General features: G+C 40.6%; 5 protein-coding genes across 13 annotated transcripts; 2 read left to right on the top strand and 3 right to left on the bottom strand.

Moving 5' to 3' along the window:
* Nucleotides 1-62,625: 62,625 nt before the first annotated feature.
* Nucleotides 62,626-84,901, bottom strand: LOC118686557 (glycerol-3-phosphate acyltransferase 3). Of its 2 annotated transcripts, XM_036382823.2 has the most exons (12): nt 84,548-84,901; nt 75,367-75,439; nt 69,359-69,629; nt 68,810-68,884; nt 68,221-68,310; nt 67,934-68,027; nt 67,406-67,521; nt 66,249-66,304; nt 65,697-65,782; nt 65,159-65,287; nt 64,603-64,682; nt 62,626-63,783 (listed from the first exon to the last, which is right to left on the bottom strand). In XM_036382823.2, exons 1-12 carry the CDS (start codon nt 84,686-84,688, stop codon nt 63,657-63,659), a joined length of 1,338 nt encoding a protein of 445 aa, XP_036238716.1. In that variant the 5' UTR covers nt 84,689-84,901; the 3' UTR covers nt 62,626-63,656. The 2 variants fall into 2 exon arrangements, with proteins under 2 accessions (XP_036238716.1, XP_036238717.1); XM_036382824.1 differs by lacking the exons at nt 75,367-75,439; nt 84,548-84,901 and adding an exon at nt 73,777-73,851.
* Nucleotides 84,902-95,031: 10,130 nt separating this feature from the next.
* On the bottom strand, nt 95,032-116,574 carry LOC118685947 (glycerol-3-phosphate acyltransferase 3-like). Of its 5 annotated transcripts, none has more exons than XM_036381750.2 (13): nt 116,457-116,574; nt 115,720-115,898; nt 102,293-102,365; nt 100,515-100,785; nt 100,056-100,130; nt 99,658-99,747; nt 99,242-99,335; nt 98,833-98,948; nt 98,039-98,094; nt 97,609-97,694; nt 96,833-96,961; nt 96,342-96,421; nt 95,032-95,900 (listed from the first exon to the last, which is right to left on the bottom strand). In XM_036381750.2, the coding sequence occupies exons 3-13, from the start codon at nt 102,318-102,320 to the stop codon at nt 95,786-95,788; spliced, it is 1,140 nt and encodes a 379-aa protein (XP_036237643.1). In that variant the 5' UTR covers nt 102,321-102,365; nt 115,720-115,898; nt 116,457-116,574; the 3' UTR covers nt 95,032-95,785. The 5 variants fall into 5 exon arrangements, with proteins under 5 accessions (XP_036237643.1, XP_036237646.1, XP_036237645.1 ...); XM_036381753.2 differs by having other exon boundaries at nt 100,539-100,785; XM_036381752.2 differs by having other exon boundaries at nt 115,720-115,895.
* On the top strand, nt 116,384-123,269 carry ABRAXAS1 (abraxas 1, BRCA1 A complex subunit). The gene is made up of 9 exons (XM_036381749.1): nt 116,384-116,487; nt 117,554-117,644; nt 118,528-118,564; nt 119,005-119,071; nt 119,723-119,916; nt 120,506-120,625; nt 120,937-121,021; nt 121,493-121,601; nt 121,748-123,269. The coding sequence occupies exons 1-9, from the start codon at nt 116,401-116,403 to the stop codon at nt 122,173-122,175; spliced, it is 1,218 nt and encodes a 405-aa protein (XP_036237642.1). The 5' UTR covers nt 116,384-116,400; the 3' UTR covers nt 122,176-123,269.
* MRPS18C (mitochondrial ribosomal protein S18C) lies at nt 122,840-125,281 on the bottom strand. Its single transcript, XM_036381755.2, has 6 exons — nt 125,190-125,281; nt 125,024-125,085; nt 123,906-123,989; nt 123,417-123,474; nt 123,045-123,104; nt 122,840-122,963 (listed from the first exon to the last, which is right to left on the bottom strand). Exons 1-6 carry the CDS (start codon nt 125,239-125,241, stop codon nt 122,887-122,889), a joined length of 393 nt encoding a protein of 130 aa, XP_036237648.1. The 5' UTR covers nt 125,242-125,281; the 3' UTR covers nt 122,840-122,886.
* Nucleotides 125,282-125,418: 137 nt separating this feature from the next.
* Nucleotides 125,419-139,976, top strand: HELQ (helicase, POLQ like). 4 transcript variants are annotated; one of them, XM_036381743.1, is made up of 18 exons: nt 125,419-125,640; nt 126,010-126,748; nt 127,104-127,282; nt 127,826-128,026; nt 129,057-129,129; nt 129,653-129,750; nt 130,320-130,418; nt 131,092-131,237; nt 131,915-132,154; nt 132,846-132,987; nt 133,289-133,393; nt 133,904-134,123; nt 134,851-135,008; nt 135,381-135,479; nt 135,766-135,939; nt 136,467-136,580; nt 138,239-138,373; nt 139,777-139,976. In XM_036381743.1, exons 1-18 carry the CDS (start codon nt 125,488-125,490, stop codon nt 139,861-139,863), a joined length of 3,162 nt encoding a protein of 1,053 aa, XP_036237636.1. In that variant the 5' UTR covers nt 125,419-125,487; the 3' UTR covers nt 139,864-139,976. The 4 variants fall into 4 exon arrangements, with proteins under 4 accessions (XP_036237636.1, XP_036237637.1, XP_036237640.1 ...); XM_036381744.1 differs by lacking the exon at nt 126,010-126,748 and having other exon boundaries at nt 125,573-125,640; XM_036381747.2 differs by lacking the exons at nt 125,419-125,640; nt 126,010-126,748 and adding an exon at nt 126,780-126,838.
* Nucleotides 139,977-144,179: the final 4,203 nt, after the last annotated feature.

Raw genomic sequence — 144,179 nt, 5'->3', positions numbered from 1 at the left:
TCCAATCCCGCCTGCTGGTAGGCTGCCCACTGAGCTCCCACTTCAATCCCCAGGCAGGAGAAATCAAAAGAGCCAGAACTACACCACTTAACACAGCAGCAGGTACATTTTCGAGGCACCCTGAGTTTTTATCCTGAGATGACAACTTATTTCTAGCATTTTGCAAAGCAGTTAAAGAAAAAGACCCCAGGCAAGGTATAAGAAGCAATTCTTGTAGCTAAATTAGGAATGGGTGAATTGGAAGCTTAGAAATGGAGCAGATTACAGACATTCAAACAGACAGACACAGATATTTAAACAGCTTTAACTCTGCACAACATTGAAATCCTTTTTCTTTCCCTTCCCCTTTTATTTTTGGCTTTACATTTCTTCACTTTCAAACCAAGAGCAAGAGATCCCACAACACTGACATAGGCGACCTTATTGCTCTCTACAACTTCCTGCAGGGAGGTTGTAGACAGGTGGGGACCAGTCTCTTCCACCAGGCAGCAACTGACAGAACCAGAGGACACAGTCTCAAGCTGCATCAGAGAAGGTAAGGGTTGGATATTAGGAAGAAATTTTTCACCAAAAGAATAATAAAGTACTGTAATAAAGCACTGTAATAAAGCCTCTGATTTGGCCTTTTTATTACACAGAGCAATATAGCCCGGGGCCCCAGTCCCCAGGGAGACAGGGTGCCCAAAGGCTAAGCTAGCTCAGGCCAGGAGCCACAGGCCAAACCCCATAGCAAGCTTGGTGGCTATCAGCTCTTATAGTGCTTGCAAGCTCTTAGGATTTCAGCTCTGCTTGCTAGGTAAGTTTGCCCTTGTCTTGAGGCTGCAGAAGACAGCAGAGAGAGGAGAAGGAGAGGCGCTGGCTGGTTCCACAGAGATGGCTTTATTGGGGGAGTCTGTGAAGGGTCCCAGCGACAGCTCTTCTTCTGTCAAATGGGGTACAGTATGCTTCTTTTATAGGGCTCAGGGGGATCCAGATTTGACCAATGGTAAGGGCTAAAGTAACATAGTCTTATAGGGTTACAGAGATAGGCTATGGGGCAGGGGTCAGGGAGACAGGAACTTATTTGCTGCTGTGTCAACATTCCTATTGTTCAGATCCTCCATGGTGCCTTTCCCAGGTCCATGGGGTTTACTACAGTACTGGAATGCTCTTCCCAGGGAGGCGGTAGAATCACCATCTCTGGATGTGCTTAAAAAAAAGACTGGACATGGCACTTGGTGCTGTAGTCTAGTTGAGATGTTAGGGCATAGGTTGGACTTGATGATCTTACAGGTCTCTTCCAAACTCATTCTGTGATAATTTTGTCCTAACTTTTTAAGAAGAATACACACCAGGAGACGGAGCAAGCTACTAACTCAACCTTACTTTAGCTCCCTTCAAATTCCATCCTGTGAATTAGCAAGTGCTAGAATCCAAAACTGAGTTTGTTTTCCATCCCAGGCCCTTCAGGATCAACAACAATCCCCTTTAAAGCCCATCATATGAAGACTGTCACCTGTAGATACATCCCTGATATATCCACAGGTGATGTACCTGATATGTCCCTTTCTCATTTTTGCAGCATTTACTCTTCTACTTCCCTTCCTTAAAAATCAAAGTTATTATTTACTACCTTATTCCCTACAGCTTCTTTTTTTGACCATCCTACTCACTGAGAAGTATCAACCATTCAGATGGCCTCCTGCCTCTACTTTGAAGATACTATTAGTGGTAGAAGTCATAATATTTGGAGAGCCAGAATTGCCTTCCACCAGCACTGGCTTAAGCACTTAGAGTACATACACTAAAAATCATATTTCAGCCATAGCAATACTTTCCAGATCTCCTTTGTTTTGGACAGCACTACAGTAGGCTTTGCTGCAGGGTCAAGTGATTGTGGAGCTTTTTGACAGTAAAAAGACAAACTACCTGGGAATCAGGTTGAAGCGGAACAAAGATTATGGTTTTTCTACAGGTACAACTGCTGAGGCAGACACACTTCCTCCAGACTGCCTGAAAACACTGCTGGCCATTTCTACCATAAGACACAACGACTCCACAATGTAGGCAAATGTTGACTAGAGATTAGCATGAGACTGCTAACCTCATTTCCACTTGTGACCCAAACCTGCATTGGTCCTACTGTCTCAAGGGGTAAAAGGCTAGCATACTGCATTAACCCAAAGTAAGGAAGATATTTTTCCTGTAGTCTCTTATCTCTTCAAGTTTCTCTTATTAACATGCAGCCTCTGTTCCTCATGTTGGCCAAGGTCTCACATAAATCAGGTTTGCTTTCTTATTTTTCAGAGATTGGTAGTTAACACTTTTCCTTGTTCCCCAGCATTTCCTCCATCCCTCTGCGTGCTGCAGGCTCACAACTGGAAGTCAAAATCTTTCTGTTCAATCTGTCCAAAACTATGCAGCAGTGCCAATGCATAAAACCTTCCACCACCTTTTAATTCTACACAAACAGCCAAAAATACAGCCATGAAGTATTGTAGGAAGGGTTCCTACACCACACAGAGAGCAGACCATATGTGGTCTTGGAGGAAAAGGGCGTTTGTGTCCTGTACAGGTGCTGTTTCTGTGTCATGCTGTGCACATTTTCCTTCCTTTTAGAGGCCCAACAGTAAAGTCACAACTGCCTTCCACTTAATCAGGTTCTGTCAAGCCAGTGCCTGATCCAGTTTTTAAATAACAAGGTCCTATAAAGAAACACAACTCACATTATTACAGAGAGGACTGAAGCAAAATCACTTGTTCATTAACTGGACAAGTAGGAGAAAAAGTGAACTCATGACCACAAGAAGTTATGTGCTTTTCAAGATGGCTTCTAGTCTTTTTAAATCAATAGCTGAAAACATGACTTCTGTAAGTTACCTACTACACAGACAGATATCAACAGATAATATACAACAGGCACTGACACTGCTTTGTAGACCAAAACCAAGCACTTGGCTATTTGTGTTAAGCCAGGAACAAACACAGTGTTGGGTGCATGCAGCACTCAGCATCTCTAGATCAGCACAAGCAACACAACTTATTCCCCTGTAACATGATGAAAACAAGAAAACAACTTTTAGAGAACCTGGATGTGCGGGTTTATACAAGAATGTAAATGAGTAAAGATGGACAGATTGCAAAGACATTTTCTTTCCTCTATTTCTTTCTCCTTGTTTGCCAGTAGTCTTTGCATTTAAAAGCAGCCAAAAGTAAACAGTTTAGAAGATTCACCCATATACGACAAAACCATGGAAGAGTCAAACATACCAAGCATCTCAATCTCCCTGTTTTACTTTAACAACAAGTATTTTTTTAAGTCAGGGGTTTACAAAGTTATCTGCAATAGGACCCCCATCAGTAGAATATCTAAATACATACATGTTTTGCGCTATAATCTAAGGCCATGTCGAGCAACCAAGGAGCCCCCACTGTTTTGTGGTAAAACCAGTCACCTCAGTCAGGCTGGGAGTAAGGACACAAAAATAACCACTCTCCAAACTAGACAAGTATTGGATTTGCTACACACAACCATTCTGCTTCGTACTCCTCCCAGAACTTTCACATCCCTGAGATTACTCTGTGCAAGAGTCTTTGCATTTAGACTTAACTATCCATGCATTAAAGCAAAGACAACAAATCATGAATATTAGACAAGGAATGATAATATAAATTTACCAGTACCTCTGGAGATGTAAGTAGAGTAGTCCCAAGGGGTGAACTAAGAATAGCATCAAAGAGCTTGGCTACGGTTATTGTCTCTAATGGACAAAATTGAATTGACCACATACCGTCTGCACTTAATGGCAAAAGTAAATTAATTTACAGCAAATGACACAATTTGGTCAAAAATTGGTGTGATTGGCTACTGACAAGTCAATGACAGGGTGACCACAGGACACCACTAATGCAAAGATGGGCATTTTGAGAGTTCTTGAAGCCAGAGGATAGCAACACTACAGCCAATTCCTCCTCAGGGATAACAGCAATATCCAAACTTGCTTACTTAGCAGGTTTTGTGAGACTGCCTTTCAGAAATACATTAATTAGAGACCTCAGTTTTATTTTTATTGTATTTTACTAATCCAAGTGTTTGAAAACACTTTTGGTTTGCTTTATTTGAGAGCTACACAAGCATATAAAAAAATTACACAGGTTCCTGTTCCATTTGAAAAAACAGTGCACGTTCATATGTAACTCAAGTTGGCTGCAAACAGTAACACCGCAGTTATGCTCAATTTGCCTGGTGAGATTGATTGAGATTTCTGAACTCTAAGAGACCCATTAACCCAGTTGTTAACACTCACTAAAGGGTTGTGAGATCTGTTGCCTAAGTGGTGCAAGAAGCCAGGGGTTACCCTATTTAGAGCAAAAAGCCTCTTATGCTGACCATGCCTGAAAGGTTCAGAGGGTCACCACGCCTCCCTCAGCCTCTCTATGACAATACAGTGAGCCTAAATTCAGTGACTCATACACTCACATCAGTTTCCTGCAGTGCTCACACCACTAAAGGTTCCAAATCATTCTCAAAGCCTATTAAACTTTTTCTATCTACTAAAGTGAGTCCTGCTGTATCTAACAGACACCCCAACCTCTCTGATGGAAAACTGTGGGAGCACACCACATAAATGCAGCAGTGAGGCTACTGAAGTGGTCTCCCCGTGCTGCCCAGCAGCAGAGGTGAGCCTCCACACAGGCACCTCCTCCAGTGCAGGCTGCCAACTGCAACTCTGACCTCAGCAAAAGCAACACACAGAGGCACTGAACAGGTGGGGGAATTGTTGGGAGAACAGTTGATTAAAGTGTTGAGGAATAAAACGAGGTTAGATTTAAGGTCTTGCATCACACAAAGGGTCCTGCTGAATTACTGACAATGAAAGGCACTTTAATTGCACTGCTTAAAAGCTCTCAACTGGAAAAAAAAAGGCCATGAAATGACCTCTCTTCCTTCACATTGCTTTCATTTTACTCACGTACTCTATAGACCTTTAGTAGTTACTCTTAATTGCCTTTTGCCAAAGTTTCCATTTCAGTTGCATCTTAGCTAGGACCTAATTTTTTCCACTCTCTGACTGAAGAAAATCAGGTCCTGAAAAGGTGCAAGCTTGACACCATGTTTCTATTTGTAAAATCAGATTATTTACAGAACAGGAACATTTGGCCTTAAAAGCTTCACTTCATATTTAGCATTCCTATCTCCCCCTTTTCAGTGGGATTTTACACATGTAAGGTGCAAGCTCCACACTTAAAATAGCCACCAGCTTTCATTCATCTCTACACACATTGCCTGTATCTTCAGGCCATATTACATAAAACATGGGAGCTGATGAAGTCACTAGAATAATGTAAATTTTATAAAAGTCAGAGCAGCCTGGTACCCACAGGCATTGCTGAGTTTTCACTTAGTGGATCACCTTGGGAAGCCACTTAAGTCATCTAGGGAAGTAGATTTCTAGCTGTAATCTCTAATATCTCGTGCAGCCACCACAACCTCTGAGGAATGCAGCTAGTATCAAAGATTTAATGCTTTTTCACATTAGTGATGTCAGCGCAAAATGGCCATCTTCTCTGAATAATTTATCTCCCCACTGCATAATTTTCTTATCTCTTTTTCCCTTCTGGCTTTTTACTGTAGATGGGAAGGCAAAAAGAACTACGGAGCATCCTTCCCATCAATCAATTAAAAAACACTTACCTTACACTCAACATGATTTATTTCTTGTTAATACAATTGTCTCACTATATCCTTCTATTATTATACCCTTAATTCCATTAGCCATTCACTTAATGCTCTCTTTAAAGCTGACCCCAGGCTGGGGAGAAGGGAAAGAAAAGTTTGTCTAATAGTGGCAATGCCAATAAAATTCTGAAGCTTTTCTCTTAAAATCCTGTAGGTCACAGGAAAGACAGGTCCTGGGCATATCCTGCTTGCTCTACAGGAGAGTATTTATTTTTCATACACTTTCAGCTAAATGGTTTGTTGGCTCCATGCTATTTGTATTTTCCTATTTCATTATCTTCTACATTCCTCTGACACAGCAACTTTACCAGCAAAATTTTTCCCATTCCTCCTCTAACAAAAACAACTCTGATTTTGAAAAAAGCCTTTTCAATGTGGCTTATTCCTCAGAAGAGGTTAGAGCCTGACACCCTCCTGCCCACCAGTGAATGCATTTACCGAGAGGATGTTTTAACAACACCTAACTACAGAATCCCCACCAGGCAAGACCAAGATTACCCAAGTATGTTGCTTACATGACTGACAGTATCCTCTGCCAAATAAAGTTCACATAACCATCAGATCAATTCTTGGGCATGAGAGAGTTTGCTAGAGCCTCTGCTTCAAAAGACAAATCCACAGGTTGCTCATTTGCTTTCCTGGCAACACTGATGTCATCAGCCACAGCTTCTGCTTCCTGAGAAATAAATTCTCAAAGCAGAATGCAGGACCACCTCTCCTCAGGCTGAATTGTCACCTTGGAAGTCATCTACATGCAGAATTCCAGACCTCTCCTTCAACAAATCACAGTTCATCTGGGCAGCTCCAAGTTCACAAGGACAGTCAGAACAGAAAATTGACAAATACAGCATGCCATGTTCCACCTGCTGACCAGCAATAGGCAAAATCAAAGGCAGAAGGACCTTTGGGAGAATCTAAAAGCCAGTAATTCTTATGGATTAATTGCATCAGGATCATTATGCTTTCTTAACAGCTTCCAGGCAATTAGTCGTTTCTCTGTGCCTGGACTCTTTCCCTCAGTTTTGTTTTTAATTAGAGTATTATTAGCAATGTGAAATATTTCATACCTTTCTCAGTATGCATTCATGCAGAGATGAATCTGTGCCAAGGGATTTGGGTTTGGATGCTAGGCTGGTATCAGTAAAGGTCAGAATCTCAGATTTCGGCTCTATCTCGTCAGGCAACCACCAAATGGTAGGTTTCAATTGCTGAATCCTGCATCTTTCCCCTGCAAAAAGACCTTCATTCATGCTGTTGCCACAAAACTCAAAGTGGTTTGCAAACTACATGTATTTTAGCTTTATTTTTGCTCCATTTTTGGCATGTAACAAGGAGTGTTACTTCTCATGCATTCACAAGCAAAGCACTCATTCCATGAGCTCAGCTGAAGCCAAGCCCATAGAATGGGGCAAGATCATGCTCCCATCTCCATGGGAACTACAATGTCAACTCTTGCCCGCCACAGGAGCTTGGTTATAAAGTGCAAAACTAAAGGAACAAAAAGATACCACTATTATGCTCAGGATAGATATAATCTCCAACAAAACTTACACATTGCCAGGGGCCAAGCCATCCTCAAAGAAGCATAATGTGCCTAACCAAGAGCTGCCTGTTAGAGATTTATCTCCAATAATTTTCTCTTTCTTCCACCTGCATCACCAGAAACTTAGGCAGTGTTACCAGTAAAAACTCACAGGTTTCAGGTTTTGGTGTCTTTTTTTTTTGTTACAGCATGATTTTTATTGCTCTCATTATCCCTGAAAAGAGCAGAATGCTTTTCATGGTTTGGGACAGTGCTCTACATATTCAGCAACTTTTAGAAAGAATAATAAGAAGCAAATGTTTTTCCCAGCACTTGCAAAACCTTCAAGGCAGTTAAAATAGAGCTGCTAAGCAGACCACACCTTACCACAGGGCTTCCCTTGTTACTGGCATCCATCAGCTGAACCCTACACATTTCACTGGATTTCCCTTTACCATGGGAGTTTCCTCCTGATTCTCCTCTGAAAATTCCTTACTACAACACAGTTCATTTCATGAAAGCAATTTACAGCAGTAGGTACACATATGCATGTCTCTCCTCATAACTCCTACATGTGACCATCCAGTAGGTGTGTTCTGCTACACCTTGTTAGGCAGCAGCAAAGCAGTCACAAAAATAAACAGAATTCCAATTTGCTATTGATCTACTTTCAAAACTAATAAACAGGGCTGGTGTTGATAATTGTCAAACCTCTACCCAAATAAAACTATGACTTCATAAACTTCATAAATATCCAATAGAGATAGATCTTCATGTGTCCCATTTCCCCCAGTATTTCTAAATATATCCCTTTAACACTGAATCTTCTGTTAGGAAATGTCATCTCAGTCATATCCCAATGTTCTATTTTAAGCATGAATCTTTCCTCTTTGACTAACTCAAACAAACATCCCTCTTTAGGCCCCACACATAAACAACTTTCTACCCCTTGCATTCCTATTAGAAGTTACAGAAGTGAAAGATAAAAAAAAAAAAAAAAAACAATCCCCAGGGTAATCCAATTGCTCTACTGGCCTCTAGCATGGACTAACCCTGTACCAGCCAGGTTAACACCTGAGTCAGGCAAGGGATGAGCAGCAGCAGTAAGGAGGCAGCTTCCCCTCTACAACACCATACAGGAATCTCTTGCGCCACTCAGAGTTTCCCTTGCTCTATTTACACTCATCAGTTCTCAAGAGCACATAGAGCAATTCTCTCTTGCCCTTGGTGTTTGTAACACTCCCTGGGTACCAAAAAGGTTTGGCCACATCCCCTCTGCATGCCCAGAAGACACGATGCCCCACAGCCTTAAGCCCAAGCTTTAGCTTGGTTTGAGGCCTAGGTTGTGTGAAAAGAAACACTTCTGACATCTGCTTCTTTCAGCCGATCCAAGAAGAAAGACAAAGTTTTAAACCACACAGCTTGATACCACCACAGGGATATTTGTTAGAGAAGGCAGACCCCTGAAGGTTGAAGACTACTGATACCCCCCTTTTCTGCAAGGAAAGCCTGTCTTTTGGCCATTATTAAACCCCAGAACTCTCAGGCTAATAAACATGGGAACTGGCCTGATCTTTGCACAGCCTGCCTATGGTGCTTTATTGTTTAGACTGAACTACTTTAACAGTAGGGGGAAAAACTTCAGATGTGTGGTGAAGAGGAAAAGGTGGAGAAAAAAAGGTAGTTTCTTTCCACACAACATGAGACTTTCCTGTAGTGAAATGAAAAGGCATTTCTTCTGCCCTGATCAGTCATAACATTTAAACCACAGAGCTAGCCGTGAAATCCTATGCATCATTTAGGACTTTGATGCTGAACTGACTTCATAGTAAAAATGTCTTGGCAGGGCTAAAGCACCTGCTGTCAAAGGGAAACACTGATTAAAGGGGTGGGTGTTTTTTTAAAGAGGTCTTGTTCACTTCCACAAAACTGCATTAGGGTAATCCCTGAGTTATATCTCTGGTGAGTAATTACTCCTGCAGTGTGGCTAGAGAACTGCTACTCAAAAGCCTCATTAAAACCCATATGTATTTCTTCTGCATTTTCCTTTCAGCTATTATCAATGACAATGATCCGTGTATAAATATACATTTTCCTCCTTGATGATTATCCCTATTTCTTCTGCCTGATTCATTCAGCAAGGCCACAGTTCAATGCTTTTGAGGCCACAATGGCCTCTATGGGAATTAAGTCTGACATCAGAAATACTGAATTGTAGCTTCAGTGAATGAATTAAATGGGAGAATTACACCAAATATCACTGAGAGTACTCCTACTCTCATAGCCAATGGAAACCTATTTACTATGGAACCAGTTAAGGATCTTACTTTAGGCAGAGTCCATGAAAATTAATTTTACCATTTGGGACAAGTTGTTCTGCCATTGCTTTAAGAAGAGCATAGTTACATACAAACTGCTGCTTTCTGTTCCTTGTGTCAGTGTTAATAGAGTGGAATCTCCTGGCCAGTGGCAGACACTTTTAGGCCACAGGTGAATGAAAAAAGCCTAAAAGTGCCCAAATCTACACATGGTGGCCAGAAGAGAGTCATTTGCTTTCTGAAGAGAAATACATTGCAAGATGTTGCCACTGATCATTACTAATAGAACTATAGGCTCATTTCCAGCACTCTCAAATAAAAGACTAATAAATACTCTCAAAGAGTATTTATTAAATACTCAAAGACTCTCAAATAAAAGACTAGTGCTCATTTCACCATCTCAGTTATCAGCTTCTTACTGAGACAAGACTGCTAGAGCAACACTAGTGTTACCACCTGCTTTGGAAAGCTATACCAAGATTAATGGATCTTCAGAGGAAAAAATATTAGGAGTAAAATTCATTCAGCTCCCCTCTGCCTCAGTTAGTAGCAAGGGAAAAGCATACTGATGAAGCAAATGAGAGAAGAAGACAGACCCTGGATGGGGTGAGCTGGAAGAGAATACAGATGCACAAGACTCAAGAATGGCTAGAAATATACAACATGCACAAGAAAAAAAAATCCTTGCAAGTCTGAGAAAGCATCAACCCTTAGAAGAAATTAAACTGTAAATCAAAGCAACCTCTTACTCAGCTGGTTTCACTCAATTTATGCACCTTGCTTAAAATGTCCTTGGCCTTCCCAGCTTCTCTTTGGAGCATAGGTAAAATGTTATACTGGATTCCACTACCTTCTAACTTCCTCTGTTCCTCAGAATGGAGAGGCATGCTTTCATTACAGAGCTTCAGAGGGGCCAGCACCTGCTAAGTTAGCATTTCTGTTAAAATATGGGCCTTGGCAGTAAAAACAGCAACAAAAGCAGCAGTTCTCAAGAATCAAACATCTATCCCAAAAGAAGCATAAGGGTTTAAAACAGTAGAAAAGCAATTCTCTCTCTTCTATTTCTCAAGGTCTAGAGGAAAAAAAAGCCCAAACAATTAACATTGAAGTTTTTCCTCCAAAATCTCATGGTCATCGTTTTTTGAAAAGTGAAATCTGAGTTTAATCTGCCAGCACTATAGGCAACAAAATGATGGATACAATTTCTCTTTGTAAGGTGCAAAATTATGGATACAATTTCTCTGTGCAAGGCCCTGCTCTTCATATCTATGTGATGCTTCTATGCAGGAGGAAAAAAGTCAAATTTTTAAGCTACTAAAAAAACCACCAACAATACAGTCCCAAAACCCAAATTCACCACCCCACCAAAAAAAAAAAAAAAAAAAAAACAAAACACCAACAAACAAAACACAAAAAACCCCAAAAACCAAAACAACGACAAAAAAATACAAAACCAGAACAACACTGAAGCATTTGTTGGGGAAAAGTTTAATGGAATGGGTAGGTCCCACTGCTCTTTTTTGTAATACCAAAATCGACTTCTCTTTTAGTACTTTGAAGAGTCACAGCCTTGATGGCCAAGAGGCTGATGCAGAAGCCTATCTGTCTGTCTGCATGACTATGCTTAGAGAGAAATGCCTCTTAGGATATTCACATGCACAAAATAGCAAGCAGCACCTACAAATCAATCAAGCAGACCATGCTGTTAGAATTTATTCACAAGATAAACAGCCAGGACAGAGCAAGCACATAAGATCATAGGAAAACACTGAAAATGTTTGCTTTATGAAACAGGCAAGCAATCTCAAAGGATACTCTAAGAGAAATGCCTTAAGCATGAGTAGAGTTTATTAGCAGGCAGCCTTTCATCAGAGGTTGCTCAGCATATAAATTGAGGGAAGAAAGAAGGGAGGGACATTCAGAGTGATGTCATTTTTCTTCCAAAGAAACAATTAGGTGTGATGACAACCAGCTTTCTTGGAGATGGCTGAGCACCTTTCTGCCAATGGAGCATGGTGAATGAATTCCTTGTTTTGCTTTGCTTTCACACAGACTTTTTACTTTACCTATCAAACTGTCTTTATCTCAAAATGCCAGTTTTCTCACTTTTTTGAACTTCCTATTCTCTCCCCCATTTCACTAGTAATGCCCCCTTGACTCCAGCACCACTGAAGACCCAGGACACCAGCTGTATTCACTTCTCCCCATCCCTACAGACACACAGGTGCTCCTACTTTCCTTTGGAAATTCTGGCACAGAAATAACCTCAAGGTAATAAAATGTGAGGAAGGCCCTATCATGTGCAGCTTACACTTGGACAAAGCAACAGATGCAAGGACAGTCACACAGCCTACTGGAAATTAAACAGGAAGGCTATATTTCCACACATGATATGACAGTGCCATTTAGAAACCATTCAAAAACATTAGATGAACAAAAACTAAATCTGCTTCAGGGTAAATAAATGGCATCTGTATCACCACCCGAAGACCCGTTGGCAGTTTCAGTAGGGAACTTACAGCAACTTCACAACAGGATGACTGTTCTAGCATTACTCTTCATGACTGAAAAGACCTCATTATAAATATATATTGCTCAACAGAGATACTTGGAATAAATCTATACTTGCACAGTCTTTCTATAACAATTGCTCAAACAAAAGTCTTAAATGTTACTTATTTTTGTCTCCTTTGTCAAGGCAAAATAATAATAATAGTATTTCAGCAATGCCAAATGTGATATTCTAAACATTTTTAACTCTTACTATCTCAGCAGAAAAATTATCTTAGCAACATACATTTGGCAGTACCTGTTTGGAGGAGCAGGAGTAAGGCTGCATACACACCCTGGGGTCAGGCAATCCAGGAGGCAGAAATGGCCACAGCCCTGAAGAGGGGAAGAATAGATTGGTGGTGGCAAATCAGGTCAGCCACTAGAGGTCTTTCCAAGTCTTCACCAACAAAGCACTCCAGTAAGGAGCACAAGACACACCAGAAAAGAGCTCTACCTCTTGTTTTGAGCTTAAATAAGAGTCCCAAGCCTACAGGCAGAGAGAATGAAGTCAAGGTGGCTGAGCCAGCTCGGGAAGTTCAGGTTCTAGATGTCCTGAGTCTGCTCAGACTCAAATGAGCCAATTATTCTCAGCTGGCCTTTGAGGGAGTCTCTGCTACAGGACTGGCTGGGGGAATTCAGTGAATCACGTAAGACACCTGAGACAAATCATACCTAGAAGAGTCTCTTCACTGACGCTGAAAGGCACCTGGCCAGCCGGGAGATGCACAGGTGCCTATATTTTGCCGAGATTAATCCCTCCCAATGCTACAGAGACACCTAGCCCAGGCTCAGGAATAAACAATGAAGACAGTCAATTGGAACTTGAACCATCTCTGATGGTTTCTTCATCCCACCTGTTTCTTGCATATGTGTTTCTGTATGTTTTAAAAAGTATTTTCCTTTCACAGAAAGCTCTGCTTTCCATCGGTTCTGTACAGTGCCACAAGGAAAACATGTGGGCCTGTTTAGCTGTTTCTGACTATAAACAACATGTTTGCAGTTGTTGTCCAAAAGCTTCTTCTTTTGCAGACCCACAAAGCAACTGGTCTGAGAGCCAATCCCTAGCACATGGGCTTTGAGCAGGAAATTTTCCCAAAATATATATTCTTGTCAATTTGCCACAACTTTAAATGCACAGAATACCAGAATGGGTGAGGCTAGAAGGGACTACAGTGGGTCATCAGGTCCAACCTCCTTTCATTCTAGGAAGGTTTCCTATTTTGGATAGAATAAAACCTGGGGTTGTTTAAGAGACAGAAAGAGCCATGAATTTTGATCATGTAAATGGGAGTATCATTTCATAAAATGCTTTTTATGTGAACCATTTTTCACAATCTTCTCAGGTAAGTTGTTATGGCCACTGTATATTTTCAGCAGTTGTACCTCTAACTTAAAAATAATGGTGCTATATTGACCACAAGATAACCCTTTTTCATTATGAATAACATCAGATCATATATCTTTCACACGTTTTTGCTTTATTCAACAGTTTTTGCTGTGCCTGACCTTATTCTATTAATGTTAAGCAGAATTAATTAAAGCTACAGGCTTCTTTTTTTCTTAGTGCAACACATCTTGCTTAAAAAAGTAATGCATCACTCCCTGATTAATTTTTCATGACTTAAATTATTACCTTTTCCCCATGGTTGTCATTGTTCTGTATTTTTTTTATGAGCTACTAATTTTTTCAAGTATAAATTTGAACCTGCTTTACTAATGTGAACAGCTGGTAGGCTTACACAGCTGAGGCAGGGCTCCCAGCAGCTTTGTGCTGAAAGTTTTACATGGAGACCAGAAGTCAATGGCTGTAAAGCAAGATCAGTCTATATTATAAATAGGATCATTATATATAGTAGCTGGCCCTGCTACTGGCCATCTGAGTTTGAAAGTCCTTACCCAGCTGAAGACATACTCTCCCGTTTGGTTTTGGCCCTGATTTTCCTAAAACCAGCCAAAAAACAGTTGTTGCCTCTATATTGCGTTTAAAATCGTTACACTACAACCACTAAAGTTCTCAGCTGTGTTTAACCCATACATTTACATACTTGTGCCTTAACTATCTCACAGTCAAATCAGTCACAAGTGTTGTCTTATATATCAAGAGTTCTATGCAAAGGTTCCATATCTTGTTGTCTTATATATCCAGAGTTCTATTATCATTATAGTGCAAGGATTCCATATCGCCAGAGTTTCATACCACCTCAATGTTTCTCACAGGCTGCTCCTCTAAGCTCTGACTGTTCCTGGTCCTTGCAGCAGCCATCTGACTCCTCAGCCCACCAATCCACTATTTTATAACACTGTTCTTATTGGCTACAGGTGTGGCCTGTTAACATCAGGCCTGCTCCTGATCTTTAGTAATTGGTTCAGCTGCAACTCTTTAGGGGATAAGATCACATTCTATACCACTTTCATTTACCCATACTGGATCCCCCTACATACAAGCCCATGTCCCCATATGTTCTGACTAGTTCTTTCCATAAACCTGAATGATAACTGGTTGATAATGTTTGTTGGTTTATTGTTTAAAACATTTATTGGTTAATAATATTATTCCAACTGTGCTGTTCTAAAGGATCAAGCAATACAAGGCATGTAGGAAGAGCCACAGCCATTAATAGATCCACAGGTATAAATGGGGACAAGGGTGATGGGACTTCAAGACATTCTTTAGGTTCTCTGACCCCAAGGATTTTTCAGGCTTCACTGCAGCTTAGATCACACTTGTTTGATCTCATTTGTATATGTACTCCTGTGTCTAAAGTTGCAATAGCTTGCTTCCACAAATACTATTCCTACTGTAGGGCATTGCTTAGATTTGTGAAAGTGAGGTACAGATTATGCCACATATCACTGGACATATGGAAACCATGCGTGGGTGCTGTGTGAATGATTTCTGGCTGGTTTCATCACTTGCCTATGAAGGCTTTGATTGTGCCTGACTCACACGTGTTTGTAGAGTTTAGACAGCTGCAGTGAGGCAGAGAACACTTTCAATGACTCTCCTCATGTGTATGTGAACACTGGAAAATGGGATTTATACCTCAGGCCCTGCTTACTATGGTGAAGGAATAGGCATTGCTTCCTAGCACTCAGAGAATACTTCTCACATCGCGGGGAAAAATGTAAAATTCCTCAGAAATAATTATAGCAATGCTATGTAGATCTATAAGAGATATAATGAAGTTAAATAATTATGTGTCCAAAAATTGTGAAGGGCAGCATTGGTTCCGAGAGCAGACTGGGTGAAATTGAGCATTGGTTTTACAAAACCTTAAAGGAAATGTACATTGGGAAAAACATTTCCCTAATCCTAAAATCTTGGTGAAGTACCAGGATTTGTTCTAATCTGACACAATGCCCTGCTAGCTCTTTGCCAGGTTTCCTCTGCCATGATTTAGTCATGCTTGTTGTGTAATTTCATCCAGAGCCTACCTCTTTGCCTGCCAATACAACTTGCATCAATTTCTGCTCTGTGAATGTAGGGTTTTGTCTATCAAACTTCCACCAAATGGAAAAGACTTCTGGATACTGTGATCAAGACTTTTAATATGGTAAAGCTCAGTATCCAGCTATCTGTTCCTGAATCTGTGCTTTCCTGCTGCTTGCTCATGCCCCCTTCATTTCTGAATTGTTGACAGAGGATGTTGCCATTCCTTGATAATGCACAAAAAGCAGCAAACTAACAGAGCTAGAAATGCAACAGTGAAAGATGTATTAAAAAACTCCTTGTTTTTTCCAGGCTTTCATGGAAAGGAAGAGTCTTCCACTGGTTCTCCCCTAGATTATTTGCAGCATGGCTAATACATGTAAACTTAAAATGCAGGGAGAGGAGGAGAGCGTGATGATTGATTTTTATAAGCAGAAAGATCTGGAGTCAGAAGTGAAGCAGTTAAAGTAGCAGCAGCATGTTTACTAAGCCATTTGAAGTTGATAGCCCACACGGCCTGGCTTTTTTCTCTATCTTCGTAAACCACAGTGAATTGATGGAATGACCTGGACTTGATCTTCAGGGCAATATGTCTGATGGCACTGCTGGATTGATAAATTGATTCAAAACTATTACCATGGTGAAAAAGCAATAAGGTCATAAAAATTGCATCAGCTGGCTAAGTAAATCCTGGCATTTCATGACAAGTAATGCAGAAGAATCGCAAGAGGATCTGGGCATGAGGCTGAATGAGTGAGCGAGAAATGACTTTGAAGAGCTCATCATCTCCGATCTATTCTTCCTGCCAGCGATTCATGCCTTCGCATAGTGCTACTTCATTATGGGGAAATAACTGTACACTTCTAGCATATTCCTGGCCGTCCCTGGCGGCCCCTGGAGGACCCTTAGCTGGTTAATACCTCATCATGGGCTTCATTGAACACTTTAATCTGCACTTGTGTGATCAATAGAATCCTGGTGTAAATTAAAAGGACAATTTCATGTAATCAAGCCTGTTAATGCTCATTTTGAAAACCATTATTTGTGGAAGGCATTTAGGAGAAAATTACAAAGTGACAGGCTGATGCACTCAGAGCTGGTTCAAAAGGAGATCTTTTTTTGTGGCTTCGTGGGGGCCACCAGCAAGTGCATTGCTGTGCTGGGCAGGAGGAATGGGGCAGGAGGAGACAGAGGGGTAGCAAGAGAAGCAGTGCAGCTGGAATATGAGTCCGCCGGCCTGCCTTTGCTAGAGGAAGAAAATGAAATTTTCCAGTGTTCTATTTCTGTGGCAAATTCAATTACTGTGGGGACTTGTTCAAAGCGGTGTAGCTTCCAAGAGGCAGAAATTGAAAACCCAGCAGCTAATGAAATGGCAAATCACTAGCAAGTTCAGACAAGGGCTGTCAGTCAGATCAAACACCTAGAGAAAAACAGCCACCTCTTTCTGGGTTTCAATAGGCAGCCTTTCCCCCCAACTCCCACAGCACACACCCCTTTGAAAAGCAAAACAAAACTTTCGTGGGCAGCACAGTCATTCTTTTCCTGAAATTAAAATAATCATCAGCGTAACATATTGCATATTCCAACAGCTGCACCATTCAGGAAGGCAAATCCTGCTCTTACTGGGTACCTAAATTTGTTTTAAGCAGCTGAATGAGGATAGCTCTTGCCAGAGCACTAAGCTGCATGCTTCTCTGAGGGGTTGCAGTCTGCACGTCCATAGCGCTGCAGCCTCTTCTGTTTCCAGTCATTCAGAAGCTGACAATTCCAAACCACTGGGAAATAGAGAGATTGGAATATCAGAACATGTTTCAACTATTTTGAAATACACAGCATGACCTCAGCTGGCCAGTACTGCCTGAAAGGTAGACGACACTTTTCTGTTCAGCACATGGACCTGCCACTTTGCCTCCTCTATATCTAAGGCATTGGATCCACCAGCAGCCACATCACACTATGAAGATGAAGCTCCATGAAGGGACACAGCCTAGGCCCCTAAAGCATCTTATGCTTTAAATGTTTCTTGTTCATGCCCTCTGCACCTGGAATCATAACCATAACTAAAATCTTTACTGTTCTGTAACATCCTGTCTCTCTTCCTTTCTCTCTTGATTCTGGAACAGACAAGACTCTGGTGGTTTGTTCTTTTCACCTAGATGAGCTTCACCTGGGTGGTAACAGCAGAAGATGCTGTTATGGACTCCAGTCTGAACTCAATTGCAAAATTACAGCTGGTTCCCAAGAAGAGGAAGCTAGAAGTTTACCAACTTTCTAGGATGTCCTGCTATGCAGTTCTTTCAGAAATCTTTCCTTACCAATACTGATTCTTTCCTCAACAAGACATGTTTGTTCATCTCCAGTTATCCATATCTCTGCTGTCAGTGAATAACCATTCAATAATCACCCAGCCTCTTCTGAAATAGGTCCTTGAACTAAATGTGATACATTTGATTTAATATCAGAGAGCCACTTGCAGTGCTATCAAAGGGGAACAGGCAGTCTAAATTCAGTGTAAATAGACTGTAGCACATAAAACTTCCAAGTGCAAAGAGCTAAGCTACTCTTTCTGCTTCTAGGTTTCAATTTTTACACTCTAAGTGAGAAAAACTGGTAAACAAGTAAAGAACCCATATTTTTTATGTGTCTTTTTGTTCCACTACTTTTCTCAATGAAGTAATTTAAACTTAAGTCTGAGCTATTTGGTTCAATTTCTGTGGATTTATTTCTCTTCTGGAAGGGGCAAACATAACAATAAATAGATGAAAATGTGTGAACAAGGTGTGGGGGTAGTCGTACTTAAATATACACTATGTAATATATTTATTTCTATATAGCCAGATTTCTCAGGATCTGTAACAGCTTGCTTGCTTGCAAAAGGAAACAGTGGAAGGCTTACTTTATTCATGCTTTCTTTTCCTGTCTGAGACAGTCCAGATAGACATGAAAAACCAGCTAATTTGTTTAAGAATCGCTGTAAATGTGCTAATGTTCTGAAGATTAATCAGGAAACAGAACTAAGCAACTCTTACAAAAAAACTTAAAATAAGAAAAAGCTACAAGGAAGGACAATTATAACACAGTCCTTCTGCTACTTATTTTTGTCTTGCGGTCTGTTTTGGAAGGAGATCTTTCTGCTTCTCCAAAACTGAGAAACAACAGCACTAAGTCTTTGTTAACGAGACTAATCAGCAGAAGATATCCTGTGAACTTAACAGAAGTTTTTCATTGTCTGTGAAAATTTGTGTTGGCCATACAGACAGAAGTTCAAGTTCAGTATATTTATTTTGAGAAGGACTACAGAAAATCAAAGGATATGGGAATGACATGGGTGAAGAGAGCAGAATCTGACCCTACAAATTTAGGAAAAGGAATTCATCAAACTGACTTGTAAGAATCAAAGACATCTTGTGCTGGAGTGAATTTAGATTTCATATTCAGAAATTTTATGAAAAGTTGCCTAAGAAAGCAATGTGACCCCTGATTTTCCTTTATCCTGCATAGCTGCAAAAGCCAATACAAGAAACAAACTGGGAATTAAATGACTACCCAATCAGCATATACATGGTTTGAAGAGTAATAAGCTCTACATTCCCTACTCCAAGTAATTAAAACTGCTTATTTGATTAGTGAGTAAGAGCTTTTCCTGGGACTAAAAAAGGCAGGATCTTGATGATGAGATACAAAATCTTTTGTAGAGTTACAGGAGAAGCTAACCCCTTATTTATGGATATATAAATCATGCCTGAAGCCAGTGCACAAATCCCAGAGCTACAGAGGAGGCATCAAGATGATATTTTAACTTTATGTTCTGCACTTGAATTTTAAATATATTAATATTTTTAAAGGTCTTTTTTTTTTTTTTTTTAAGTGTAACTACCCCACAAGTGATTTTCAGCCTGGCTTCTTCTTGTATTAATGCTTTCATTATACACAGGACATTTGTGTGTGTGCGTGTGTGTAGAAATACTACTTTTGGTTGTGAGCTGTGGTTAATTTGCTTATTTTCTGAAGAAGCAAACTTGCAGTCATGCTGTCCTAATGTCCCTCCCCAGTAACTTTTCAAACCAAGAACTCATTCAGACCAACTCCAATGGCAGATAGAGCACTCCACAATACAGAATTCCCACAGCCTTAGGAAAATGTGTGGCCAGAGGGAAGAGACAGAGACAGAAAGTGAGAGCAAGTCTCTGTCAGTGCACCAGTAGACATCAAAGCTGCAGCACAATCTCACCATCAGAGACAGAAAAAAGTGCTCTTGGACTCCTTTCAGGGACTCCACACAGAAGCACATTCCTGTGAGACAGACCCACACAGAGCCAGATTTATCAGCTCCCCTTGTAAGGGAACTGCTTGTTCCACCCTGCTTGTTCCACTGTGGTTCTGGCAGGAGTAACTCAAAAGGGCTTCTGCACCCAAAGAGCTGTCATTGCACACAACAGGCAAGGAGGTGGGGGGGTCAAACCACTGTCCCTTGGAGGTGACAATGGGAGGGTGGCTTCCACTCCATGGGCAGTGAACCCATTTTTACCATTTCATTTTTACACTGCCATGGATGTAATAGGGCTGAAAAATTAAAATAAGAATAGTCCAACAGGAAAATTCAGTGTCAGCTTTCTGGCTTTCCTGGCTACATTCAAGCAGAGGCTACGCAATCACATTTATGCTGCGTTCCAATCACTTGATCTAAGCATTAGTTGCCAACAACCTTGGTGGAAAGCAGAGGCTCATAAGGATTGCTGCAGAACTGCTTTTGTCCAAGGTAGCTCAGCCCAGGATTATTTCAAGTATGCATTGCACTGCACGAAGTTGTGATGTAGAAAAAAATGCGTTCTTTTTCCCCAGCAGTCACAGACTTCAGCTTTGAGACTGGCTCCAACCAAACTGACTCCGAATCTTCAGCAGATCTTTGCTGAAATTAGCAGAGCACAGCATAAGAGATGACAGTTCAGCCTTTGGGTCTTTGGGACTGGGGCTGAAACTCGTGGAAAGGAAGACAGAAAACAGTGAGTCTTGAAACATGTTACTAAATCTAAGCATTTACTGGATAATAAATTATTTGCTAAAAGTCTAAGATGAACCTTATCATGATTTTACTGTTAATCCAATCATTCTGGAGTTCTTGATGTTAATTAATTTTTGTTTTATAATGGGTATATAGTTCTGAAATATAAATTGAAGACACCTCACATTTTTAATAGTTGTTCCTTAACCTTTAAGGCATTTCATTTTGTGTGGTCAATGAAGCCAATGTGAGCCTTTTTCCATTACATAGAGGACATTTTCTGAGATATTATTTATCAGGCAACTGAACAGGAAGGTCTTTGTCTACTTACTTTTCCCTGTTTGTCCCTCTGCAATGCATCCATACATACCTTTATCCGTGGCAGATCATCCTGTTTTGACACTCAGCAGATATTCCAAGTATGCTTTCCATTTATTCCATTTTGCCTTGGGCAGGCACAGACAGCCAGTCCATCACCCCAGTCCTTTTTCCCAAAATGCTCCAACAATGCCTTACGAGAAAGGAGTCAGGTTGGCTTCCAGGAGATTATCAAGCCTTGGCAACAGTTTAGTAGTGGTTAGACAGCCTGAATCTTGTCTCTGACAGTGCTTTCTAGGAGATGACACTTCATTCTTGCCATGGTTGCACCAATAACTGAAGGATTTCCTCAAAAGCCCATCACTATGGATGGGCCTCCCAAAAAACTCCATTGTCTGCACCTTGCCATGGCCACACAAGGGTTCAGAGGCATTTTTCCCACTCTCCTTCCACAATGCTGCCACAGTAAATATCTCCCCATGTGCAGATCATTCTCCCTAACCAACTCAGAGCTTTGTCAACTTCCAGCTTTATTGGAAGGCACCCCACAATCCTTTGGGGATCCAGCCTTGTTTCTGGAAATCTTGCCACTGTAATGCCACATATCTGAAGGAATTGTTTATTGAGGAGGATGGGAAGCTGAAAGATTTCTAAAAACCATGAAATCATATTGGGTTCTGAGAAACCTGGAGATAGAAATAGAACATGAGTTAATGGGACCACAAGCTCAACAAAATAATGACTTTTTCAGAGTAGATGAGAGGTGATGACAATGAGGAAATCTGGGGGTTGGGTTTTCTGCATCTCCTGTTCCTATCAGTCAGCACAATATCAGATATAAGTAATTCTCAAGGTACTTCTCACCATCTTGTGCCTTCCAGACAATAAATCACATCTTTATTGTCCTTTCCCAAAAAATACACAGTTTGGAGGATAAACTCTCCCAGTGTGACCCCTGAGAGCTACATTCAGAGCTCAGCTTCTCCTTCAAGGGTTCCTGAATCCATAAGCTTGCTGCTTAATTGAAAAGTAATGAAGATATCCATGCTTAGCATTTCCCCCAAGACTGTTGACTGCTACAATCAGGCTTTTTCCTAGACATGTAAAGAATACTTAAAAGTTCTCCTGTCCCTTGGGTGTTGCCATGCAGCTTTGTTTACTGGCTGTCCAGGAAATAACTCTATCAGTCAGAGGTGGTTGCAGAATTTAAAGACACAGCTGGTACTTAACTTGACTATAAAAAAAAATATTTATCCATTCTCCCTTCAGACAAGCTGGAAAAGACTTAAGCTTAACGTATGAGCTGGAAAAAAAAACCCACACTTTATACAAGCATATAAAAGAGAGCAATTAACACAGCTCATTGCTAGTTTTTGACAGGGCTTAGTATGTCAGCAGCCAAATCAATGTGAGGATTATCACATTTTGGAGTAAAAGATGCCAAAATTAGATTTGAAGGGCAGTGCACTACAACATAACAGCAAAAAAAAAACAAAAACTCCCTATGATAAGCTGCAAGATTAAAACAAAATAAATTACATGATAGGTCCTAGAAGCATCACCTCCATAGGTTAACTTCAGCAAGACATCTTTGTGCTTCTCACCCTGAACTTTCTGTTTCTTTCAACACTTAAAATAAATTTTGAAGAGAGATCATCTTTTTACTGAAAAGCAAAAAGCAATTGGAGATGGAATTTTCTGTTCCCATTTTCCCCAGCCATGGTAAGCCTTAGGCCCATTTTTGGGTAAATGTGTTTGTTATGTCCCCTGCCCAAGACAATCAGCAGCAGTAGCACTATTTTAATAAAAATGTTGTCCCCATACACAGAAATTCACTACTATTCAATTTTGAGTAGATTGTCTTCTTAGGACTGGTGCTGTTTCCTTTCACTGACTTGTCAGCAAATAGTCCATTCTAAGTCATGAAAAAAAGAAAATTGTATAGACTTCCACTAAATCCTTTTTCCCCACCAGCTGTAGAATATTCTCAAGACCACAATTAGGCATTTTCCATTCATCCATGCAAACTCCATCTTTGCCCATCAACAACTACAAAGTCACAAGACTTCAGTAGCCAAAAATATAATTGCATTTATGAGTCTGTTGTAAACTCTGTTCTTTATTGAAAGGGCAAGCCTGGCTTTTCTGACTGTGGAGAAAGACACATTGTATTCTCTGCATGTTTAAGGATGATTAAAAGTGGATAAAAATGCTATCAAACAAATTCTATCAATGCAGAAAAAGGATATCACATGGGTGAATCAGTAAGTCTCACTAGATACAAAGGGAGATGATAGAAGAAAGCCATGACCTGCAAAAAAGTTGGGATTGTTCAGCCTTAGGAGGATAAACTGGATGTGGGACCTAACAGTCATAAATACATTAAAATTCTGCTGCAAGGAGAAGGGTTTTTTTCCATATTCACAGTGGATAGGTCAAGAGAGAATATCCATAAACTGTGGGGACAGGAAAAAAAGTTTAGTCATCCTTTCTAACAGGAAGCACAATGAAGGTCTCCAACCTGAAGAAGAACGACCTGGATAGGCTGTGAAGATTCCAGAAAGGGACATCTTTAAAGTCTAACTGAACCAAAATCCATTGGGAAGGACAGAAGGATCGCCAGTCCTGCTTGGGGCAGAGGAATGCACAAAACTGCTTCCAAAGGTCCCTCCAGAGCTGTTTTTCTACAGTTTTTGAGGTAAGTTCAGGAATGTATCAAGGGCAAAAATCACGGCAGTGAAGAGGGGAAAACCTGTGCCTTTTTTACTAACAGAATCTGCAGGTGGATTTGTGTCCCACTATTGCTGTTTTGTGTAGAGGAATGACACTATGAATTAAATCCAGCAAGGCCTGACAACATAAATACTTTATTTACACTCAGGGAACAAGCCATTCAAACTTCTCCCTGTGACAGTGTTCACAGGGGTTCTTGGATGAGGCAAGAGACGAGAATGTTGACTCCATGTTCAGAAGGCTTGATTTATTATTTTATGATATATATATATGTTACATTATAACTATACTAAAAAGAAATAGAAGGAAAGGTTTCGTCTCTCAGAAGGCTAACTAAGAATAGAATAGAAGAGAATAACAAAAGATAACAAAATAGAAAACAGATAACAAAAAAAGATAACAAAATAGAAAAGATAACAAAAGGCAGCTCTCTCCGACTCTGTCCGAGATAGCTCGGCCTTGATTGGCCATTAATTATAAACATCCAAGATGGGCCAATCACAGATGGACCTATTGCATTCCACAGCAGCAGATAAACATTGTTTACATCTTGTTGCTGAAACTTCTCAGCAGGAAAAATCCTAATGAAAGGATTTTAAGGAGAAGATGTCTGCAACAGCTCCCCCTAGTTTATTTCAAATATTCTATTGGGGGCTGTATAGACACTTCACAAAAAAAGGTTTTGTTCACAACCTATGCAGAAAAAGAGAAGTTGGGAATGGATAGACACCAGAATGATTGAGTATACCCTCAGACACAGACAGCTACATGAAACACCATTTTTGAGTGACATGCAGCCATTTATGCCTTTTTTCTTTCAGTCTCCACATAATCACTTGCTCAGGTGCACACACACTTTCTGGGTTGTAAATAGCTCAGTGTCTATCTATCTCTAGTCTTGTATTTGTACAGCACCTAGACCATCACTGCCAATATATAATTACCTTCTCCATTATAATCTGTCACAGAAATGAGGAATACCAAACAACATAGAAGCAAATATTTAAAGGAAACCTATGCCAGAAAGGAAAAGGAAATTACTGGCAGAAGCAGTAATTTGATAGTACACACATTTAGTGCTCTGTGCATTTAATTACATTTAATAGTCAATGTTTCATGAGGCAAATCACTAGTAAAAGAAGTTTGGGGATCTGTCTAAAGTCTTTTTTTAGAGCCGAGTCAAAGAAAAGTCAGGCAACAAAAAATATCTTTTCTACAGGAAATGTTTATTAAAACCTCTTTGAGGAGATGGAAGGGCCCAGTTTATGAAGCTTCCAGTTCAAGGCTCAGAAGAGAAGCAAATTTTTAAAATGCTAAGTAAGCAGTGTTTTCCATTTGACTGTTTGGTTCAAGAAAGTTCAGAGGTTGCTCTTGGGACACACTAGGCTGAGGCTTTCATGGAAATCATGATAAATGTGTTTTCCAATGTACTGACCTGGATGTTAGCATATTTTTTTGCTGAACATTATGGGGTACTTCGCTTACTACATAATTGATTTTCCAGTAAAGCTTAAGACTCCTCTCTGATTCCAGTAGAAATCTGCAAGCCATTTTCTTTATTACCACCATCCGACACCAGGGGAGGGTGTGGGCTGGGGTGAGGCAGAGGGGAGCAGATTACAAAAATGCAGCAGCATTGCAGAGTACCAGTTCAGTAGCTCCAACAATAACCTGTTGAATTCTTTGTGTATGTGTGCACAAACTCATACATTCACTTATACAAGGACATCTACAAAGCCCTAATGGTCTTTGAAAGCACAATAATATTTAAGAAACTGGATGTGCACCAGCTCTTTTTTCCAGTAGTCTTGGAATGAGGCCTGGCAAAAACTGGCAGCTGGTAGGGGGTTTTTTTGTGTGTTCTATGTATGTTAGTTTTCCCCCTTCATTCTTGAACCTTTAGCACAAATATTTCAATATTCAGAACTCTTCTCTTCAAAGCTATTTTTTTTTATTCCTCAGGTGTTTTTCTCTACATTGAACCCAAACTATCCTCAGGGCACAGAAAAAAACCAAAATAAAAATCAAGGAACCTTGGTAAATAAGTTTGATTTTGATATACATGTAAGATGTAATTTGAAGAGATCTCAGAGCACACAATAGAGGAAATTAGTGTGTAGGTAGAAAACTGCTACAGGAGTACCTGGCAACCAATCAAGGCACTTTCTCAATTAAATTAACCTACTTAATTCTCAGGCTGCCCCACCACTGCTAACTGATGCTCTTTTCCATAATAGTCCAAATTAAAACTGTCCCTCAATATAAATGTAAAAGCCCCAAATAATTTTAACTCCTTTCCCCTTTGTAATAATTTACTTTGCAATCATGCTCTTCTTCCAAAAGATCACAATGTAGATGGAGAAAAAACAAGCACATCACTGACAGTAATGTGTGGAGAAGACAGGAAGAACACACCGAGTGCATCAGTGTCTCTCTGGGTTTCCCAGAGCCCCATTTCTAAAAAAGGTTCATCATATTCCAGCAGCGATGGCTTTGACTGCTTTAATTCAGCAGTACGTGTCTAGGGGCTAAGGCCACCTTGTCATTGATGCACTTGACTGGCAGGCATGGATCTTCCCTGTCAAAATACCCAAGTGTTTAAGTAATGACTAGTGCCACTTGAGTGGAAAAAACTAGGCGAGCTGTCAATACAATGGGTGTCAGGAGCACATTGTTACTCATCCTAATCACAGTAATTGTAGACAGGGACAGGCAGGGAAGAAAAGGAAATGAATGCCTATCTGCTGGCAGCAATGCAACTTCATTTAACCTTAACAGACCAGGCATTGATATCATTTCTTCCTGGCACTCTCTGCGATCCTGATGTCAAAACAGCTTCTCATTTGCAATGTATGACAATTTCCTCACATCTGAAAAGACACTGCTGCAAGTCAATAGACTATAAATTGCACTTGGAAATGGGATAATCTTAACTAAAGCCTGCCTGCTTTCCCCAGGAGGCCCAGGCCCGCTTCCCCCTCCTTTTAATAATTTGTATGTTTAGGTGTTTGGTCAATTTACTCTACACTTGTAATGTCTTATAGGCAAGACCATCAATCAGATTCAGTGTGACAAAAATATCCTGCTGCAATATTACAGGTTATTAAAGGGATGATGGGAGAAGGCTGCATGCATTTACTGGGCCCCTTTTTTCTCATCTCAGGAAACTTGTCACAGATCTAAACTGGTGATTCATCTTCTCTTTACTATCAACAGGTAGCAGCCAAGAGTGGACTTTGATGAGCTGCTTTCACTGCTCTTTCCTCCACACCTTCTGGCCTCCTCTAGCTGCCCCCCAGCCCTACATCCAGTTTTTCCCCACTCCTGGGAGAATGCATGGCCATGGGGAATGCTTCTGTAAAGGCTCATGGCTTCCAAAAAGGCAAAAATAGTTCCAGTGTCTATTGAAGGGTTTCCAGCAAGGAGCCCATCACAGTCTGAAGCACTGTATTTTTTCAAGGAGCCAAATTCACCTTGCAAATATTTTGCATAAGGCTCTAAAACAGATGTTGATGAGATTACACCATTCAGATAGTCTTTAAAAGATTTTTAAAGAAAAAACAATGTAGATTATATACAATATTCTTACATTCATTGAAATATATAGTAATTACACTTACTAGGCCTCGGAGTATTTTCTCTGAGCTTAACAGCCTAGGGCAAAGCACAGAGGAGCAGAAGGGGAACACCTCACTCCCCGATTTCCCAGGCTACTGACTGTCTGCACACAGACTGTCTATTTATGACATGTCATCCCCAAAACTGGAAAAGAAAGGGACAAAATAAAGTAATAAGCACAAAGAACAATGTGAGGCCTACACAGTACCCTGGGATTTCTACAAGTGACAGTCTGGATCACAGAGGCTCTGAAAGGATGCCACAGCCAGTGTAGAGACACCAAAGACTTGTGGGATCTCTCTTCAGAACAAGAGGTTCCATTGTTTAATATTATTCATTTTTCCATGTTTGTGAGTACTTCACTTGTTAAATAAACAGGTTTTTCCACTTTTCTCCAAGGAGATTTGTGTCTCCTGAACCAATTGGGGGGGGGGGGGGGGGGGGCACTTGAATTTGCTTCTAGAGGGACCACTTCAGAAGTTTCCTGCCAAAATTTGCCCTAAACCAGGACATGACCCTACCATGAAATGCAGGTTCCCATTTAAAAAAAACAAGGAAATTTTTCTCCTGGGCTGTGCAGACTTTGAAGGGATTTTACATGGTATAAGACAGACTAGGATGATGATGATCACATCATTAGGCAGAAAACTTAACATCTTCAAAGAGATTAAACAATCAGTCCCAGAGAGACCACTCAACAAGTAACCCATGAACATGCAAATTACATCTAAAGCTTTGTGCGGAGTGAGAGAGAAAGGAAAACTGAGAAAAAGCATGAGTTGCTAGAAGGACCTCAGGACCCTGCTGATGGCATAAGAAAGGAGGTGGTAGAGCACTCTTACCTTCAAGAAGGTGTGTCAGTCACAGAATATGAGCTACATCCTGTGAACAACTGCCCACACAGGCAGAGGACCCCTTGGAAGCCTTCTACAAGCTGGCAGGCAGGGGCCTGTGCAGCACAGGGACCCTCCAACACAAAAATTCTTCTGAGCTCTTAGTGTATTACTGGTGACTGATATCAGAAAGGCTTTATTTCCCAGAGGGGAAAAATGTATGAGCAAGACAGGCAACAAGGAAAGAAAAGTGTGTCTTGGGCTTAAACGTGATGGAGCCATTGGCTTGTGCTCTGACCTGGCTGTCTGTGGGTGCTGAGGCTGCCTGGAGCGAGCTCCTCCTGCGGTGAGCAGCCAACATGCCACAGCCCACAGCACAGTGCTGATGTGTCCAGCCACACGTCATGACTCAGCTTGCCTAGAAAAAGCTGCAAGAAAGTCCACAAAGAGATAGGAAAGGCGAATAAATCACAAACAGAGGCAGGACTGCTAAAAGACAGCATCCCGTGCCAGCCCAAGTCACACCTGGCCTGCAGTGCCCTTCAAAGGCATCTGCCTACTGGTATCTTCTGCCTTGTGAGCTGATGAAGCATTTGGGTGGCTGAGTGGTGAGAAGGCCTTGCAGCAAGGAGGTTTCCCCCCCATCTTTCCTCCCTGGCTGGAAAAGCCACCTGCTAATCCACCAGTGCTTTCACAGCATGTATATTTTTCTCTTCCGTATTCACATCGTCATTGTTACACAAAAACATTGCTTGTTTTTGTGTTTTTAAGAATGCAATTTTAAGCATGGTTGGAATTTGCCTGCTGTTTATTAAGGGAAAAGGTCACAGCAATTTTGCTTTGCAAGCCATTAAAGGAGGATGATCCTCAGTGCAAATTAATACAGCCCTGAAACAACCCTGGGCTTCACAGTTCACTTTTCCTTAACACCAGTGCTTTCTGTCATCTAGGCAGCCCCACAAGAGGGCTGAAGGGCAGCAGCTTTATCTGCAAGGCTGATGCAAAGGCTTATAAATATAAATCCAGTGAATGCATCTTTTTCTTTTTTTTTTTTTTTTGAGCAATGACAAATTTAAAAGGGGCAACAAAGCATTCCCCAAATAGCAGGCAGTTTCCCTAATTTACTATTATCTAGTGTTGCAAAATTTTGACAGCAAGGGCCAGGATGTGAGTTGCTGCGAGGCATGTTGTAAGATGCTGTGATCTTTGCACAGCCAGCCCATTTTTTTATGCTGAACTTTGAACACACTGTAGTGTCTGTGCCTGTGGAGAGATGGCCCAGGAAACAGCTAGAATATTAAGTATCCAGTTATATGTCTCCCAAAGGAGGCTGCTGCTAATATTATACATTACAACAACATTGCCTGAATGGTTTATTAATGGTAGCAAAACAGAGTGAATACGACATACAATGATAATAACAATAAATGTTATTTATACGGTGCCTATCCATGACAACGCTCTAGAGGCCTCACAAAAATACACTTAAAGTGCTAGCATTGCAGTATTAAAATGCGCCCAAGGCCTCAGCAAGTAAAATGGATTTGGTGTTTAAAATGTGATTTACTTATATGTGGTGCCCTTAGCAGCAAATTTACATTTTAGATGAACAGACAGAGGCTTTCAAAAATCACACATGGTTATCATTGTCCAAGTGTTTGGAAGCCAGCTTAATCTGTTACAAAAAGATTTTGAGCCCAAATTACCTGCAGGTTTCTTTTAGGACTCAGAGGAGATTACATGGAGTTATAAGGTCCTGAAGCAACCAATTTTGTTGGTGTGTGTGTGCAGGAAATTATAACTACTATGAAAATACAAATGAATTTGGTTTTAAAATGTAGCTAGAGTGTGAGGCAGCTAAGATAAACCAAAATGTCTCTGGAGTCTTTGATCTTCCTTTTATGTCGCTGGATAAACAGTGCCACATATTTGACACTCCTTTACTTCCTGGGCATTTCCTTGGAAACACCTTTCTCAGAGTTTATCACGTGTGTTGGGATTCACCTCCTCAGACAGCCTGTGTGGATGAGGTGGTGCTGGAGCAGGCAGTGTCTGCCTCTTGGCCTCTGAGCCCGGCTTTCCATGAGGGATTGGATCTGCTATCTCATACCTTCACCATGCCAGTCCTCCTTCCACTGTCCCAAGCCTCTCCTCAACCCTGGCACTGACAATCAATCCTGCACATAAAACATGGCACATTCTCAAGTATCAAAAGGAGTTTAGAGGATCAGTAAGCACCAGACTGCACAGCCAATAATTTTCAGAGCTCACTTGCCCTCCAGGAATACAGGGCCTTTCCTTTCAGCATCTATGTCTTCAAAAGCTACCAGCAAAGAAGGAGTGCAAGAGCTGCCAGAAAGCTCTGCAGACCAGCCTGGGGACAGAGCTGGGCAGGAGGGGACAGAGACTAAGCTAATGTATTTATTAATAGTTGGCAATCATAGCTGGGTTAACTGCCCAAGTCAGACCTAACTCTTCATTCTTGGATGCTGTGTCTGATCAAAAAGCCAAAATCACATTCCACCACTGCACCTGGTATGCAGCTACAGAGCCATCCTCTCATTCTTTGTTTTACAGTGTCTCGTAGCCCAGAGACACCTGAACACATTTGAAAGGTTTATCAAGGGACAAGACTTTGACCAATGCCCTCTTTATCTGCTACAACCCTTTCCATATGCGCTCCTGACAGCACTATAGAATAACTAAAAGGAGCCTAAGGTCATCTTTCTGCAGGAAGAGTTCTCTCATTGAACATGCAGAACTAGGAACCAAAACATCCCTTGTTCCCTCACGTCATCTCCCCACACCCAGTAAATTTAAAATGGAAAGCACTGAATATGTAAGGAAAGCATGTGGCACAACCCAGAGGGTTACTGATCTGTCCATCAAATAGGATTTTTAAAAAATTAATTTATATATATATATGTGCGTGTCTTTTTGTATAAACCCACACATTTATCACCATAGAGTTTTCTAAAAGAACTATTTTCATACCACAGAGACCACACTTTGATCCAGCTTTGATCTGTGCAAAAGAGGCACATCTGCAGGGAAAATCCCCTTCTTCAAGCTTTTATTTATCTGGAAAAAAAAAAATCTCAGATCACTTACACAGAAAAGGTCTTAGACTCCATAAAACGCAATCTGGTAAATGAGCACAACCTGAGGGTTTAAAAAAAAAAAGTTAAAAGTTCTCTATTAGTAAGAATTCAGTAGATTGCAAGTAGCAGAAGCATTTTAAACCACCAGAAAATTAGGCCCTGAATTCTCCACAGAAGGTGTATAAATAATGACAGTCAAACTGTTCCTAGTTCCAGGCCTTCTCTGAGACCACACCAGGATCTTCTGCCATCCCTCTCCATGTAATAAGCATAGCTTTTTTCTTTATCTCTGAACAATGACAATTTCCCCATTATCAAAGAACATGGGGAAGAAAAATCATCTTGTCTTTGCATAAAACCACTCGTTTTTATGCTTTATATAAAATAATAATAAATGTAGAAGGATCGCTAAGTTCCAAATCAATCACAGTCTTTTGATGTTATTATGAACTGCACATACTCCATTCTTGTGGTTTATGATATCATCAGAACCCCTCAATTGATTTATGCCCTAGTGATCTAGTTGTCTCTATTCATTATCCCATATTTAATTAATATATGCCTCAGAAAGAGTTGTCAAAAGACAAAGTTAATTATAGCAGAAAAAAAAATCTAGTTGAAATCTTGTCATATTTTAGTTTAGTGATGGGTCCCACAAAAGACAATTTTAGCTGCTTCTGTATTTTTTTTATTTGTCTGAACAAATACTATCGTATTTTCCTGCCCAAGTAAAAAAAAAGACTTGTCTCTACTCTTCACTCAGCACGGTAGAAAGATTTCTTCAGTAATTAATGTTTCATTAAGTCTTTGCAATTCTTAAGCTGTGCTGAAAAACCTGATCCTGAAGAATGGAGAATTTGACAACAGATTACTAACCTTATTTATCAGGATCAAATAGCACCCTTTATGAGAGGAAAGTGAGTATTATACAATCTATAGGTAAATGCATAAGAATTTTTTATTCAGAATTATTCCAGCTGTGTGGGCAACCTTCTTTGAGATGTGTTCAAACAAATGACTCCTTCTGGAGGAATGTTTGCAGAAACAGTACATTTTAACTTCATGCTGTAAAATATTGGTGTAAAATGAACATTTTAGGTCTTAAGTATAAATATTCACTGTGGGAATTTGATTCAAATCTTTACAGACATCCAATCAGAGGTGTGAGACTCACAAATCCAATAAGTCAAGTTGTCTTGACTTAGGTATATTTAAATTAAGTCTGTCAGAGCCCACTGCCAAAATTTACTAATTTTAAGATACATCTGCAGTATTTTAGTGAATTATTTTGAATTATGAATATATTGAGAAAATCTTACTTGTTCACAGGTAAAACTTAATGAAAGAAGTTTTAAAAACCCACCCATTACTCTTAGCAAGCTGGGGATGAGTGCTGCTGTCTATGTAGCACTTAAAACAACACCCTTTAAATTACACATGCTGATGCAGGAAACTCTCATGCTAATATTTTTAATGTTTGTTGCTTATGATTCTCCTCTCAGAGATCTGTGTTTTGCTACTAAGCTTTTATTCTAGGTCTGGCAGTAAAATTGGAGAGCAATGGCAAAGTTAGAAATACAAACCATGCCAAAAAGGGACACTTTCATCCATTAAAAATGCCCCTATTCCATATTCTCATACCTTTCATTCTCATACCAGAATCTCTCTGTATGCAGCAGCAGTCTAGATTCCTTTATAGAAATCCTTTCATGAGGCTTCACTAGACACTGATGTGTCTTCACCAGAAAGATTCCTAGATATTTTAGATTGGTGGTTGCTGTCACCCTCCTAAATTTTCTTCATCACTAGCACTATTGCTTAAAAATCTGTGATTATATAGATACTATTCTTGGTCTGAAGACCACTTATAATGACCCCATGGACTGCAAAATTTTCTGAATGCTGTTCCTGGTTTGAAACCTGCAACATTAACATCCACTACAGTCACACTGTACTGGAATGTGTAATGGAAAAAAATCTGCCTCAGTGGGCAGGAATAACAATTATCCTATCAAGATGGAAAATACACCCCTCTATCTTCCTTGTCCACTGCCAGATGAACATGCCTCATGAGCTGCCGGCATGTCAGCAACATGTACCAAACAGGGATATGGCAGGAGCAGTTGCTCTTCTGTAGAAAACAGGGCTACTAACCAAGACCTGACATGCCTCAAACCCCAAAAGCTGTCATTTCAGAACTGGATGGACAAGCCTGGATTCCTTGGTTGGCATTTCAATATTTGATGTATGTGCAAAGCACATACTCATCTTCTTCTGTGTGGCAGCATATTTCACTCCAAGAGGCTGTTCCCAAGTACAAAATTGATCCCAGTTTCCAATGCTTCGTTAATTTCCAATACCTGATCTAAGAATGGCACTGTGAGCCCCACAGAGCCTCCATCCACCTCTCTTTGGTTACAGTACCAGTAAAGGCTTGCTCCTGCACTTCCCCTGCAACCCACAAATCCCAGGGGATGCAATTTCTGAAGGAGCTATAAACGTCTAACAGAGCTGGTCAGCTTATTCTTTAACTTACCCAAGCAAATTGAGCAATGTTATTTTGGTTCATTTACCATTTCTGAGCAGACTTCCACTTTATACCTATTCATTTACCATTTGTAGCAAGTTTTAGCAAGCAGAGAAAGCATTTAAGCCTCATGTCTTATTTAAATTTCTTGAATGCATGCCTTAAAATGTTTGAAATAATAAACACAAATAAAGAATATAAGAAACAAGTGCAAAAACATAAAAATGGATGAATATATGAATTAAAAATATTGTTTAAATGAATACTACTATATATATTATGATTATTATAACTAATAATAAATAAAAATAATATCTTATAACTAAAATTATGTCAATATATAACAACACGGGTATATACAAATACAAAGAACATAAACAAATATCAAGCTAGGCTCTGTAACTATGAAAAAAAAAAAAAAGCAGTGTATTATGTCCAAGTCATTAAACAGGGAAATATACTTTGTCAATGCTTGCAATATTTGACCCCTTATGATTTCTAAAAGCAAGACTGACCATAGAGCACCACAGATTATAACCATTTATCTTCTATAAATCTATTTATTGACTTCCATATTTCTCTCCCAATTTTTAGCTTTGTTCAATATTTTTTCTCTTTAATATACATGCATTCACAGATTTGGGATTTTATAATAAATCTCTTTAGACTGGATTATTGGCATTTATTGTGAATTAATTGTTGGGCCCTTTAGATTCTATCTCATCTGGAACGGTACAGTGACCAGAATCAGAGAGCTACTCTGTCAGGTTGGGGAGCAAACATCTCCCATCACCTTCTCAGAGGCACTTCCTGCTCCAGCAATTGTATTTAGGGATAGAATACAATTTCCTGGCCATATTCTTTTCAAGTAACGGCACTCAGAATACACACTGGCACTCAGATATAGGCCAGTGGGAAGGTAATGGATATGGGCTGTGGGAAAAAGGAAAACAAACCTGTGCAGAATGGAGGGTATCAACATTATTTCATCAATACAAGATAGTAAAAGCACATTTGGAAAAGCTTCATCAGATCACCTGTGTGTGTTCCAGTTACAAATCACCACTGTCCTCATGAATTTACACAGAAGTCTAGTAAGTAAATACCTCTTCTTGACTTGTATAGTAAAATGGAAGGGGAAAAAAGGTTGTGAAGTGTCTGCTTGGGAGTATATACAAACTAAATCAAAAGTATTGTTCAAAATTTACAGCAGGTCATATCTTCTTTTTTCCTATTTCTTTTCAATATCAAATGAAGGGCTGACCAACAAGGTCAAACTTTCCTTATTAATGAGGCATTGCTAGAGCTTTGTCTCATTAGGGCACTCAGAACTATGCATTTACTGCAATTTGCAGCACTTAATAGAGAAAGGTCAGAGTGGGTTACGTTCAATTTCCACTTGGCAGAGGGAGGAAAAATGGAAGTAATTCATTTGCACAAATTTGAATAATTCTTCTCAGTCTCCCTTTCTTTATCCATGTCCAGATAATTCCTGCATCTTAGCCCACTCACAATCATCCCAAACCTGCCAACAGCAGGCTTTCTATGAAGGCTATAATGGAGCTGACAGATTCTATGGATCCAGGTGTCAAAATAAAGCCATTCAGCTCCCTCTCCTCCCTCTCTCACAACAGGGAATGTGAGCTGCCTCTAGTGAGCTCTTAAACTTATCATAAATGTATCAAGATTGCTGTGGGCCATGAAACAGCTGTAGACAATTAATCTTTTCACAATTCTTCGGCAAAAGAATTGCTTTCCCTGTGAAGTAACATCTGCCATGCTGAGGTGATTATTCATGGGCAATGGGCGCCACCATAGTTTTATGCATAGAGCCATCAGTGGCAATGAAGCAAAATTTATAGTTTTCCCTGGTTCAGTAAAAATAACATTTCAGCTGCATTAAAATGTCATCCATCAGCATTGTCCCAGAGCACAGGGCTCCATCTCATCCAGAGAAATTAAAAAGTATTCATTTTAATGGTAACTTGTGAAGCTTGCAGTGACATGGCTTTTTTCCCTCCTCCCCTTTTCTTTTTTTTTTTTTTGTAAGCAATATTGAGGAGGAAGAGGACTGAAGGAAAAGGTTATGTGGTGCAGCGAAGCTGAGGATTAAATGTGCTACTAGGGAGTAATGATATACCAATTACTGGGCTGCTGGTTCTTATTTATTCATAACCCCTGAACGCTTAATCAAAAATCCTTGAATCAAAGTGAACAACTAAAGAAGGAAAGTTATTTCATAGAGATAATGTAATCCTTCAACTTAAAAAAAAAAAAAAAAGAGAGAGAGAGAGAGAGAGAGAGAGAGAGAGAGAGTGTGCCAAATGGATACAGAGGCAAGATGTGGCACCTGCCAGAGTGGTAGGGTTAGTCTTTTAAAACATTAGCTTAAAGGAGTAGAAATTTAAGCCGGAAGTGTAATGGTTGTAATTTACAAGCAAGTTTCTATTCTAACTCCTAGAGTAAAGCTGATTAATGTCTGCTTTGGCAGCATGATCAAGGGAGAGAGATGTGCAAAAACTTATTGTGCGAGTCTAACATTTTACTCTATATAGCTCATGTGCCACTACATGAGACTGTTGAGGTAGCACTTTGCTCTGAAAGCACTGACAAGTCAAGGACTGCTCAGGAACTGAGATGCTGTTCACCTGAGCAAAGATAACACATCCCAGATTTCAGACCATTTAGATGCTTACATGGGTAAAAGACATTTTTTCTTGGTGAAGAAGTGACAGAAACAGAGAACTAACCACATCTGCACCTTTTGGAACTGGACCTGGACTATACAGGCTCCACAGCCCAAAGGCAGTGGCAAGCTGCAGTGGGTCCAATTCGCATTTCTGAATTACTACCACTTCTTCTTTTAGGGTAAAAGAAACTGTGTTTATAGTAGGACATTATGTACAGAAAACATTTCAAAATCTCTGAGAGCTAAATCTAAATATGTCTACATTCAAATTTTCAGCAAAATTGTGCTGACTCTATTTCTAAAGCATATTAATTTAACAATCTGTGCATCAAAAGTATTTTAGAATTAGAAGATATCTTAGCCTTTAAGGTTAGACTTTTTACAAAGGCATATAGGCAGTAAAATACCAGATGAAACACAGCACTGAAGGAAGAGCTTTCCCACCAGAGCAGATTTGGTTCCAGGCAGACTGAAGCACACTCACTGCAAGTTTTATCTTTTTTATCTTTTTGTTTACAGACTAATTTTACTGATCAGTTTTAGCATTGTACCTTTTACCATTCGATTGGGGTTTTCCCCATGGTGTTTCTCTGAGGGTTAAGTCCTCTGTGTTTAATGTTTCTCTCTCCTATGATGCACCTAATTATGACATGAGTGCCCAAAACAAAAATTCAGGTTTGGACCAGGAGTCAAATCTCAAATACTTCAAGAAGTTAAGTGATACCAAAATATAATGTGCCAAGTCTGAATTTCAATAAAACACCACAGCAGGTAGATGGACTTTTTTTACACTACCTAATTCTAAAAGTACAGCTTACTATAAGAAAAATACCTCCCTCTCTTTCCTGAGAGTCTCTAAAAAATGCCAAACACACAGTAAGAGACAAACTCCCCATCTATTGTTTTTTCTGAGAATTAAATATGGTCTAAAGCAAAATTAAATTCCCTTAGTGAGAGGCAGGGCTGTCAGCAGCTTAGTGGTGATGAGAGACTCCAATAAAGAACAAACAGGTTTATGATAAATTGTTACATGCTTGTGTTTAGCTCCATTCTTCTGTTTCCTGTGCAGCAGGGAGACTGACTCAAGGCCCACATCTAGGATGAAGGGAGCCTGGGCTGATCTTTAATGGATCCTACACTTCTTACTGTTAGCTGCAGAACAGAAAAAACTCAACAATGCTGTCAGACCTATCCCCAGTACCGTTAGCAGCAAAATAATTTTGATGGTTTGCATAAATTCTTTCAGTCCCACTGCTGATTCATTGTAAAGACAGGTTCAGCTCCCAGGTCCTGACTGACCTCTCTTGAATTATGAGGGACCTTGCCTGGAAGAAATATTACAGTTGGCAAGATTGGAAAACAGCAACAATGCCTGCCAGACCCTCTTGAGACTTTGGCGATCAGCTGAAGTGGCACATGCTGAAGGACACGAGACTCAAGAGCAAAGAAAATACTGAAGGGGAATTGCAAGTAACAAACCTTGTACAGATTGAGTGAGAGAAGGTAACAGATAGTGAGAAATCATATAAGAAATACTTTTGACTTAAAGAGAAAATACGGGTTTACTCATCTGTGTGAAAAGGAAAAGACATCTGACCAAGGCCCCTCTCAGTTTCAACAAGCAATCTGAACTTTCCTAGATTTAGCCTATCCACAGACCATTTTAGTTTTAAGGTAAGAATTGGGTTTTATGAGCACTAACAGACTCAATGACAATTTAGTACTGGACCTATCTCTCCAAGTCACACGTGGCAGACTCCCCAGGAACCTGCTAGGAACAAGGCGAAGCATTTCTTCTCCTGGACATTATTCCCAGTTTCCAGCAATCAGTGTTTCAGAGATCTCCTGAAAAAGAGGCTGCCTCTTCCTCTTAGGCATCACTTGTAATATCCAATCCTCCTCAACAATGGAACTGTGCTTTTGATCAATTAGCAGTTTCAAGCAGCTCTATAGAGTTGCCCTTAAAATGATGCAATCCGTGCCCCTTCCCAACACCAACCACCTCCAAAGATGGGCACTAAGACAGGCGTTGGTCAGTGCTACTGGCAACAGCCCAGACAGAGGAGTATCATGTGAAGGACTCGTGGAGACACTGGCCTTCCTTCCTTCCTTGGCAATAACCCACTTTGAGCTCTCCAGCGTTTCCCAGCAGCTCAAGGGGTCTGCCTTCCAAGGAGGCCAAATATATTCTGCATTCAGAGGAGAGACAGAGCCCCCTACACGACTCCTTTGAATCTCAGGAGGTGTTCAAATATGTGAACCCTTTTAGGAAAGTTAGCATTGCAAGTATGACTGGGCTTTCAATTTAAAAACATTTCAACTGAAATAGTAAGCCACAGGGTTTTAAATTTTGGCTCTTTTTTAAGCTGCACAGTTACCCGTCCCAAGGAATGTTAGGACAAGACAATTAACCATGCTATTGATTTTCTAAAATAGCAATCTTACTGTGACTTCATCAGGAAATCTGCTGATGCCAGGCCATAACCACACTCCCTGGCCACACCAAGCCATCTTTTCTGACTGGGGAGGCCTTTGTCACCTTGAAAATGGCTGGGTTTCACCATAACACAGGCCGAATACTTTTAGGGATTTGTGATGCGCTCTTAACTATCGTTTATTATCAGAGGTCCAGAAACCCCAGTGGAAGTTCATGCGCAGAATAGAGCATTATTCAACATCCCTGCACTAGTTTGCTCTGACAGAGTAAAAATGTGCAGGGAAGGCCCAGTCCCAGCCTGGGGTTTATCCCCAGGGCCTCCAGGGATTCTGCATCTGAGTTGCTCAGCCAGGGTGAAACTGAACCTCTGTGTGCTCCCATCTGAGATCAATCATGCATTAGATGTGACTCTTCAGGCTCCACAAGAAAGTACAACCATTCTTCCCTTTGGATGGGGGAGCACATCCATACCATTAATTCTGAACAGTAATTAGGAGCAGTGTGTTAGCTGCAGCCAGAGGAGTTTCCCACAGGCAGAGAACAGGGAAACCCTGGCAGAGAAGTGCTCTATTAGCCACCGAGCAGATGAGGTGATGAGAGGATTACAGATGGCCTGCCTAAAATCTTGTGAGACTAAAACCAGCCTAGGAACTGTACCTGCAGTCACATTATCCATCAAGCACTCTTTCATACTCCTCTTCCTTCTTGGAACACATTGAGAGGCACCACTCTCCAGCAACTTCTCAGCACCAACCACTGCACACACTGAAAGAAGAGATTTAAAGAGAGCTGGGGGTTTTCTGTTTATTTAGCAAACCACCATTGTTTTCTGCCCTACCAAAGTCACAGCAAGGGGAGACCCTGCAGTGAGAAGGAAAAACATGATTCTGGAACATCAACTCTCAGCCAAGAGCAGCCATTCATTCACTTTCTAGCAACAGCAAAAAGCATAAGATGTTCACACTTGAAGCCAAGGAAAGAGCAAATTAAATCTTGTATTCTTCCCATTGATAACTTCTTATCCCATTGATAACTAAATCTTTTCTACATGTATATGGTTATTTACTATAGCTTTACTTCATTAGAGTTAAAGACTTTATGTTAAATGTTGTGGGTCTTTTAAAATAGGACATGCTGTAGAAAAAGAAAACGGGTTGCTTCATCAAACACATTAAACCTTATCTCTATCTGATTTTTAAAAATTGTGAAGCACAAATTATCCAGAGCTTAGCACTCAGTGTCTCTTCCTTGGCCTATAAAGTCAACAGTTATGGTGTTAAAGTTTAATCAATCCCATAAAATGTTACTCAGAAAGTGACCCTGGTGTTATGGCTGAAGTACATCTCCTACATTAAAAAGCACTTTCGTGGAAGCCAGAGCAGTGTTATTGAAACAGAGAGCTAATAGGTATCTAGATGAGGTTATGAAAGGGAGAAGAAAGTAAAGGAGAGCACTGGGAAAGGCAGCTGAAGGAGGAAAGTAAGAGGAGGGGGAGGAGAAAATATTTTTTTCCCAGTGGTTCTCCACAAAGATAAATGTAAATACATGAATGTGAAGGTTGACGTATAAGAAGCTGTTTTGACAGTTGCTCAAAAGCAGAAATCGTAATGAATTTCATATTAAAGACAGATGCAATCTTCACAGTCAACACAGGAAGATTACAACAAAAAACAACAATGGTAAAATCAGTGTAGACAGATGACAGGACATTACTTACTCTTGCAAAGTATAGGCTTTTAGATACTGTTAAGGTGAAGTTAATTAAATTATAACTTCATCAGAACATTATGTTTGCTGGCAAAAAAATAAAGCCAGAAGATCCATAATTATTGTCTGTGAACATCCTTTTTTGTCTGTGAACATCCTTTTTGACCATTATCATCCTGATTATTGATTCACTTCCTAACATCCAGCTGAATTCCATTGCAACATGCAAGCACTAGACAGGGCACAGTGGGCCTTGCCACATATTCTATTTCTTCTATGTTTTGGGTTAGAACAGCCAGCATCCTTCAATATTTATATTGGGGTACACAACTCTGTTTGGAAAGTTTCACCAGTGAAGATGATGAAAGCACATAAACTCTTCTGATGGAGGAAATATGGATTGAAATCAGAACAGTTAGGCCTACCAATAAACATAAAACTGCACAGTGAGCTCCCAGACCTCTGTATTTCAACCAGCAGAATTTAGACTCCACCACTCACCAATAGTTCCATAAAAGTCTGGCAGATTTCATGGCAAAATTATTAATCATGCTGAAACTTTGATGTGATATTTGATGTCTTCCAGACCCATGTCCAAGCACATACAAACCACTGAGATTATCAGAGACGTTCAGAAACTACCCAAGTTAGCACCTTACCAGAACTAGTTCTATGGGTTAGATATTGTGCAGGGAGAACCAAAAAGAAGACAGAGCCTGAGGACAACCCAGTTTTGAGAAGTAGCTGAGAAAAAGCTATTTTAAGAGGGAAATAAATATTTCTCTTTCAAAGACCTCTGTCTCCAGACCTCCAGATTTCTCTTTCAAAGACCTCTGTCTCCACTCAACCTGTGAGTGATTAGCAGTGTATTTTCAAACCCTAAAGAAAACATTTTTTTGCTTACTACCTTTAATCAAGTTCTGGAGCACAGATCCTGTGAGAAGCACCTGAGGGAGGTGGGGATGTTTAACCTGGAGAAAAGGAGGCTAAGGGGGGGGATCTTATCACACTGTACAACTCCTCAAAATGAGGTGGTAGCAAGGTGGGGGTCAACCCCTTCTCCCTGCCAGGCAACTAGTAGGACATAGCCTCAATCTGAACCAGGGGAGGGAGGTTCAGGTTGGACATCAGGAAGAATTTCTTCACAGAAAGGGCTTATTAAACATCAGAGTGGACTGCCCAGGGAGGTGTTAGAGTCACCATCCCCAGAGGTGTTCAAGAAAAGTCTGGATGTGGCACTCAGTGCCAGTTGACAGGGTAATGATCAAAGATTGGACTTGATGACTTAAGAGATCTTTTCTAACCAAAATGATTCTGTGATACCTATGAGAAATTTGAACTGACTTTTTTTTTTTTTCCTTAGGGATATGGATGAGGAGAAGGCCATATTTTGGAGATAATTTCAAGTTAGTTGTACCCTGAAGTGAGAATGTTCAATTGCAGCATCAGATGTAAGGCACTGGTATTTCAGCCTAGTTTAACTAAGGTAGTTAGAACTTGATGTTTATTAAAGGATTATCTAAGCCTAGCCTGGGGCTGGAATTCAGTACTAGTATTCCAGAGCAATTTCTTCTCTTTCTGGAGAAGAAAGCAGAAAAGTTCTCATCTGAAGGAAAGCTCAAGAAACATTAAGAATCACCCCTCCAAGATAAATAAAGAAAACATTGAGCTGCCATGGGCTGGACAGCTCCCTCTACCCAGGCCCTCCCAGACAGACTCAGCAGCATCCAGACTCCTGTCCCAGCTCTTCTCCTCCAGAATCTGCTACAGCATCCAAAGAGAAGCATTCTCCAAACCAATTTGAGTTACATCTCAAATAACGAAATGTGCATTATAGATTGTTTACAAGGAAGCAGATACCTGCAATAACTCATATAAAAGCTGACTTTGAGGGCTTTGCATATCAGACTGTGTGTCACCAACAAGAGCACAACCTTAAGAGTAAATTATGACAAGTTATTCCAAATGTACATGTTTTCAGCTCTGCACAAGCTAAACTGTGAAGGCCATTAAATGCTGGAACTCAGCTGACCAAGGCATCAGAGTGTGTATTCCAGATACAAATTATACTAATCTGAATTTAACTTTGAACCTCTTCGTTTACACAGTATGGGATTCCTTCAAGCTTTTATAGCGTACAGAGCTGAAATTTTGACTAGTTTCATCTTGAAATATATGGCAATACAAGATGTAGTTTAATAAATGTAATCCTTTGATCAGGATAGAAATCATGGTAAAAAATTCCGTTGTTACTTCTAAACAGGACTCACAACTAAAACACTGAGGCATTCTGTACAGTCTTTACACCAAACCATGCCAAAGCTTGTCTTGGACATTCCTATTCTGACTGCAAGGCAAAAGTAATGAATAAAACAATCAGAAAACCCATGTTATTCACTCAAAGGTGCCAACTTCTTCAGGTGAATTTGCAGATGTGCAGAAGCTGACATCAATGGAACACAACTTCTCAAGTCCTCAACTTGCTAGCAGTTCCAGATCCTCTGAATGACCAAAGCTGCAAGTAAAAAAGACCAATTCATCTCTTGTATCCATTTTCCACTCTGCTGGAGCTTTATATGCTATTCTATCTCCGAGGCTATCTTTAAACAGCTTTAACCAGGGTTTTTTCTCCCTACCAAGAGACTACTGCAAAGCCATGGCTGCCACCATCAGAGTTTTCCTTCAATACTTAAACTAAACCCTCTGCCTCATTTTAATCTTGTTATTCAGATTTTTTATGTCCTACATACAATAAATTATTATTTCCCCTTTTGATTTTTTCCTGATAAAAAATATTTGTAGACCATTATTTCTTGCTCAAAAATGGAGATTTTGAAAGGCAAACAGTAAATCATTCATCTCCCTGCCATGTCTCAGAATAACAAAAATAAAAACAAAGTTTTCTTCAAATAATTTCACACCAAAATAAAGTTCTTTATGACAATTTTGACTCGGAACAAGACATAGTGAAGACATAGACAACCTCCAGTGGGAGGTAGGCCTAGTATTTAGCAGAGATGTAATGAATTATGAATAAATAAATAAAACTACCAAACTGAGATAAAGGTTAATGTTTGAATCTTCCCAGAACAGAGGGAGAGTTGCTATTTCAGCTTCCTTCTGATCAGTCTATTCAAATTATGAGCTAAAAAGGGTTCCTTTTTTTTATTCCCTTAAATAACTTATTAGTTAAAAGGGTGTGAATTAACTTAGAATGAATGTTCAATTCATATAGTAGAATCACCATCATCATTATTACAGGAAGCTCTAATCATTACACAGCCACTAATATAAGACATTCTGCTAGCTTGCCTTTAATGAACATGACTCGCATTTCACTTAATGATTCCTACACCCCTGTCTCCTCTGAGCCTTCTACTCAGCCATGGGGGAGGGGTAGCTTATATACCTTTTTTAAAATAAAGGAGTCACTTCCAGTACCTCTCTTTTATAGGAATTCACACTGAGGAGCATTGCAGAAATCTGAAGTCCAGAAAGTACCCAGAGCCATCTTCATTAAAGAAGTCTCCAACTGGGCTACCCAAAATTGGGGCACATGTAAAGAGTGAACTCCTCAAAGAAACTGCAGCTTTTCCTCCAGAAGATTCCTTCCCACCTTACTCAGTTAACTCCCTGTTTACCACAAAAGAATGCATCGGCTTAAGCAGAGCTCAGAGGGAAGGGGCTTGCATTGGTGACAATGCAGAGATGCTTAAAGTGCATTGTTCTCTTCCCAAAGAGCCTGTGGCAACATTCCAAAGAGAAGCCCAGCACCTCATACCCTCCTTTCTCACCCAAATCTAACCTCACCATAACATCAGGTATTGAGAGACTGAAGCTTCAGATTGCCTAAACAGTTGAAATGGTCCATTTATCTCCAGGTTAACCATCTTCACAGCATAGACCATTTCTCAAAAAATCCACCTCAATCAATCAGGTCAGAGTCAGAAATATCTCTGTAGCAACTGTAAACTATTGCTTGAGAAATATTACGACACCCAGAGATAAGCACATAGTTAGCTCTTTGTCTGTCTGCTACATTAAAAAAAACACCCCACCAAACCACTTTCATGGCATGAGGGATAAAAACTGCTAGTTTCACAGGACTTCCATTCCATTCCTTAGACTTTTCTTACCACTAAGTGTAAAATTCACTACAGATTCCATCTCTTTGACAGAATCCTGGTCCTAATAACGTCACTGCTAGAGCCAATACTATGTCACGTGCAATCATAGCCTTCCCAAAGGATAAGGCTTCAATAGTTCAGTGAAATCAGGTTGTGGTTTTATAGACGGTGGTTACAGGTGTAAATAATTTTCTTCTTTACACACCAAGAAATGCTCAATTGTATTCCTCAGGCAAATAGACCAACATTTTACAGCATTCCTGAAAAACAGATAAAGGAAAAGCAGAGACAACTTCACAGAAGTTCCCTCACATCCATCCCATCCAGGTGTGATGTCTGGCACAGAAACACAAAGCATTCAGACACATGAAGCCAGGACTGAACAATACTACAGTCACTTAAAACAGTGGCATCCATCTAGGGGGGGAATGATGTCATTACTAAAACTGGTTGAAAAGTTTTCTTCCCTTTATTTCATAGTCTATTTTGTTTCCTTAACTTTTACACACAAACTCCTTTCCTTCAGTCATTAAATTTAGAGAGGCTGGCAAAATGAAATACTGCTAACCTTCTTAAATTACCTTAATTGTCCAGAACCTATTTAATATCCAGTCTTACAGGCAGCACTGTACAAGAACAAAGTTTGGTCACTCCTGACCTAGAAGCTCAAAAATATCTTTGAAATTCCACAGAGTGCTCCTACTAAGGGACAGGAAATGCAGTTGCCATGTCAAGAGACTTGATAGCAAGAGAGAGAAAAGGAGAATTTGAGGAACAGCACAGAGAACAAGAGGGGTCTCTGATACTTCTCTAAAGCAACTAAAGTGACCTGAAAAGAGCAAGAGACTGTCCCTTCCCTACTCCCTATCCCTGTACATGACACTTATGCCCATGCTTAGCTACCCAGTTTTATTCTTCATCTGTTTATAGGACATCCCTTTATGTCCAGTGTTCTTAGGAGATGCAGGACTTTCCTCCATTTCAGGTTTGGAGGACCATAGCTATTATTTCATACATTCAGCTCTTCTGCAGTTGCTTCCTGTTACTCCTTAAAACTACACGACAACTTTTTCTTCCTCTCTGATCTACGGCTGCAGCATCACACCTGAACTATCCCTGGAAATGCTAAACATCTCATGCTCAAAATTCATCCCTGGTGTGGTTCAACAGCCCAATCCATCATTACTCAGTTAGGCCTAACACATGTGAATAATTTTGAACCAGGAAAGGAACAACAAAGCCAGCCAAAACTACATTTTTGGTATGAAATGTTGACCAAACATCCCAGAACAAAATGTTTTCCTCTTTCGTCTTGATGATGACAAAATGAAGATCCTCCCCTCAGTACACACCTGATCCTAACATCCTGCTTCACATCTCTTATATCCAAGGACAGAACCAGAGCTGCAGATTGCCATCCAGCAAGGCTGACCATCAAAACATGAGGTACAAGTTAAGAAGCCTGCAAACCATCCCAAGGCAGCCAGTCATTGCCCATACAAACTCCCCAAGCCTTTCAGGCCAAATTCAGACATTTCAGCTGGTGCTGAATGGCATCTTTCTCACATGGCTGCACAACAAGTGCCTGAGCCTGTGAGTTAGACTCTGACCTCACAGGCTTCAAGTTTGCAATTATCCCAAAATGTATTCTTGTCAACAACACACAATTTTCAATACATCACTTGCCTTTCAAGTCAAATTAACACTTCACAGTCAGATTCTGCCTTCTAGACAACTCTATCCCAATTGAGACTTCCGTTATTTGATTTCAAGGGAGGGCAGAAGCCTTCATTTGTGATTTTAGCTGCAGGGACAGATAGATAATGAACTGCGTAGATTTCTCCAAACCAAATATCACGTCCTCTGAATGCAACTATCTGACAAAAGACATTAGACTACAGGGGCTGGGACTGTGATTAAGCTCAGACATGTATTGTTAAATGTGACATGCTCAATTTATCATTAGTTATGAAGTGAAAACGGATGAATACACATTCAATTTAGTTCAGCTGCTTTCTTCATTTATCACACTCTTTCATCATCCATCATTCTTCCCTGCCACCCTTTTGATTTGAACAAATAACACACTTTCATAAGTTTAATCGAATTAATCATAATTGTAAGGTAATGTTCCCTTAATGAAGCGTGTACTGGGCTATATAAAGTTTGTTGCAATTTTAATAAATTCTGTTCAAGATAAAATCTACAAATGTTTTCAATGCAGCCAAACCCAGCCCTATCTCTCTCCTACTCATTACTCAAGTTGATGATGATGTATCAGCACAAAGAGTTGCTCAAGCATATTGTTCTTTTGTAGAACCACTGTTTCAATAAATTGGAAAGCGTTCATCATTTTATGAGACAAGACATGCAGTTTAAAAAGTTAATTGAAGTAGAAACAAATTAGAAAACAAACCTAGAAGATTTTTCACACATTATTGCTATGAAATATACAATATTTGCTGTCTTCTGAGTGAATCTCACACATCAACATCAGTATAAAGAGGAAGTTACTCCTTAGCAGCACAAACATTATACAGAGCTACTAAGTTTTGCTACAGTTCTCCAACTGCAGGTAACCCAGAGCAGAGCCACCTTATAGCAGTGTCACTGAACATGTAGCTTCATGCATCAGATCAAGTCAAAGAACTTTGTTTCTTCTCAGGACAACTCATTTTTGTTTGCTGAAATTTTTCAAATCATAACCCCCGATTTCATTTCCACCCCTCCACCATCACTGCCTATGCTACACAAAATTTCTCACCTTGTCTTGCTCTTTGTCAGAGTTTCAAAGATTTATAAAATATTTCTGAGCATCTGGGTAGGAAGTGCTGTAGAGATCAATATTACTTATGGTGATTATTAATGAGCAATTTAGTTTATCTTTGTTCATATACATGGGTTCTTCATACCAAGATTAGCACAACCTCCATTTGTTCACACCATAACATATTCATTTGCATGTCTTTCCACTCTTATATTGTCAATTATTTCTAAGTTGCAGTAGTAGAAACAGCACATTAGAAAACTGACTTATTTTCCTGCTGACAGACTTTCAAATCTCTGGATTACTAATGAGATATCTGTCCTTTTCAAAATCTGGCTGAAAGATGAACTTCCTTGCTCCAGGGATTTTTGTCCAAGTCAGTGTCCTGGCCACAAATACTGCTGCAGAAGTATTGGTAATTTCATGCTCCACCCATCAAACCATTTATCCACAATGTAATGTCCATGTTTTCATTTTCAAGTGCAATTTTACCAGCTTTAGTTCAGCTTTTTTCAAAACTAGTGAGAAATCTCCATGAGATAAACAATTCTACTCTTACCATCTCCACCAAGATAAAGTTTCAGCTGGACAGAGGATGGGTGAACAACCCATAAAACATCTACTCCAGCATCTTATTCTGATGCAAGTCACTATAGGATCCCTTCCTGTTCCATCAGGAAGGAAGGAAGACAATGCAGCTCTACAGCTTGTTCTCTGGTTTGTGTAAGGAATTGCAGAGTTTTTTCCTTCCACTTTGTGAAATGAATGTGTGATGGTTTCTGGCAGACTGTTAGACAAAATGTGATTGTGACTCTCCCTTGTTGCACACAAGATTAGAGCTGCACAGCTGCCAGTGCTCCCTTTAGACCTGGCAAGTTATTTTACATACTCACACAAACAGGGGCGGAAAATAGGGATTTACTGGTTACAAAGGCAAGAATAACAGGAATTAACTTCATGTCTAACATAGATTTCCTGTGGCCAACTGCTGCTTTTAATAGCCACTTACTTCTGTAGCTCACCCCCTGAAACACAGGAGTGCAGGGTTTAATAATCCACCAAGGACACAGAACACCTGAGCAGGAATGCTAAGAAGAGGAAATAACTCAACAGTAGGAACAAGCCCTTGTAGCTGCAACTCACTACAATAAATTCATTTGTAAAGGAGCAGCTACCCAGGAAGGATCCAGGGTCAGCCTCCTCCTAGAGGCTGGTGCAGAGTTATCATGTGAGAGAGAAACTTCAGGCATTTAACACAGCTCTGCATTTTTTGTGAAAGGAAAAAAAAATAGGTCTTAGCCAGAAAGGGAGAAGGATGCAAAGCAAGCTCTGCTCTCAAGACAGGAGGAGTTTCCACATCTTCTCCGCCGGGGGGATTCCTGCTCTAGTCCTCTTTCTCAGCTCTTCCCTTTACTCTTATTTTGTCCACAACAATTACGTGGGCCAATGAGATGGCAATTTCTGCTCCTTGTCCTATACCCCTTCACTTTTTTTAAAATTTTTTACTCAGAACAGGTGTATCCTCTAAGTTGCTACAGCAACCAGTGCATCCAAAGCGCTGCTACCAATTAAGAACAAAGTATGAGACCAATTAATCATTCATTATCTTCACAATGCAATAGCTGGAGCTCCAGCATAGGCAGTCCAATAATCCTTACAACCCCCAAGGTACTCATCTTCTTCTAAGACAACTATTCATTACCCAGAGCATATCAGCATAGAAATTTCTTCAATTTCCAAGGCAATCAGTCTAGTAGAAATGACAAGACATTGAAACTCTGGTGCACCTTAACTACGTGAAGTTTAAAAGGCCTGTAAACACATGTTTAATCAGTGCTTTCAACAAAAGCAAAGGAAAAAGTCGTACTGAGCGCTTGGAATTCAGGTTCATTTCACAGCCTCAACAAAACCAGGCAACCTTTACAAATGCCCTGGTATACACAAAGTGTTACCTCTGTCCCAAGGCAGAAATACATAAGAATCCAATCCAAGAGATATATATGCAGTGGAGAAAGCTACTCTCAGTAAAATGAATGAGGCAGGAGCCTTCAGGCCCCTGGCAAATGAAATCCTCGAAAGCGCATGTGCAAAATAGCCCAGCTCCTGCCTTCCTTGCTCTGAAATGATGGGTGAACTCTGACACAGGACAAATAGCAAGATGGCAGCACAAATCACAGAAATCCCAGGAGGCACACTTGAAAGCACTCAGACACAAAGTGGTGCTAATTGTTTTGGGCTATGGTGCACCCATTCACTATTTTAGCAAAAAGGTATTTTATGACAAAGCATCTCAACTTTACAGAGGGAGATTATTCATGGAAGAAAAAAAATTCAATGCCTCCCTGCTCCTTAAAACAGATCAGTGGAAAGAGAAAAAACAACTCTATGGAAATGGTGGAGCCCGTGACCTTAAGCTCTCAAAATAGGACTATCCAGAGTAATAAAAAGCATTATTTAGAGAAAAGTGACTGCCAAAAAGAGAACAGCTTAGATGATGTAATGGGAGTGTCCAATTCAAAGGAACATGCTGGTCTGCACAGACTTTGATTTACCACTGTAAGATCACACAGCTGTTTTTCCTGCTTCACGTTACCCCCCAAACCTCTTTTCTTTCAGTCTCCAAACTCCACAGCTTCTCACATAACCTTGTTTCCCAGTCAAAGCACTGTTTCCAATATGGAAGTTGCAGCACAGGCCACAAAACAGCTGGAGGGTCTGGGACCCGTCATGCCAGGGCAAAATAGGCACTGGGACTGGCCGAGGGGTGTGTATGTGTAATCCAAGAGTGGCAAAAGCTGATTTAACCAAAAAGAGAGACAGCAAGCAAGGAAATAAGAGGTTTTCAGCTCAGACATCTGCAGAGGGAGTAGGGCTTGGAAAAGGGGTTTCCTTGGTGTCCAGAGATGGCTACCCAGCCCAGCAGGATCCAGGTGAGCTTACACAGCTACTGAGTGCCCCAGATCCTATGCAGTTATTACCTGGCTGTGACTTTGCCACAGTTTGGGAAACTTTTCAGAGGCAAAATGGCATTCGAAAGCCATTCAGACACCAGTTTTAAAGAAGCTTGCCTCCAGTTCAGCAGTAGGACTAAAAAAGTTTGCTCACATCTGGGAAAAGTAAATGAATAGGAACAATATTTCCAAAAGAAATCTGCTACAGCTTTTCTAAATAAGAAATCTCCCATTCAAACAAAAAGCCCAAAACAAACCCCACCATTTGTCCAAAATGGGAAAAAAAAACCCAAAAACCAAAACCTCAGAACTTTCTCATTTTTTTTTTTTTTGGTAGGAAACTGATGACTGGAAAAATGATTTTTCTGCATGTAACAGTGTTTCATGCAGAAAAATCCTGCTTTTCCTTGGAAATTAAAGGGGGAAAAAGGAAAAAAAATCCTAACACAGCTGATTTCTCACATAGCATTTTAGCTGAGTTCCTTCAAAATTCAATTCTTTCCTGCAAAGCATATTAGAAAATGAACTTTGCAGGTCTTCCATGGCAGTTTCCCTAGTTTTTCCACCAACTCTCATGCAAGGAGGCAGCATCCCCAGAGTAAACTGCACTCCTCTGAACATCTCCAAACTGAGAGGTACTTTCTCTATCTGAACAATAGTGCCCATGTATGTTTCAGCCAAAATAGTTGTGGTGCTGCTGGAGTCGTCCCTTTACTTAAAGCCATCAACCTCTCCCCCGATTATTTCTTCAGTAATTTTCTCTTCTGGTTTTCCCACCCCTGCAAACTCACATACCGCAAAGGACTTGAGGCCATGCAGGGGTTGTGTCCTCCTTATTATTGGTGATTGTGTCCACTTCAGTGCCCTCATTGAGCCAGGAGTTTTCATCCGGTGAAGCTGGTGGAAGACCCTTCTATTTAAGAACTAATTTGTTACAAAGAATGATCCCTTGCGTTTGGTTGTTGTTTGCCCAGGCAGTTCCTTTGTCATTTACTTGCTTGGTGTAAGGTATTTACTGAGCACTGCATTCCTGGCAGTAGCACAGAAACCGCCTGGACTCAATTCATTAGTGTCTAACATTATATTTGTAATGAGATCCACCACTTAAAAACCACTAGCAAACGTTGTCACCATGTTATGCTGCAAGAACAAGATGAGGAGAAAATGTACTAAACATCATCTTTGTTACGTGTGTGCCAATGCTAACTTTGCTGTATGTGGCCACTATAACCTTGCTTTCAACTCTGCTGAAACAGCTCATAAAATCTGCCTCTGCCACAGAGCACTGTCTGCTCTCACGGTTCTAATGTTTAATTAAATGGATACTTGCTAAGAAGAGCACAAGGAAGGACAAGTTTCCACTCTCAGCAAGACCATCACTCACGCACATACCCAGTGTTTCACATTTATGAGTGATAAACAGCACACAATCAACACCCCCAGCTCCTGAGCTTCGCAGGTGTATTTGTTCAACCCAAGAAAACATTTCTTTGGGGCAAAAGCTTTAATTAGAACCAAAAAAGGATCATAAAAATCTTAACAGCTGGTTACCATTCACATTTTCTCAAGTAAATGATTCTTTTTTCCTTTTTTTCCAACTTTTGGTTAAAAAGGTGTTTTCTTGGAATTGTTTAGAAGAAAATTTCCAGAGAATGGAGCTGATCAATTAAGACCCAGAAAAAAGGATGTCATGCAAATGGATAAGCAGGGAGATAGTTTCCTTCTCTATCCTTTCATTACCACTTATTTTTCTCCCTGCACCATCTTCTGCATGTTGGTCCCTTCTCCTAGTTTTTAAAAGGAGAGACAGAGTCTAGAGAGCAAATTTAGCAGTGTCTACTTGAAAGGTAAGAGTAAACTTCGACCCTGACAATTACTAAATAAGAACATAATTAATTATTCCTTCAACTGAATAGTCCTGAATCCTACCACAAATCAATCAGCTCTTCTTGCCTAAGAAGCTCTGACTCTATTTTAGCTCAATGAAAACAAAATCAATGAAGGCCAATTATGGCCCAACTCGTTAGAGTATGCAAATAGTGCCCCGCGGAGCTGAGCTGCTCTTGCTCTGGGCACTGCCGGGGAGGACACGCGTTAGGCAAACCAAATGTGAGCTGCTGCTGGCACCTAGCTGCCTGTGCTGTGATACATCAACTCCCCACAGCTCGTTTGCAGGAGGATGCAAACGTAGCACAGACCAGCTGTGCCAAACAGCAGTTCTTCACCAGCCTCCTGTCCTGCAATTTCAGGTGCAGAAAGGCCACCAGTGTGTCTCAGACAGCAGATTCAGCATTATTTACAAAAATAGGGTGTGCAAATATGCAGAAAACAGAGGGCCTACCTGCCTTTCATCATCTTACATCAAGAGGAAAAGGCACTAAAAAAGCATGTAAAAATGATACAATTATAATATTAATAATGAAATTGCAAGGCAAGGATTTCATCCAAGTGCTATCAATTAAACCTCTCACCCTCTCAAATGGCAGAGCTCTGGGTCTCCAGAACAGAGTTCTGGCTGCCAACAAAAGGCTGTAGTACACCTCTACCCTGCCACCACTCTAATCTGAGCTTGCTTTTCCCAACACCAAAACCATAGCATTTCAGGAAGCTTTCTCCTCTTCCCTGTGAAAATTCAAAATGCAAAGGAAAAGTTTGCCAAAATTTTCCTGCATGCAATGAATGGCCCATAGCTGTCTGGAGATGCAAGGCTACTGTAGCATGAACTGCTTTGAGTTCAACCTCTTGTTCCTACCCGTGCCACCCCAGCCCCACGAGAGCACTGAGAGTGCTGTCAGTGACTGAACTCACATCCTTGCAGGATTCAGGCACCAGGCAAGTGCCTGCTAGACTGTGAGATCCAATTTCATGCACCTACAAAAATTTGGCCTTCCTGCTCATCCTGACTAATTTCCCCATCACTTGTTCTCAACAGACAGGATTATTCCTTTCAAGGAGCCATCCATAGGAACTGAGTTTCCCAGTTTTCTGGCTACAGTCCAAGGACATTTTTGGCCAAAAGCCCCCATAGTGGCTTTCTGCCCATGTAGTGGGACTCTTCCCTTGGCCTCAGAGCCAGCTTTGACAGACAGCTTCATCTTTCCACTGGCTACCTAAAAATTATGATGTAATATTTATTGCCACACTTAGCACCGCTGCCAGGGCTTGGGGTAAACTACAGAGCAGCAACTACAGAACGATTTAAAATTAAATGCACAGCTTCTGCAAAAACAGAATGACTCTAGCTTTTTTCTGGTGCGGAAACCTTGATGCTGCAGCATATTCCAGGCTTTTGGGCTGTGTGTGGTTGGGAGCTTTGAGTTTGTTTGTTTTCTTCTCATATTTTTGTTTTTATGTTGATCATATTATAGCCAAGGGGTTTTTTTGAAGCACCTTGAAAAGGAACATGATTATGCTACATATAAAGCATGGAAGACAAACCATTTCTATTTTTAACTCTTGACACACCTTCCCAAGAGATGTGAGAAGCCAAACCTGGGAGTTCAAGTGCTCTAAACACTGTTGATCCTCACTCTCTCTGCATATTAGTTAACATTGATTTCTAAGCTAAATCCAAACATTAGCATTTTTGCCATTTAAAAAATAATCGTCCTACTTAAATACTGTACAGCTTCAGGAACAGACAGCATTAGAACTGAAACCTTTAAAGCAAAAAATGTGGGGGGAAAAAATTGTTCATTTTGCTACATGCAACAAAAAGCACCCTCTTCAAACAGTTTTGAAAACCATGAGCAAACACTTCTGCAAAGTAACATGATTTTCAATATCATAACAGCCTCCTTGAAACAGTATCCTTAAGAGTTTATTTTACATTTCTGCTAAGAGAATAGTGTGAAATATTCACTTTTACTTCAGGAGCATGCACAAATGCACACCATTGGAGGGCTGTGAGAAACACTGCAATAAGGGAATTCTGTAAGCTGTAAAGAGGTCTGCTAGAATTGCCATCCCATGAAAAAAAAAAAAACTTCAGGGTTATCAAGGGCATGCTCAAGACAGCACTTCTCCTGTTTCATCCTGGGATGTACTACTTCTGCTTTCTCTCTGGGCCACAACCAATTCAAACAGCCATCTTCTTAATGGCTCAGTTTTACTCCCTACAGAGTTCATCTTACTAAAGGACCACAGTGACATATACAAGTAACCTGATTCTTTATCTGTTAATGATCTCTCTCTTCTTTAAGCCTACAGGAAAAGATGCTCCATAGCCAGAACAAAATAGCAGACAAGAAGAGGAAGTCTGCCTTACTGATGGAAAATCCCAAGGACAGCAACAAGTTGGAAAAATTGGCAGGAGCAATATACTTAGTTGTGAGGAAGGAAACCCTATGAAGAGGGGGCTAAAATGGAACACCATGCAAGCCTCAGTAGTGGCCCCATTTACAGATTCCATCTTTTAACAATTTCATTTCAGTTGGTGTTGTGGCAGGGCAAATAAAGCTACTTCAAGCAAAGATTAATCCAGAAGGTCCTGAGCTGTTAAGTCACTTCAAACTTGTAAAGCTGGACAGTACAGGCTCAAGTAAATAATTTTTATTTTTTGACAATAAGCCTGGACTTGGCTGGTTTCTGCAACTAGATTTCTGTAATACAAGTTTACTGTGACTTAGCCAGATCAAATGCAAACTCTGTGTAAGAAGCTGGTGTGTGTTTCCACCAGGAGGGGACCAATGGTCTTATTTGCTCCTAAAGCCTGGAATGAGAGTAGCAACATCCCTGTAGTTCCTGGTGCAGCCATCAGTGAGGACTGTAACACCCACATCTCATGGAGAGCCCATTAGAGGAACAAGGTCTCAACGATAACAGCGATTTAAAGGAAGACACAAAGTGGCTCAATTTTGGATATTTAAAATAGCATCTACAGCAGTGATCAACTAAGGCTGGTTTGTACTTGCAAGAGAGCACACACACACATCTAATCTTAATCTTCTACACCATTAGTAACATGACAGCAATGCCACCCTGGATAAAAGTTAATTGTCTTAGGGGCCAAGGCTTTGCCCTTTTGGCAAACCACTGCCGCCTCTCAACGTGCTTCAGAAACATCTGCAAGTACAGCAGCAAACATCCTGCTCAAATAACTTCAGGATCAAGAATTCAGCATGTCTACAGGAAATGGAAGTCCTGAGATAACCCTGATGATCAACTGCCCAGGAGTTTTCTTGAGGACTTGAATGAGTGCATATGATTTCAAGGGAGGAACAGGAACGCCACACTAACATTCCTGCCATTCTCAAGATTTATTTTGAGCTCCTTAGAAACACAGTAAAAAACTCTGTACTGACAGAAGTGGGAGCACAGCTGAATCCTGACCAGTACACATTCAAAGGTCCAAAGGCAACATATCAAGCTTGAATATGACCAAAACTTTTTCCCCTTTGGTGCATGAAGAGATGGTCATAAGACCGCCCTGCACAGCTCCAAAAGATACTGAGGTGTACAAACTAAAGATGCAGTTTTGGCTTCAGCACTACATTTCCTGAACAGCAAGTTATTCGTAATGCCATTACTTCACCCCTTCTCAGTTGTGTATTCTTAATTCCTGTGTTATCTCTGGTTACGCAAAGCTAGACCAAGCCCATGTTACTTCTGAACTACTTAGGACTGAAGATTTATATTTGGGCATCACCTTTCTCAAGATATCAGGGACAATTTCCAAAGATCTTTTGGCACCTGAAGATTAAAGATATAAGCTTTTTAGGCATTCCAAACAGCATTTAATTAATACCTACCAAGCACTTCACAACACTAAAAGCCTAAATACTCTCCCTACCTCCCAACTCCTCCCAAAATCTCAAACATGTTTAACTTTCTCCTTAGATCAGCTCAGCTAAACAGATGTGTTTGGGACTTCAGCTGGTCACTGGTTTCTTCATGTGGCTAACTTGGGAATTGACAACCTCCTAAACAACATTATTCCTCTCCCTCCTCAAAAAGTAGTGCCACCATTATTATTGAACAAGACAAGGAGGAAATTGCTGCTGCTCTCAAGAGCTTGTGCTTCTGAATTCCCATCCCTTTCCCTGAGCACGAACCCAGCATTAGAAGTTGAGCACGCAAGTGGAAGTTTGATTGCGATTGTTGGAAAGGATTAATCCCTGCCTGGGCAGCTGACTTCCACAGAGCAATAATTAAGTGGAACCGTTGCACAAGATGAAGCATGAGGAAGGAAATTGGAGTATGCCTTGCCAGGGTTGTTTTGTGCTAGAGCTGTCCCACCTGGGCTTACACTCCATCACGCTCACTTTATGCAATTCTACCAAGCATCTGGACTAATCCATTTTCCCAGTATGAAGTGAGGAGAACACTGGGCCAATCTCATAGTTCTTCTTTGTAACTAATTGCAGGAGACAGTGACTTGCTACTGTGTGGGAATAAAGGCAGAAATACAGGGCCCACAAGAAAGTAATATAAGAAAATCAAAACTGAAAGTAAATACAGACATCATCCTTCAGCAACAAAACCTGTACCTTTCCTAAACACCAGGCATAGAATTGCACACTCAGATAACATTAAAAAACAAAAATAAAAATTACGTTACAGAAAATGCATGACACAAAATATAGAAGGTGAAAAGTCCTGATGAGCAAAGCACACACCAAAACCTGCTGGTGCCCAATAAAGCTCTGACTTATGCCAACAAGTCACTTCAGAGGCAGAAAGTTTTGGCCTACCTAGCCTGACACTGACACAGGGCCCCACACTGAGGATGGCAGTACTCTGCTGGGAATGCCCTTTACTTGAAAACCACAAGAGCATCAAGGAAGATTTAACTGTAAAAGGCACAAGGTCCCTGCTCCCATCCTAGCTCAGTGCCAGGTCTCCCAAAAGCCCTCTTCATTCCCCAAACCAACAAAAAAACCAAAACAAAAACAAAAAACAAAAACAAAACAAAAAAAAACACAAAAACAAACAAACAAAAAAAAAACCAACATAAAAAACCAACAAAAAAAAAACCAACAAAAAAAAACCAAGCCAAACCATAAAACCCATTGTTTTGCAGTCAGATGACAGATGGTGCTGCTTGGCAAGGAAATTTCTTTCCTGCAATGTGTCTGGATTAGGTGATGGCCTCAAGGTTCCAAAGCAAACTTCCTTTAGACTTCTGTGTGAAGTTGCTTATACATGAGACAACTCTGGAATCAAAAGCTCAATACTGAGACAGGACATTTATTTAAGATATGGCTAAAAACATCACTCTTGAGATCCATTCCTCATCCTGGATGGCTGTCCCATTCCTGGAAGAATTCCAGGAACAGTCTTCCAGGGTATAGTGGAAGGTACCTAGTGGAAGGTGTCCCTGCCCATGGCAAGGGGGGTTGGAACAATGTCATCCTAAAGTCCCTTCCAATGCAGACCATTCTGTGGTTCCTTAAGAATTGACATGACTCCAGTCACATGAATCAAGTTACACTGGTTGAATGGTGTCAAAACATCACGTGACAGAGCAACTCACAGAAATTGAAGGCTACTCAGCTCTCAGACTCTCTTTGAAATTAAAATCCCTACAAGACATGCTGTGCACATAGAACATCACCTGGTGTGCGAGAGAAATCTGGATACAGTCCAGCCTGTGAACTGCCACTACCATAGCACAAGGACACAACAGAGTCACTGCTCCTGGGGGCACTGGAAATTCTGGATTTCAGTGAGCCAGGTCCAGGACAAGCCCTTCCCACCACAGAGATGCACAAACTGCAACCTGGCCACATCCGAGTTTCCAGCCTTGTACTGTACCTGGCCCAAGAGAGGTAGGAAGTGAGTAGGGAGATTTCCCTCACTATGTCTCCTCACCAAGCTGCAGGGCAGCTGTGCTGAAGCTCAGATACACATTCATACCTCCCTGCCCCAAAGGTGGCCACAATTTGGAAAACTGAGCCAAGCACTTTCCTATTCCATGATATTTAGCAGAAATATCAGTCTTATCCATACGATTATCATATCTTGTGTCTGCCTTGTATTTAAAAACAATGTAATTTTTCTTATTAGCCAAAGGGTAAGGTCACACAAACCATTACAGAGCCTAAAAAGCCAGATACTAATTTTAAAAGACTGTAAGAGCTTTGTGATCTGTGCAAAAAAAGAAAAATCATCATTATTCCAGATGATGTCTGATATGCACTGGCTTCTTTGCAAAATGCATTTACCTTTTCATTACTACTTACTGACTGTGCTTGTATTTCATTTGTATGGATTTTATGCAGCACAAAAAGAGCCTCAGAAAAATTTAATAAAAATGTGGAGACAGTGAACAATCATTGGAGTCTGTATCTTGACTCTTGAGGTCACAGCTCTGCTGGTTTTACCATGTTCATTTCAGAGAAGCAAAAAACCTTTTTTAATGAGAACAAATCAGGATTGGTAAGTGCATGGCCACATTCTGCATGGCACAGCAGCACCCAAAAACACATCTGTGACAAAATCAAAGAATTCCCCCTCACTGCTAGGCTCGAGCAGCCAGCTTATCACACAAATAAATATTAAAAATCCCCATGACTTTTAGTAGCTCTCAGTCCAACTACATATCCTCACACAGGGCTGAGTCAAGCTCTGTTCTGCAGCACGTACTGGTCTACATCACACTCTAGTGGTGTCCCTCAGGGGGATGCACTGGGACCAGTATTAACTTCATCCATGACATACTGGGATCCAGTACCCCCTCAGCACATTTGCAGATGACACCAAGCTGAGTGGTACTATTGACACTCCTGGAGGACAGGATACCTGAACAAGCTCGAGAAGTGGGCCCAGGGAGACTTTGTGGTGGCCTTTCAGTATTTGTAGGAGGCTTACATCAAAGATGGGGACAGACTTTTTAGTAGGGTATAGGACACGGTTAATGTTTTAAACTAAAAGGTAGAATTAGACTAGCGATAAGGATGAATTTTTCTACAATGAGGGTAGCAAAACGGTAACAGAGGTTTCCCAGAGAGGTGGTAGAGGCCCCATCCCTGGAAACATTTGAGGTCAGGTTGGACAGGGCTCTGAGCAGAGTGGTCTAGTCGAAAATGTCCCTGCTCACTGCAAGGGGGTTAAGATGGCCTTTACAAGTCCCTTCCAACCCAAATCACTCTGTAATAACACTGTATTATACCACAGCTTCAATCAGAGCTTGCAGTTTAAGCTGAGGCACAATTACATATAAAATCAGGCTTCCTTAGTGCTAGTACTGATAAATATTTGTTTATCCAACAGCTACTTTATGTCCACCATCCAAAAAAAAAAAAAAATCATTACCAGGAACCTCCTTCCAGAGCATTAGTACTGATACCTTGGAGAAGGCTTCGCAGTCAAAGTCAGCTTTCACCTTAGTTGTGTACCTTTGGAGTTTTCTTTGGTCCTTTCCTTAAATATCACAGTACTGTCTCAAATAATTTCCATTCCTCAAGCAAGAATTTGATAATATCAGGACTGCCCAATTATTGAGAAGCACTAGTTAAAATAAGGAAGAGCAGGAATACATCATATTTGCCAATCTGACACTTGAAGTCTTCTTTGAATTAGACCAGATAAATATTGGGGGAAGACCTAAATCTTGACTAGAAACCTTTTTATCAATCTGTTCAGTAAAGGGGGGAACAAGAACATTTTTAAGTACCTTTAATTTCAGGATTGGGCCAGGAACATCCAGAATCACACTGAGATTTTTAAAACAAGTTTCCAAAGACTCTCAATTGAGTTTTTCTTCATTAGCCTCCTTCATGTCAATTAGGAAATGTCCATAATGACAGTCTGCATACATTTAACATATTAGAGGCAGAGCAGTTTAACAGGATACAAAGGGAACCCTTGGCTGTACCCACTGTTCTCAAGGTTGAAATAACAGATTTCAGCAGCAGAAAAATTATTATTAACATTTGAATTGGATTCTATCACCACCTTTAAAACCACCTACCTGTCCAAACCCTGCAGAGTTTTATCAGAGGTTGAAAGGAGCCAACCCTTCTCTAAACTCAAAAGGTGTTTCATAAATCCAAACAAAAACATGCACTTAGATCATAAAATAGGAACCAATGCTCTGTGCCCAGCACCAGAAACTAAAACTTCCAGTTCAACCATTGATTTCTTGAGCTATCACTACTCATTCAATCCAATACAGCTGTAAAACTTCCTATCTGTCAGTGGAAAAAGAAAAAAAATGTACAAAAAGCTTTCCAAAGGCAGTAGAGAGGCCTGACTGGCAGCAAGTCAAGTCACACCCTCCATGCACTGGCCCTCTGCTATTAGTCATCACTGCTGCCCTACAAAAATACTTCTCTGAAGTAAAAATTAAACCGCCCCCAAAAATGTGGATCTCATGTCTGTAACAAATCTAGGACACAGTCCAAAACCACCTATTCGTTACCACCACAGACCACATAGCCTCTCTGAATACATTTTCAGAGCTAAGTGAAAAGTCTGGGGCTATACCACCAAGAATCAAAGAACACACAGGACTTTCTGCTTAGTAAAGATGTACAAGCTGCTGCATGTTGTCTTATATATCAAGAGTTCTATTATCAATATAGTGCAAGGATTCCATATCACCAGAGTTTCGTACCTCCTCAATGGTTCTCATAGGCAGCTCCTCTAAGCACTGACTATTCCTGGTCCTTGCAGCAGCCACCTAACTCCCATTCCCACCAATCCACTCTTTTATAACACTGTTCTTAGTGGCTACAGGTGTGGCCTGTTAACATCAGGCCTGCTCCTAATATTTAGTTATTGATCCAGCTGCAACTTGTTGGGGGATAAGATTATATTCTATACCACCTTCATTTACCTATAGTGGATCCCCCTACAGCTGCAGGTTCAAGAAACCTCAGCTTATTCACCTATATAATCTCAATTAAGAAATTACTGCATGATGCCTCTGGTCATAGCCCATGACACTCACGCAGCTAAATCTACACATTTCCTTGACAAATTCTCTCCAAAATAAGGCAGATTTTGTTAAAAATTAGTTCAGTGGAAACTATTTGTAATTAAGTCACAGAACTCCCTTTGGCTTCTCAGACATTTCATTACAGCATCATTGGATTACCTTGTCATTACTTTGTCATTATCCTTTAACTTAGCAGGGCTTTTTGCCTTAAAATTCAGTTTTGCCCTAAGCAAGAAGCAAACTGCAGCCTTGAGCACTTTTGCCAAAGCTCTCAATCCTGTTGCTGTAAACACATGCACCTAACAGAGCATCCAAAAAACCACTGCAGTTCAGTTACTGATGATTAATTCGAAAAGCAAGAGGAAAGCAAGAGGGCCCATAAACTGGCTGTGAAGGTTCTCTTAGGAATCATGTATTTAAACCTTCAACCAGAACAATTCTTGTTCCATCTACAGAGAAATACATCATAATTGATACCTTATAAGAAATATTCAGATATATATCCCAATATTTATACAGAGTAGATTTTTAAATGTGTTACCTTAACTGTATTTTACATATGTAGGTATATAAAACAGGCAGGCATGTTTTTGTAGGAGCTGTCCTTACAAAGCTTCCTATTGTGAGTGCAATCCAGGAAAGCTCAAGCTCACAGCTAATATCCATAAATTATGACAAATGCTTTCGTTAGCCCAAAGCTTGCATGACCAGTTCATCTTAACAGTAATAACAACTCAGACCACAGCTGAACTCTGTTCACCTTAAGCAAAAAGACTTTGGTATGTCTCACCAAATGTTCAGATGAACTGGTCCTACCACTCTAACCATTTTAACAGAAACAATTTCCTTCTTAAAGGCTTGCCATGCTAAACCTGAAAACACTTCCCTATACATTGGTTTGTGTAAGTGCATAATGGGAAACAGGAATTCTTTTTCTAGGAGACTATGCTCTATCAGATTTTTAAGTTTTGATTTATGGGACAGTAATTTTCTTTCAGCATTAAATTTAATTTATCTTTGCTAAAAGGAAAAGACTACTTAGAAATGAACTCAGCTAAAAATTTAGAAGCTCAGTCCTTTCCCAGTTAGTTACAGATTTAGTTACAGATTCATTAATTGAGTCTCCCTGATATGACTTCATGCTGCAATTTCAAGATGAGCCTGCATGATGAGTTACTGCTAGTCTAACAAGGATAAACACCAAGCCATCTATGTGCCTTAGAGCCCAAGGAGAAGGTAAAAAAGGAAAGAAAGTCAGGGTAGAAATCTGTAGAACTGAACTACAATTGGTCCTTTATGTCATTGATTGAAGTTTCCATGATTCCATGTTAGGTTCTCAGGAAGTATAATTTTGTTCATTATATAGAGAACAGGAGTAATGCCACACAAGACCCATTATAAATATAGAATTTATTTCTCATTACATTCAGACAGCAATATGTTGTAGATTTGGACATGTCACATCTCATATCAAAGCTGACTTACTGATCCTATGTTTATAGTTGTGATAGCTATTGCTAGCCCAGGAAACACAAGATGTGTTTCTGGAGTGGCTCTCTTGAGAATTTCAAGCCATTAACAATAATTTTTGCAGATGGGCACTCTTGACAATCTACAAAGATTCATCTGTCATAGCCTACATTATGCAACCTTTACTGTGCCTTACCTTTACAGCTCCAGAGCTCAAGAAAGCAATTTCAACAATAGCAATGGACAGGGAGATTGAGGACTTGCCCCTTATCTTCCCTCAGGAAGCAGTTCTCAATAAAGTCAATACCATGTTATAAGGCCACCAAATTCCTCACATTCCATGGTCTGTGCTTTTGGCAGGGCAGCTCCTTTCCCATCCTGTAGGGTCTCTGCAGCCCTTGCTTCCATTCCCTCCTTGCACATCCAGGTGCAAGCTAACAAAAAGAGTCAATCTCACAGTTCTGACAACATCCTAAAGCATGATTTAAGTCATCTACAACAAAAAATCTGTGAGCAACAGGAAAATAAAAAGACAAAATTTTGTTATGTTTAAACCTTTAAAGTACCATGAAAAAGAGGTATCTTCACAAGCAGTGTGCTGACAGCATCTGTTCACTGCACTTCCCTTCATTCTTACCAACTCAGAAAAACTGGGGTGTTTTTTTCATCTTCTAACTCTGTGAGCATTCAGCCTGGGAATACCAAGAGCTGCAGTGCATCATCACATGAAGATGGAGAGGGGCAGGATAGTGAAAGAATGAACAGAGAAGAACACAGAGACACTGCCCTTGGCAGGCTCTGCACCAGCCATACAGAGAATATGAATACACACAATGAAGGATTTTGCTGTTTTCTTGCTCTATTTTTTGACAGTTTTTTTTTTTTTTTAATTAAAAAAAAACACATTCCTGCTAAGGCTGGTTGTGCAAAGTTACTTTTCAAGAACCATCATTCAGTCTGACTCAGTTTCTGCAGACAAGCTTCCTACTGATCCATTTCTCACTAGCATTTTGCTGTAGTTCTTCTGCTGTTCTTCTTTGAAAGTATCTTTGACTTTCGCTCGTTTCAGTCCTCCATCCCTGGAGCAGAGAAAGAGGGAACAGTAAACCATCAGGGCTGTAATGGCTATTGTTATCAAACTATACATTACATTAAAACTCTACAGTTGACTAAGGTAGGTAATAAAGGCTTTTCTTCAGAACTTCTATAATATTCAATTTTAAGCAGGTTTATTAAAACCTTTACTTTGAGCACATAGCTTATGCAGTTCAAATTTTGAATTCAGCTCATTAAGGCAGCCTATTCATGTTGGTAACATGCTGTACCTACAATAGAAATCTTTGGCAGCCTGGGATGGTACTTCCCCAGACTGTAGAGGTAGTCAATTTTCTGCAACACTAGAGCTGTGTCTTGCCTTATATTATTCAGAGCTGGGTCTCACAGGTCTCATAGTTGAATCTATTTTCTTATTCTCATCATCTGAATTTCACTCTCAAGTTTGTGTCACATGAAATCTAGGCATTATCCTGCTACTTACTGAGACAGGACATGAGAAGTCAGAGTAGAAAGTCTCTAGACCTGTTTAATTTTTTGTTGTTCATCAGATTTGCCAAGAAACTTCACTTTTGCTACTTAATCTCAACATCAGAAACAACTGTGAATGGACCTACTTCAAAAGCATCAAGCCTTTAGATAAGACACACTGCATGCTATGTGCTCCAAAGACTTCATACATCTTTTACCTTCACATATGTGCATGTGAAGTTACTCCATTGCTTTCCCTGAGTGGAATAAAGTGATGTTCAATGTTATTTGTCAGAAAGCTAAGGATGGAAGCACCTATCAGTCAAACTAATCACAAATAGTCCATGAATTCTAACAAGGAGGGCATCACTCACCATGGGAGTTCAGTCAGTCCTCCCTGGCGAGCAATGGCTGACCTCACTCTGTTGGCAAACTGAACAGCATCTTCATCTTCCTTCAAGAGCCACAAATTCAACATAATCAAAGAGAGAAGTCAATGGAAGCAGACTTTGATAACATTTTTTCATCTGTTGTCTCATCAAAATAGCTCACTTCCAAACTACCCATTCCTTATCATGCCAACATCATAATCTGGTGCTCCCATGTGACAATAACTCATTTTTCCCCTAGAGTGTTGAAATCAGGAGAAAATTTTGCTTCAACAAGATGGAACATTACCATTATTGCTAGTGTGAACAGCAGTGTATTTACTGCTATCCTTTGTATATTTGATGCATTGCTGATGGTACTAAGCTGCATCAGGAAAAGGAGACTCCAATCATACATCAGTCAGCACTGACAAAAATCCAGTATAAAACTGATTCGGAGACATGGGGTGGGCAGAGGTTTTGGGGGAAAAAAGAGTAAAAGTGCACTTGCAGACACAGTCAAGTTTTTAAATAGCAGTCAGGCAACCAGATGCAGGATTACCTTTCTAACCATTGGGGGCAAGTACCACACATTGCAAACGATGGCCCAGCTGGTCATTATTCGCAGCAGATAGCTCACGATATTGTATTTGCTGCTGTTCCAGAAGGCATCTCCAAATTGAGGATCATACTGCAAAGGATCACAAAAAACAATTGATTAAGCCTTTCCCCAGACCATCACAGACCTGGGATTACATAACAGAACCAGCAGCAGACGTCACCCATTTGCCTGAACAGCCAAAAGAATTAAGTCTGCTGTGAGCAAGATGCTTCCCTTCAGCACTGGGAAGGACTAGCTGCATTTCTCTTCCTTCCAACTTTCTGCAGGAAGGAGCTGACCCCATCAGGCCTACCAGCCAGGCTCTATAGGCCAAAGGACTTAACTTTAATTTCAGCCACTTATTCTCCAGGAGTCATCCACAGCATCCACCCAATTGCTACTGTGCTTTTAATAGCAGCTGCATTGAGACAGCTTCCTGCCCCTCTGACAAAAACCCATCCCAAACTCTGAAATCAAGCAGCCAGCTATTTCCACTTACTTTGATTGCAACAGGATAGATTGTCCCTCCTATTTCAAAGCTCCCCTTCTTGAACATCATCACAGATGTATTGTTTATGCAGGTGCCTGTCCAGAAGACAAAGTCATTGCTTCACACAGTCATTTCAGTGCAACACAACATCCACAGACAGGTCTTACCCATAAAGAGCTTGCATTTGCTGCTCACTGATTTAAGCATCCCTGCTTACTTTTAGCCTTTGTTTTGTGACTGACTCCCTGAATGAAGCCAGAAGGTGTGCAAGACAAAAATCACAATGCTGCAGTTAAATCTGTAGGACAGCAAATTAATAATCTCAGGGCAAAATAAACAATCTTCCCCTTCTTCTGCCTGCAGCTTCTGCCAGGAGAAGCAACGTCCAGAGACAGTATTGTGTTGTCTCCATGTATATTCATCTTATATTAAAGAAGAAAACCAGGAATGCCCTAACATAGTTGAAGCCAGAGGTGAAGATAGATTTGAGCAGCAGAAGCCATGAAAAGAGAACAGGGATGACATCTACACTGAATGGAGATAAGTAGTTCAGCTTCTTACCTTCTGGAAAAATTAAGATTGGGAGCTTGCTTTTATCTGCCACGTGTTCCCTGAGTCTGTGGAAGCAGAAGGAAAGCTTAAAAAACAGCTCCTTTCCACTCTTCTTTCCCCAGGCAGGTGCATTAAAAATATCTTTCTATATTACATATGTATGAAACCAAAGCCTTTTACTAGACACTAATTTGCACTTGCCTTTTTTTCCTACAGAAACTGAAGCTTTGGGCCTGCCATCCCTTAGGCCCCTGGAGCACTACATCGATGCAATATCCTGTTTTCTTTGCCCTGCATTATTTTACTAATGACTGTCAGAGAAGCCAACAATTATATGCCATTAACTAACTCTGATCCACTCAACCTTCAAGAAATTGCCTAAGAAAAAAGCATATTGATGCAGTGGTCCATCTAACCTCTGCTACTTAACTGCATATTCCTTAAAAGGGGACTTCTAAATGCCTACAGCTCAGTACTTGAATAACACTTGGACAATTTGGCAAAACTGTCCTTCTGTGCAGAGGCCAATAAACCAGTGAAGAAGTTAACCCGTCAAAATTAACCTAAAAAGTTCTCTATAAATTAGGAACAATTTTTATCCCTGTACTACAATGTTCAGAGGTATGCTTTTGGTGACATCCTGCAGACAACCACTTTTGTACACAGCTTATATCCTTATAACAAGACATTTTGCCTTTCACCCAAACAAATAAGGCTTTTTATTTCTAGTGGTTCACAATTTGCAGTGATACTGGGTTTTTGTAACAAAAATCCAATTTTATCATCAGTATTTCTCTTCAACAGAAAGTACCAGAATTTAAGTATCTTCACATTGTTTCAAAGTACACACCTGAATTCATCAGCCATGAATTATTATGCTGATGGCTTCCCAACTGAGATATTTTGTGACAGTCTGCAATCCAAAGCTTCCCAGAACCTTTGGTCTAAGCCATGGCACGCTGCATAAATGCTTCAAGCCTTCCCTGGTGACCTGGGAACCTGACATTTTCACCTCAGTGTACTGCACCAAAGCCCACACAAGCAAGCACACTCAGGTCATTGTGAGTGATGCAGTGTGCTGCACACCACCCCTGTAACTCATTCCCAAATCCAGGTCTTTGACTGCCCAATGCCTCTCCAGGGAGGCAGCCCAGCACACATCTCACCTTTTTGTCACTAGATGGCGGTCCTTCATCTCAGAGCGCTCGAACCAGACGTGAGGACAGGCCTTGACCGTGGCTCGCTGGATAATGCCCATCAGCCCACCGTGAACCTGGCCCACCTGCAAGCCCAGCGAAGCACATCAGTATGTGAGACACCTGAAAGGCAGAACTTCCTCCTCTCCGCCCCTCTAAAAACATCCAACAAACACAAATGCACTGGGAGGCTGCAAGCCAGGATTGAGCAATGACCACAGAACTGTTAAAATGCATTCACTTGAAAGAATCGAGACACTCACATGGTGCTATCTCAGGTACTTCAACAGAAGAAGAGTTAGGTATTGACAGTCCAAGGACAACTTCTCCAGAACATAATATAGACCAATTTCAACACAATTTACACTTTTCCCCACTGACCAGTGCTCAAGCAAACATCACTGCTGTGAAAATTAAGTACTGAAGTCCACAAGCAATACCCCACAATCTTTCCCTCTCCTGGTCCCTTTGCTGTGGTTATCTTAGATCTCCTCATACCATTGCATAGCATCCATCATTTGTCAAAATGATCGCATCTATTGGTGATGTATGGTTGGCAACACAAATTCCTCCTTTCTGAGGTCTGTTTTCCCTGAAATTACATATTTTTTTGTTAGACTGCTAGTGCATTAAAGCACCACATTACACACCAAATAGTTCCATTAAGCTGTCAGGTGAGTCAGCCTCTAGAGTGTGACATCAACTTGCAGCTCAGGAGAGAGCAGTCCCCATTTTCAATGGGATGTCACACACATATAAGCATATACACACTTTTGCTCACTCACTTGTTATGGTAATGGATAGTACCAGACAAAGCTCGGACAAGGATGCGGGAGCACGTGAGGTGAACCACTTCGCTCAGGTAGTTTTTCACACTGAAAGAAATTAGACATCTAAAGCATCCTGGAAAACAGCTAGATGCACATGCAATATTCTCCAGCCTACTCAACACAACTCAGGGCTGAAATCTTCCTGGTATTCTGGAGCACAGAGGGATGTTCCCAGCTCTACCACTCACTTGCTACAGCAGCTCAGCTAAGATACATCATGCCCTTGGCACCACTTTGCTAGGCAAGGCTGTCCTCTCTCTGCTGGGTGTTTTTTATCCCAACACTACTGCCTGCCCTACAATGTCCCATTTGAGTATCTCATGCCAGCAGGAGGAACCCATCAGAAATCATCAACTTCAATGCCAAGACTGACAAGAACCCAACCCCAGCCCAAATTCAAAATGCCACTAAAACAGGATCCACAAATTTGTGGGTGGAATGGACTATTGGTAGTGTGTTATAGGTAAAAATCTGCCCACTCCTAGTCTTCAGCTGTTTGAACTGATGCAATTTGGAGAGTTCATCCCTCACACACAGTACCTACCTGCCATTTGGCAGCTGTCCCACCACAGTTGTTCCTACAATCATTGACGTAATCCCAATGGCAGCGAGGCTAAAGCTACAGACAAAACAGACATTAAACCTAAGTAAGTAGCTTTGCTCATTGTAATAACACCTTGCCCTCTTTAAAATGGAAAGGGATTGCAGAAATTCAATTATTCCTCAGATACTTGACATATGCAGTTCTCTAACTCAGCAATTCCCTAACTTGTTGCCTAAAGTCATGGTGTAGCAAAGGCAGCAGATCCAGATATTCCCATGCACACAGTGTCAGGGAGCTTTAGAGCTTACACTCATTTTGCTAATACACATCGACTTAAGGGAAACATTCATGCAAAAGATGACCAGCAGCTCTACTCTACTCTCCACAGCAAATAAGTGCTTCTTAACATAAAAGGAGCCTTTAAGCAAGTTAATATTTTATATCTGCCAATGCTGCTTTTGGGTTAAAGAAAGCTGAGATGACATTTACCAAGAAAGCACAAATTTACCCATTCTCAGGCTGACAAAACCCCTCAGCACCAGAGCTTACCGTAGGGGCAGCAGGAAGCAGTACCGCACCACCACCCCAATGACCCACACAACAGTCAGCCTCAGGCTGATGTAATGGAAGTTGACATTAGTTCTTGTGAGCAGATTCCAGGAGAGCAGCTCTTCTGAGGAAAATCGCTGAGTAACTTCATCTTCCACAATAGCCTCAAACCCCTTTCTGCAGAAGTAAAAAATGTGGGAGAATTCGAAGTCTGCTCGATGCAGAAGAGCAATTTCTTTCTCCATAGGCGTTTCATCCCTTTCAATGATACCTTGGGAAGAAAAAGGGTAACCACCTGAGAAAATAATTCTGTGATGTAACTAACAGTCACCCTCCAGATCACAAGTCACTTTGTATTACTCAAGAAGACAAATTTATTGTCAGAGCCCCTCCTAGGACAGGAAGAGAAGCTGGGCAGCTGACCACAGCATACCCTGCAGGAGGCCACTTCCAGCTCCCCTTCCTCACAACAACACCTTGAGCAGCAACTATATCAAGCTCTGTTACCTACTGAACATGAGGCAAGAAGGCAAACCCTTTCCCACCATCTGGCATGTTCTCAAACTTTATTCAGGACTTTCTTATGCTTCCAGAAGAAACAAAGTGAGACCTTGGCCTTTTCATTCCCTCCTGTGCTCTGTGTATTTAAAGGCATTCAATCTCCTTGATGGAGTCTTCCCTATTCCCATCTTGTCTGACATTCTGGTGTCCCACAGCCACAACACTGCCAAAGCTCCAGACCACAACACTGTGCATGGACCAGCTCTGAACCAAACACACCTCCCTGTCATCACAGCACAAATATTTTCTGTAAGCAGACCACACTATTTTTATTTTACTTAAACAAAGAAAAACTCTCCAAAACACTACATCAAAGAAAATTTGCTTAGAGGAGCCTTGATTTAGTTCAGCACCGGCAGCTGTTCCAGCTGAACTCTGACTACATAATGCCTGGAGAGAAACCTGGAGAGATCACAACTGCAGTGCAAACAAGAAGTATTCCCCTTCCTCCAACCTGTTAATTTTTTAAGCTTATGGTCTGATAAGCACAAATTTCTCATCAGAGCTTTCAAAGGCAAGGACAAATTGTGTAAGCTAAACACAGATCAAGTAGTTGCTTGCTTGTAAGCAAGTCTGGCTCCAGAAACTGATGACCAAAGAATCTAGAGTAACAGTTAACCAGAACAACCATCCCCTGAGACTCAACTTGGATTACAGAGGTCCAAGTTCAAGTTGCCACTCTGTCAGACACCCTCTGATAAATTGCATAATCTCTGTCCTTCCATGCTGAGTTAAAAAAAAAGGGAAAGGACATAGCACCCAATTTCGTCAAGCTACGAGTAACTTTCCACATCCTAGAATGTGTTCCTCCCAGTTAAGTCTTGTCAGCAGAAAATCTCTCAATATATTTCCTGTGCCAATAATTGTAACATTTAAATTATAAGTGACATGGAAAATCTTCTCATCACACATACGGATATGGCACACATGGGATAACATGGGAAGCTTCTAGATACAAGTCCCACAAACCACTGAGGTAAACCCTAAAGAAGAACAACACTGCTACAAAACCCACTGGCACCTTCAGCTTGGAACCTGGCAGGCAGAACTCCCAATTGTACCAGCAGGCCACCTCACTGCATTGTCCTATGACAAGCCTAAAAGTATAAACCATTACTATGGCACACCCAAAAAGCCACATGCTCTTCAGGATCTAAATTATACAAACATACATCACATCAAACACTTACCAAAATAGACTACACTTATGTCATATGTTAAACCCAAATCAGAGCTCTAGCTTTTGATTCAATTTTTCTCACACTCAGAACATCTCCAAACAGTGAAATATCCAGGACTGTAGGTGACTCAGTGCAACCTGTCTGCTCTGTGCTGCTGGAAACAGGTTGTAGGCAAGAAACCAGGGGAACGCTCCAGCACCCATCACACAAGTACCACCCCTCTCTCTAGTTTCCAGAGCTGGGAATGTTTCCTCCTTATCCAGCTGTTATCCTTCCCCCTTGTTCAGCATCACTCACACAGCCGGTCCATCTAGCTCCAGCTTCTCAGCTGAACCCAGCTGAGAAGTTTATCACACTGCTAGAAAGCTGAGATAGCAGGGCTGGAATGTCCAGCCTCATCAGCCTGTGCTGTCCTTGTCACATAACACCCCTATGCACCAACTGCCCTGCAGCTTTGGGACAGCTGCTCCAAGCCAAGATCTCAGCGGCACGTGAAGGTATTACAAACAGAATTACACACATGCTGCTCTCTCTGGTGACGTACCTAGCCTTCTTCTAATCACAAGTCACATTTAATGGCCTTTAATCCCTTGGCCATAGGCAGAGCTGAGCTGGCCAAAGACATCCCTATGCAGGAGTACAGCAAACATTACTCTCAACAAAAAAAAAACCCACAGCACTAGCCCCAAGCCTTCAAGCTCACATACTCCAGTCAGGCTCAAATTTAACACCATCTACTTATAAAGCCAGTAGATCTACTTAGTAGTATCTAGTAATTATCTCCTTAGTAGTATCTACTTATGTAGTAACTAGATACTACTAAGATTATTTGCATAAGCTTTTCTTTTATTGAATGTAATTTTCAAATCTCTTATTGGCATTTTTGTCATTTTTAAACCCACCACATTGAAGACAACACAGCCAGCACCCACACGGAGAGCTGAGAGCTGGTTATTCAGTTGCAGTGAGATAGACACCCACCCTCCAAGCCAAGAGCTACCACTGGGTCCAGCACACACTGCCCTCTAACAGAGAAAGATCCTGAGGTGACAGCATCACATAATTCCCCATGTAACTACACTAGTCAACTTTTCTCTTGAAAGTATTGCTATCACACAACCAACACAGGGGCACTGGCAGCCCTTTCTGCCAAGAGATGTAAAGCACAGTGGATTTGATGCTGCAGAGAAAGGTGGTGTCTCTTCAATCATGTCCACTTGGTTTTGGGGTTGGTCTTTTTTTGATTGATTTTGTTTTTGGGAACATTTTGTTTGTTTTTTAACTGAGGGACAAAATTTCAGTGTTTGAGGAGGACCATTTTTGCTCTGCCAGGGAACAGGAAAACTTGACTTTGAACATAAAGTCAAGTGCTCCATTCTATCCTGACACAACTCCTAGTACTGGCTGAGTGGTCAGGGAAATCATAAGAGATGATACACACATCCATACAGCACTTACACATAGGTGCATACACACAGAGAAACATTCACCTTTACCCTGTTTTAATCAACTACTCTGTAATTCATTATCAGCAGGAGTTTCTCCTCCCTCAGTAAATATTGTGTAATGCAATTGGGCCTCTGTCTGATCATGTTCTGTCACCTCAGCAGACTTATATAATGCACTGTTAGACCTACACCTGCCCTGTGATGCAGGGCAGATGCCCTCAAGTACTTTCTTCCGCAGCCAGGAACTCCTAATCACAAGTCAGTTACTCCTATGCTTTAAAAATTCCCAAGAGCAAGATATGGAGCTCAGCTTGGCATCACATGTCTCCCCATACTTTCTCAAGTAAGGAACAGTTAAGATTCCAGCTTCCAGCACAAAGAGCCACCTCCAGTGGGGAAAGATTTTAACTTTTTATTTCAGATATATGAAGGACATTAAAAACGGCTTCAGGCTACCATTGTGATTGTGTATCCCCATCCCTAAGACTGCTTGAACATAGCCTGCATGCAATCATCTATATTAATTACCTCAGGCCATTTTTACTATCTCTAATGGTCCTCCAGACAGCAAAGTACACTCCACTTTGTGCAGGTTCTGAACCACAGCACATATTAACACTACACGCCCCTCAGCTGCAGGAGAAATAGCTACTTGTAGCTTTTTTTTAAAGATAGTTCAGAGAACAATCTACTAGCTAGGACCTCCCTCCCTTGATGTCTGTTTACTAGAGAAGAAATAACTACGCGTAAGAATGATCAGATGTCTAGGAGGATGACAGCTCCTGCTGTGCAGCTAAAGCAGCACAGTAGGGTCTCTTGCCATCTCACTGGCCCATGATGTGATGGGGCACCATCAGCCTTACAGGAAAAAACAGGATATCTTCCTGCATCATTGGCAACCTGGGAAGCAGACATCATGTCACTGACAATTAGCTGAAAGGACTGCTAACCTTGCCTTTTCCCCCTTTCCGCCCAAAAAACCCCACAACTTTCAGGACACTGGTGAGTGATATAGGATGTACTTTTTCTCAGCCACTTGTAAGTCAGCAACTAAGCAAGACAAGTTTTAACCTGTTTTCAGAGGTGCTGTGCAGTACCTCCAGTTTACTATCAGAGATGCTGACATCTGCTGCCACGGAAGCCAGTTCCACACCTGGCCTGCAGACAGTGCGATCCCAGTGTTTGCAGTATTGATAAGCATATCCCTTTGGAGCTGAAACACACATACCCGGCTCAGCAATTCAGTCCCCACTACTGGATCATGTTCACATGAGCTAATCCACAGGCTCAGGTAACAGCTGACTTGTCTGCTAACTGGCAGGCTGGGCCTGCTTCCAGTTGTGCAGCCTAAGGAAGGAACACACAGAAAATGCTCACACTGCTGCCAAATGCTGTCAAAATAGAGCAATTGAATAACAAAACTGAAGCATTCAGGAACCAGGAGGAAACCAAGTGCTGACTGCTTTGTTCAGCCTTCTCCTGTTTCCAGGGCAAACTCAGACTTCTCTTATGGCTCCAAAGTCATAAAGACAACTCTGACCTACTACAGTCTACCACAACTCACACATGGTATGGGTTAAGATATAGTTAAAGAACTAATTTCAAAACCAGGCTAAAGGAAGAAAAATGAAGCAACTTTTCAGCTGTCTTTCTACAGACAATGAGTGTAAGAAGTTTTGCAAACACTGATACTAACTCCAGAAAGTAAAAGGCCAACAGCAGCAGACTGAAAAAAAGACATGCCCACTACACACTTTCAACTTGCAGTCCTACCACAGAAAAAGCACTGAGCTTGGGAAAGAAAGGTGCTGTCCAACAAACACTTAGACCTCTTCAGAGAATATTTAAGTGCACTCTAATGCTGTTAGGACTGAGATAGCTTGCCAGCAACCCTAGAAGCATCAGGGTAAAGACAAATTTCAAGAGGAAAACAAACCTCATATTTAAACACAAAAATTTCCATCAACTAGGAACAGTCTCCATCTTAAGCTCTACTTTGTTTTGTTAAATTTCATGTTGTTTCATGCCCTTCATTTCCTAATCCCCTAATTTTTTAAAGACTCAGTATGAGCCAGTAAAGGCAGCATTTTATACTGCAGGAACTGTTTGCTAGCCAGTAGCACTGCAAAACAATTAGATATGTAAGTGTGCTGGTTTTCAGTGGGGTAGAGTCAATTTTATTCAGAGTAGCTGGTATGGGACTGTGTTATGGATTTGTGCTGAAGACACAGTTGATAATATAGGGATGTTTTTGTTATTACTGAGCAGGATTTACAGAGCCAGGGGCTTTCCTGTTTTTCCTACAACCAGGCCGATGAGGAAGCTGGGAGTGGCTTGGGAGAGTGGGAGGAGATACAGCTCAGACAGGTGACCCAAAGCAACCTTCCAGACCATATGGCATCATGCTCAGAATATAAAGTGGGAGGAAGGAGGCATGCAGGACACTGATGGTGTTTGTCTTCCCAAGTCACTGTTACCCATGATGGGGCCCTGCTCTCTGGCCTGCCCATGGGAAAGCAGGGAATTCATTCCTTGTTTTGCTTTGCTTGTGTGTGTGACTTTTGCTTTCCCTGTTAAATTGTCTTTATCTCAACCCATGGATTTTCAGGCTTTTATCCTTGCAATCCTCTCCCCAGTCCCACTGGGGCAGTGAGTGAGCAGCTGCCTGAGGATATACCATGACTTTCAGTGAGCATGTAACACCCACCTCTTCTCAGATTATCTCATGCACACATCTAACTGCTTCATTTGAGAAGGCCTCAGTACTCCAACATCACAACATTAGTCTCATCAATGTGACTTCACCCCAAGCTCTCACCATTGGCAGTAGGAGTCCGTGGCACCTGCGGCTGCGGCTTTTTGGCGCCTTTTTGTAACCGGATAGTGGCCCACTGTTGAACAGAATGAAAATATTATTTCACAAATGCAGTATTCACTTAAGGAAAAAAGTCACCAAAAAAAACCCCAACAGTTAGTCAAAGACACATTGTGATTTTCAAAGAATATCTTCATCAGGTAATCATCATTCATCCTCCTCAGATGTGTCCACAAACCCCAACCCATACACAGTTCTTATGAAGAAACTCAGAGTAATTAATAATAATTAAAAAAACCAAACCAAAACACTCAGTGCTAGTCAGTACTTCTCAGCTCTGCTCTCATTCTTCAGAGAGCCACACCTATTTCAGTTCCAGTTCATAGCCACCAAGAGCCTGAAAGGCCTTACTCAGCCTTACTACTGCCACAGCAGCCACTGAGTCCAGGCCACATGGAAAGCCCCAGAAGCTGAGCTAGACCCAGGACACACACAGTACGTGTTTACAAAGCTGACAGACATATCACAACCCAGACTGTCTACTTTCAGAATTTCATCATACTGAAGCAAAAAAAAAAAAAAAAACAAACCAAAAAGTCCTAACTAGCTTAAGTGAAACTGAAGCCTGCACACAGCTGATTTCACTCAAAACCAAAATCAGCATTTTCAGTCATAAGAAATTTCAATTAAATTCAGACTCAACCCAAAAAGGATAGCACCCAAGAACTTCCCAAGCTGAACAAACCTGACATTTCCCTTGACTCTGCAATTGCTTGTTTCTTGGCATCTTCACAGAATCATAGACTGGTTTGAGTTAGAAGAAATCTTAGAGATCACCTAGTTCCAACCCCCTTCCATGGAAAGGAACACCTTCTACCAGATCAGGTTGCTCAGAGCCCCATCCAGCCAGGTCTTGAACACCTCTAGGGATGGAGAGTCCACAGCTTCTCTGGTCAATGAGTTCCAGGTGCCTTCTCCAGGCTGAACAACCCCAGCTCTCTCAGCTCTCATTTTGAAGCTCTGAGCAGCAGGAAAACAGGCCAATTCACCAGCTTTGGGGTGAGCTACACATAGCCCCTTCCTTCTCAGTTCTGCTGCTGCTGAGGCAATAGCTCTTCCAGGAATTAATTTTAACTGGATACATATTGAAGCTGCTCCCCTGACATTTGTTGCCTCCTCACTCCTGGAGATACAGCTGCCACAGTCCCTGAGTTTGTTGGACTTGCCCATGCCTCCTGTGCAGCAAACAGTAGGAATAACTCAGTTTTTCTGTGGTACTCAAGTACTTTCAGTAAACTTCTGGCTACATTCTTATCAGTATTGTGACCATAAAAGTTCTGGGAAATACCAAACCAAAACAATGTTCAAGGACAAACCTATTCAGAGCACTGTCATTTTACATTTTGTCTATGGAATGGATTTGGGGGTACAGAAGGACCAGCAAATACATTCACGCAATCATTTCTGACCAGACTTGAATCACTGCATTCAACAAATTAATATCTCCACAAACAGCTAAGTCACTTATAAGTCACATAGAAGAACAAGAGCATATTTGGCTAATGGTCTCAGCCATACACAGCAGCAGAAAAAAAAAGTTTTCATCTTCCAAATCCTCTCAAAGGGATAATTAAAACCTGGAAGAACACTTTGGTGCTCAGAAAGAGAATGCAACACTACCTTCAGAAAGCTCTTGCTACAGAAGTCCTGCAGTTATGGATTCATTCTAGACTGTGTCAAAGCTTGAGCCTCAGTACAAATCACGAGGACACATGTTATTGAGACAGGCCTTTGTAATGCACAAAAGCTTGCAACACCCCCTATACTGCAGTATCTTGACATTTTGCTATGCAAAGGAGGCAGTGCAATCTTCCCAAAGCAGAGAAATTGCAGGGTCACGTAACTCAAGTCAGTTTCTACTGCTCAGATACACTTATCAACCCTATTCAGAAAAGCCCATTTCTTCTTCCGAAGTGGTCTGACCTTTGCTCCTCATGTCCATCTAACTCCAGAAAGGTGCAGCAACCCACCTAGGGGATGGAGGAACAGTGGCAAAGAGAAAGCCTGGAGAGGACAGTCCCCTTTGCACTCTACCTGTGCTTTCCCAGGAGATGGGAGCACTGGCACAAGCCTGACAGGAGCATAGCATCATGTACAAGGGTTGCACAGTGTATTCCAGAGGACAACTGACTTGTGCCCCACAAGTCAGTGGCTGAGGCATTTTTACATTCCATGCCAGGTCTCTTAGGGGATTTAAGCACACTTAATAAAATAAGCAATGATGAGACCAGCTCTCCCTCTTGGTCAGGAGCATTTGGGCATTTCTAAGGACCCACATCTATCAGATGACACAGCAAACAAGTTTTAAGTTCTCTGTCAGCTTTCTTCTTACCAATCCACCATATTTCCAAAAACTATCTATGTTCCTGCAACCAAGGAGTAAGAAATTAGAAATTTTTAGTTAACATCTCATTCTTTCACATATTCTCAGGCACCTGAATTAAAGGCACTACCATCAAAACCAGAATCTCAACTTTGATCAAGTGAAAAGCTTGTTTATATCCAGGCTGGGAAACAAAAGAGACACCACCCGCACTAATGTGAGTAATTCTCCTTCCTTCCTGCTAATCGGGGATATGTGCCATCCATCGCTGGTTCCTCTGCTGAAGGACAACAAGGTTATGTTATAAAGAGCTATCACAATGTCAGCTGATCCATCCCACAGAGGGGAAAACAACGTGTTTGTGTATTAGAGATCAAAGCATGAAACAATTACAAGCCATAGTCTCCCTTCTACTCAGGAAATGAGCAAAAAGCAGACTGGCAAGGCTTTTGGATCTCTCAGTAACACTGGCACAAATCTAAGCGGCTTCTTCCAGCTGGTGCTGAGCTGGCAGTAGCAAGGACCTTGGTGCAGACCTGTGTTTTTAGTAGGGTTTCTTGAGGCAGCTTTGGGGAATAAGTATAAAACACCAGGCTCCTGAACAGATTAAAAATAGTTCTACAGTGGGGCTACCCAATGGACTGAAAATGTAAAGTTAGAAAACAGCATGATCCCAGAACTACAAGCATCACCACAAGTCTAATTTTGAAACTTTAGTATCATAACTGCTAATAAGAAAGTAGCTTGAATGCCTTAATTACACAATGCACAATCTGAAGATACCACACTTCACTAGGCAAGGAAAACATCAACTTTTCAGGGGAAAGTTCTCCCTCCTTATCCCCCTAGAAAAGTCCTCTAATTTACCAGCACCTTTAAAATAAAATCTAAAGTGGCAAAAAGATCAAATTCACTTACACATCACTAAGCAACTGCCACATATAGAGGAGCTGTGCAGTACTTGAGAAAGATATTTAGCAACTGTCTTATCTGGAGTTAGGAAGGGTTTTGGATATCTCTTGTGAATGTGTGATTTTTGCCTCTGAGGTCTGACTATGTCCAAAGCCAAGCCTGACATGTCATTTCATGAAAGCACATCTAGACATTTTTTGCTGGGATCAAAATACAAACCATTAGGAACACCTCAAAGTGTTGCCTCTCCCCCTAAGGAATGGGGCTCAGCCTTTCACCTCATTTACCACCTTTACACTACTTCTGACTTAACAATGTTCAACAATTTCTTGGAAGGGAGAGATGACTGAAATCTGCAATCACATAGAGACAGACCACTGGGGTTCCTCTTTTAAAAGCACCGCTGGATCAGAGCCAAAAGTTTATGTGTAAGTTTAGGTGAGCACTCCTCCTTGGAATCTCTCCAAACCTCAGGAACAACAGAAAGATTGCAGAGCACATCCCATGCAATGCCACCTTGTTTAACACAGCAAGATCTGCATGCCAGTTACTGAGTTGTTCTGTGTGAGGAAAGAACACCAACACCACCAAGAGGAGCAATCATTTCCGAGTCAGGGCAAAACGTCCTCTCTCATCTCCCATGCACTTCTTATTCTGATGGGACACCCCGGCACCGCCTCCAAGGAGCTTTCCAAATTCTTCCACACACAGGAGTTGCATAGCAAGTCCTTCCTGGTGGACAGGTATCCAATGAGCAATTAAGAGTCCACCAATGGCATCAGCAAAAGGAATGCCAAGCAACTTCTTTTACAGCAGCTTCACAAACTCCTACTTCAAGGCAAGCTCTGAATAGAGCTGCTGTTATTTTTTTAACAGCATTTGATTATTAACAGTGCTCACATGCTGTAAAATTGAGAGCAGTTTCAGACAAGAGCTGTTGATCTGGAATATGGCACATTAATTACTGATGCAACTACAGCGAAGGGCCACCCTCAGCTCTGCCAATCTTACTGATATACAAGGACTCTTGATTTTTAGATCTGTGGTAAACATATATAAAGGCCTTCAAAGGACTGAGGTCTACATTAATACAGGCCAAGGATTTACTTCAAGATTCTGCACAAAATTTGCTAAAATATTATTCCAAAAGTCAGCATGAGCCCTTGTTTACAGGGTGCATCATTCACACCAGGCATGTCTCCAAGACATGCTTCTCATTACCATCTGAGCTGGCAGCTTTCAGAGCTCTCTCAGATTCTCCTCTGCCCAGCAGTCCTTGAAGGATATCAATTACACAGACAGAGGCCTTCACTGACTCTGTGCAACGACATTAGTCAGCAAAGTTTGCTGCTGAGGCCAGTGAGTTACACAAGCAGCAGTCAAAGCCCACAATGATTCATCTATTTATCAGCTTCCATTCTCTTCTTCTCCATTCCCTACCCTCACGCCCAGCACCACACAGAATCCTGATGGTGACTTATGGGAAGAAGCTGCAGCCTTGCATACCTAGGACAAGAGTATCAGTCCATCCCACCGGCCCTGCACAGCTGCAATCTCCAGTTTGACCAGAGGCACTGAGAGTCCTTTTTTCATCATATCTAGGTCCATTCATATTGCCAAGGTCATCTGCAACACAAGGAACTTGGGCTTAGCCTCCAGCTACAGAATAATATTACACTCTTGTCCAGCAAAAATATATTCTCTACAGGCAGCATAATACAGTATCAGAAATTGCTTCTGTTACAAGGGGCTGCTGTTAAACCCTGTTGGGTCAGTTCTAGGACTCGAACAACACCTATAAGTGCAGCATCTGCTGTGCATTACAGCCAGCAAAACCAGCCACACAAGAATCACTCTCTCTGCTCACCACAAGCCCCCACAAAAAGCCTCGAGAGACTGGGAAGGGGAGTGCACAAAAAGTGCTTGCAGTCATCAACAAACCATTAGTCCAGAAATAGACAATAATGTGATGTTAGTTAATAGCCAAGTTGTTTGTTTCCTGACTCAAATGTGACCTGAACACCTCACTTCCCTCAGGCTTTCTTGTTTCTTCATGTTTCGCAACCACACAGTTTTAAAAACACATGAATTTTTCCCATTAGAAAGGGCAAGAAGGGCAGTCTTTACAAAGTGCTGCTGACAACTTTACTGTCTCAGACAGCAAGGCACACCCCAAAAAAACCCCATCAGACTGGAAAAAAAAAACCCCAGTATTTAACAAGGTGAGCTGCAATCCATCCAAGCAGAGATCATCACTGGGGGGGGGTGCACTGCTACTGCCAAATATATAGACACACTGTCCAAACTAGTCCTCCAGATTTTCTACAATCTGATGGAATTAGAGAAACTGATCCTATGCGACAGTGACTGCTCTATGGGCCTCAATGAAAGACAAAGGACTTGCTGAAAGGCTGCATTCTCCAGCACTCAGCAAGACACCTCCAATGGCATGTTTGCAGGGGCCTCGGCAGCCCCAAATCATACTAAGAGTTCACAAGAGGAATGGATTAAGACAGAGCATAAATGAGACCAAGAGGTAAAAATGCACTAAATTTAAAATTGGAAGCAATCTTTTGATGTTGAAAAACAAACAGGGAGCAATACAGCATGCTGTGATGACTGCAAGAGACAGTCCCCAGCATTTCAGCAGTAGAGAATATTTCTGTGGCAAGAGACTTGACAAGCATCAGGACAGCAGGTGCCTAGTCCAGACTAGCTCCTCATAAGGTCAAACAGCTGCTAGAGATCTTTCTGCAGCAGTACTCCCACATTTAAAAAAACTATATTAACATGGTGCCAGAAATCCTTCTATTAACACTGGAAGGAAAGCCACAGACAAAAATGAGCAAACTCCTAAAATTTTGTTGTGTTTGGTAAGGCAATTCAGAAGCAAGTTTTCAGGAAAACCCACATGATGGGAGAAGCAGGCTTTCAAATAGCAAGTGCTGCCTGCTGTACTTCTTCAGCACAACTTTCTACACATTTTACCTTATCACGTGGAAAGAAATACAATCACATAGGAAAAAATATAGCCATATAAGGCTGGTAATCCCTAATGCAGTACTTAAGGATCAAATGCAACCCAAGAGCAGCACATCCTCATCTGTACTTGCTGTGTTTTCTTAGCAGCAGGTGCTTGCTGAGGCAGCTCAGCAGAGAGAAAAATCTATTGTGCACCAACTGATGTCCCTTGTCAGAAATGTCAGATGGTCAAAGTACAAAAACACTTTGTTCCTAAAAGGAGCTTCCCCCTCCCTTTTCTCAGATCATGCTTGCAGCACCAAGAACAAGCTTCTGCCCTCCTGAAACAAGCAGAAAAAGATATTTTTTTTAATTGGCGGGAAAAAATTCAAGCACAAGCCCCCATCATCTTAACTTGCTCCATCCCACAGCCTACACAACTGAACACCACAGACTCATTCTTGGATGTTTTGTTTTGTCTGATATGACCTGAAGAGGTATCACAACAAACTCTAGAATTGTCTCTGAACTGTGGACAGACTTGGACCCTCAAAACAGACTAACTTGAATAAAGCAGACGCTGTAACCTGACAACACAGGCCATGTAGGAAACAAACCACAGTCACTGTGTCCTTCCACTACACCAAGACATGGGATATAAACAGGCAAAGCCAGGGTATCCCCTGGGATGCACAAACAGCCACCACTTTTCAGACAGTTCCTGTAATCCAGCCTATTAAAGAGGCACCAAAAGCAGCAGCATCTTGACTGAACACTGTGCAGGTGCAAGCACCCACCCTCCTCCTTGAAAAGAGGGGAAAAGGCCTGAGGAGATCCAGGGCTGGGAGTGGAAGAGGAAGCTATTAAGTTAACACTGCTGAAAAAGGCCTCAGCCATCAGAGACTTCAGCATCCTGTGACTTCACAGAGCCAAAAAGCTCTTCTCAGGAGAAAATGTGCACACTCAATTCAACATCCCAGGGAGTCTCAGACACTCAGCTAGCAGCACATTTCACTGTTAACACGATAGCTATTAATAACTAACCCCTATAAAAGAAATACACCTTCCCAAATTATTTAAACAACCTACTTCTTAAAAGTCTGACATGCAAGGATACAGTACTTTTCCCAATATTACTCTGATTTATTTCCACAGTTTAGGTATTATACATCAGGCCCTCTTGCAGGTGCTGCTCCGACCTGGCTGCAGACAGTCATCCTCTGTCGGGCTTCTAACCAAGACAGACCTGTGAGCAAATGAAGAGGAAACATCCCACAGCAAACCACTTCCTTTCAGGGATTATCCCCATGCAAGTATTCTGAGGACAAAGAATTCATAGGCAAAGCAAGGCCAAGTTGAGATAAGCTGAATACCTGGGTGGATTGAGCTTCTTCACTCTCCCATAGCAAGTCAAATTTAGCTGACTCTTCTCAGAATACTTTCCAATTTTTCATTGCCTTTTCTTTATGGATACATTATTTAAATCATATCTATGTCCAATATAATTATGTATTAATAAAATTTTTAATATATTGAGCAGCATGCAACTCCAGAAAGTATTTAATGCAAAAGTAATGGTAACTCGCAAGGTAAGTCATTATTTCCTCCCTTAGGCAATAGGAGAGCTCTCACAATCAGCCACCATCAATATGCTGCCAGATACTTCTCCACAATTTTGCCCAAAACATTTTGAGTCACCTCTTGTTGCAACATTTGATGACACTAAAAAATAATGATTAATGATCTACTAATAAAGAATGTAAATTGTGGTTATTCAAAGGTGAAGGCAAGTCATCCAAACAAGACTATCTCACTAGGCCATCTGAATTGCTCCCTGAGGCCAGGGTGATCTTTACCTCCTCAGCTCCTGCTATTCAAATCTTTACTCCACTAACAATTGCATCTTCTCTCCTCAACATTTATCCTGATACCATTCACAGTCCCAGAAATTACTTAGAGCAGATTCATTCTCACCCAAAAGCCTAAAAACATTTTGCCTTAAGATGTATTTAACAAAGGCTGATTTAATAGATGGATTTTTTTAGCCAGGCACTGAAGTACACAAACAAGACTTGCCTAAAAACCTCGAAGAACAAGATGAAATTAGACAAAATCTACTTTCCATAGTCACATAGTGATGCATATTGCATAGCCACTGACTGTACTGTGAGTCATTTAATTTTTCCTCCTTACAGCTGTTTCCGTGGTTTGGGTACCCCTCCTCCTTGGAAAAAGCATAGTAAAGATTCAAATCTGATCACGTCCAGCAACAATTTAAAAACACCCTTGCTCACCACTACCATTAGCTTCAGAAGGAGGGTTTTCACACACATACTAAATATGCCCCATGCAGAAAGCAGCTCCTCTGCGAGAAACTGGCTATCCCTGAGAGAGAGAGAGGCAGATGGCAACTAAGGCGTTGGACATGCTCAACTTGGATGGGAGTCCGCGTTTCTGAGCATCAGCCCTTCTGGCATCAGACCTTTACACCCTCCGAGAGCATGACCCGGCATCATTTTCCCCAGGTGGAGCACAGCTGCCACAGCGACAGCCTCGCCCAGGCCATGGTACAGCCTTAGGTAACAAGGTTTATTCCGCTCTCCTGCGGGTCCAGGGACAGCACTCCAGAGCCTACACAACCAGAAATTTAACACAGATCTCCAGTTTTACTTGAGGGCTTTAAGCCCGAAGCTACAGCCGGGCAGAGCTGATGCCAGTCAGGACGTGACCCACCCGCTCTCCTCTCAGGAGGACACGATGGGACCGGAGCGCTCAGACGCCCCTCCGGGATATCCACCCCCGCACACGCCCCGGCCGGAGGGAGCCGTGCCCAGCCCGCCTCGGCCCGGGGGCAGCGAGCGAGGCGCAGCCCCGCGGGGAACGCAGCGCCAGGGACACCCCCCCTTCCCCTCCAGAGCTCCCGCCTACCTCCAGCGTTTTCACCAGCACCCACATATAGGCTTCAGAGATGCCCAGCGAGATGCCCAGCGCCGAGGGCAGCACGATGAGCCCGAGCACCACCGCCAGCCACACGGCGCCCACCTGCCCCACGGCCCACACGACCTCCATGGCGCGCAGGGCCAAGCGACTCCAGCGCCGGCAGCGGGGCCCGGACAGCGCCGCCTCCCGCCGGCCCTAAAGGCCCGCGGCCGCCCCGGCCCGCCTCGCCCCGCCTCGCCCCGCCCTGCAGGGCACCGTGCGCCCGGCGGCCGCTCGGGAGCGGCTGGGCCGGCTGGTGCAGGTTCGGAAGCTGTGCGCCTCGGGAGAGGGCGCCCGCGGAGCGGGAAGCTGCCAAAGCCGGGGTTAGCGGACGGCACGGAAGGCTCCTGGTGTAGGAAAAATGGCTCCAACGGGTGCGGGCGGGAGCGCGGCGGCGCTGCCGTGGCCAGCCGGGGGCCTCGAGGCAGCAGCGTGGGCTGAAAAGCCGTAGGAAGGCCGAAACGAGCAGCTCGGAGGGCAAAAATGAAAAGGAAAACTGGGGAAAGCTCGTGGGTGTGTGAATATCAAAGAGGACAAGGGAAAGTAAAGAAAGGAAAAGGGGCAAGATCTGCACTCGTCCACCTGTGCTTTTTTCCTGACTTGAGCAGGGAAGATGGATTCACTTGGAGTCCGGCTCCCACCCCGGCGTTAGGCCCTCTCCAAGAGAAAGGAAACTTAGTGGCAACTGCCTGGAGGAGGGTTTGCCTGCCCCGGCCTGTGCACAGCCCGTCCCACAGCACTTGGCGTGACACAATCCAAGAAAGCGGTGTTAGCAGAAAACGGCTGAAGAGGGATGTCAGCCCAAAGCATCCCGGGGAAAGGGAATAACATAGTACTCCTAGAAAAAGGCAGTCAGCTTATTTTCTGTGTGCATCTTTCATAACTGCTTCAACAGAAATGGGATGTTTGGTGTGCCTCTCCACATTTGAGCGATCAGAAATATATCTGAGAGCCAAGTGCTTAGGATTCAATGAAAAACCTGAACTGGAGTCCAAGGAGAGTTCCAGAAGAGTCATGTGGACAAGGGCATTGCTTTCTGGCTCCTATTTTTGGCCCTGGTGTCTCTCCTCCTACTCTTTGCCTCATCTGGTTAAATAATTTCTCTGAGGCAGAAGCAGGATGATCCGTGGTGAAGCCTCTAGACACAACAACCACAATTGTCCAGCTAGATCTGACATTGCCAAACAGCACTTCAATGTCTTCATTATTCTAAGTGTTTAGGTATGATCATGCCCAAAAGGCCCAATAAGGATCAAGGCCATACCTGTCAGTGCCATACACAGGATAATAAAGAATTCTTACTATCTGCACTACAAGTGCTTTTTAAATATTACAAAGATGTGTGGATTCAAGTCAATTAAAAGTGCCCAAAGCCCGGAACAGAAACAAATCAAAAGAATATTACTTTCCAGACTGACTGATATTTGTAACATACACATGGGTAAGATATTTTAATTTTGTATTTTGTCTGTTGCTTCCCAAGCAGAAAGTGATATAGGTTTTTTAGTACTTGCTTGTGAATTTTCATCTGGGGTGCAAATGACAGAGGCCAAAGTCTTGGTTAGTTTGTTTTCATCTGGTGTTAAGGAACAAAATGCTTCATCCACAGGACAGATGTAGCCCAAGCAGCAACAGTAGATGTTGTCTAGATCCTGAAGAAAACAGTACAGTTCACAGTAATGGGTCATACAGTTTTGTATCTCCCTGACATTTCAGTACCTTTATTTAGACAGCAACCAATGGCATCTAATATTGCCATCTGAAGCAGGAATTGCAATACAGATAATCCTGTGCAAGGCAAAGTATTGCCTTGTGGGTTTGTTGAGAAAACAAACCTTGAAAACTGAAAATAGTTTGACTTAGTCTATGTGCTTGTTAACCTCTGCTTTAGTGAAATGGCACACCATATGTCAAATTTGATGGCATGTGGCAAATTCCTGAGTCTCAGAAGGCTGGAATCCATCAGTGTATCTGGAGAAACAAAAGAAGATTCTGGAGACCTCTCCTTGTAATATTCATCACATGGAATTAAGGCATTGCTTTTTTTTGCTGCAATAGCCTGGCTATTGGACCTGCTGGCACTGTCCTCAGGCTCCGTAAACAAAGAGTAGGAAGGGAGCAGTCTGTACCAACATTTGTGTTTTAAGAGCAGGGGAAGGTGGCTGGGTTGACCCCTGCTCTCACTATGCAACAGTGGGGAAAAACACTGTGAAAATGTATCATGACAGGAGGCAGTTTTAGGCACAGGCAGCCATCCTGTGTGAGCTAAACAGACCAAGACGGGCGAGACTCGCACATAAGCACGTACTCTTATTTATTGCATTCAGGCTTCCCCTCCATGCTTGCATGAATAATTCACAAAATCATTAATGTTAAATGGGAAGAAAAAAAAATCAATTCTGTTATTGAGTTGCTTGAAAAACGACCTTCTCCGCCTGGGACAGCAGGAAGGAAACATGCCTGCTCATCCAGTCGCCTCCTGATGACAGTGCTGCTACCAAAGTCCTGTCATAACCATGCTGAAGTTTGGCCTTTGCACAAATCTTGCACTCCCATTGAAGAATAGTTGGCTGTTAACTGCAAAAACTGTTGACTTATTTTAAAAAAGCAACAAACCTACTTGCTCTCTTTACTAAGTGGCCTTTGCCTTTTAAAGATAAAGCTGTTAAAAACTGCTGATCACTTATCTACTGACAATTTCATTTCAAATTGATTACATCATTACATTTTATTTGTTTGCACTGTAATCTGTGAGGGCATAAAATTTCTCTGCCTCACTTTTACTAGTAAGCCTGTTTTCCTAAGAGAGAAGGGATTATTTTTTGTTCAAGCACTAAGACCATACTTTCAGTATGGGTAAAACAGTATGATATACATTGAAGACACAGAAAAAGTGCCAGTTTTAAAAATTTTCCATGCTTTAATTTTTTCAAGGCCTATTTCATGTAGAAAGGCTACAGTTAGTCATGTTTCTAATGGAGTATTTTTCAAAAAGAAACCCATGAGAATATATATATCCCATGAGAATATACCAGTGTTGCTATACTTGGAAGAAAACATTTTCATATATCCTTATTTTTCAATTTATTTGACCTAGTACAGTGCATACCAAAAAAGTTGTGGTTGAAGTGATATGCTTCAAGTTTACCTAAATCAGGTGCTCCAAATGGATGGAAAAATTTTTGTTGGTTTTTTTCCTTTAACTTTGTGAGAAGTTTCTGAGATTCTTAATTTTTGTCCTATTAATACTAGCAATAGTGTATTTTTATGTCTGTAGCAAAAGTATGTTTATTGTCCAAATAAACATGACTCTCTGATGTAACACATGCTTTTAATGGGGATTGGATTGAATCAAAGACAGAGGAAAAGGATCAGTCTTATCTCAATGCTTTTCTGAATTTTTTGTTGTTTTTTTGTTTTGTTTTGTTTTGTTTTTTTGGTTGTTGTTGTTTGTTTGTTTGGCCACACTTATTTTATCCCCCCTAATTATGAACACCTCTCAAGTTTTGGTGGTATGGAACATGGCTACAAACTTGTTTTCCAAGATGGGCTAAATATTGTTAACCAACCTGGGAAGAGAGCCTGTACTTTATGAGACAGTCTCAGACTCCCTTTGCTAAGTTATTACATGTGTTACTGGCTTCTGGTAGGTCAGATCTAATAAAAAGTAGCATTTCATTTGTCTCTTGTCGCTGGAGCTGGGCAGCTTCAGAATATCAAACAGTTTCATCTCATGTAAATATCAGTTTTTTACTGCAAGTAAATAGGGTCAGGGTGGTTATCCCAGTGCTTGTTTTTATCTTGTGCTGTTGAGGAATGGCAGGTAGCCAGCAAACCACTCGGGGGAATTCTGCACTCTCTCGTCTGTCTTCTGGCTGCAGGCAGGGCATGCTTTCTCTCTACCACTGTATTTGCTATAACTCACTGTAAAAATTGATACCTTTTATAAAAGGAGTCAGATGTTTTCAGCTTCACTTTGTATCCTAAGTGGAATTTTACTGTCTGCTGTCATGAACTTCCAATTCTTATTACACTGAAAATAAATAGAAGTAGTTTGGCTTCCACACAGCCTTTGAGCCTGGCAATGTGCACTGATGGAGCTGCAGCCTTCTGTGTTGTCTCCAGCAACAGCAAGGGCTTATAAGCACTGTGTGCTTCATGAACACAGTACCCAGGCGTGCCCCACCTCAAATAATTTAATTTCCATAGTTTAGAAATTTAGATTTCTAGGAATTAATCAATCCAACTCAATTAAAACCAACTGACCCAGCAGACATGATAGAATTTGTGACACCAATACAAACAAGGAGCAGGTCACAAGGATGGTACCTCCTTTGGCTGTTGAGCATGACCTGGCAGCCTGGATTTCCACTGCACTGGGAGAGAGGAAACAGTGAATGAAAAAAACATGGAAGTATTAGTCCAGAACTCCATGATCTCCTTAATGACCAAAACTTCCACAGCAATAAAATTAACCTCTTAAAAAGAAATTTTTTCCATTCACAGCAGGATTTTAAGGAAGGACAAAACATGCTGATAGGCAGTAAATTATCTTTACATCTTGGTTTGTTTGCTTTCTTGTTTGTTTTTTTTTTTTTTTTCCTTGAGTGATATTATAGCTTGCAGTTCCCAAAGAAGCATTAATGAGGCTGTAGTCCTCATGGCAGCTCAGACACACACACAGGGGTGCCACTTCCTAGGGCTGCTGCGCAGTATAATCCTTGGGCTCGATGCAACCGCCAGATCCTGTGTCACACAGATACTGCAACGTGCAAAGAATAACTTAAAAGCCCAAATGTTTTAAGACAGCATCTGGATAAAAATCAGCCTCAGCTCAAATCTAACAAGAATGTTAATCCTTCTAATCCCTTTTAGGTGGATTTCAGAAAATTATATTAATAAAACACTGGACAGAGTGGTTATTTGAAGTGTAACAAACTTCAATTATTATTTCATTGAATGCATGTATATACATCTTATTAAAAGTCATAAATTATATGAGAAAAGGAAGCTGTCCATAGCCACCATATGATGAGCATTTTAGGAAAAAAAAATCAATTATATAATTGATAAATGCAGTATTTTATGTATGAACTAATGAATGCTTACGAAAAAGGCTGTTTAACAGATGTCTGTATAAACTTAAAAGATAGTTATTAGTAGCTATCCCTTATAAAAAGAAATATGCCTTTTCAAATTATTTAATAACCTACTTTTTAAAAGTTTGATATGCAAGGATATAGTATTTTCCCCAATTATACTCTAATTAATAGCCACAGTTTAGATATTACACGTCTTTCATCACACGCATTTTTCATATTGTCAAATAGAAATACTAGGGGACATCAACTGATATCAATAATCCACAACTGCACACAAATCATGGCTACTGATCAGTAAAGCAATTATCATATTAAAAGAGTTCAACAGGGCTCAACATACTGTAAAATTAGAAATCCGTCAATACCACAGCCATTATATAGAATAGCATTGATTGGATGTACTAAACGTGAGCCTTGATGACAATTGATCACAATGAACTCTGCTCACAGAGGAGTCTGGTACACTAATTGAGGAGCCATCCTTAAATAGAATAATAAATAGAAGAGGAGGGGAGAGGAGAAATGGCTACAGAGCTAAGATGCTGCCTGTCTGTGCAATGAAACAATAAAAAAACAAAGAATCAGGAAGGCCTCTGTGTGCTGGATGTCCTCTAACTTCCAAGCCTCCTTTTCAAACACCAAATGAACCTGTGAACTCCTCACAGGTCATCTCCACAATGTGTGCCACGGCTGGGAAACCTGCTCAAAAGAGTCTGAACAACACCTCAGAAGGAACATTTCCAAAAGCAAATCCCACAAAGAGGCCATAAACCCCAGAAGTCTCATCTGTGACCAACCTCCATTGGTCAGCTTGAAACCAAGCCTCAGACTGCATGTGTAACCAAAATTTGTTCTTTAGAGTGAGGAGCTGCCCAGGCTGCTTTTCTTGGTTTTGTTCACGGCAAGCTGCACATGGAAGAGTTTGAAACTGTTATTAAATTTGGCACTAACTAGTTTGTAGTTCTCTCAACAGCACAAGGAAATGCATGCTGGTAGAAAACAAGTTCTGAACATCCTCATTATCCTGAAAACTTATTCTGAAAGTATCCCCAGCCTCAGATCAAGATCAAACAGCATCAAGGTGCTGAAGAAACTCATCCCAGCAAATGCAAATGTTGTACTGCATCCAGGAACATCCCAGGTTTGTCACCTCTACAGAGTGTTAAAATACAAAAAAAAAAAAAAAAAAAAAAGCTCAGGGGTTAGACCCCTACCTGATTTTGAATGAGCTAAAGGAAAGAAGCAGTTCTGATTTTGGTTTGTGACATGGAAGAGATGGTCTGGAGAAACCTCACACAGCAAAGGCTGCTGAAACTTCAAGCAAGCACAAGTTTTGCGGGTAGTAAACCACTATCAGTGTTTGAAAATGCAGTGTTCAGAGTACGCAACGTTATTTCTACGTTTTCGTGGTTTCCTGGAAATGGGAGAGCCGGCTGTGCGAGGCAGTTTGCTGCCAATGACTGGACGCCACCAGGTGGCCCCCGTTGCATATCTCCTCTAACGCTCAGCCATGCACCTTGAACAGCCAGCCGACGGGAAAAGTCAGAGATGAGCATTTAAACGTTCCCAAATGTAAGACAGCAGTAGAAAAAGACATTTGGAGCCAAGGGAAAAAAGGATTTGAGCTACACTAATCAGTTTTGCAGGTATGTTACAGGAACAATCATTATAAAAATGAGCACACTGCCCAAGTTTCACTAAAGGAGAACTTTTTAAAATAGATCTGGTTTTCTATCCACACAGCTGTTAAGACAGTGATATCTTCAAGAATTAGAAGCAGCAGCTATTTTTGTTCTCTACCCCACCCACATAGCAGGAGAGAGTTATTTTATTCACTCATTCCAACCTACATTTATTTTCAACTCATGGCTCATTTCCTTAGGCAGCTCAAGTTTGGGATGAATGCACCCTGGACTACTGTGGTTTGTTTCAGTTTCCTGATGTATTAGTGCCACAGCAACAGTTAACATCCCTCACGTGCTTCATACAGAGGTACCAGCTAGCAGCACCAAATTAAAAACCAGGCTACCTAGGATGTAGGTCTTCCCTGCACTTATTAGCTGTATCATATTTAATTTGGGGATTAGGTCATCCAGTCAATTAAAAGAACAAGGCTCCTTGGTTAAGGTTAAATATATTAAATGGTAAACAGTAGAGGAAATCTGTGCTCTGGAGGAAGACAGTGTTCACAGGCTTGTCCAAGATGATGATACATCTCATCTATGTTGTTTGCACAGCTATCAGATAATAAATACATTAAAAATATAACAAGAGAAAACATTACTTACACTGACAGGGTTTGTCCTAGGTTGACTGTATGATGCTTTTATCTCCAATTGTCACGTTCTGCTTATGCTGAATAATAAGTTTTGCACCTTTAAGGCTTGTTCCAGAGAGTGAAGTGGGGAGAGAAGCAGCAGCAGTTTGTTTTCAGACACTGCACTCACTCCTCCACATTCCTGCTCCTGGACTGTGTTGTCTGCAGATAGACAGACAGCAGGAGGTTGCTCTCCTTTGCTTTTAGTTAGCTAGCTGAGGCAAAGAAGTTCCCTGGACTGTGGGATTTTTTTTTTCCTTTTTCTTTGGACGTGTTCAAACCTGCTCTGGACTGAGCACCCAGAAGAGCACTGGCAGCTCACACCTGTGACCCACCGGGCCAGGCCTGGGCCACGACATTTCCAGCACTGGAGGGACTGATAAGAGACTGAGTGAGCTGAACTGCAATCCGGGGAGGGGACTTTCTCAGTTGATCATCTCTTTTGGAGCAGCAAGGGGTTTTATTATTTAATAAACAGGTTTTTTCCACTTTTCTCCAAGGAGGTATTTTCTCCCAGACTGGTTGGGGAGAAGGGCCAATTGAATCTGCTTTCCTAGAGGAGCCCCTCTGGGGGTTCTCTCCAAAATTTGCCCAGAGCCAGGACAGAGCTTTTTGGTTTTTTTTCTTTGATTTGGTTTTGTTTTGAGCATTAATTTCCTGGTCCACCCAAATACTCCACTTGCTTCCAGTTTAGCCTATCATTTCCCACAAATGAGCACAAGACCATGCTGCATTTCATCCTGCAAAGGTACATGGTAAAAAAGAGGAGCTCTAATGATATAGTATTTCCTCTAGCCAGGTCTTATGTGCTCTCCCAGAAACATCACACCTGAGATAGCCCAGCTACCTCAGATGGCATAAAAGCAGAAGAATGGCTTCTGAGGTAGTGTTGGAAACAGAAAAGTTTTAATAAAAGGCAAAATAACAAAGCTCTTTACAGAGAAAAACCGACCATGTCCAAGAGGCTCTTGCTCCTGGTATAAACACCCCACAAAAGCGATGACTTCCTTTGCTCTCTTCTTTTTCTAGTGAATTGCTCAGGTGGGACCTTTTGGCTTCTGTCCAATTGGGTATCCTTAGCTTTGAGGTGAAGTCCTCAAGGTCCTATGAGGTGTCTTTTACCAAATGGAGGAGAGAAACTTCTGGGCTTTTTTTCCTTTTTAAGGAGACAAAGGAGCATTTGTTCATTCTATCAACAGGGGGCACATTCCTACACTCTAATAGTTTAGAAACCTGGTTCCTGCAAGACCAGTGAAAGATAAGAGGAGTAACACAAGTGCAAGATCCTTGATTGTGAAAAATAAGCTGTTTGTCAGCTTCCCACTCATGTTGTTGTCATAAGAACATGTTCTTTTTTACTGTCACCATGCCCTCCTAGTAGAGGAGGAAAACATACTTATCTGTGGAGACCTTTTGGATAATAACCAATTCCTCCATAACCTTAGCAGTCTAACGGCAATATACAATTTCAGGTAAAAGCAGTTGCCAAGGCCTCTGCTGATATATTCTGTATTTCATTTGCATTTCAAGAGAAAAGAAAGGAGGAGGTGGAATGTAAGTAGAGAAAATAGCACCAAAAATCAGAAACACTTACTCAAAGCAGGGCAAGACAAAGTAGTCTCAATTTCAAGTCAGACTGGCATTTTTACCAGCGGGTAACAAAGTACACTCCACTTGTAATTGGCAAGTTCTTGGGTTCATCACTTGGTTTTATTTCCCCATTCTATATGTAAGTACCCACTTCACAGAGTTTTCAGCTTGCTTTGCTAAGACAGCCAAAAAATGACTGAGAAAATACTGACAATCCCACCATCCTCTCACAAATGTTACATAATACTCATACATACAGAGGTCTGAGCTTTACTTTTACACAACTTGGAGTCATAACCATAATGAGGATCACACATTCCAAGCTCCTCTTGATGAGCTGGAGAAGTGTTGCAGGACAGGAAAAAAAGGCATATCAATCTCCTACTTTCTAACAGAAGCAGAAAATTTCTCTTCCAGCAGTTATTTTTTATCTCCCCATATTTTCCTGTGTCTGGCCCCTCTTTTTGCCTATTCAGTCTCCAATTTTACCTCTGAGAACAATGAAAGTACAGAGAAGTGCAGGAAGAATGCTCTCAACACTTCTCTTACTGCAGTTTCTGTTAGCAACTCTCAGAAATCAGTCACACAGACTGTTTGAGACATTTGATAACTCTCAAACATTTGAGAGTTATCAGGATTTTCAATCACATTTCTTCATATTTTTATACCTAGAAAATAAATCAACAGCTTAAAGAGCCATGGAAGCACATCTTACTATAGTTGGGAGTAGGTAGACCTGTTTCAAATCAGGAGAGCCTGAGGCAATTTTCCTTACTGCCTGGTGGCTTTCCTTTTAGCCTGTGTGGCTAAAAGCTGTGCAAAAGGGCAGATTCTCCTACTGCTTACCCATGACACCAACACTTAGATTGACTGATCCACCAAAGAAATTCACACACCTGTAGCAATGCCAGGCCTGGCCAGAGAAGAGGAGAGCTCAGTTCTGTGCTACTGTTAGCCCCTCCATGGGAGATTGTTTTTCTAGGCTCTCTAGGGCTAGGTAGAGTTGTATCTGTGTATCTGTGTATCTGTAGGATGTATTTGTGCTCACCTACACTGATCCTCTGTCTTTTCTGAGACTTCAGCCAATGGGCTGCTGTCATGTAAACATTATTAACTGTTCTTACCAAGGTCTGTCTTTAGAGCACCTTGGCCAAAACAGGAGCTATTTGTGTGTTTCATTAGGGACATTCAGATGGTTAAAGAAGACTGATCCTTTGATATGAGAGCTACTTACTAGGAGAGCAAATATTTTATACCAATAAATGCTATAGGAGACAGAAATATTCCCACTGCATACTCTTTAAGTGCACTTGCTCTATTCCTGGAGGGTGCGCTTGTCAGAGGCCAAATCCTCAGCCTTCACATCCAGTGGTAACACAAGCAAGTAGCTATGTAGAAATAACAACAGCAGAGGACACTGGATGTCACATCATAGGCTTTCTTTAATTTGTGTAATGCATACAAACAGACTCAAAAAGGGATCTAACAAAACCACAAGATATGATTTAAAAACACAGGATATTTTCTATTACATTTGTATCCTTGGCTGTGATTAATTTACCTCAGCTTCACATGCCCAGGCATCAGTACATGATGCCCTGGACACAGTTCTGCTCTTTGTCATAACAGAAAATATTCTACAATGCCATCCCTGGTCTTGTGACATGGAGGAGAAAGTCAGCATCTGCTTTTTCCCTCTGACATACAACACTTCCTCTCCAACATGTAATTCAGAAAACATATTTTGGTGAAATGCTTCATGTCTTTTGACATCAGGAGATCTATCTCTAGAGCAACATGGTGACTGTGGCTTACAGGAGTATTGCTAGTCTTAGTCACTGAGAGAGTCTAGCAGTACAGAAGTGATTTATTATAAGTAACCATTTAAGTCCTCAAGGTATTGCAAATATTTTAAAGTCATACTTTAATGAGCATAATTAATTTTACTGTAGATTCTTCTCAGCATCAGGGAGAACTTTATTAGCATATTTTATGTTTTCCTATTTATAAAATTATAGTACTTCACTTTAAATAAGGATATTTCTTTATTGTTTCCCTGCTGGGTCACATGCAAAATATCTTATGGGAACAGAAGGAAAACATGTTGGGCTTAATATAAAGCCAGTCTATTTTCTGGTAGTGATAAGTCATGGAAAAATGAGATAAAATAAATAGCATTTAACAAACATTTCCGTTTCCCACAGATCCATTTTCTATTACTATCTGGCAATATTTTTTCTGTTGCTCTTCCTTGAAAGACTCTTTGACCTTTTTCCTTTTCAGTCCTCCATCCCTGAAAGATACAGAAAAGAAACAGCCTTAAACTCACTTCAGGGTCAAGGCAGAAAAACATTACTATATTTAGACTATGTAGTCAAAGCAGTTTGCACTCTTAATGTTGACATCTGTAAGACAATGCTAAGTGATTTATACTGCCAAGATTTACAACACCACAATGCCCTTCTTTTAACCCAGCATTTAACAGACAAGTAATTAATTTTCACCTAATACTGCCTGCTGTCTAGATCCACCTGTCAGCTCTGTTTCTCTCTATCTACTATATTATTCTAATTATTCTAATGTAATTGTTCAAGTAATAAAGTAACATTTTCTGAATCAGAGTCAGTAAGGGCGGTGGACTACAGTGTAAAAAAGCAGGTTTTAAAGGATTCCATGCTAATATTTCAGAATACAGAGCACCTTTAAAAACAATTCTAGAGGTGTTGCTTCTTACCAAGGAAGCACAGACATTCCTGCCTGAGCAGCAATGACAGCCTTGACTCTGTCAGCAAAGTGAACAGCATCTTCTTCTTCCTGAAAAAAAAAAAAAGCATTAATTGCTTTACAAGAGACATGTTCTCTGTGCCTCACTTAAAAAGACAGGTTTTGTCAGACAGCAGGCAGTAGGATTTATGCCTGACTCATGAGCCAAATGTAAGCAGTTCCAGCTGATTGTGTTTTGCCACTATTTGGTGTGGAAAAGAACTACATGGGAGGCTTTCTGGTTTCTGGGACAGCCTCAAACAACACACAGCCTGAAGTCCCAGGTCTGGCCAGAGCAGGGAATGCATCCTAGATAAATCCAGGACTTGTAATGTAGTGTTGCTTCCTAGCCTCTGTCCATTAAGTTATCAATAAGGATTCAGAGCACTTTGTGTAGTAATGCAGACCTCCTTCCAGACAGCATTTCACAAGCACTTTCAAAACATACAAAAGTGTAAGAACCTCTTTGACCATCGGTGGCAGGTACCACACATTGCAGACAATAGCCCAGCTGGTTAACACATTAAAAGCATAGGTCATCATGGAATGCTTTGTGCTGTTCCAGAAGGCATCTCCAAAGCGGGGGTCATACTGGAAGACAAGAAGAATAAACTGCCTTGGTTTAAATCACATAAAGGGCTTTTTTTTTTTTTTGCCACAAAGTCACAATTCAACTTATTAAATCACAGGCAAATCTAATTACACCTCCTGAAGGCATCAGTAAATTCAGAGTAAAGTTCCAAAATTTATTACAAGTTTCTAACAGTTAGCATTTACAAGCAATGCATGACGTCAAACCGTAACAGACCTGCAACACAACTATAGCAAAAGATTTATTCAAAACGTAAAAACTTGTCATCTACATATATGCCAACTACAAAGGTTTCCTTGACAATGCTCACACCAGTTTTAAGAACTTCCATAAGAACAGGTAACATTATAGTGCCAGAACAAGTAACTAATATTTCCAGATCTAGAGTGACCTGGCTAAAGCTACTCAGAAAGACTTGAAAGTGCCAAGAAAACTGCCCTTATCCTCAGAGCATGTAAGAGCCAGGACAGAAATTACATGTTTCCCATACTGCTTAAAACCACAAGTTTCTGTCTCTCAGGGCTTATTCAGTACTTTATGCACACCAAACATATCCCTTTTCAAGGCTTACACATGAACAGCTTCCCTGACATGAGAAGCATTTGCAACCAATCCTTCCATGTTCAGAAAAGTGCAGTTACAGTACCTTGATTGCTACTGGATGGATGGTTCCTCCTACCTCAAAGCTTCCCTTCTTAAACATCATTACCGATGTGTTGTTAATGCAGGTGCCTGGTCAGAATTAAAATAGATGAAGGGCTTAATCCACTCTGAGAAAAGTATCAGGAAATTAATCCTAAACTGTCTTAAGGAGACTTGGTTCTTAAAGAAGAAAGTAAGCTTTAGTTCTGGAACATAATCCCATAGCCTTGTATGTCTTCATTCTCTTATATGCTAAAGCTAATAAACTGTCATAAAACTGTTGTAAAATACTAGAACCTGACCTTTAATATCTCATAAGAACGAATTAATTCTACAAACTAAAAACAACCACAGTTCTAAAGACTAGATATAATAAACTGCACTCAAGGGCAAGAAGTGAGAAGAGTAAAAAAATCAATACAGCTGCTTCTTACCTTCTGGGAAAATTAAAATGGGTAACTTGGCCTTATTTGCAATGTGTTCTCTAATTCTGTGGAGAGAAAATAAAATTTCAATGTATACTTCATATTTGTTTTGTCCAAGATTCTAAACATTCATTACCTCTCACATAGGACAAGAAAAGCTCTTGCCCAATTGCCTTTCACCCAGTCAGTTGCCTTATCTGGAATATGTTCTGGTTTCAGGCTTTTATCTCAGTATCTCTTGAATTAAAAAAGTAGATTTTCTACAAAGCTGTATGAAGTTCCATTTTAACCAGAGAATGGTGGTTCTTGAAGCATGTGAAAATAACTTCCCAGATTCCAGCCATGAATGCAGTCAAACTTTTTTTAGACTGAAATATATTCCAAATTTCTAGTTTTCATGCTTTCTAGGTTTCCAACATCAGCTTTACATGTATCTAAGGATTCTCCACGTTTAGTTAAGTGACAGGTCACTATCTTACTACATTTGCTGCATCACTTAAAACCACAAATATCACCACTAAGCAGATTACTGACACTAAGATCGGTCATTTTCCAAGACAACTGTCTTTCCTACAACTCAAAAGCATGGAGCTCCTCTTTGGCCTGCATTAAAGGACAAAATCAAAACACCATACATTAAAAAAAAAAAACAAAAAACAAAACACAAAACAAAGCAAAACAAAACCAAACCAAACAAACCCAACAATAACAACAACAAAAAAAGACGATGACAAAAAATGTCAACACTGATGACAAATTACCACACCTGACCAGACAATGAAGCAAACACCTCACTACCTTACTTTTTCCTCACCAGGTGACGGTCTTTCATTTCTGAGCGTTCAAACAAGACATGCTGAGAGGTTCGCATGCAGGATTTTTGAATAAGTCCCAAAAGCCCTCCATGTACCTGGCCAACCTGCAAGTCCAAAAGAAACTTGTTACAAAGCAAACACACACACAGACACACACTTAAATGATTAAATTCTAAACACAGATGCAACCATTTCTAAGCTTATTTACAAATTATAACAATCCCCTTGGTCATACATGTGCACACACCTGCTTGCATCTAGTTTTTTTGCAGTTCAGAATGTGAGTTTAAATGCTGTCAAATCCCAAATGTTCTATGAGGAGGTTCATCCTTTTACCCAATGCTACATCTATGGACATCTCAACCTTACTGATATTTACCAACTGTCTTGTTCATACCAAGGAATAGCATCCATCACTGGCCAGGATTAGGACATCCAATGGAGATGTGTGGTTGGCTACACAGATGCCTCCTTCCTGTGGTTTGTTTTCCCTGCAATGATGACCATAAAAGTAATTAATGTTTATTTTCCAGACTACAATCCCAATCAGGTGGCAAGCACGGAATAATATCTACGTGTCTGAAGAGTACTACATCATCTACACACACCCTGCCAATACACAGCAGGAAACACAGGAGGGCATGTGAACATCCTGAGAGAGTCTGGATGATCCAAACAGCTTTTTGGATCAAGTTGTACCATCACCAAGTATCCCAGCAGTAATGGAATAAGTATCCTGCTCCAAAACTTGAGATGTTAAATACTGCAAGGAACAAATTCCAGACTAATAAAGGGCAAGGTGGCAGCACTCACCTGTTATGGAAATGAACAAGGCCACTCAGACATCGGATACCTAAGGTGGCACATATCATCTGGACCTGGTTGCTCAGCCAGCCTTTAACTCTAAAAGAAATGAAGCCAAAGATAGATACATTTCTAGTTCTGTGGAGCCACATATGCAATATAAACTCTCTGAGTTATCCCAAATTGCTGTTACTACAAAGACCATTCTAAGGTTCACACTGCATGTCTGCTTTCAGATGCCATTGCCATAACTTTCTCTCAAAACACTTTGTAATTTTACAGGAGAGAAAAAGTCACCCCATGATAGTCCACATCAATCCTCTGGACTTCAGCAGACTGTTCCAACTGCTAGTTCAAATCCTTAAAGAAATACAGAAGAATTGAAAGAGCCCTCAGCAAATACCTACCTGCCATTTGGAAACCGTCCCACTACAGTAGTGGCCAACACCAGCAACAGGATGCTGAAAACAGACAAGCAGATGCTACAAAGTAAAATAATCTTAATTAAACGGCAAGAAGCAAAACTGGAGGAGTAAGCAAGAAGGTTTTCTTACTTGGCTCTTTAATCCACTTCACAATGCTTCCTTCCAGCATTTAATAGCATCTAACTAGCAACAAACTACTTAGCTAACCAGCACACAAACCATTTCATCCAGCTTTGCTGGATTTTAAAAGCAAATTAATTACTAATTAAGCATATGGAAAGTGAGAAATTTACTTTTTTTTTAAGGGATATTTGAGTTTAGATGGCTTCTTGGAAAGGTCATGCCAGATTCTCCTTCCTCCACTAGCCAATAGCATACTATTTCACCCCTTCTGTAAAAAGTACCATGAAATAGGATCCCAGCAAACCCTGTCTGGCTCACCGGAAAGGCAACAGGAGGCAATACCGAATTAGGATGCCAGTGACCCACACAGCAGCCAGTTTCCAGCTGACATGGTGCAGGTTGGCATTGGTTCTGCTGAGGAGATTCCAGGACAGCAGCTCCTCAGAGGAGAACCGTCGAGTGACTTCATCCTCCGCAACTGCCTCACAGCCCTTCTTGGAGAAGTACATGACATCAGCAAGGCTGAAACATCCTTGGCATTGGCCAACAACCTCCTTTTCCATGGGAGTCTCATCTCTCTGGATGATCCCTGCATGAGGAAATGAGCCTTCCTTCCACAAGGTGAAATAAACAACATGGATTCCAAAAAGAATATCAAGAAATACATATGCTTTTTAGAAACAGCTCTCCTATTCAAGCACAATAATTCACTGCTATGCCTCATTTACATACTGACAGTTCATTCCACAAGTTACTTCTCTAATCCTATGCCATATTACGCCCCTAAGTTGCTGAGGAAGGAGAAAAGGATTCTGATCAAGCTGCAAATAAAACCTTGAGCACAGCACCTACTTCATTATTGTTTACCAAACAACATAGGCACTTGCACCTAGAAATGTCACATATACACTGCCAAGACAGCAGATCCCTCCTGGTGCCTTGACTCAAATTCAGGCAGAGTTTGTATGATTGTTCTTGCTGATGTTGATTAGCTTTATTGTTTCCCAGCTGTAAAAAACACCTTCCTCTGCATTTTTTTTTTCCTTGGAACCTTCTATCTCCCCCCATCCCTTCTCTGTTAAGAGTCACTTCCCTACCAAAAAACTTGAAAGTGCCTGGGTTTCTCCCCTCCCAGACATACAAAGCATTACATAGACACATTGTGCAGGAAGAATGACAACACATTCTTGCTCTGCTATTTGTAAAATCACACCCCATAGGACAGCAATGCAGCAAGTCTGCTGAGGTCACTCTGGGACCAGATTCTTATCTGGCTGGTTACAGTGACTAAAATTCTGTTGGTTCATACCAGCTAACACTTAGCTTTTTTGTTTGCCTCCCTCACCTCTTTTTTTTTTCTTTTTGATGGGGCATATTGGATGACATTAAGCATGCATTATAAAAATACATTAATTTATCTTGATCAACCTACCTCCCCCTGATCAGAATCACAAAGTTTTCCTCCATCGGCACTTCAGTAAAACCTTCAACTCCCAGGAAATCATCAGACCAGAAAATTATTAGCTGACAAACCAAGCAGCCTACATGACTAATCACTAAAAATGGCACTACAAGTAAAAGGATAACTATGAGAACTTAACTCTTTGATCAAAGAAGGAAGGAAAAATAGTTGGGGAAAAAATTATTTTGATTTTATCCTCACGTCTAGAAAAGAGTACAAATTCTATCTGTGATCCATGGGATGCTGTAAATCTTTTATTTGAGAGCCTGGATTTTTTTATGTGCTAGGAGTTACAAGAAGCAAAAGATAACTATGCAGAGCCATGTCAAGCACAAAGAACACTAATTTATCCCAATCCTGTAAAGAGAGAGCTGATGGAGCCCAAAAGCAAAAAACACTTATGAAAACAGTGATGCTTCCCAAATGTTTATCAGCAATGTCTTTCTATTCCCACACTAGTCTCTAATTCCTTTTATTCACAAAACTCAGGGATTATCTTTTTTATAACATGCTTATGTAGGTTTATAGCTTCAATGGATATTTGCTCATCAAACTCCTTTCCAAGTAAGATTGTTAAATAGCTGCCTTTTTACATGATAAATAGTGCTGTGTCCCCTTCATCCAGAGATCTTACCAGTGGAGATTAAATTTTCAAGTGCCATCGCCTTCTGCTTTTTTACTCCCTCCTCAATCTGCAGGGTGGCCCACTGTTCCCAAAACAAGAAAAGTAGATGTTGATGGTTTTCATTTCATCATTTCCAGACATTCTGCAATTACCTCAGGTGAATTGTCTGAGCCTCTTTTGCCCCTGCCAGGTCTAGGATTTTCATTTTTCAAATTCAGCCTGAAGGGTGCCCTGCAGACCTCCCATTTCATTTGTTACATAGACTACCTTTTGCCATTTCCAGGAAAATTTGTTTGGCTCAACCTTCTTTTCAGGACACAGGCAGTTGTTTTTTTTTTTTTCTGGGGGTCCAACAAATTACTGAGATACCTATGAGACTCTATAAGATCCAATGTACCCAAAACTCTCTCTTCTCTAGTTCGCTTCAGGCGATAAGATTATACAAAATAATATCACTGACATTAGAGGTGTGCCAGAAAAATAGAACTAAAAATGTTATTTTAAAGAATAAAAGAGGTTAATTCATTTTGAGGGCATTCAAGTGGTTTCTGTTGACAGGAAACAGAGCTGACAACATTGTGTATCAATAATATTTCAGAAGGTAGCAGCTGTGGTAAGGAGCTTTCACCCTTCCCTGTATTCATTTTTTTGGGCTAAACCGTTTCTTCTCCTTGCATAGAGCATCATAAAACTCTCCATTAGCAAAATCAAATATACAATTATGCCTGATTTTTGAAGTTTTCCTAGTTTTGAATGTTTTCATCATACATACATAGACATATAAATTGTAGCTCCCATGAGTACTAAAATCTGGCTGTATTTCTGTCAAGGTACCTGCCCTAACAAAGAGCATAGGATGCTTGAGTGTAGGCTCTGCTCATTATTAAAGGCTCAGTGACCCACTCAGTTTATGCCTTCACCTGCTATTAAGGGTTCCCATCTACAATAGATAAGGACAATCTGTTTCATATAGACTCTTGCTAAACAGTGTCTTTCCCTCTAGCTGACATGTGCAGCCACACAAGTCACCACAAAGCTGATCTCAAACAGCCTTCACTACATTACAACATGTCTCATGTGCAAACATCAACCAGTTTTTTGCCACCCTTAAGTTTCGCATGCTCTTCCTGTAGCTATCAAAGTTAAGTCAGTAACAAAATGGACGCTTTGCCTTGACATAACAAGGATATTTTAGTTACCCGTAGCTGACCTTTTTTTATCAGCCATCATAAAAGAAAAGAAAAAAGTGAAGGCAGAATAGGCTTTAATGTAGTATTTTAAACTCCATACAAACCTTCTTTAGTAACACCATAAAGCAAACAACCTCCCCAAAAAAGAAATTAAAAAACCTGCACCACAGAGCATCATCTTGTCTATACTTCCTGATTATTCTCCTGAAAAGGCCAACAGGTACATCATCTCTCCATCTTTTGCAACACATGGAGAGTCATTCTGAATAGTGGAGCCAGGTGGAACCAAGGGATGTCATGAAAACAGCAGCCCACACACTGAGAAATGAAAGAACATACAGAACAGGTACAGGAACGTTGCAAAAGAGAGTAAGGCAGACATGGCAAATTTAACCTCTTTACAAAATACTGCTGGTCCTCATCTCTTCCCCAACATCCTTTAGGATAGTTGCATGGCATGAGAGAGGAAAAAATATAAAACAAAATATTTTGAGACTGACAAATAAAGCCTTCTGCCTTAGTCTCTGCTTTCCCGTTTCCTGTCTACCACCCTTATCTTGCCTATCATTGTCCTCCTACATAAAAAGCACCTGTCAGCTGGCCAGGACTGTCAGAAATGAGCTTGCTCATACTGTCCTGAAGGATCTGGAATACCTCCAGGAGGCTGACTTTTGATTCCCAGATAGAAAAAGGATGACAGTCACCGACCAAGCTGACTCCAAAAATACATGTTAACTAATCTAAATGAGCAAGACAAGTCAAAACCCACAAAAATTAATAAAGCTTATTAGTAAATTATAAAATCTTGCCTCCTAGCACAGAGAAAGAGTGAGGCAAAAGTGGCAGACCTAAACTAAATAGTCAAGGCTACAAAGGCAGTGTCCCAGAAAGATAAAGAAGAGCTTAGCTTTCAAAGGCTGAACAGTTACACAGGGCTCATTAGCTTGGGAAAGAGCTGGCTGAGATGGCTGAGACAGGCATCTACAAAGTCCGGACTGGCACAGAGCAGTTGCTTAAGGAGCAGTTATCTATCTTCTCTTCTACTACAAGAACTGAGGTTTACCATGGGAAAGATTTGGGCAGAGTATGTGAGCAAGAAAAAAGGCAATATATTTCCACAAACCATCATGGGACATGAAATTCTCCTAACTCATGGCTTGACATGGGAGACTGAAGAACAAGCAGTGAGGAGGGAATACAGCTGTAGAGTCACCCAGGTCTTAGGCTTTCAGTCCAGCCATTGAATTGACACCTGTCAAAGCCATCTGTCTGGGTCAAACTCTGGACTGACTAACCCTTCAGTGGCTGCTGTGTTGTTCTGCCTTTGGTAGCATCTGTACATAGAATTTGTTTTCCAAAATGAAATAAGGCTTTGTGATCACCTTTGTATTGCACAGTATTGAGACAGAGCTGTCACGCTGGTCTCTGTTGCAAAACAGTAATGAAAGGATGTTTTAAATACCTTACAAAAAAACCTACAGATGTTGCAACTAAGACAGAATTTAAGTATTAAATGTAGCAACTTCATTCCTACATCTGCTGACTGAATGAGAACTCAGATGTTGTGCTTTCCCTCACTCCCATTTCTGAAGTGATGAGGATACTAGAAGTCCAAACACCTAATGGTTGATCCCACCTGAAATACTGAATACTTGACAGCTTAAGTCAACAGTCATTTGTTTGAGCTTCCTGTAATTACATTCTAAATAAAATGAGGGTGCCCAATACTGCTTTATGTTAATTACTGTCTTCACAGGACATGACATGAAAGACAATGTGAAATGTTCATTTCCTGAAATCTCATATCTTGCACAATTTTTCCTCCCTTTTCGCTTTTGTATTGAGTACAGCTCAATACTCCATCTTTCCATACTAAGTAATAATTCAGTTTTGCCTCTCTTCCCATATTTTACTACCTCTTCTCCCATATTCTCACAAAAACTTTTTCTAATCACTCATTACATGAGCTTTTCTCAATCTTTTCCTCATGCATGACAAAAGCTTTGGGGCAATGTAAAGTTGCTCCTCCATGTAAAATCTTCCACTACAGTGTCAAAGAGAAGTTTGGTAAGTTTTCAGCATGAACTAAAATCACCATCTAAGATCAAGCACTTGTGCCCTCTTCACTCAACAGTGGTTTCTGCCTGGCATTATTTCCCCTTGCCCATTACAAACATGAACACAGATCAAATAGTGTGAGTGTTACACTCAGTGTCTGAGAAGATGTGACTGTCCACCCTCAGGCTACGAAAAGGACTCACAAATCTCCTGGCTGCTCCATGGGGACTAATGAAATGGGTTGAGAAGGGGCTGTTTGGGATAAAAGCACAGATATAATTTGTTTGGGGTTTGATGGAGAGGCCAGCTAAGGATAGCCATGTATTTAAAAGCACAGCAGTGCAATTTTTCACCAGCTGAAGTGTCAGCAACATCTGCCATACTCCAGTAGGAGTGCACAGCGAACGAGCTACCTCCATATACAAGTGAGCTCTCAATGCAAAAACTACTCACAATTTTTAGATGGCTGATTTCTTTTTCTCTAGAAGCAACAATGCTCCAATTTCATACAGAAGTTCAGATCTTGTAGAACTCCAGAACATTTCTTGGCAAATAGAGCTACAGCTGTTTAATGTGTTTCTTGGACTCTTCACAGGGCTCTGAGAACATGGCATAGATTTCATCCTAGCAAATGCATCTTCTTTTGCAATCACTAGAGTAACATTCCTGGAACAGCTTTGCTAATATCCTCATTTCCAACAAACTCCAGGATGGACAAAGCTCAGAGAAAAGACATTATTTACAAATAAAAGTTTACAAGCATATGTGAAAGAATAACCCTAACAACACCCAAACCACGTTCACCCTTATAATTTCTAGAAATACTTGAAGGATAATTTAAGGGTAATAATAAGAAGAATTATGGGCTAATATATATGCAATTGAGAAATTACTGTATTGGAGGTCTTTTGCTATTATCTTATCCATATGTCCTAAAAAAGAAAAACAACAACAAAATCCAAACAAAAACCCAACCACAAAAAGCACCTGCAAACAAAAACAGTCACCCCAAATTTTCAAACCTTGAATCTTGCTTTTATAAAATGATTTATTATCTTTCTAAAATAACAAGTATCTAGATTCCTTGATGGAAAAGCAGCAGAAGGTAAAAATTTTTTCCATGCATGATTACGTTTTCCCCATTTATTCCAATCACCACTCACAGTGCTATAACACTTCAGTGAAGTCAAGAAATCAAAGCGACTTATCTCATCATATGCCACCATTGCTCATTACTTAGTAATAGATCTGAAAACTTGAGTTCTATTCTGAAACACCTTTTTTGCTCCCAACAAATTAAGTAAGGTCTAAAGATACATTTTCTTTGAAAACAAAATTTTTAACTTTTTTTTTTTTTTACTTTGAAGTCCTTGATTTCAGTCTCCACTCCTATTTTTCTCAAGTTGCCAAACATGGAGGAAAATAAAACATACTTTTCCTCTGCTCAGCTGTAAGAAACAGATATAAAGAAACTCCTCAGATGAGAAGGTTTCTATTAATTTTGCTGGTCTACATAACGAACTAAGTCAAATGCAACACAATGGAGTGACCAGCCATAGTGCTCAAGGTTGGATTTTTGCTGAAGCATCACCCAGTTCTTTGGCACTTCCTCGAGCAGTGATATTCCTGCAATATAGACAGCAGTGTGCTAATGTGTGACTAAGCATCTTCAGCATTTCCAGCTCAGCTCTCTGGGAAGGCATCCTGTTGCACCATTCCAGAGGACAACAGGAACCACAGATGGTCTCTGTGCATTATCCCGTTAGCAATATTGCAGGAACACAACACCACAGCTAGAAACCAGCCAACACCTCTCCAGGGTTTCAATGTCAGGTTTTTCATATCTCAGACAAGCCTGCCTTAAAGCTGACTTATCCCAAGCTGCAATTTTAGCTGTATTCTGGTGAAAAAGCCCCAGGACTCCAAGAATAGGCTCAGCAGTTCCACGCACAAGCTTTAACCCAGAGTTTTCCAGTCTTATCCTTTCTTCCTAAGAGCCTAGTGGACCACATTACAAGCAAAGGGGACCTAACAGCCCCTCCATTCTTTCTCCCTCCCATTTTCCACCAAGATAGCTCTTAACTACTTTTGTGGCATAATGAGAAGCATTTGACAATACTTCAAAGAAAACCGTTGGAATTAATTGTAAGATGAAAACAGCAGAAACTCCTTTTTTGCCCACAGGACAATTAGGGAACAATTTTGAACAAAACAAAATGAGCCAACCTAAATAGCAGTGCATGGAGTTGTGCTGTTCCTGTTATAAGCTGCTGTGGCAACAGGAAACTAGACACAAAAGGCTATAGCTGATCACATAACAATTAACTTATTTATTTTTCAGCACATTGATCCTCCACATTGTGAGCATGGAATTATCACTAATAACCTGTTACAAAAACTGTGGAGAGAAAAATACTTCAAGTGCTTTACCAAAGAGAAGTACCTTCCTACATAGAACACACACTGAGTGGGTCAAACATCTCTTGGAGTTGGGAAATGCACAGGGAAAAAAGAAACCCAGAAATTATTTTGATGCCCACCAACTGCAGCAGCAAAGTTGCCTAAAAACATGTTTGATATTAGAGTAGCTCTTAATTAGGGATTTAATTAGCATACCACTGTCTGATTAAAAAATATTTCACATATAAAGGCCAATATTACATACAGCCACCACAGGCAGTCATTGCCCACTGACATCAGTGTCTGAAGAAAATAAGTAACCCCTAAATTTTGCAGTCATCTGCACTATCCTAAATGATGTTCATACAGCTGAAGACAGATACTGCTCAAGAGCTCCTAATCAGTACTAAAACAAACAAACAACCCCCCAAACAACAAACAAAAGAGAATATAAGAAGGATAAAAGACAGAACTGGCAAGGTAAGATGGTCATGATATTAACTGTATCACACTGTTACAGACATGTTCTACTGCAAAATTACTGCAGATTACTCCAAGGGCTTAATAATAATAGCAAAAATAATAGTAACATGTTTTCTGCCACAAGTAGAAAGTATATTCACAGAAAGCAGGTTTACACCAGAAGCACAAAGTCAATCTACTGGAAAATGGAAATGTTTACTGTTCAATATGATGAAATCACAGCATCTTCTTCTGGCTAATAATGGATATGAAACACCAAACTTGAAAAACTAAATGGGATTCTGGCTTACAAAAAGCCCCAGAAACCTTTTTATTGATAGAAGCAGGATCAGAATCTTAGCCATTATCTATTTATCTCTAGAAAAATTCCACTTTTAGAATGTTGCACACAGATTTCTTTGAGTCTTGTACAGCAGAACTTGTAACTGCTGGATCCCCCAGATTTATAACTGAGTGAAGCAAACACACAGAATCAGTGTTCTTACCTGGAATATTAATTCCATGCAATTAATCCAAACAAAACCACTGAAACTTATATACATCTAAAATACACGTTTTTATTACTTACCAGCTCCACAAACTAATAGATCTTTTTCTTTATACTTAACTTGTCATGAGTATTCTACTTGCATGAAGCATTCTAACAAGCATGAACTAGAAGAAAATACCATGGAATCTCTACTTTAACCCCAAAAAACCTCAAACCAGTCGCAGATGATAAGCAGCACATAACTAGATATCATTAAAGATACCCCTCAAAAGATTATCATATAAAATAAAGCTGCAAATAACACATGCAAGTTAATGGATTTTGTTTTCTTCTGACTTTTATGGCATTTATATCAAATGCCATAAAAGTCAGAAGAAAAGGTATGTGTTTGCTACAGGACATGTTTAATAAAAAATAAAAATATTATTTTTATTTTTTCTTACACATGTCCTCTAGCAAACACATATCTTTTGAACTCACTTCTCAACTTACCTCTAACATTTTAATTACAATTTTCACATAGAAATGAGAAATCCCCAGTGACACTCGAAATATCGAAGGCAACAAAACTAATGCCACAAACAAAATCATCCAGACAGACAAAATCTTGCCTCCTGCAAGGCCATGACCTTCTCTATTTTCTTCCATGTTTGCCCCTCCAAAATGACAATCAGCTGCCTTTCTGAGAATATATGCTCATCTGCAGTGGAGAATCTAGCAAGCTTCAAGAGACAGAGGCAAAGAAAAATTACACATTCTGTCTCTAGGAGAAGGCTATTGCTCACTGAAGACTGACACTACTGATACTCTCAATGATAAAAGTAATTTCTGCCCTTTGTCCCGCCCTAACTCCACCCACTTCCTTGTAATTGATAAGCATTTGCTCACCAGGGGAGAAGAAAGAAAAAAACATGATAAGTAATAATATATGTTAGGTAATTAGATGCTGCCAATAAGGAACCTTGTCAATGTGACAACTGGTTTTCACAGGGTGTCCTGCCAATAAATTACAATACAGAACTAGGTGGGTGTGTTTTTCAGACTGCCTAAAATCTTCTCTTATTAATACACATGAAGCATTTCTCCAACTGATGTTTGCACAAATCTGTGACTTATTCACTCAGATTTTCTATTTCATGGTGAGATAACTGGCTTGTTTTGGTATTTGAGCAAATGAATGAAAGAGAAGCTTGACATGCAAGTCAGGCTTTTTCTATTTTATTTTATTTTTTAATAACACATTTGAAATGAAGATGCAAGTTTCATCAGGCAAGGACTGATGACAAGACAATAAACCTGCTCCCTCCACTCTATCAGAAATTCACCAAAAAAGCCTGTATTACAGGGTTACAAAATACACTGTGGTGAAGTAACAAGCCATCTATCTTCGCACATATTCAACTACAGAATTGAAATGCAATAGATAATCCTGTTTCTCCTTCTAGCCTATCAAATTTCAATAATTTAATTCAGTATTTTTTAGAAAATACCCAGCTCAACCCCTTACAGCCACCCTTCTCCTGCCTTTTTGCATGTATCACAGATGATATAAAGGTAAATAACTCTAGAACCTCAGGGGAGCCCACCAGCTTCTGGTTTACAATCTTCCCACAGAACAAATTAACCAGCCTTGGTGGAAGGAGGATTTAGGGCACTTCCAAGACAGTGACATGCTGGTCCACAAAAGATTTTCCCTTTACCAATACATTGGTGTGTTTGTCTGAAGCCGGGGCTGTCCTTTTAAAATATTCACATCCCCAAGTACCATTGCTTGGTTTGTGTCGTGAAGCAGGTAGATTCCTTATAAATGGAAGCAGATGCAAAGATCCTGTGTAAAATGTGCATCCAACACTGTCCAGGCAGTAAGAGAAGCAGAGATGTCAGAGGGGGCTGCACCACCTCTAATTTACACCACACACCCAGGCACCAGACTCCTGACACAAGCCCATGTGAATCCATGGCACGCTTCTTGTACCACATAGTGAGTCAAGTAGCTTCTGTACCTTCAGATTTGCTGCTGCATGGCATCCCTCAGGTCTTTCAAATTACATTGCAATCTTTTCCAGCAATATAACTTCTCTTTTGCATCTTTTAATTACTTAGCTTCCTCACCTTTCTCTCCCCTTGCTGGCCACCTTCTGAGCCCTCTGTATCCTCTACAAAACCTCACTGGTTTGTTTTTTAAGTGTTTCTGCCTTCCCAATGCTCTTTCTCCCAGTGACAACGTTAAGCCCCTCACTCTCCACCCTGCTGCTGCCAGGTACACCATTAACCACTATTTCTTACCTGCCCTGCCAAAAGGCTTCTCTAGGAACAATGCTCCATTGTAAAACAGCTTCGGTCACCCATTTCTCTTTAGCTACTATTCCTTATTCTCCTTTCTGGTCTCTTCCTCAAGTGGCTTGCCCACCTAATGCACATTCCCTAGCGGGGCCTGTGGAGAGCTGGAGGAGAGGGCGTTGATCCACCTGGCAGCACTTGTGAATAGCTGCCATCAGCCTCGGCACAGGGGATCGGTATGCACAGAGTCTAGGTGCTAAAAACCCCGTGGGCGGGAGGGTGGAGGTAATTTCTGGGACCTGATTTGAAGCAGGAAAGGGGGGCAAAATGAAGTATTGCAAGGAACAGGAAGATGTGACGACTCACTTGGTGGGATGCCTCAGCAGCAGGTTTAGGCACACATAAGACAGATAATTTCTTAAAAGCATAGAGGGAAAGACGGACTTGCCTAGCCTGGGTGGGAGGAAGAAATTTCCCCTCCTGGATAAGGTAGAGTTGTTTTTCATTCTGTGAAACCATACAAAGAAAGAACTGAAGAGTTTCTATTTGCCTCTCTATTGAGGTGGACAAACCATCCAGCCCAAAGGTACTACAAGATGCATACGGCCAAGACTCTTCTTTCAATTACTCTTTGCTTTATCCACTTTGTACCTCCTGAAATACTAAAAACCATTTTGATGTTCTTACTACTCTGTTACCATTGATGTCACATGGTTTGGAGAGAAAAAGAAGCAAACACACAAACAAAAAACCTGCACCTCAACCACCCAAATTGGGAATGATACCAAAATCAAGGAGATTCTGCATGTCTACCTAGTAACAGTATGGAATAAAAATTGTAATTCAATGGAAAATTATCCCAAAACCCACGACAGAATAAATCTGAGTACTAGAACTTGTCCAATCATGACCAAGGAGTTTAATTTTGTTAAATTTCTGCCAAAAATGGCTGCTGAAGCTTCTAAAGCATCCTTCTGCTCTTGAGACCATAAGCATAAAATCAACTGAGACATGATGGTCTAAGCACTGTATGTCTTAATCCAAAAAACTTGAGACTGCTATAGAAGTGAATATGGATTTGAATTTTATCTCTTTCCTGAATTAAGGTAATGAACTTGATCACGATGTGAAGAAGAAAGGAAATTCTTTATTTCTTCAGGCAATTCATAACATAGTTTCCTATTTTTGGTCAGAAATTTGGCATAGCTTTTTGCACCCCATCACAATAATTGATGATGATGATGATTTTTTTTTTCAGAAGAGCCATGAAATGTCATTTTTATCAAATTCCAATGTGAATAGATATGGATCCAACACTAAGCTGAATAACCACAGTTTGTAATGTGGCTACATAAATTTCCTCAGCAAAATGATTTCTTTCAGAATTAGTTCTGCCATCCACTGACTAAACAGAGATTCTGCATGTCATTCTTCTGCCCTTTTTATCCCTCTTACCAAGAGCTAGCTTGCTGCAAGCACATCAGTTTAGAAGCTGTGAGAGAGGCTTTATCCAGAAGAGGGAAAGTATTGCAAATAATGAAATAAACATGCAGCAACAGAATGTAGCACTGATTTGTAAGGTCCGGGAAATAACAGGTGATGAATTTATACCAAAAAACCACAAGCGCTTTTTTATTATGAAGTACCCCATATGTTAGGAAAAGCCACCAGAAAACATGCAAAACTCTCTGTCCATTTGGAAAAATGGAACCCAGCTTAGAAGAAAGTAATGTGGGTGACACAGGAAGAATCCAAGAGCAAAGCTCCCTTTAATTTAATGAATCTCAAATTGACACCCACAAGCATAACAAATTCACTTGAAATGATTTCTGGTCTCCTAGGGAAATGACAAGGAGATGGAATGGGCATCAGCTGACTACTCCAGGTTCTAGATCCTTTGAGGTCATTCTGCTAATTTCATATTGCAAAACATTGCCTATTGCCTAATGGCCAATTGTTGGAGGGAACTGGAATTATGACCCATTTATTTTTCCAGTGCAAGTAGAAGCAAACACAGCACTGACCTGTGTCTATTTGTAGTGCCTCACATGGAAGGGTTAAATCAGGTATAAACAGCCCTTTTCCTGCACAGCAGTCAGCTTTTAAGCAGGCTCAAATATACTGTGAACAGATTAAAAACTGCAGTGGGAAGCGATAGCTTTCAAGGAGTGCTACTATGGTTTTGCCTTCCCTCTGATACACAAGGGTTATTTATAATAACCCTTGTGTATCAGCCTGGAAATAACACTTGCCATGGTCTTCAAAAAGAAGGAATCACATAGTCACATAAATTTTGGCAACCACTCTTTCCACTTCCTTCCTGTCCAACACTAACCATTCCAGTGACTCCAAAGGGATGTCAGGGGAGAGTTTTCAGCCTGCCTTTCTTGTAACGCCTTTCTTATCAGACCAGCCAAACATCACATGTCCCCAGCAGATACTGCTCCAAAGCAGCACTGGCACATTAGCTTCAGCCAGGTGGTGCTTCAGATGCTGAAGTAACACACTCCCTAAAGATTAACAAAGAGGTATTTGTACCTGAGGCAAATGACAATGATCATGACTGTCAATCAAGGTCAACCTTCTATCACTTGATCCTTTTTTTTTAGGAAATATGCAGGGTATAATTTTTACCGTTTGGAGCCCAGTCCAAAGCTGCTTGCAGCCAGTAGACAGAAGTACATCCTGACATTGCCATTAGGCACGGAAAGATGGCAATATTGCTAAAATTATTCTTCTGACACCAGTTGTAGGGCTCCCTGGTATTTCTCTGTGAGTTTTGCCATGCTACAAAGCAGACTGATCTATTTAGAAAAGCCTTGTAAGTCGATGACACAGAGTCAGACAGCAAACCTGGGCTGATTTACCAGCATCACTTAACATCCAAGGATACCAGGATCATGTTTTTCAGGATAAGAAAATGTTCAAACAGGACTGATCAGAACATTGTACACCCTAGTAATTCTGCTGAGTGTACTCAGAATGAAAACTACTAAGAACATCTCTTTTTTCAACTAAGCTTTAACCAGCTATAACAACAACAAAAAGCATTTATTAGTTTTGCTTATGTCTTCTCAATGTTTCAACCCCACATTCATCAAACTCCTTACCTGATTGCTACTCAAGGGTGAAATAATCTCTGGAAGTTTTGTTTTGATATTTATCAAGACTGAAGTTCATACATTACATGTGGAAAATTCTCCAAAAGGCCAGAATAACCTTAGAGGTAACCTATTGCATAGGAAGCAGTGTCAGGTGCAATATTTATTAATGGAAAACACACTGTCTTCTTGCACTGAAGTGCAAATATGTGCTCTTCTGCATTCTCACTCTGATCTATGTCTGCTACTCTTTAGTCTCTATAGATTCCATCTATGCCACCAAACAGGAGCATGTTTATATCTGACCACAGTAATGCTAGTTATGCTTCATCTTTGGCCATCAACAAACAAATTATGAAAACACTGAAGAAGTATCTTTAAGTACTGTATAACTCACACTAGGATGACTGTACCAAATTTAGCTCTGTCTACAGAAGCATTATTGTTTCCATACAAGATAAATTCAACAATTACAGAAAGTAATTGTATCCTGTGGCTTACAACAGGCTTGAGTCTTTGCATCTCAAAACAGGGAAATCCACTACTGTTCTGATTACATTTATATGCCTCAGCAATGTATAAATACCCACAGATGTGTAGGCACTGCATGGCTATCAATACCTATCTCACGTATTGTCCATTTAAATCTTGGATGTGGTTTGTGTTTAATTGACACTGAATGCAATAAATTAATTTGTCAATGCCTAAAACTTATTGTACTGATTAAATGCATACAATTTTCTCCCAGCTCTGGCTTAGGAGTGACAGCAAGCACAACACAGGGTCCTTTGGGAGAATTCCTGAACTGAGTGAGCATTTTGCGTCCACTTTCAATGTTTTCTCCCCAAACAGCTATAGAAGTTTGTTGTATCATCTGTTCTTGTTGCCTCTACCACAGCAACATGGTCTATAATGGAATCTTTTGTTGTAATATCTCTGTTTAGATGTGTTGTACTTGTTACCCATTTGTTTAATGCCACATGGTCTGCATTGCAAGAAATGCTTGCTAGCTCTTCCCCATCAACCTTGCCCATCATTCTGTACTATCTAGGGACTTGTCATCCCCTTATTCAGAGATCTAGATCATTTATGACTGTGCTGAGAAATGAAAGTCTTACCTGGTCCCTCTCCCTACTGTAACAATAGTTAAGAATCATAACAGTTTTCCCTTCTAAATACTAGCATCATTCACATATATTTCAAATAATACTTAAAGAATTTTATTTAAATATAAATATGCCAGAACTCCTTCTAAATCCTGCAAAAAAAAAATTAAGGGAAAAGAAACTGCACTGAAAATATTAATTTTATAGGCAACAAAAAAAATATGTGTGAGACCTAAAAAGCATGGAAATACCTCTTGAAAGACCACAGGTCCATACATCCTATTTCAAGAGTCAGGAAATTAACATCTAAGGCTAAGATTGTGCTTACTTATAGTCCTGATGAGTGATGAAATCAAATACTTGCTCTCCTGAAGTATAGGAGTAAAACCCCTGCAGCCTTTAGACCAGATCTCTGATCACATTTCAAAGAATGTTGTCACAAGTAACTCTCTCTTCTTGAAATTGTTTTCTAGGCCTTTCTTCTGGCTGATATGTCAGGAACACCTGCTATAATGGGAAAAAAAATGTTAGTACGAGTATTAAAATAAGTAAAATGTGACAACTCAAAAAATACAAAGCATGCATTCTGCAAACAGTCTACATCTGAGGAAGAAGTGGTACAATTTACTGCTGTCAGATCATTATTTAGCATTATCATTTTATTACCTCCTTATCACATTTTATTAGGTCATTAACTCAGAAGATTCTCCCCACGTTCTCAAAGAACTCAGTGCATACAGCTGTATGTCCTGTTTCGAAAGGCACAGCCTTCGTATTAAATCTCCCTTCTTGTTGACTAAGCTTGAAAGCAGACAAAGATCAAACCTCAGAGACCATCTTCTCTTAAGAACATTTTTCCAAACTCCCCATTTTGCAGCTGAGGAGGGATCCCGCGCTCCCTGCGGCTCGGGGTGCAGCGGGCCGGGCCCGGGCCCGGGCGCGGCGCTGCCGCCGGCGGCCGCTGAGGGCGCCCGCTCGCCCGCCCGCGGCCCGTCCCGCCATTGCTGGCATGGAAGGCGAGAGCACCTCGGCCCTGCTCTCAGGCTTCGTGTTCGGCGCCCTCACCTTCCAGCACCTCAGCACCGACTCGGACACGGTGGGTGCCGAGGGAGGGCCGGTCCGGGTCGGTGGGAGAGGAGGGAGGGGCGGGCCGCCCCCGCCGCGCTGCCGCCGGGCCTCCCCCGCCCGGCCCAGCCGGGAGAGCGCCCGGCGATCTTTTTGTGCGCGAGCGGCGGAAAGCGTGGGTGTTCCGTGCTCGAACGAGGCGAGTGGCGGCCGCAGCGCCATGGCCGCCTCGGGCCGAGCGCAGCGCTGGCCGGGCCGCCCGGCCCCAGCCTCGGCGGGCAGCCCCGCAGCCGCGGGCTGCTCGGGATCGGCGAACACGGGAGTAACCGCAAACCGACCAAGACACAGCACTGCCTCGCTGAGGATTTTTTCCTAACTTCGGGCCAGTATTGAAAAATGAGCGAGAACCCACTGTATTAAAACTAAAAAATAGAAAAAAGTTCGTTTTGACAGCATTTTTCCTCTCATGAAGACAGCACTCACACTTGGTATTAAAGAAAATGATGATAGAATATGCTGAGTTGGAAGGGACCTACAAGGATCATGTAATCCAACTTTTGGCCCTGCACAGGACACTGAGAATCCCACCACATGCCTGTGAGAGTGGTGTCCAAATGCTTCTGGAATTCTGCTAGGCTTTGGTGCTGTGATCGTTTCCCTTGGGAGCCCGTTCCACTGCTCAAACACCTTCCGGGGGAAAAGCCTTTTTCTGATATCCAACCTAAACCTCCCCCAACTCAGCTTCATACCGTTCCCTCGCGTCCTGTCACCGTCGACAGAGGGAAGAAATCGGTGTCTGAAGCTCCACTTCTCCTCTTGAGGCAGCTGTAGAATGCAATGAGGTCTCCCCCCACTCTTCTCCAGGCTGAACACACTACGTGACCTCAGCCACTCCTGCTCTGGCTTCCCCTCTGGACCCTCCGCTATCTTTGCAGCCCTCCCTTGGACACTTTCTAATAGCTTTGCATTTTTCTTACATTGTGGCACCCAAAACTGCATACAGGACAGGGGGTGAGGCCACACCAGCACCAAGAGCAAGAGTGTCTGTCCAGTGCTACTGTTAATGTGTTTTTTTTTCTCTCTCTTCCCCGCTAAAGGAAGGTTTTCTCCTTGGAGATGTGAAAGGTGAAGCCAAGAACAGCATCACAGACTCACAAATGGATGATGTTGAAGTTGTTTATACAATCGGTTAGTGTGTCCACATTTTTCATAGCCTGCTTGGTTTTGGGCAGTAAATGACAGCTTTCAGTTTTGAGGGACAGCAGTCTACAGCAAGATCAAAGCTCCAAGATCCTACATGCTCCGCTGATATATAAAAGAAAACCAAAAAAAAACCCAAACCAAAAACACATGGGTTATTTTGTAACATTTTAACTACTAAAAAGATTACAATTTTACTGCAGAAAACACAGTAATTTAAAAGAAATAATAGTTCCTAGTTCCTTGGATGGCTACTCTTTGCCAAGTATCTTCTCACATTAAACATAACTTAGGGTTTACACCCTTGTCTTGGCTACATCACAAACTCTCCTGGATTACAGTTGCCCTTTTCCCAAAGGAAAAGCTTTGTCTATCAGTGGTGTGAACTGTAATGTATTAGCATCTATTACCTCATTTGGAGCTTATAAAATTATGTGTGTGAAGGCTGCAAGCTCTTTAATAATTTCATTAAGCAGATGTCAGATCTATTTTTTGGTATCATCTTGATGTGATTGGTGTTGATGTGCATTGAATAACTCAAGTGAAATCCTTCATACTACATATTTCTCCTTCACTCAGTAGAAGGAGAAAAATACAAAGCACCCAGCTTGATTTTTCAGTTGACATAATAGAAAAGTATACCAAAAATGCAGTTTATATAAGTGGGTCCCTATACTTTTGACAAAATTAATTAGAATATATTTTTAAAAATTTCCTTTTTTCACCTTATTTAATGTTAAGGCATTCCATTTTAAGAAATCATGTAAAATTATTTCTTGGTCCTTCTATGAGTTTCATGCTGATCATAGCATGCAAAAGAATATACATCTTGAGCTGATGAACCCAGAGTAATGTTACTTTCTCTTTCCAGACATACAGAAGCATATTCCATGCTACCAGTTGTTCAGGTAAGAATCTCAAGGAAATAGATATTGAAAAGTTAAAATTACCCCAAACCTGAACTCTTAAAGTGTTAAACTTACATTGTCTAAGAAAATCACCCAGCTGTAACTATAGTAGCCATATCAACCTCTTGGAATTACAGATGCAAAATGCCTTATGCTATTCCTATTTTGGTTCTTTGTGTCTTTTTTTTTTTTTTTTTTTTTTAATGTTTGTCTATGCATATGGAAATAGAGATAAAGCATATTGCACCTTCTGGTGACCTATGGTACCATATAAACTACAGAACAATGTCAACACACTGAAAAAAAAGCATTCCATACATTCTAATCCCTCACCCTTAATAGTATTAATTTTTTTTTTAAAGCAAGATGATTCTCAGCATGCTAAAGTTATTTTTCCAGTCTAATTTCTTCCCCTCTAATTGTCCTAATTTTTCTTACAGCTTTTATAATTCTGCAGGAGAACTGAATGAACTTGCCCTGAAGAAAATACTATCAGGCTGTAAGAAGGTATTTTATTCTTAAATCTAAACCATACTGAGGAGCTTACTCAAATTTTGGAGGTTGTTCTGGATACCTCTTGCATCAAGGTTTTTTCTTTTCTCATTTTAAGCCTTTTTTAGTTGCTCATGCTGCTGGTCAGGGCAGCAACATCCTTTCCCTCCATTAAAAAAACAGTTTAGCTTATCTTTGACTAGGATTTGCCTACGTATGTGTCACAACTTTATTTTGAATTATTAATTTCTCAAGTGAACACTTCAAGGATCCCAAAGCAATTGCACCAGTTTCCACCTTAAGATCAGTTGAGGTCAGCTCACAAGTGGTTAAGATCATCAAAAAGAACTAAATTTTTTTCCATAGAACAAAGTTTTGTTTTACAAGCGGAAGGTAGAAGCTGAAAAGAAACAGCAAAACAGAAGAAAGCTTGCGGCTTCAGCTTGAACACAGGCTAAGAAACAGACCAATTCAACACATGGTTTTGAAGGAAAGAAGATGGGAAATAGGCTTAGAAGTTTTAAAGGTTTCAAGTTAACTAATTGCTTGACTATGCACCTACTAGCAAACAATTCAGACATGACTTTGCACTGGATGAAACTTGCTTCAGTGACACACAGGGACATCATGATTCAACAGTAACTGTGAATTTTCTTCTGCCTGCAGAGTGTAATAGGATGGTACAAATTCAGACGTAACACAGACCAGACCATGACATTCCGGGAAAGAGTTCTTCATAAAAACCTGCAGTCACACCTATCAAATCAGGGGCTTGTATTCCTCCTTTTAACCTCTAGTGTGATGACAGAAAGTTGTTCTACTTACAGACTGGAACATGCTCTACATCGGCCTCAGGAAGGGTAATGTCTACAGCATGTGCTAAAACTTGAAGGTTTCTCTACTTTGTTGCAATTGAATCAGTAACACTGTATATTTTATCTTTGAAACTTAAACTTTTAATAAGATTGTTCCTTATGTTGCCACAGCCCAGTTGAAGGCTTACCCTGGAATTCTGTTCTGGGATTGCCTTTTTTATCTACAGTGCCAGCATCACCAAGCAGACACTGTCAGTTTATTTACACGCATAAGCTACACCTGATCAAATTGCTTTGTGTACAGGACCTCAACCATACATGGTGTTCATCAAAATATTTAAATTGGTGTTAACTTTATCTTCAGAGAGGTTCTGCTCACAGGCTAGGCTTAGCAAGCAAATGTTGAATTAGTGTGTGTTGTAGTCAGAAAGGGGGGCAATTATGGGCATTGCTCATCTTCTGGTTGCTCTTGGAGTTTGCCTTTAGCCTCATCTGTACATGATGTAATACATTTAGCAAGGATTAACCATACTATAACCCTTCCATTGGATCCTGAATGGCCAAAAATATTTAACTTTCAATGAAATATCTTTGGATATTAATAGATCATGTTTTCATACTTATGCATTTTAAGACTTTTCCAGAAAGTTCCTTTGGTGGTTACCAACTTGGGCATGGCAGAACAGCAAGGTTACAGAACAGTGTCCGGTTCCTGTGTATCCTCTGGTTTTGTGAGAGCCATGAGACAACACAGGTACAATACATGTTGTATTTACTGACAGCTGTAGCTTCCCACTACCATAACTACACTTACTTTTTTATAAAAGCATTTAAGTGCTTTTGCAAATGTTATAGCCATACCTTGTTTCACTTGACCTGTTTTCTACAATTACTTACCATTCCAGCATACTAGGAAATTGATTCAGTCCCATATTTTGCCAGGAGCTGTCTCAACACAGGCATCTGGCATTGAAGCACAAAATGCTTCTTTACTCACTAAAGCTCCTACTAAGTAAGCACTGGAATCACTAGCTTGCAATTATGCTTTTCTACTCCTGGTCACAGGTCTGAATTCTTCCATGAAGATGGGTCCCTACAAGAGGTTCATAAGATAAATGAGATGTACGCCACCTTGCAGGAGGAACTGAAGGTAAGCCAGGCAGGCCTGCCTACCTTCATCAGTTCTACAAAACCAAGGCAGCCAAGGGCTACATTTTGCACTGCATGAGAAAACAAAGCCATAACCTGAAAGGTCAGCAAGTTCTACTTACTGTGCTGCACACTACATTCTCAAAGCTGAAGATATAAGTTCCCATTTGATTATAGTACAATCATTAATCTTCAAGTCCATGAAAAAATTCTCACAAGAGGATTATTTTGAAGGAGTACTCTCTGTAGTTTGTTAGATCCCCTTTGCCTAGATGGGATCAAATAAAACATCTTGCACCTGGTTCAACACAAGGTTTAAATTATCTGACAGATTCACCTCTAAATCATTACTTAAGCTTTTTACTACTCTATGTCCAACTTAACCATGAGTACCTTCAAGGATTTTTGAACAATTTTAAAGTCAGCTACTGTGAATACTGTTAGTCTGATCAACATGCTCTTCTCCTTGCAGAAAATATGCATTACAGTAGAAGTCAGTGAACGATCTGTAGAGAAACTCTTATCAGAGGTGAGCCAATTAAAAGAAGAAATAAAGAGGAAAAAGCAACAAAATTGTTCAGGTAAGTCAACCAAATGTGATTCAAGCCTTGCCCTTCCAAGTTGACTCAAGTGGCAGAAGCAGAACACACTTCTGAACCTGAGGCAGCCAAAACAGCAAAGGTGCAAGTGGTTCTGCAACTCTGACTTTGATTTTATTTTTCCTCAGGAGAAGACAAAAACCATCCAGCAGAGCCAAAGGAGAATGTTCTCCTTTGCCAGGCACTACAAACATTTTTCCCCAATTCCAGACTTCAGACATGCATTGTTTCTTTCAAAGGCCAACAGATATCCAAGAACTGCTGTAACACAGACCATCATATTAATGTCATGGACAAACTGACTCTTATGGTAGAGGAAAGAGACTTCACTGAAGCTGAAACAAGGCATCTAAACAAGCGTAAGGTCAGGGAGACCACATCAGTTTCAAAGTCATTCAAGAAGTCCAGATCATTGCAGCTTCACCAAGAACCACTTCAAGACCAAGAGGACAGTGACCAGGAAAGGAAGCTTACACTGAGTAGCACTGAAACAGATGAGGATGTGTTTGAAAAAAACAGAGATGCAAAGGAATACCCACACTCTCCTACTTTCTGATCTGTCAGGTGACTTCATGCCAAAACCTACTGCTGGTGTATTCCAGTGATGTATCATTTTCTAGCACTGCAAGGATGTATGTAACAGGGCATTTTTGCAGGTCGTTTTTTGTATTTGTTTTTTTTTCCCCAGTGCATGAATCCTGTTCAGCATAAAGATAAATCCAAGATAACATTCCCTCACTTTGCCTTCCAGAGTTGCACCTGTCTTCTGTCTCTCAGGGTTCAAAGCCTATGCTACAGGATGCTATCAGTGAGATAAGCATGTCATATGCTGCCTCAAAGTGATACAACTTCAAGCTGCTGGTGAAGTAACAGTGCTACCTACGCTCCTGATGCAGGGAGCATCAAATGAACACATTACAGAATTAGCTGTCTACATGAACTGCCACAATTTAAATACATTAATTTATCCTCAGGAAACCAGTGCTTGTTTACTTCTCCACATCTTACAACCCAGCAAGGGGAAAAACAGCCACCTGAGCTTTAGCAAGAATGGTGAGCAGAGGAAGGGGTCCATAGAGCTGCCACTTTCTATTATTGCTTTAATCTTCCTTCAGACAATAACTTTCAGAGACTTCATGAAGAAAAATAAAAGAATGACTGACATCCACCCCTCAGTCAACCACCCATTTTGCTAGCAAACCACATTTCCAACAAACAAGTACATAAACATGAAAAACAGTTTTATTGTTTATTTCTGTACAGTATATCACTCTGGATACTTGATGTTACATAGCTTGGGGTCTGTGAGAAATTGTGGGTTCTTAAACATAACTGGCATAAATCCTGTTAAAAAAAAAAGATGGAGGTGTTCTTAGTAGAAAAGTAGTCTTGAGTTAGAAAATTCAAAAGCAAAATCATACTTACCAAACACATGAGCTCTTTTAATGGCTTTTGTAATTTCCTTCTGCTTCTTGTTGCACAAGCCTAAAGAGATGAATTATTTTCAACACTAAGCAAGTCATTAGAGTGTGAAAGGCATGTTACTGACAATTCCCTCTAACTTTGATTAAGTCCTTCTAGAAAAATGCATGTGTGCTTTTACTGTTAAATATAAAATGCATACAATTAAAGGATATTTTAATTCCTTCATGCAGGCTACTAAGTCAGGGAAATACTCTTAAAAATATATGGAATTGGGACTGGTTACTTTCAGAAAGACTGCTGATGCACAGTTACTTAGACTCACAAAAATATTATTATTGCCCTGTATATGATTTAATTTAATACTTCACATACCTGTGATATGCCTGCCATAAATGGAGCCCGTATATGGAGAAACAAACTGGGAAAGAAGCTAGTTAAATTAAGAAAAATCAAAGTCAGTTTAAGAACTTTTTTTTTTGGAGCTTTATGTTACCATTTGTACTCTATTTTTCATTTTTTCATCTGTTTTTTCAAAATTCAGTTCTACCTGAAGAAAAAAGTACAGCTTGGAGCTAGACAGTATTTTCTATGCTTCCATGCTTTGTGGCAGCTGAATTGTAACTAAGGACTCTATTTGTTAAACAGCAAAGCTGTCACACATAGTTAGTAGATTAAGCATCTTAGCATGATTATATTATTTGGCCCTTGACCTACACACATTCTTACTCATAAGTTTTAAACCCCTCCACATATGAATGGATTTTATAATTAATTTTTTTAATCACTTCGGACTTACTATACACACATTTAAAAACAGTAAACCAGTTCCCTTCATCCAAGGACAGCAATTTTAAAACTCACCTGCACATTCTTATAGTCCACATTTATTCCACATAGGACACATCTCTTTGGAGGGTCTTTGTAGGGGTTCTCCATTTGTATGGGCTGAAATCAGAGAATGATTAACATTTGTAAGCTTCACAAGAAAATAGAGAACATTTGTTACTTTTAATCCTTTAATCAATATTTGTCTTGAAACCAGAAGAGATATTTAGTACACCACTGAACTTTTCAATAACTTTATTAACTCACTTCTTGGTACCTCACAACTTCAAAGTCTTCTCACAAGTTAACAGTCTTTTATATTTTAGTAACAACGACACTAGCAACTCCATTAAATCATTCAGTAAGACAGTGCTTACACCTCTACTTGAAGTCAAAATCTGCAGAAGCTGGTAAAAATGTAGTTCTGTCTGACAAGTCACAAGAATCTTTTTTCAAAAAATAATTTCATGGCAAATGGCCTGAGGAAGTTTCCATGTGCTCACACACATTTTAAAGAGAGAGATTCAGAAGTATCTCCCAAGGAGCCTCCTTGGGAGGTATTTCTGAATAGCCTCCTCAGGCTTCAGAATACACCCAGCACTAAATTCTTACAAGATATGAAAGGTGATTTTTCACTTTGCACAGAATCACAGAACAGTCAGTGTTGGAAGGGACCTGTGGAGATCATCCGGTCCAACCCCCTGCCAAGGCAGGGTCACCCGGAGCAGGTGACACAGGAACACGTCCAGGTGGGGTTGGAATGTGTCCATAGAGAGAGACCGTGACCTCAGTCGGCAGCCTGTTCCAGGGCTCTGCTGCCCTTAGTGTAGAGAAGTTTTTCCTCATGCTGAGGTGAAACTTCTTGTGTTTTTAGTCACGGCCACTGGTCCTTGTCCTGGCGCTGGCTCCACGTCCGAGCTACTGAGATATCAGGTTTAACAGGCTGTCATTAAGATATTGAAATACAGATTCGTGGGGCCTGAACTTCCAGAGCCTGATGACCTCCCTCAGCGCTGCGCTCCCCACAATGCATTCGGGGTCTGACGAGCCCCGAGCTACACAGCGACCAGAGCAAAGCTTTTCCAGCCACCGCTGGTGTCTTGCGGAGGGGGAGCAGCGGGACAGCAGGGCGGGACAGGTCGAGGAAGCCTCACCTGGTCCGAGCGCTCAGGCTGCCCTTCATGCTGGAGGCGGCGCGGCCGCGCCCACAGCTCCGCTGCAAGGGAGAGCGACAAGGTTAGCGACGGCGCGGCGCGACAGCCCGCACACGTGAACGCCCCCGCGGCCTCTAGAGGCAGAGGGGGAGCGGGAGGGACGCACCGAGAACCAGGCGCGGCCAGGGCCTCCGCGCCGCCACGGCCTGCGCCGCCATGACACCCGCACGACGCACCGCCACTTCCGCCCGCGCGTCACTGCCGCCGGCCACCCTCTGGCCAATAGCAGCGCGGTCTTCCCGACTCGGGGCAGGCGATTGGCAGCAGCCCGGCCACGTGCTTCCCCCGGCGGGTTGCTGCCCGGAGTCCCCGCTCCCGCCATGGTGGCTGCGCCTCCGCGGGGCGGCCCGGCGGTCCCGCTCCGTGCCCTGCCGCGGCCGTGACGGTCCCGCGCAGCCCTGGCCATGGCGGAGCCTGGGCTCGCCGTGCGGAGGAAGAGCCGCTCCAGATCGGAGCGCAAGCGGAGCCGGGCCCCAGTGCAGCCCGTTGCCGCTAGCTCGCCGGTGGCTCGCAAGAGACCGAGTTCTGGCGGCGAGGGACCCCCGGCGGAGGCCCTGGTAGGGGATGGCGGGATCCTGGGGCTGGTGTCGAGGCGGGGCAGATCCGCTGGGAGGATGGTGTGTGTCGGGAAGGGTCATATTTTGTATAAGAGAGTATGCTGCTGTTTGGCTTTATCTTTAAAAAAAATCATCTCTATCATCTCTCTGCACGTATTCTCCTACTTGTAGGTTATCTGTTTCGCTTAGTTAAGGCATTTCTTCAGAACCTAAGCTGGGTTTTCCTCACAGACGACATCACACAAAATGCTTTTGTGTTAAGCTGGGGCAGACTTAAGCGACTTGGCTCTGATGTTTGCGCTCTGCATGTTATTCTGCCTTCCGTGGCGTTGCCTCAGGGTGTCGATAACTCCTGTTTCGTTTTTGCAGTGCAGTAATGATAGCGAGGAGGATATGTTTGGTGACTATGACAGCTTTTATGGAAACGATTCCTTGATCGCTCAAGTGGATGATGTTGAGCACAAATACCTGCAGGATAAAAATATGGATGTGAAAGCAGCTGGAGAGATTGTACTTGGGAACCTTCAGTCAGGAGTTCACCAGAAAGAGCAAGACCACTTCTCTGCTTCACAAAATGCGGGTGTTCTTAAAAGTGACGATGAGGGTGCCTGCCAAGTGCATGACAGTGACCCAGCTGATGGCAATCAAAAATTAACTGAGTCTATTTTAGATGACTTGCCATCGTCGCAACTCCTGTATTTTGAAAAAATGGATGAACTTTCTTCTGCTTCTAGAACATCTCCACTCTCAAAAGGGAGAGATGAACGTATGAATTCTTTCTCAGACAAAATCAGAGACCCACTGTCTTTTTATGCTGGTGCTGAACACAGGAACAGACCTATTGATTCTTCCTCACACTCCAAGTGTGTTTTATTTAAATCTGAGAGTCTCAAAGATCACCTGAAAAGTGCTATGACTGGAAATGCCAGAGCCCAGACTCTGCAGGTCTCCAAGACCAAGCAGCTCAAAGAAGCTGTTTTATCTGAAGAGATTTTTGTGGCTAGGAAAGCTATTGAATCTTCTTCTCTTGATATAGGCCCTTTTTATGGATTACCTAGCAAGGTTAAAGATTTATTCAGACAACTTCGAGGGATTGAAACACTTTATGGTAGTGTAACCAATGGTCTGTTGGAAAAAAAAAAAGAACTGCTAGTGGAGTATTGTCTGTTTCACCCATTATACTGTAAAAATATTTAAGGTAATGCTTAACATAAACCACATTGGAAAGTAGTTGTCCTGTTTTAGGAAGTGGCTATTTTGGTGTTTTAGATGGATGGGATGGATGGATGGTATCTATCTGGATTACAGAATAGTTAGAAGTCACCATCACTGTAAGCTTTAAGTGCTTTTGTGAGGAAAAGCTCTCAAAGGCTGAGCTCAGAGTGTTCTGAATGAAACACAGGCATTTTCACGTTAACTAACATTCCCCTGGGGTTGCTGATAGTTCCATTTATATTTTGCAGAGTGGCAGCATGATTGCCTAATGTTAGAATCCCTACAGCAAAGGAAGAACTTGATATACTCGTTGCCAACTGGTGGTGGAAAAACTCTTGTAGCTGAAATAATAATTCTCCAAGAATTACTCTGCAGGCAGAAGGATGTTCTGATGATCCTGCCATATGTTGCCATTGTCCAAGAAAAGGTCTGGATACAGTGTTTCTGGTACTGCTGTTCTTGATATAAGTCTTTCATTATACGCTTTGTTTACTTGCTCGCGTGCCCGGTTTGCAGTAAGGTTTTTATGAATATACGGTGGGAAGTGAGTGACCTCTTCTAAATGCTGCTCTGAGGGTCAGTAATTTTGGAATGGAACAGACACAAATTATGAGGTGAAGATATTGAGTTATGAAGTAAAGGGTGCTGAATTTTGAAATAATGGCTTTTTGGGAGGTTTTCTTTAATTGTGCAGCCTGAGAACTGCTGCCCATCTTGCTAAGTAAGTGATCTTGAAATAAAAACGTATTTTGGTATAAAGGGAAAGTTAGTTTTAAAGAACAGATGGAACCCAGCTATAATATGTGCAGACAGTTCAATTTTGTAGCTGAAGTAGATAATCTTAGCTAATATGTTTCACTCATTCAAGCAGCTGATTGTGGTATGGGTTGATTTTCTGTTGAGTTATTGAGGCAGATCTGCAATCCAAAATGAGCATGAATTTGTTCTCTAACTGATTTTTCTTTTACAGATTAGGGGTTTATCGAGTTTTGGGATAGAATTGGGTTTCCTGGTTGAAGAATATGCAGGAAGTAAAGGAAGATTTCCACCAATCAAAAGGAGAGTAAAGAAATCTCTTTATATTGCTACTATAGAAAAAGGACATGCTCTGGTGAACTCCTTAATTGAAACAGAAAGAATCGATGACCTGGGCCTGGTTGTGGTGGATGAGGTAGGCCACAAGATCCAGCATATCAGGTGCAAGTTCTTTTAGGGTTCTAATAAGCAATTATTTAGGAAGGAGCAGTTCTTTGCCTGTTTGGTTTTGCTTAGAGTATTCGTCATGAAAATTACTTTTATTTTCTGTGTTCTGAATTGGCCCATAATTCTCTAATTTGAAAGTTGTTGTTTGTTCTTTTTTTTAATGAAGCATTTATCACTTTTTCAGAGTAATAGATTTATATTGAGAAATCTACTGTGGTAGTGGTTGATGGTGAATTCCTGCATAACTACTTGTCATTTAGAAGTCTCTAATGGGTTGATATAAAGCATAAATAATTCTAATGTTATGGAATGTACTTTATGAAGCCTAGACCTTAACTCGTAGATGTGAAGCCATGCGACTTTGTGTCTGGTAGTAATGACCCAGTGAAACACTGACAAAAATGAAAAATACCAAGTAACATTTGGCTGTGAGAATTGCCTGTTGCAGTGGTGGGGCTGAATTGCACTACCAAAGGTTTATTGTGAGGTTGAGTAACGTGTATAATGTCTAATGGGGATTTTAATTCCTGGAATTCTTCAGGCTGACTGACCATACTTTAGCACTGTAGCTTCTGAACAGAGGGCAGCTGAAGCACTACTGTTTTTTCTAGAAGCTGGCTGCTAGGAATGTTTTTACTTTAAGTGTTGCTTAAACCACATTTAGTTTAAAGTTGCCTCAGACTGGCAAATACAAAAATCTCCACCCTGACTGTTTACTGTCAGGAGTTAACTGTGTCAGTTGTGGTCTAATTAAATGGAAGGTAAATCTTGTTGTCTACATTTGCCCATGAGTCTTGTTCTGTGATTCTTAAATGCTTTTTGAGTGAGGTAATACATCTGAGCTTAACAGTGCAAATTTAAACAAGGGATATCTTTAGGAAGTCCAAGAAAAACATTTCTGTAGTATTTCTTTATATTATATATTTTGGTGGGTTTTTTTCAGAAATACTCTCAACTCATTAGCATTCTTGCCTTTTCTTTTTCCCTTCTGTCCACAGCTGCATATGCTCGGGATGGGAAGTCGTGGAGCAGTACTGGAAATTACTCTGGCGAAAATTCTTTACACCAGTAGTAAGACATGGCTACAGTTAATGTCATTAACATTTTGTAGTTGTGGCCTCTGAGAGAAGTCACTCTCACTTTCTGGGTTTGTGCTGTTTTGGCTGCTTTTGAAAAACATGGCATAACTCCATGTATTAACAGCATTTACTCATTGAAGTGTTAATTGACCCTCTAACGATGTTAGGGTGTTTTTGAAGCTCTTTTGATACTTCTCTGTGAAATGCTAGGTGTTGTCAAATGTCTTCCATTTATTTGTAGGAGCCCTTTCCAATTAAATGTTTCTTTTTTTACATTTAAGTCTCAGTTATGATTTTATAACTTAATATTATTTCTTAGTTAGTTAGTTAGTTAGTTAGTTAGTTAGTTAGTGGCCTTTAGTGGCCTTAGTTTAGTAGTGGCCTTTCCCTTCAAACCTGCTACTTTGGCATTTTGGAAAGATTGATGGTGAAGGAGTCTTGTGACTTAGATACTGAACAGAAGTGTTAAAAATTGGCAATGTGACAATAAAATCATTTCAACTTCTGTTTTACAGAAAAGACACAGATCATTGGCATGAGTGCAACGTTAAATAATGTTGGAGACCTGCAGAAGTTCCTGCAAGCAGAGTACTACACTAATAATTTTAGACCGGTCTGTATACAAGATATCAGGAACTAGTAAAGAAGATATTTGCCTTTAAAATCATAGTAAATCTGTTTAGAATTGTATCACACCTTTTGTGCTTAATTGTACAGTATAATATAAGGCCTGCCATTGCTCTCTAATTGCTAACAATACAGTAAATAGCACCATGCACTTCTAAATACACAAATGCAATAACCTTTGTAATGCTGTGCTAAGGCATTTGCTTCTTTTTAGGTTAAGCAATTCCTAAATTACAGCAACTGTGCTGAGTCACTGTAGTCCATTTGGTACAACTAGAATATGTAGATGCTGGTTCTTGTATGCTGTCAGGACAACATGGTTTATAAATAGTTCATGGGATGCAATTTTGGCATTCTTCATTATAATTCCATGGTTTATCAAGGCAAATAATCAAAACAATTAAGTTCTCTTAAAAATTCTAAAGTGCGTGCTTATGTGCAAGTATGTATATGACGTGATGTTTAGAGAAAAGCTGTATCTGTACATCAGTAATAGCTTTAGAGAGCACTGAGTAATTTAACTAAAGTTTCTCTTTGTGGTTTCTACCTTGCTAGGTAGAATTAAAGGAGTACATAAAGATACGAGACGCCATTTATGCAGTTGACAGCAAAACAGAAAATGGCTTTGCTTTTTCACATCTCCTTAATTTCAAGGTAAAAACAAAGTGCTTATAGTTTCTTAGAACTGTTGTGAAATGCATTATTTTACACTGATATGCTTACAGGCCTTTTACTAGAAAAATTACTTAAACATGATAATTCAGTTGTAGTACCCATGAGAAAGAAGGGGTAGGCTTTGGGAATGAAAAAAACAGCCTTAAAATATTGAATGCTTAACTTGATTTGCACTTCTTTTTGACTCTTCAAGGTAGAGGTTTCTTCAGTATTTTGACCTGCAAAAAGTAATATGTTTGAGTATTCCAGATACTCAATGTTTTTTGTTGGGGGGTAGAGTGGATCACTCTTGGACAAAACTAAAAGAAGATACCTTTTGGGGGTTTTGCCAGCTTACTACTGCCTTGTAGGGATTCTTTCAACCTTTACAAAGGAAAATGTGTCTAATGGTAGACTGTATCTCAAGCATTGCTAAAAGAAAATGAAGTATTAAGGGAAAAAGCAAAGAATTTGACTTGTGTATCCATGCATCCCTCAAGTTAGATGTCTTTCATATGAGGATTGGGAGAAAAGTTTATCCTACAACTTCTTGGAATTACGTCACATTAAATCCAATGGGAGTATTCAAGCAATGGTTGAGAACAAGTGTTGAATGTTTAGGTTACAACTTAATTCCTAGGTTTAAATATTTGTCAATCTGTGCTTATTACAGTATTCTAGTAATCTGGAGAAAGCAGATCCTGACCACATCATTGCCCTCGTTACTGAAGTTATTCCTAAATATTCCTGTCTAATCTTTTGTCCCACTAAAAAGAATTGTGAAAATGTGGCTTCAATGGTGTGCAAGTACCTCAAGAAGTAAGTTTCTATATATATATTTTTTTTAATTATATGTGAAATAATTGCTTACAACTTAGGGTTTGTTGTCATCTATCTTGCAAGTGGTTTTCCTTGGTGATTAGAAGTAAATGCTTTGAACATGGAGTCATGTAATGTTGCTACCTGCATAAGTGATAGCAAACTGCAAAAGGCTTATTAAATAAATTTTTTTTTAAGTTCTTACTTTTGTACCAAAACAGTTAAAAAAGACGATTGCCAGAGGAAAAAAACTAAAGAAAAGAAGGAAAAACATACTAAATTAATCTAACTTTGTCCCTTTGGCATTGGTTTCTGGAAGCTTAGAAAACAAACATTTTTCTCTTGGAAAACAAACATTTGGTATTTAGTCATGTATTTGGTAGTCAGTTGAATATCTCTATTCCCATACCCACTTTGGAAATCTGAGTTGTAAAATCTAAAGCAGCCAGTATTTGATCTCTTCTGTTCCTGTGTTTCCAAACAAGGAAGGCTCTATTGCAACTAAATCAGCCTCTTGTGTATTGCTGGAAAGTTACTGGAAATAACTATTTCTTCAACTTACATGTTAGAGAAATGAATGATGAACAGAATGAGGCAGTAAGCATGTCTCTTGGTTTTTATTTTCTTTTTGCTTAATGATTGGTCAAAATCTAAAGAAATGCTTTTCCTCCTCCAAGAGAATTTAGAGCTCACAAGGAGAAAGAAAAACAAGATCTCATCAAGAACCTAAAGAGTATTGGAAATGGAACTGTCTGTCCTGTTTTGAAGCAAACAATCCCTTTTGGTATTGCCTATCACCACGGTGGCCTTACAAATGATGAAAGAAAAAGCATAGAGGAAGCTTATTCTGCAGGTGTCTTGTGTCTGCTTGCTTGCACAGCCACTTTAGCTGCTGGAGTGAACCTACCAGCTAGAAGGTTAGTAGCCAAAAGATTTAAGTTTTGCATTGATTTTTGCTTTGTAAAAAAAAAAATTCTTTAGTAAGTTGGAAATCTTAGTGCTATTTAAAGTGTGTTTGTGCTTTTGCCAGCAAATTGGAAATATAAAGGATGTTGTGGTCAATTTGGGACACAAGCCTGCAGCAATCATGTAGGAAATGTGAATCAGTAGGAAGTACCTCAGAGTATATCACTGAAGAGCACTTATGTAAATGAATTAAGGAAGTTTTAATAAATTGAAAAATGTTTTCATGTTTTTAGTAATGTTATTCAAAAGAAGAGTGATTTCTTTAGATACTCTCCTAGGAGCAGTGTTTAAATGGTAAAATAAACCTTTTCTGAGGATTTGCAGTTGGAATATGTTTTAAAACAAAAATGTGTTATCTTTTCATATGCAAGTTCTGATGATAGGGCTGCTATAATCTGTGTGACCAAAGATTGCTTGGCTAGGTGGACTGGCTAAGAATCCACTTCTGTGTGCACATTTAATACACCTTAAATAGTTTAAGGCTTTACAATTGATTTACTCATCTGTCCAAAGAGGTACATTTGAATTTTATTAGTTATGAGGTAAGGGGCCTATATAAACAGTGAATTTGAATTTATAACATTTTATTGCTGCTTTAGTAATTTGAATATAAAGCATAACTTATTCAAGATGTCTTTGCAGGGTGATTCTCAGAGCTCCTTATGTTGGTAATGACTTCCTGAAGAAGAGCCAGTATAAGCAAATGATTGGCAGAGCTGGTCGAGCTGGTATTGACAGTGCTGGAGAAAGTATTCTCATAGTGCAAGAAAAAGACAAACACTTGGTAATTTTTACAAAGCTGTTGGTAATTTAAATTGCTGAGTTAAGATGGTGGAATAAACAGGAGGAGACAAGCTGCCTAGCTTAATTTTTGTTCACCTCTTAAAGTTGTAAGTATTTGATTTATGTAATAATACCTTTACACTTCCTTTACGTGGCTTGTTTTCAGATGGGAACTGTAAACTTTTGATGTTTACCGTTATTTTCTTTATAAGGTGAATCATGCATGTCAGTTTGATTTTTTGAAAGTATAAAATTAATGCATGAATATTCCTCTGTACTAATATCTTCCTTGCCCGTTTTAGGTTCAGGATTTAGTTCACAGTTCTTTGGAGAACTGCCACAGCAATCTTCTGCTGGAGTTGACCAAGGGAATCCAGAGCCTGTTGTTATCTTTGGTTGGACTGAAGGTATCAGTTAACTCTTCTATGTGAGTAACTTAACTGCTTGGAAATGCTAAGAAAATGTCACCTGTTGATCCTGTAGGAAAAGACAGACTGCTTAAACATTCAGGCTTGCAAGTTCAGAAAAGCTTTAATCAAATTTTTGTCCTTATCTGATTAGATCTTCTCATTTAACTCAATAAGTAATCATCTAACACAACGATTACCTTATGTGTAAAAGCAAAAATTATATCTATCTTATTATACAATAGAATATCAATATTTCTATTTCTGATACTTGATTCAAAATACAAATAGAAGCAGTGGAAGCAAGTTAACATGATGCAGTTGCTAGAATAATAGAACAGATGGAGAGCAGTCCATCAGATCCACCACCGAGAATCTATCATTCTATTTGTTGGGATATATTCTATAGAAACACAAGCTCTTTCTTTATTCAGTATTTTTTTCTTATGTCTTATTAAATATGTGAAATTATAACTTTAAATATGCTAATCATTTCCCAAACTGGTGCAGATAGCAGTTACCTGTGAGGAAGTGGACAATTTTATGTGCTGTACATTGCTGGGTGTTCAGCAGCAGCTGCTGTGTAAAGAGAAGAGCCTCTCAGAGATAATTAAAGATGGGCTGGAAAATCTAATAGAAAAAGGACTCCTAAAAGGAAGAATATCTGAGAAAGACCACAATTCCAAATCTACACTGACAATCACACCCTTGGGTAAAGCTGCATTTAAGGGTATGGACTTTTTTATTGTTATTATTAAACTGCAATGAAAAATAAGTTTTCAAGAAAGAGTTTTGCTACATGATGTAGACTGAAAATGGGAGTGAAGTAGCACATGACTGAAAGTGATGTGAATGAAGTGTGATAATATTGATCCCACTGGGAAAAAAACCGGAACTGTACCCCTAAAAGAATCACTTAAATAATTCATTTAGTGTTGTAATTGAAGTGGCTCAGGGCCTTGTTTTACAATTAATTGTTATGAACAGGTTATTGTAAACAGAAGGATTCCTTGGAAAGCTTAAGAGGGAAAGGGAGCATATGACATGTAGACCAATTGTAATAAAAATAAATATATCAGGAAGTTCTGTTTTCCTATCGTATCATAAATATTTTGGGCTGTGGAATGTAGTTGAAATAGGATGAATCTGAAAGGTTCCTTCAATCTACAGAATTATTGTAGGACTTCAGTAAAGCCAAGACATTTCACAAGCACTCCAAAACCACACAGAATGAACATACATGGAAATAGGTGATTGCCTTTCCTCAGCTTTGCTTTGCTACTCATGTTAGGTTAGAATAGTAATTCAGGTTGCAGATATTTCTCTCCAGTTCAGATGGCATAACAAGCTTTTGTGGAAGGTAAAGACAATACTATTTCTATGTTAAAATGTACTTTATTTAACTCTTTGTGCCTGTTTATAATTGTCCTTATTCTTACCCTGTGTGCTTATTCTAGGCTCAATAGACTTGGCGTACTGCAATATTCTGTACCGAGAACTGAAAAAGAGTTTGGAGGGGCTGGTTCTCGAGAGCAATCTTCATCTCCTCTATCTGTCAACTCCCTATGATATGACTTCTACTTGTAGCCCAGATTGGATGATATACTTGAGACAGGTGAGAAATTGCTAGCAAACATCCATTGGGGCATTCAGTAATCCTGTGTATTAAATTTGCAGGGGGTTTGTACACATAGGACATGAAGTGGGGTAGCAATCTGATAGCAAATATGCTGGGTTTTTTACTGGGGGTGCACTAAAATCTGTTTAATTCTGTTAAAATGAGGCATTCAGAGATGGTCAGTTACAGATAAATCAGACAAGCAGGCAAAGAAGCCTCAGAGCTGCCTGTGACTGGTGACTGTATACTACTCTACTGATTCTCTAGAGATATTGAAAAACGTTTTTGCACTGTGAACAATGTACTTGTGTTTTCTATGATATTAAAAGAATTGAATATCTGAAAATTCTTTATAAAATTTTATTTTAGTTTAACCAGCTAAGTGCAGCAGAGCAAAAAGTAGCAGATATTGTGGGAGTACCTGAAAGCTTTATTACAAAAAAGGCTTCTGGTCAAGCCGTCAGAAAGGTAGGTTGGCAATTTCTCATACCCAAGATGACAGTTTAGTGATTTCATTTGATTATTTGCAAATTCCAGATGATTTTTCTGCTAGTGTTATTTATTGCTGTTCTGATTATTAAAGTTCTTTTAATCTCATTGGTTGGTTTTCTTAATGTTTTTCATGTCTTTGTGTGTAGTATAGAAATGTTTTAAAGCTGTGGAGGGAGTAGAGATGAAAAGATTTGCCTTGTAGTACTAACAGAACATCTGCAGTGTGATACTGGCTCTGAATTCTAGTTTGTCTTATTCCTAGAATGTGGACAATGCTGTGGTGAACAGGTTCTACCTGACATTTGTCCTTTATTCACTACTGAAAGAGACCAATATATGGAGTGTTTCAGAGAAATTTAACTTGTCCCGGGGCTATGTGCAGAATCTCCTCAATTCTGCAGCCTCCTTTGCATCCTGCCTTCTACATTTCTGTGAGGTACTGTGTTAAAAAAATGTAAATAAATTCTTTGTGGCTTGGTTTTGCAAAATCTGGAGTTTTGTTATCTTACTTTAGAACTGAATACAGGTGTGGTAATTCACCTTTCCTGTGCAAAAATGTTTCTTCACCCTTCCTGTTCTATGTTATTTTTTCTGTTATTTTTTCTGTTGAGCAAATCTTAACATTGTCATACAATGACATTTCTGATAGTAAAAGCAAGCTTTATGCACTGAGAATGTGAAAATATACAAATTGTACAGGGCATTAATCACTGCTAGTGCTGTTGGTGAAATAACGAATATAATTTATTGCTTATCCTTCAGAATTGCCCCACCTTTGGGATGTTCAGCTGAAGAATGCTGAATACACCTCTGCAGCTCTCTGAAAGGATGACTTAGAGAAATAATAGTGCTTCCCCTATCTAAAAGACAAATACATACTTTTTGCCTTAGTAGAGTTTTGTCCGTCATATTTCCCAAATACAGAACTTTGGAGCTGATTTTTAGCAATCTTTGTCTCTGTAGGAATTGGAAGAATTCTGGGTTTATAAAGCCTTGCTGACAGAGCTTACCAAGCAGTTGACATACTGTGTTAAGACAGAACTCATCCCTCTGATGGAGGTAGCAGGGGTTCTAGAGGTCAGTAAACCTGCCTTGATGAAACTTTTCAAGTTAACTTGTGTGCTAAATGTTACTGTGTCTTGTAAGTGTCTCTGGAAAATCAAGTAATTTGTTACTGGGAATTCAGCTTAATGCAGATATTCCACAACAGTCTGGAGGTTGGGGGAAAAGTGATCTGTTTAGGAAATGGGAGCTGGGGCCCATGGTTTTCTTCTGGCTTCTGCCACAGCAACTATGAAAATACTTTATTTGGACAATAGTTTAACTGTATACTCACTTGAAAGTCCTCCATTTTGGCCACAATAATCCCCTGCACTCTTATAGGCTGGGAACAGTGTGGCTGGACCGGGCCCAGGCAGAAAGGGACCTGGGGGTACTGGTCAACAATAGACTGAACATGAGCCAGCTCTGAAGGCCAAGGCATCCTGGTCTGTATCAGGAATAGTGTGGCCAGCAGGAGCAGGGAGATCATTCTTCCTCTGCACTTGGCACTGGTGAGGCCACACCTTGGGTGCTGTGTCCAGTTCTGGGTCCCTCAGTTTAGGAAGGATGTTGACTCACTTGAGCATGTCCAGAGGAGGCAACGAGGCTGGAGAGGGGCTTGGAACACAAACCCTGTGAGGAACAACTGAGGGAGCTGGGGGTGTTTAGCCTGGAGAGCAGGAGACTCAGAGGTGACCTTATCACTCTCTACAACTTCTGAAAGGTGGCTGTAGTCAGTTGGGGGTTGGTCTCTTTCTCCAGGCAGCAACTGATAGAACCAGAGGACACAGTCTCAAACTGCACCAAGGGAAATATAAGTTGGATATTAGGAAGGAGTTTTTTACAGAAAGGGTGATAAAGTTTTGGAATGGTCTGTCCAGGGAGCTGGTGGAGTCACCATCCCTGGATATGTTTAAGAAAAGACTGGATGTGGCACTCAGTGCCATGGTTTAATTGAGGTGTTAAGGCATGGGTTGGATTTTGATGATCTTTAAGGTCTCTTCCAACCTAGTCATTCTGTGAATTCTGTGGAAAACAGAGTCCAGGTTTCTTTTGTGGTAAGTATTCTTCAGTTCCTGGGAGTAAGGAGGAATAAGAATTTACATATTTAAGTTAGAAGATCCTTACAGAAATATGCAAAGTCATGTTGGGACTGCATGTATTTTAAATAAGAAATTTAACTTGTCTCTGAATCAAAGACTCCTATTAAAACAAAAGCTCTTTTGGGACTTCAGTCCAAGGTTCTACTCCTCACAAAATGATTTAACTTACTTATCCAGCATATTGTAGAATCAGTTTGTCAGAAAACCATTGAATTTACTGGCAGTGAGGTTTTAATCTGAGAAACTAAACAAGACAGACGCCTCCAAAGAATGTGGGACTGTCATTCCTGTCAGTGACAGTGAATGCAGAAAACATGGCAACAAGAGAAGACAGCAGCATTGGTATCATCTAGGCTCAGAGGAAATAAAGGCAAATGGATTCATAAAAGGTGGATAAGATTGCTAGGGTGGTAAATCTTAGTGGCAAACCTGTGCTATTAGGCTATAAAGATTCTCAGTGAGTATTCAGGTTAGAAAAAGAGAATTGGATTGATATGCAAAATGAAATGTTGGAGATTGGTGCAGAGATTGGCACTTACCAGTAATTCCTATTTCCTGTTCTGATAATCTAACACAATTTTGTACTTTCAGGCACGAGCAAAACAGCTTTACAATGCAGGGTACAAAACTTTAGCACACCTGGCTAATGCAAATCCAGAAACTTTGGTGAGGATGATTGAGCACTTATCAAGACGTCAAGCCAAACAAATAATTTCATCTGCAAAGGTGAGTTAGAAACAAAGCTATAAAAACCTGCTTCAGAACTCCAGTATGTCAAAAGTGGAAGTTTGAACGACATTAAAAGGGAAGGATTCAGTTTACTAGTAAAGGCATTAGTGGACATTTGTGATCCAAATGCTGATATGTACTGAGAACAGTCTGTTGTGTACAGCCAAGTGGTGCTGCTTTTCAGAGGGGAAGCAAAGGGCAAGAATGCATGACAGCTTGTCTGATACTTGAAATGCTCTGTTCTGCCAATCTCTCAGGACTTACCTTACAGAAGTTCTAGTGGTAATTGTGAGAAAAGAATAGGATTTGTAGGGTTGTAGAAATAGAAACCAACAAGGTGCAGAATTAACTTCACCTATTTAGGTTGCTTTTGTCATGCCCTTTTATTCTTTCCTGTCTTTTCCATTTTGAATATGCAAGTTCCATAACAAACACTAAGTTGTGTCTAAACAAAACCTGCAGGAAGTACTTTTTCAAGGGATGGTGTTCTCTCCCTATCCCCATTCATCATCTGCTCTTGCAATGGTATTGGCTTCATGTTTGATTCTACTAAAAGAGCAAGCTCGTGGTGAAGTAAGGGAATGTCCAGAATAAAAGGATGGGTGATTGGTGTAAAAATAAGGCAGTCAATTAGAAAGTTTTGGTTTGCACATTCTCATTAAATAAATACACCAGCTTTGGGGTTTGTGTACTTTAAAGGTCATGTTCAGATAATGTTGTAGGCTTCTTGCTGCCTTTTTTGTTTGCTGCTGTGGGAGCCAAAAGAAAGGGATATATGCAGATTGCTTATCTACATCAAGGACAAGTCTAGCAATCTACCCTACTCTCCTGCTCAGATACTAAATTCATGGAGTTTTCTCTAATTGGGAAGTTAGAAGAGTGCTTGAATGGGGTCCTGTTCCTCTCCATGCCATCAACAAACAGTTCAGGGCAGTGGATTTAACAACTGCTAATATTGGGAGTCCTGTATGTCTGGTGTAAAATGCTGTAGTAAGAAATTTCAAATAAAGGAAGAAGTCAGCTCAGCAGGCACAACTTAAAAATGTTTATTCTAACATGGAAAATGAATGTCTAAAGTTAAAAATGTTCCTTAACAGTTCCAGACAAAACTGTTCATATTCTGTAAAATTGGTGTATTATGTGATGGCAGAATCCAGAAAACCATCTGTGTGCTGTATGAATTTTTGTGTGAATGCTTTCTATATGGGTGTAAACTAATCGACAAAAAAATGCTGGTTCTTTGAGGCAAAGCTGCTGCTGTCCTGGGAGCAGCAGCAACAGTCTTCTACAGACCCAGGTGCAAGTTTGGAGGGAAACGCTGGTGTTTTAATCTAAGAGTCATAGCTAATACTTGTATTTGTTTTCTAATTTTTGTTTTTCTCTGTGTTTTCTTGTTGTAGATGCTGCTGAGTGAAAAAGCTGAGGCTTTACAGGAAGAAGTCGAAGAACTCTTAAAAGTGCCAACAGATATCCCAGGGACCCACTGATTGTCATGGAAAAAAGTAATGAATCCAAAATTCAGATATTTTTAAAGTTTTTAACTCTCCTGTTTAAAGCTGCTGTAATTTAATAAATATTTAATATCTTTTGTATACCACAATTCTGAGTGATTTCTGAATTCAGAAGTTGACTATTGAAACAAGGTGCCCTGACGAGGGCAGGAGTGATGCATCTGACTCCATCTTATCAGAAGTCTAATTTATTACTTTATTCTACTGTATTATATTAAAGAATACTATACTATACTAAAGATTACAGAAAGGATACTTACTGAATGCTAAAAAGATAATAAAAACTCGTGACTCTTTCCAGAGTCCTGACACAGCTTGGCCCTGATTGGCCAATGAGTCAAAACAACACACACCAGAGTCCAAGCAGGCAATCACCTGTGGGTAAACAATCTCCAAACACATTCCACAGAGCACAGCACAGGAGAAGCAAATGAAATAAGAATTGTTTTCCTTTTCTCTGAGGCCTCTCTAGCTGCCTTCCAGCTTCCCAGGAGAAAAACTCTAGGAGAAGGAATTTTTTCAGAGAATGTGAATGCCACAGTTGACTTCATTCGAAGGTTTGGACTGTGAACTTCTTGAGCAATAGGACAGAATAATCTTCATTCCTGGTTTTAGATACAGCCCTAGGAGTGCTTTGGGAATTGGACTGACTGCTTTGTGTGTACTTCTGCTGGGAGCTTATGCTCACAGCTGACTTAAATAATACCTTTAGATATTCCCTTTGGGACACCTGCATTTGAGTGAGCTACCCAGAAATGCCTGCTTGCAGGATTCTCTGTACTCTAGTGTAGCTAATGGCAGGAGCTGCAATTCATAACAAAGAAGTTGTCCCAGAGTTGTGCAAGAGATCATAAATGATGCCTAGTTTAAGCCTTTTTGAAAAAATGCAAATATCAAATTCATATTCAGCCTCTGGCAATTCCCTGAGATAATTCTTTCAGGATGCCTTTGAAGCAGTCTTCCAAACAGAAGGTTTACTTTTTTAAAATGTTTTTAATTTCTTGCTTAAATGTGAAGACTAAATAAAGATGAGGTCTTAAAGAACTGATGTTTGAGAAGCCCTGTCAAGTTCTGAGAGTCCATGGGCATGTGTCAGTCACCCTAGTCAGGATTTTTAAAGGCATCTGAACCCAATTTGCTCCAGCAAAAAGTTAAGCTTCATTAAAGTAGTTTTGAACCTACTTTAGAACCTACATCTCCCTGAACCTTCATCAGTTGTGACATGGTAAACTTCTAAGCTGGTGTGTAGCACTTGACAATGTCCTGCACATTAAGACAGACTTGAAAGCTGGGGCAGCCTGATGTGTTAAATTACAGAATCATAGACTGATTTGGGTTGGAAGAAACCTTAAAGATCATCTCATTCCAAACCCTCTGCCATGGGCAGGGACACTTCCACTAGACGAGGTTGTTGAAATCCTCACCCAGCCTGGCCTTGAACACCAGGCATGGGGCATCCACAGCTTTCTTGGGCATCCAGTGTCAGTGCTTCATCACCCTCACAGTAAGGAATTTCTTCCTAATATCCAATCTAAATATCTCTTCTTCTGGTTTAAATCTATTCCATCTTGTCCTATCACTATCTACCCCTCTAAAAACTCTCTCTCCCTCATTTATTGTAACACCTGGAGTCTTCTGTGCTGAACAACCCCAGCTCTCTCAGCCTGTGTTCATAGGAGAGGTGCTCCACCCCTATGAGCATCTCCATGGGCTACCTCTGAAAACAGTGTCCATGGCTTTCTTGTGCTGAGAACCCCAGATCTGGATGCAGTGTTCCAGGTGGGGTCTCATGAGGGCATGAAACTATGAGGTCTCATAGTTTTGAATTCTGGTAGCCAGTGTAGCAGCACACCTAAACATGGGATTTCTGTGTAAAATTTGGTCTCTTCTCAGTAAAGGAAAAGTAAGATAAGCCCCCAGTTTAACTAAGGTTTGATAGGTTAATTATGTTGTGGCTCTAGAAATAAACAGAAAGGTTTTTAAATCCAGTGAGGATGTTAGATGTTGAATGCTTGATAGAAAATGGTTATGGTGAAAAACTGTTGAAAATGCTAATATTCTACTGCTCATTCTGTTGTTGCATTAGAGAAATCATAGGTAACAATTGAATAAATTCTTAATAAACCTTTATTTGGCATAAACATGCCTCTGAACCCATACTTGTGGTATTTCATAGTGGCTTGCATGGTTTGGATAAATGCAATATTTGACTGCATTCAGTATTAAACCAGGTCAGGAATTTAAAGCCAGCACTTGTTAGAGGGAATGATTCATTTCCACTGGTACACTGAGTGCCCACAGGGAAATCCTGTTACTGATATTTAAGTGCCTGAGGCACAATTGGATTTGGAAACATGAAAAAATGTGAAGTTGGTCCTCAAGGGCAGAAGAAATATTTGCCATGACTTGTGGGTAAATCTAAGTCTATCTCTTAATGCCTTGCCTTTTAATTAAGATCTATTTTTGACCAAGTGATAGATAACATTAAATTCTCTATTGGTTTGTGTTACATTCAGAAGAGAGATGATGCTCACTCCAGCATAACAGTGAAGACATATTTAAGCAGGACATGTAGTACCCACATAAGAAAACACAACTATCTTAGAGGTTTATTGGTACTTGATGGTGCTTTTCCAAAGTTTGGTACAGTTTTGTGTGGATTTGATGGGGGAAAGAGCCCTAGGAATTTACTATATAATTATTCACTCTGAGTACTGAGTTACTGCAATAACAGATGTTATGGAAATAATCCATTAATTGCTGCATCTATTACAGAATAGTTAATAAGCCAGTAACATCTGTCACAATTCTTTGCATATTTGTACTTGTGTGCTAATTAAAGTGTACATTTTATGTATTTATATAGCAGAGGGGAACAGCAGTAAAATATTATTCCTGCCACTTGCTAAATGCACCCTCACACTATAGATGACCGTAACACCCAGCACTGATACAAGATCAGGTTTTGATGAGATACATGTTTAGAAAAAAAGTCAAATATTCCCTACAAATGCCAGAGCTCCTGTGAAAATGGTAGGAAAAGCTGGTTTGAAACAAGAGAGTGGTTTTCAATCTGCATAAAGCTGGTCTGGAAAGAAAAAGAAGTTGGCAATTGTTGTCTCTGCTGTTCTCTTCGCATAGACTGTCCTCAGCCTTGATGGATGAGTGCAATTCCCTTAAGGCTTTATCTGTGACCTTTGAGAGGATCAGAAATTAAATGAAGCTGCACTAATTTGCACTGAAACTTTGCTATATGTAGCTTGTCTTATTTTCCTGAAATCAAGCTTATCAGGCAAAGCAGCAGATGTATTTCATACCGCTTGTTTTAATGTGATTAAATACTTTTCACATAAAGCTTTCTTACCTGGGCTTTTCCCCTGGGTGGAGATGGGAGAAGAGAAAAAAGGGAATACAACAGATGCTGCTCATGGTATTTTTGTACTGCCAGATGATGCTCAGTGCTTCAGTGGGCTGATTTATATAGCACTCAGGTATTGGAATCAATATGCATTAGTTTGGTAAATGTCTGTTATGGGTGAATGTGCTATGGGAAAACTTATGCTGAGGATGGATTCAAGATATTTTGGAAAGCAAATATTTCTCACTTGCTTCAATGGGATGTTTGTATCCTAAGGCCTGTGTTAAAGGAAAAGAGGCAACATGGATGAATTTATCTTATTTCCATGTGATATAATGGTGGATGCTTCAAAGCTAAGTAGGTCATAAAAATATGCTGTGTTGAATGTTCCTGACAATGTCTTCATAACCCACAGCAAATTGGATGGGAGCTATTGTGTGTGCGAGTCTGTTCAGGTGCAGAGAAATGTTCTGACTTAAAACCTCAGAGCATATTTCTTAGTCTTTATTTCTATTCACTCCACTTTCCAGCTTGCCCACATAGACCAGTTCTTGTGTTTGTGTGATTCCCTTTCTTCCTCTTAGTCATGATTGCGTGAACCTCTGTACATAACTTACTGAAAACTGTCTCCTGGAAGGACTAGTAAGAGTCAGGCTTAGGATAAGGTTTAGCTGTTAATTTTCATTGTGTGAATGCGTTCCTATGTTCTGAAAAGCCATTTCCACATGAGTTAGTCCTGCCTAGCTCTCACTTTTTCTTTCCTTTTAAAGCTTCATTTCATCTCTGTGTGCATATCAAAGAAAACTGCTAAAATCTAGACCCAAGGTGTCATTTCCATCTCTGAATAAACAGGGTGTGCCATCTCAGACTCCCATAACCATCTGGGTTCAGAAATAAAACCAGCAGGGAGTACTGAGAGCAGCATTCTGTGTCA

The sequence above is a fragment of the Molothrus ater genome, chromosome 4 (genome assembly GCF_012460135.2).
Source record: "Molothrus ater isolate BHLD 08-10-18 breed brown headed cowbird chromosome 4, BPBGC_Mater_1.1, whole genome shotgun sequence".
NCBI lineage: Eukaryota > Metazoa > Chordata > Aves > Passeriformes > Icteridae > Molothrus > Molothrus ater.
Note: the sequence above shows the minus strand (reverse complement) of the source record. Positions and strands in the feature narration are given on the sequence as shown.

Bases quoted from the DNA above. Each gene is read 5' to 3' on its own strand.
- HELQ (XM_036381743.1), top strand. From the start codon at position 125,488: ATGGCGGAGCCTGGGCTCGCCGTGCGGAGGAAGAGCCGCTCCAGATCG. The intron at 127,283-127,825 runs GTCTGGATACAG...TTTCTTTTACAG, and splicing joins TTGCCATTGTCCAAGAAAAG to ATTAGGGGTTTATCGAGTTT. The intron at 132,155-132,845 runs GTTAGTAGCCAA...ATGTCTTTGCAG, and splicing joins GTGAACCTACCAGCTAGAAG to GGTGATTCTCAGAGCTCCTT.
- ABRAXAS1 (XM_036381749.1), top strand. From the start codon at position 116,401: ATGGAAGGCGAGAGCACCTCGGCCCTGCTCTCAGGCTTCGTGTTCGGC. The intron at 117,645-118,527 runs GTTAGTGTGTCC...TTCTCTTTCCAG, and splicing joins TGAAGTTGTTTATACAATCG to ACATACAGAAGCATATTCCA. The intron at 120,626-120,936 runs GTACAATACATG...TCCTGGTCACAG, and splicing joins AGAGCCATGAGACAACACAG to GTCTGAATTCTTCCATGAAG.
- LOC118686557 (XM_036382823.2), bottom strand. From the start codon at position 84,688: ATGGAGGTCGTGTGGGCCGTGGGGCAGGTGGGCGCCGTGTGGCTGGCG. The intron at 68,311-68,809 runs GTAGGTACTGTG...AATTTCTTTCAG, and splicing joins GGACAGCTGCCAAATGGCAG to TGTGAAAAACTACCTGAGCG. The intron at 68,028-68,220 runs GTGAGTGAGCAA...ATGTAATTTCAG, and splicing joins ACTATCCATTACCATAACAA to GGAAAACAGACCTCAGAAAG.
- LOC118685947 (XM_036381750.2), bottom strand. From the start codon at position 102,320: ATGGCACTTGAAAATTTAATCTCCACTG. The intron at 99,748-100,055 runs GTAGGTATTTGC...CATTTCTTTTAG, and splicing joins GGACGGTTTCCAAATGGCAG to AGTTAAAGGCTGGCTGAGCA. The intron at 96,962-97,608 runs GTACTGTAACTG...CTTGTCTTCCAG, and splicing joins TCCATCCAGTAGCAATCAAG to TATGACCCCCGCTTTGGAGA.
- MRPS18C (XM_036381755.2), bottom strand. From the start codon at position 125,241: ATGGCGGCGCAGGCCGTGGCGGCGCGGAGGCCCTGGCCGCGCCTGGTT. The intron at 123,990-125,023 runs GTGAGGCTTCCT...CTCTGATTTCAG, and splicing joins AGCCTGAGCGCTCGGACCAG to CCCATACAAATGGAGAACCC. The intron at 123,105-123,416 runs GTATGTGAAGTA...TCATCTCTTTAG, and splicing joins TTATGGCAGGCATATCACAG to GCTTGTGCAACAAGAAGCAG.